The sequence below is a fragment of the Bubalus kerabau genome, chromosome 4, assembly GCF_029407905.1.
Source record: "Bubalus kerabau isolate K-KA32 ecotype Philippines breed swamp buffalo chromosome 4, PCC_UOA_SB_1v2, whole genome shotgun sequence".
Taxonomy (NCBI): domain Eukaryota; kingdom Metazoa; phylum Chordata; class Mammalia; order Artiodactyla; family Bovidae; genus Bubalus; species Bubalus kerabau.
This window is the reverse complement of record NC_073627.1, coordinates 157,143,177-157,287,355: the sequence shown is the minus strand read 5'-3', so window position 1 is coordinate 157,287,355 and position 144,179 is coordinate 157,143,177. Positions and strand designations below refer to the sequence as shown.

Below are 144,179 nucleotides of genomic sequence, written 5' to 3'. Positions count from 1 at the left end.
CCCACTCCAGTACTCTTGCCTGGAAAATCCCATTGGGTGGAGGAGCCTGGTGGGCTGCAGTCCATGGGGTCGCTAGGAGTCGGACACGACTGAGCGACTTCACTTTGACTTTTCACTTTCATGCATTGGAGGAGGAAATGGCAACCCACTCCAGTGTTCTTGCCTGGAGAATCCAATGGACAGAGGAGCCTGGTGGGCTGCTGTCTATGGGGTCGCACAGAGTAGGACACGACTGAAGCGACTTAGCAGTTGCAGAAGCATGAAGACCTACAAGACCTTTTAGAACTAACACCCAAAAAATGTCCTCATTATAGGGGACTGGAATGCAAAAGTAGGAAGTCAAGAAACACCTGGAGGAACAGGCAAATTTGGCCGTGGAGTACAGAATGAAGCAGGACAAAGACAAATAGAGTTTTGCCAAGAGAACGCACTGGTCATAGCAAACACCCTCTTCCAACAACACAAGAGAAAACTCTACACATGGACATCACCAGATGGCCAACACCAAAATCAGATGGATTATATTCTTTGCAGCCAAAGATGGAGAAACTCTATACTGTCAGCAAAAAACAAGACCTGGAGATGACTGTGGCTCAGATTATAAACTCCTTATTGCCAAATTCAGACTTAAATTGAAGAAAGTAGGGAAAATCACTAGATCATTCAGGTATGGCCTAAATCAAATCCCTTACAATTATACAGTGGAAATGAGAAATAGATTTAAGGGACTAGGTCTGATAGAGTGCCTGATGAACTATGGATGGAGGTTTATGACATTGTACAGGAGACAGGGATCAAGACCATCCCCAAGAAAAAAAAAAATGCAAAAAAGCAAACGGCTGCCTGAGGAGGCCCTACAAATAGCTGTGAAAAGAAAAAAAGTGAAAAGCAAGGGAGAAAAGGAAAGATATACCCATTTGAATGCAGAGTTCCAAAGAATAGCAAGGAAAGATAAGAAAGCCTTCCTCAGTCATCAGTGCAAAGAAATAGAGGAAAGTCTATAACAAAAGGCAAAAAGGCCTAGAGTGGCCAAAATAATATTGAAGACCTAAAACAAAGTCACGACTGAGCAACTTCACTTTATTTTTTCACTTTCATGCATTGGAGGAGGAAATGGCAACTCACTCCAGTGTTCTTGCCTGGAGAATCCCAGGGACGGGGGAGCCTGGTGGGCTGCCGTCTATGGGGTCGCACAGAGTCAGACACGACTGAAGCGACTTAGCAGCAGCAGCAGCAAAACAAAGTCAGAGAACTGTATTTACTCCAAGTCTTACTATGAAAGTTACAGTAATCAAGACAGCATGGTATTGGCAAAAGAATAGACAAACCAATCAGCAGAACAGAACAGAGAGCTTAGAAATAGACCTACACAGATATAGTCAATTGATCTTTGTCAAAGGTTAAAGATTTTTAAGGTCTCCCTGGTGGCTCAGATGGTAAAGAATCTGCCTGCAATGCAGGAGACCCAGAGACAGTGAAAAGATTAGGGGCTGCAAAAGTTTGGGGATAGGGAAAGGAGGGATGAATAGATGGAGCACAGGATTTTTAGGGCATTAAAATTATTCTGTGATACTATAATGGTGAGTACATGACTTTATGCAGTTGGCAAAACTCAAAAAACCATACAATACAAAGAGTCAATCCTGAAGTAAACTATGGACTTTAGCTAATAATAATGAATGAATATTGATTCATCAATTGTAGCAAACATACCACAACAAAGCAAGACGTTAATAGGAAAAACCGAGGGCAGAGGGTGAACGGAGAATGTAAGATGTCTCTGTAGTTTCTGCTCATTTTTTTTTTTCTGTAAACCTACTGCTGCTACTGCTGCTAAGTTGCTTCAGTCGTGTCCGACTCTGTGCGACCCCATAGACAGCGGCCGACCAGGCTCTGCCGTCCCTGGGATTCTCCAGGCAAGAACACTGGAGTGGGTTGCCATTTCCTTCTCCAATGCATGAAAGTGAAAAGTGAAAATGAAGTCACTCAGTCGTGTCCGACTCATAGAGACCCCATGGACTGCAGCCCTCCAGGCTCCTCTGTCCACGGGATTCTCCAGGAAAGAGTACTGGAGTGGGGTGCCATTGCCTTCTCCGCTGTAAACCTAAAACTTTCCTAAAAAATAATGTCCATTAGTTAAACAAATACACCACAGAAATATCACAGGCCCCACTTAATGAAATTATTTCTCATCAGCATCTAAAATTTTTTAAAAATTATTAATAAAATCTGGTTTATTAGAGATAGTCCAAATGATGGTGAAGTGGGGGAGCACTAATGGCCATTTGTGTCCGTGGAATAGGGAGCTGCTATGAGCTACAGTGGGGAGAATATCCACAGACACAGTCTTACCAGGTTGGGTTGTATCTTGTCTTTCCCACTAATAAACAGGTGTCCAGTCCAAATGCATTAGTGGAAATGTTGCCCTGCCTTTCAATTTTGGAGTCACTGGTAAGACTAATTCTTGCAGAACTTGAAGCTGGGTAGAAAGTAGGAAAGATAAAATTTGTGGCAGATGGATGGGTCTCAAGAAAGTCTTCTCACATAGACTTCATTTTCCCCCAGCTGTAAACAAGGGCAAGTCAATGGATGATTTGGAAGTTTCCTCCCAATTCAAATGATAGGAATCTTTGATGTTTTGGGTACAGTAGGAAAAATGTTTAAAAGTATGTTTAGGAGATAATAAGTCTTGGGCTTGCAATCATCACTCAAGAGTGGAATTTAAATTTTCTCAACTGAGCCCTTAAAAGCAGGAGCAGGCAAACTTGTTCCGTAAAAGTTTAGACAGTAGGTGCTTTTGGTTTCCTGGGCCATGCAGTCTGTCACAACTATTCAACTCAGGTGTTACAGTAGAAAGCTGTTACAGACCCCTATTGTTTTGTCAAGAAAACAGAAGCTTATCTGTTGGTAAGTGGAAGATGGATGAATTACTTTTAAATGGCACCCCACTCCAGTACTCTTGCTTGGAAAAGCCCATGGATGGAGGAGCCTGGTGGGCTGCAGTCCATGGGGTCGCGAAGAGTTGGACACGACTGAGCGACTTCACCTTCACTTTTCACTTTCATGCATTGGAGAAAGAAATGGCAACCCACTCCAGTGTTCTTGCCTGGAGAATCCCAGGGACGGCGGAGCCTGGTGGGCTTCTGTCTATGGGGTCGCACAGAGTCAGATATGACTGAAGTGACTTAGCAGCTTAGCAGGGAGATCTAAGACTTTCTCGAGAGCTGTGGGGGCACATGTAAATTAGCTCAAGCCCTTTCTTTAGATATAAATACAAGCTTATTCATTGTGATTTATTATGTTAATAACAGGAAGGTGGTGCCTTAGAAAATATTTTTTAAATTCCTGTGGCTAAAATAAAGCAGGAATCCATCGTTATTTAGGTGAGGTTACAATGAGCACCTCCCCTCACCTGAATGACCCATATGGTCCATTTCCTATGTGGTACCAGATGCATTACATTGATTGCTTAACTCCCATCCGGCACTTCTTTTTGTTTTGACTTTGCATTTTTAGCTTACATGTCTCTCTCTGAGGAGAACAATATGGTACTGGGGCGATTAAAGCTGAGATGATAAATGCTTGGGATTTGAGAATTGTTCTCCGAAGAGAAATAGAATCGGTACAACTTGCCCAGGAAAGATACAAATTTCAACATCTCTTTTAACACCTGCTCTTGTGCAATATATTATGGAAAACTGTGCCTAACACAGCATGATTCTTCTTCCATTCCCTGCCTCTTCCCAGGGGACACTAAAAGATGCTAGAAAATCCAAAAGTCAGAGGGAACCCCCAAACTTGGCTTCAAACTGGGACAGAGAAGCTAACACAGAGAGGAAGAAAGCCTGCAAACAAGCTAAAGAACATCAACAGGCACCCAGCACACCATCTTTAAGCCAAGGACAGAGAAACAGCAATGTGGCAAAAACATTATGATAACATTAATAAGTAATCAGAAAGTTATGGAAAAGGTATTTCCTCTGCTTGGAATATGGGACCAAGAAAAACCAAGTTGAAACTTGGGATTGTATTAATGCCTGGGGGCACTCGTGAGTCACAGCAGATGGTTCTCGGTCCTGTAATTAATTGCTCTACATGAATATGAGCATTTTGTCCTTTAAAAATTTTAAATTCTGCCTTGTAACCACCATATGGTCCCCTGTCAACTGCAGAGTTTTCTGTCACTTAAGCAATGACTTATTATTTATTATACTTCAAAAAAATTTGCAGAGTGAATTGGTATGAGTAAAATTATTCAGTAGAAACCCGTTTCTGAAAGTGATTGCTGAGTGTCTCGGGGCATCATCTCATGTCCCTGAAACTGAAAAACTCACAAAGTAAATATTTACCACAAGCAAAGCACGGAGCAGAGTTACTCTTATTTTCAACATCAGCTTCATGGCGATACTCTGTGCTAACTAATTTTTCCTAATTTTGCACATGTTGAAGAAAAACTTCACATAATTATTAAAAATGAACACCATCTCTTCGACTCCAGCAGCCTTGCACCCTTGTTACCATGGACAAACATTTGATTGTTGTTCAATTTTTCACCTCAGCTCAAGGAGGAGTGTGGAGGCTCAGTTCCAGAAAAGAACCCATGTGCTTGTTGTTCCATAATCATGGATCTACACCCTGGGCCTGCTTTGTATTATGTGTCTGTCTTGTGGTGATGGGTTTGTGAAGATTGGAGTTCTTCCTTGCTAAGACTCACAGCAAGGCTGTGGTTGTCTCCATGGGTCTCCATATCGTGATTTTTCAAGTGAGCACTGGGTCATCTGAAGAAGCAAATATAATCTGACCTCATTTTGATACCAAGATATGACATAGTTGCTCACAAAAGGGACCCAGACAATTCCTTCACTTCTTCATTGAGTAGAGGAACAACCACAGCTCATTTTCCTTTGGGGGATTCTTCCCTAGGACTGTTTTCTTCCCCGAGGTAATATAAACTGAATTTGAGGCTCCAGTCTCATTCTGTGTTGTATTTACTGCATAATTGAGTTTCTCTATTTTCCTTTGAAGAAAAGGGTAAGGAAGATGGGAGAACGAAGAAAGGCGAAGAAAGCACAGGCAGTGCTGCATCTTTGTCAACCTGGACATGAGAAAGGGGTCCCTCCAAGGACACAGCTACTTTTAACTCATGTCACCATCATGTGACTGGTACACTGAACCTCTTCCATGGGCGAGGGAGACCATGGCACTTCTGGAGAAAAGAATAAATAACTCTTGAAGATATTATCCACCCAGGTGGCTGGGTCACCTCTACCAATAGCCATTGACCAGAACATGAGAAACACACACACACAATTTATCATCAGCCAGCCAGTGAGGAGAAAGGTTGACTGAGAACCATTGTCTCTGAAAAGTGATGGCCAGAGAAAGAAAGAGAGCAGCTGGCTCAGTTTGGAGAAGCTTCTGGGCTTGGTTTGGAGGAGTTTCTTTCTCTTTTTTTCTTTTAAAAGATCAATGAAACCAATAAGCCTCTTTGTTGTTGTTGTTTGTCTTTAATTTGTGTCCGACTCTTTTGCGACCCCATGGACTGCAGCCTGCCAGGCTCCTCTGTCCATGGGATTTCCCAGGCAAGAATATTGGAGTGGGTTGCCATTTCCTTCTCCATGGAGGGGTTTCCAACCTTAGAACATTCCCCCAAATAAGGGAGAAGTGGGTGAACATTTCCTGAGGATTCTCACAAATGGTCCTCTTCCTATCACCTGCTACTAAGAAAAGGAGTTAAACCAGGAAAGGGAGAAGTGGGTGAACATTTCCTGAGGATTCTCACAAATGGTCCTCTTCCTATCACCTGCTACTAAGAAAAGGAGTTAAACCAGGAAAAGGTACAAAGAAGCCCCTCAGACTGGCTGCAGGGGCAGGGTGGGCTGGGACAGCTGAGGCCGTCAAGCTCACCGTTCATGTTTCTTCAAGCTGGGAGGAAAGTAGAGAAAAGGCAAAATGATTACACTTGCAAAGAGCTAATATTCCTCATTCATAAACAAACACCTATGGGAAGGGAAGAGAAAAAAGGAGCAAAAACCATCCACTCCCTGAAGGAGAGATGGTGAAGGATGAAGACAGGCTAGGAGTGATGTTTCAGGCCCATCCTGGGAGGGAGAGACCCACAGGAGCCAACAGAGATAGAGGAGAAGACTCCCAAGGTGGCAGAAGGAGGCTGTTGCCCAAACCTGAGGATCAGTCCACAGTGATAAGTGGCACTGGCACATGATTTAACCAAATTTCAGGGCAGTGGGAGTGGGAGAGTCTCAGCCAGCTGAACTTCCCCGTCCTGAAGTGGCCGCTCCCCAGGAAGGCAGAGGACACAGGGGTGGCCGTGTCCAAGCCTAGTGCCCATTGGGAGTGGTGCCAGCATCATTCAGGGGGTGCTGCTGGGACATTAAGATGGCTGCCTCAGGGAAGCGAGACTTCACAGACTGATGGCAAAGACTTCACAGACCTCTCTTTTCTCTTAAGCCTTCAGAAACGACAAGGAACTTAACAGATATGGAAATTCCAGCTTAAATAACATGAGAACACCTCTAATGCTACCTCAATCTTCTTGAATTGGGATACCTGAAAGTGAAAAAGTGAAAGTGTTAGTTGCTCAGTTGTGTCTGACTCTTTGTGAACCCACAGACTAGCCCACCAGGCTCCTCTGTCCATGGAATTCTCTAGGCACGAATACTGGAGTGGGTAGCCATTTCCTTCTCCAGGGGATCTTCCTGACCCAGGGATTGAACCCAGGTCTCCTTAATTGCAGGCAGATTCTTTACCACCAGGGAAGCCACCAGGGAAGCCCAGGACACTTGAAGGCAGTAGGAATTCACAAACTTTGAGAATATGGTGTGAGCAGACTTCATATGAAGCTGGGAGAGCAGGAGAAAAATGGACCAAATAAGCTGGTGCTCCCAGCCATGTGTCAATTGGCAATGTGAGTCAGGTTTCACAGAAGAATTTGATGAGAAAACCATAGAGGAAAAGCTCTTTGAGAATTCAGTACTGTGATGAACAGCAGAAATGAAGACAATAGTGGGTAGAACCTTTCTTTCTGGTTGCCATGGGAGTTTGAGGAACAGAGGGCAAACCAAGCAGAGTGCATGTATTGTTTAATTAAAGTCTTATCTTTCTTGTTTGCAAGATCTATGTGAGTGGCTTTCAACCTATTTTGTTCTGGACTGTGAGTAAGAAAGGCATTTTCTATCACACATGCACAAGTTTGTAATACTAGCAAAGTTTTCATTTAAAAATACATACTCATACTACATATGATGCATTCTGAGTGTTACTGTATATTTCTATTCAATTTTTTAAGTGCAGCTATGGTTATAAGACCTCAAAATGATCCCTGATGGTCTCTATCTCCTAGTGTTCCCACCTTTGTATGGTTTGATTATTAGTATAAAACTTTGCTAGAAAGGGGGAAAAGTAGAAAAATGCACAAAGAAAATGACTTGAGTAAGCAAAGAAGTGAGATTGGTTTGGGGTTCTTATGGTTAGCTTTGGAGCCCAGATGCATGCTCATACATGTGGGCAGGGGCTCAGTGGTTTGAACAAATCTCCTTTGGCCCCACACAAGGGAAAGGAAAGGGGTGGGGCTTGATGCTATCAATAGTCATATATCAAAAATGGGGTCAGAGACTTCCCTGGTGGCCCAGTGGCTAAGACTCTGCTCTCCCAATGCAGGGGGCGAAGGATCAAGGAACTAGGTCCCACACGCTGCAACTAAAGATCCTGCATGCCTCAACAAACATTGAAGATCCTACCCTCCCACAACTAAGACCCAGCACAGCCAAATAAATAAATATATATATATTTAAAATGAGGTCAGACCCTATTATATCTCTAAGGCCAAGAATTTGATTTTTCGTCAAAAAAATCCCTGAACAGAAAAGTAAATGAGAAATTTGAAAAAACATATTCAAAACCTTCCATAGAGTGTGGATGCATTTCCAGAACAAGGAACAGCCAAAGTGTGTAATTACTAGGGGCTCAGTCATCATTATCTTATAACAAAACCATCAGCCTTTTTACTTTCAGTGAACTTGTCATCTGGGATCAGATGGAGCTCAATGTAATATTTAGTGAAAAATAAGAAATCTCTTTGAATTTATGGGTTTAAGTGCAATAAGAACATCCTGAATTGTCTGATAAAGCCAACAAGTTCCAGCTCAGTAGTTGTGGCTCAAAGGCTCTAGAGCACAGACTCAGTAGTTGTGGCATTGCCCTGGGGGATGTGGCATCTTCCTGGACCAGAGATCAGACCCATGTCCCCTGCATTGGCAGGCGGATTCTTAACCACTGGACCACCAGGGAAGCCCTGAGGACAGTATTCATTTTTAATGGAGCAAAAATTAACACATTCACTTTCATGGAAAACTGGAAGATTCTTCCCTGAGGAAACGGAAGCCAAAAACTTCTTGACTCAGAGTCATCAGTTGAACAGTAGGCAGGGGCGAGATTTGGACTTGAAAACGAGGAGATTGATGATGAAAGATGCATTGCTCTACCTAGTTCTCTGGCATTTGTCAGTGACGCAGACGGTAGAATCTGCCTGCAAAGCAGGAGACCTAGGTTCAATCCCCGGGTACGGAAGATCCCTTGGAGAAGGGAATAGCTCACCCACTCCAGGATTCTTGCCTGGAGAATTCCACAGACAGAGGAGCCTGGAGGACTCCCAAAGAGTCGGACATGACAAGTGACTAACACTTTCACATTTTTTCAAGAAGATGAGAGCAGCCTCCCTTAAGAAACTCAGGGAACCCAAAGGGTCCCCAATGAGGACCTTATCAGCCTGCTCCAGTGTGGTGCTACATTATCAGGCCCGAAGTGATCTTTCAGTTACAACAAGCAAAGTCATAGATTTTAGAAAATCCAGCTTTCTCCGCAGTCATGCCTCCTCTTCACCACTCCTAGTGCAGCAATGTCAAGCAATTTTTAGGTGCATGACTCACAAATATCAAAGAACAGTCAAATGTAGGACAGGAAAAGTTTTTTTCCCTCTCTCCTCTTAGGTTCAGGGGTTGCTCAAAAATCAAACTGATAAAAGAGGTCAGTAAGAGGGGAAAAACAGTTTATTTGCTCATGAAATGTGCATACACACAGGAGAATTCAGTGATGAGTAATTCAAAGAGGTGGTTTGAATTTGGAACTTTTACACCCTCTTAACAAAGGGCAATAAATTTCTGGGGAAGTGCCAAAGTGAAGGAAAAGGGGTGTGGGCTTTTAGGGGTGGTAAAATGTGGGATGGTAGATACAGAGAAAAGTTAGTGGAAATGATGGAATATTTCACTAAGTTTTGTTTGTGCAGGCCCAACTCAGGGTCACCTTTCTGTCTCTAGTGATAATTCTTGCTTGGTTGTGATAATGGGAGAAGAGATGGGAAATATCTTCAAAAGGAAAGTTTATATCCTGCCTTCTGGCAGAAAGGAGAGGATAGAGGACTTTTCCTCAATCTGTTGGTTCTCAATTGCCTTTTGCTCAAAATAATTCTTATGTCAAAGGGCATATTTTGGGGTGGTGTATTCTAATCTCCTTCACAAGAATAACCAGATATTTGAAAACAGCCTATAACACAAAAGCAAAAAAGAAAACAGAAAAGAGAATGGAACACAGAATAAATATCAACAATGTGGACAGTAAAAGACAACTTCAGAAAAATCTGCAATTAATATGTTCAGGGACATAAGACACAATAGCTCAGTTCAGTTCAGTTCAGTTCAGTCGCTCAGTCATGTCTGACTCTTTGCGACCCCATGAACTGCAGCACGCCGGGCCTCCCTGTCCATCACCAACTCCCGGAGTCCACCCAAACCTATGAACATCAAGTTGGTAATGCCATCCAACCATCTCATCCTCTGTTGTCCCCTTCTCCTCCTGCCTTCATTCTTTCCCAGCATCATGGTCTTTTCAAATGAGTCAGCTCTTCTCATCAGGCGGCCAAAGTATTGGAGTTTCAGCTTCAACATCAGTCCTTCCAATGAACACCCAGGACTGATCTCCTTTAGGATGGACTGGTTGGATCTCCTTGCAATCCAAGGGACTCTCAAGAGTCTTTTCCAACACCACAGTTCAAAAGCATCAAATTTTCAGTGCTCAGCTTTCTTTATAGTCCAACTCTCACATCCATACATGACTACTGGAAAAACCATAGCCTTAACTAGACGGACCTTCGTGGGCACAATATTGAATCTATAAAACAGGAACCTGATGTTGTGAAAGGAAAAAGTAAAGAGTAAGAAAATGCTAAGTAATTAAATATATAGTGAAAATTAAGACTTCAGAAGCAGCATTGGACAATAATGTCAAATCAGTCTTTGAGAAGGTAAAATAAAAACTAATGAATTCATGGAAACAAAATGAGTGGTTAAGTCTGGGTTTGATATTGATGGATATTTGACTAATGGGTATTTGAGAAAATGAGGCAGTAGGAGAAACTTACCAAAGAATCATACATATGAATTTCTCCAGAAGGGAAGGACTTGACTTTTCAAACTGAGAAGGCTACCGAGTTCTTCCATCAAGGGAAGGGATAGTTAGGGACTTTGGGAAGGTTATATATTTTAAACGGTGGTTAAGAGGATCCCAAGATAGTCCTAAAGGCAAGTCCCAGGACCACTAATTGGCAGCAGTTGAGAGAACAACAAATGCAGATTCAAGGAGCAAGAGCATTGCAGGGGGGCGGTGCAGAAATAGAGAATAGAGCCCACATATAATTCAATCAAATGATCAGATTACATGCAGAGTAGACAACTGCATTGAAGAAGCAGGAGGGTGAGATAAGATAAGGATAAAGAGAAGCACAGAAATGAAAAAGATGTGGAAATTATTAGCTAAGAACAAAAAAATTTGTAATAACAGATGATATATAACTTGACTCATGGAGAATAGAATGTAATGGCTACAAGTATGAAAGCACCACAGACCAATTTAACTAAAAAGATGTTTAATGTATTGGGGTAGTGAGAGAGGGGACAAGGTGGGGAGAAGAAATTGAATATCCAAGTCCACATCTCTCATAACAAGACAATAGAAGGAACTTTGATGAGTCAAGACACAGTAGACCTGATAAGTAACAAGAATTTACTGTTTAGCATAGGGAATTATATTCAGTATCTTGTAATAACCTATAATGAAATATGATCTTAAAAAAGTATAACTGAATCACTTTGCTGTACATCAGAAACTAACATAATATTGTAATGAACTATACTTCAAAAAAAAAAAAAAGACACAGTGGATCCATTTAAAGAGTCCACCAATGCTAAGTGTTTAAAAAACTGCTCCCATCAAAATTTCTAAAGACAAGCAGACATTGATTGCTGATGTATCAGTACCACAATATTCCACCCAGAAAAGGGAAGAAGATCCTCCATGAAGGTCTGATGCATTGTGACTGTGGAAATTAAGTGAACAGCAAACTGTCTAAAGCATCACTTGCTCAAAGAAAACACTTGGGCAGCAAAGAATCTCTACACACAGAACATCTGGTGTACTTCCCCTTATTTATCTATGGAAAGACCAAAGCAAACAAATAGAACGCCACAAACACATACAAATAACAAAGAAGGCCCATAATTTTGGAGTTATTCTCTCAAAACCAACTTAAGGTGCTTCTTTCTTCCTATCAGAGATGGCTCCCATGGCAAATTCACTTATTTGTGGGAGCTCACTTATCTCACTCTCTGCCTCTATGACACATTGAGGCAGTAGATCAAGTATTTGTTCCCAAGTTTTTAATCCCTCCTTCTGCATGAGACCCTGTGGTACAGAAAGTGTGCTTCCCTGCCCCATGGCTTTGCCATGTGACTTGCTTGACTAATGGAATAATACCAGAGGTAATACAAGCAGAGGTCTTCAGTGTTCTTGTGCAATTTGGGTTTGTGCTCCAGTGATCTACCATGAGAAAAACATGTGTCATATTGTTACTGAGCCAAGGAGACTGAAAACACATGGGCAGAATTGAAGCCAGCCTAACAATTGAGGTCAGACCAGCTGACCTGAAGCTGAAAGAAGAGCCAACCTACAGAATCATAATGAAGGAAAAATGCTTGCATTTGTAAACCATTGAGATTGAGGATATTTATTACATAATATTGTAGTAGCAATAGCTAACTAACACAAATGGGAAATGTGTGGACTTTGGAGTTAGAGACATCTGGGATCTATTCTTGACTATGCATGCACCCACGCATGGATACAAAAGTCTGCCTGTATAGTGTTTCTATTCTGGGTCTCTTCCTTCTAATATAATTTACTTGTGTATGTTGAACCAACTGTGCATTCCTGGGATAAATTCCATTTGATCACAACACATAATCCTTTTTACATATTGCTAGGTTCAGGTTGCTAGTATTTCACTGAAGATTGTTGCATCTATATTCACATCCGTGCATGCATGCTGTCATTTCAGTCGTGTCTGACTCTTGACGACCCCACAAACTGTAGCCTGCCAGGCCCCTCTGTCCATGGGGATTCTCAGGCAAGAATACTGCAGTGGGTTGCCATGCCCTCCTCCAGGCGATCTTCCTGACCCAGGGATCGAACCAGTGTCTCTTGTGTCTCCTGCATTGGCAGGCAGGTTCTTTACCAATAGCGCCACCTGAGAAGCCCAACTGTATTCACAAGGGATATTAAAATACAGCTGTCTTTTCTTTGTGATGTCTTTACCTAGTTTTGGGATGACAGTGGTACTGGGTTATAAGTTGAGTTAGGAAGTATTCTGTACTCTTCCATTTTTTAGAAAAAGTTTGTGAAGGAGTGGTATTAATTCTTTAGACCTCTGATACAATTTACCAGTAAAGCTCTCTGCTGCTGCTGCTGCTGCTGCTGCTGCGTCGCGTCAGTTGTGTCCGACTCTGTGCCACCCCAGAGATGGCAGCCGACCAGGCTCCGCCACCCCTGGGATTCTCCAGGCAAGAACACTGGAGTGGGTTGCCATTTCCTTCTCCAATGCAGGAAAGTGAAAAGTGAAAGGGAAGTCACTCAGTCGTGTCCGACTCTTAGTGACCCCATGGACTGCAGCCCACCAGGCTCCTCCATCCATGGGATTTTCCAGGCAAGAGTACTAGAGTGGGGTGCCATTGCCTTCTCCGAAAGCTCTCTAGGATTGGGCTTTTCTTTGTGGGAAAGGTTTTTATTACTAGATTAATCTCTACATTTTATGAATCTATTCAGATTTTCTAATTCTTATTAAATCAATTTTGACAGTTGGTGTCTTTCTAGGCATTTGTCCATTTCATCTAGGCTATCGAATTTGTTACTGTATTAGATTCCCATTGTTGCCAAAATAAATCAACTCCAATTTATAAATGAAAACCACAGAAATTTATTAAACTCATTATTTAATAATTTTGTAGTTTAGAAGTCTGACATAGGTCTCACTGGGCTATAATTAAGGTGTCAGCAGGGCTATATTACTTTCTGGAGGTTGGAGGGGAGAATCTAGCTTCCTCTTCCAGCTTGCAGAGGCCTCCTGCACTTCTTGACTCAAATGCCTCTTCCTTCATCTTCAAAACCAGCAATATTTGGTCATTTCCTTTTCATTTTGCCATATCTCTGTTTCTCCACTTCCAATCTGGAGAGGTCCACCCCATTTAAAGACTTAATGTGATTAAATTGGCCTACATGCATCATCTAGGATTGTCTCCCCATCTTAAACCTTAACCTTCAGTCAGTCAGTCAGTTCAGTCCCCGAGTCGTGTCTGACTCTTTGTGACCCCATGAATCACAGCACGCCAGGCCTCCCTGTCCATCACCAACTCCCGGAGTTCACTCAGACTCATGTCCAGCGAGTCAGTGATGCCATCCAGCCATCTCATCCTCTGTTGTCCCCTTCTCCTCCTGCTCCCAATCCCTCCCAGCATCAGAGTCTTTTCCAGTGAGTCAACTCTTCGAATGAGGTGGCCAAAGTATTGAAGTTTCAGCTTTAGCATCAGTCCTTCCAATGAACACCCAGGACTGATCTCCTTTAGGATGAACTAGTTGGACCTCCTTGCAGTCCAAGGGACTCTCTAGAGTCTTCTCCAACACCACAGTTCAAAAGCATCAATTCTTCGGCACTCAGCTTTCTTCACAGTCCAACTCTCACATCCATACATGACCACAGGAAAAACCATAGCCTTGACTAGACAGACCCTTGTTGGCAAAGTAATGTCTCTGCTTTTGAATATGCTGTCTAGGTTGGTCATAACTTTCCTTCTAAGGAGTAAGCGTCTTTTAATTTCATGGCTGCAGTCACCATCTGCAGTGATTCTGGAGTCCCCAAAAATAAAGTCTGACACTGTTTCCACTGTTTCCCCATCTATTTCCCATGAAGTGATGGGACCAGATGCCATGATCTTAGTTTTGTGAATGTTGAGTTTTAAGCCAGCTTTTTCACTCTCCTTTTTCACTTTCATCGAGAGGCTTTTTAGTTCCTCTTCACTTTCTGCCATAAGGGTGGTGTCATCTGCAAATCTGAGGTTATTGAAGTCACATTTAAAAAAATCCCTTGCCATGAAGTATTATGTATTCATGGATTCCAATGATTAAGAAAAGACATATTTGGGGAGAAAGGGACCATTATTCTGCCTACCATAACTGGCATACGATTATTCACAGACTTCCCTGATCGGCCTTTTTATTTCTGTGCTGTCTGTAGTACTGTCCTCTCATTCTTTCCTGAGTTTAGTTATTTTAATTCTACTCTTTTTTCCTTTGTAAATCTAGCCAAAGTTTTGTCAATTTTACTAAATTTTAGGAACAATTTTCTATTCTTTCATGTATTTCTGCTCTAGTTTTTTATCATTTCTTTTCTTATGCTTGCTTTGGGTTTCGTTTGTTGTTCTTTTGGTAGTTTCTTAAGGTGGTAGTGTATGTTACTGATTTGAAATCTTTCTTCTTAATTCGGTATATGCTTTTATGGCTATAAACTTAGTGCTCAGAATGGTTTTCGTGGCCTCTCAAAAGTTTTATTTTTATTTATTTATTCATTTATTGGCTGTACTGGGTCATTGCTGCATGCAGGCTTTCTCTAGTTGTGGCAAGAGGGGCCCAGTCTCTAATTGCCATGCTCAGACTTCTTATTGAGGTGACTTCTCTCATTACAGAGCACAGGCTCTAGAGCGTAGGCTCTGTAGTTATGGCTCAAGGGCTTAGTTGCCCTGATGTGGAATATTCCAGGGCCAGGGACTGAATCAGTGTCCCCTGCATTGGTAGGTAGATTCTTAACCACTAGACCACCAGTAAAGTCCTCTCATAAGTTTTTGTGTGTTGGGGTTTTTTAAGATTCTCTCTTTGCACAGATGTAAAGAACAGACTTTTGGACTCTGTAGAAGGCAAGGGTGGGATGATTTGAGAGAATAGCATTGAAACATGTATATTATCATATGTGAAATAGATCACCAGTCCAGGTTCGATGCATGATACAGGGTGCTCAGGGCTGGTGCACTGGGATGACCCTGAGGGATGGGATGGGGAGAGAGGTGGGAGGGGGGTTCAGGATGGGGAACACATGTATACCCATGGCTGACTCATGTGAATGTATGGCAAAACCCACTACAATATTGTAAAGTAATTAGCCTCCAATAAAAAAATAAGTAAATTTAAAGAAAAGGAAAAAAAAAAAGATTCTCTCTTTGTCTTTTGACAGTTTGATTTTGATGTTTCTAGATGTGGATCTCTTATCTTACTTGAAGTTTTTTAGTTTCCTGGATATGTTCATTAATACATTTTCTACACAATTTGAGAAGCTTTGGTCATTTTTCTCCAAATATTCTTTCTTCTCCTTTCCTCTCCCTTCTTTTCTTTTGGAACTCCCATTATGTGCATGTTGGTATATCTGACATATCTCACAAGTTCTAGGTTCTGTTCATTTCTCTTTTTTTCTTATTTCTCAGACTGGATAATCTCAATTAACCTGTCTTCATGCTTGCTGATCATTTCTTCTGGCTGTTCAAATTATTTGTTGGAAACCTATCATCAAATTTTCATTTCAATTGTTATAATTTCAGCTCCAGAAATTTTATTTGTTCTTTTTCTTAGCATCAAAAAATTTTGTTGATGTTCTGTATTTGGTGACACATTGTTCTCAATCGCCTTTAGTTCTTCAGACATGGTTTCCTTTAGTCTTTGAACATAGTTTTAAAAGTTGACTTAAAGTTTTGTCCAGTAAGCCCAGCATCTGGAGTTTCTCATGAACAGTTCCTACTGGATACTTTATTTACAATGTATGGGCTATGTTCACCTAGTTCTTTGTGTGTCCTCTAACATTTGTTGAAAACTGGACAGTTTAATGATACAACATCGTAATTTTGGTAATCAGACTCCCTTTCCTTTGTGGTTAGTTGTTTTTGTCAGACTTTATTATTGTCACTATTTGTTTAGTGATTTAATTGAAATAATTCTTTAAAGTGTGTATTCTTTGGCATGGGTGGCCATCGAATCCTCTGCTTAGTTAGCCTAATGGTCAGCTAATATTTGGGCAAAGAGTTTCTTAAATGTCTTGAACCAATTAATCTCTCAGGATTTTCTGGGAGATTAACGTGTACATTGGGGAATCCCTTAAATGCCCCAGTTGGAAGTTTAAAACTCTGCTTTGGCCTTCACTTCTGGTTTACACAGTGTCTTGAGGTCAATCAAAGGTGAGACATTGGGGCTTTTCCAAGTCTTTCTTGGGCTTGTGCATGACTCTGGACATGTGTGTGAGCTTCCAGAATTCCAGGATTGTATTGGAGTTTCTCAAAGCTCCCTTTGGACATCTCATTAATCAGTCTCTCATTTTAAGTTTTTAACTCAAATTTTACAAGGACGTATAACCTAACGCTGGATCATGGAAAAAAGCAAGAGAGTCCCAGAAAAACATCTATTTCTGCTTTATTGACTATGCCAAAGCCTTTGACTATGTGGATCACAATAAACTGTGGAAAATTCTGAAAGACATGGGAATACCAGACCACCTGACCTGCCTCTTGAGAAATCTGTATGCAGGTCAGGAAGCAACAGTTAGAACTGGACATGGAACAACAGACTGGTTCCAAATAGGAAAAGGAGTATGTCAAGGCTGTACATTGTCACCCTGCTTATTTAACTTCTATGCAGAGTACATCATGAGAAACGCTGGACTGGAAGAAACACAAGCTGGAATCAAGATTGCCGGGAGAAATATCAATAACCTCAGATATGCAGATTACACCACCCTTATGGCAGAAAGTGAAGAGGAACTCAAAAGCCTCTTGATGAAAGTGAAAGTGGAGAGTGAAAAAGTTGGCTTCAAGCTCAACATTCAGAAAACAAAGATCATGGCATCTGGTCCCATCACTTCATGGGAAATAGATGGGAAACAGTGAAAACAGTGTCAGACTTGATTTTTCTGGGCTCCAAAATCACTGCAGATGGTGACTGCAGCCATGAAATTAAAAGACACTTACTCCTTGGAAGGAAAGTTATGACCAACCTAGATAGCATATTCAAAAGCAGAGACATTACTTTGCCAACAAAGGTCTGTCTTGTCAAGGCTATGGTTTTTCCTGTGGTCATGTATGGATGTGAGAGTTGGACTGTGAAGAAGGCTGAGCGCCGAAGAATTGATGCTTTTGAACTGTGGTGTTGGAGAAGACTCTTGAGAGTCCCTTGGACTGCAAGGAGATCCAACCAGTCCGTTCTGAAGGAGATCAGCCCTGGGATTTCTTTGGAAGGAATGATGCTAAAGCTGAAACTCCAGTACTTTGGCCACCTCATGTGAAGAGTTGACTCATTGGAAAAGACTCTGATGCTGGGAGGGATTGGGGGCAGGAGGAGAAGGGGACGACAGAGGATGAGATGGCTGGATGGCATCACTGACTCGCTGGACATGAGTCTGAGTGAACTCCGGGAGTTGGTGATGGACAGGGAGGCCTGGAGTGCTGCGATTCATGGGGTCACAAAGAATCGGACATGACTGAGCGACTGAACTGAACTGATAACCCAATGAGCACATTGCTAGGGCACTATGTAGAGGCAAGTGCATAGCGTGGTAAAATACAGTAGACTGGCTAGATATCCACTTTGGTTTGTTCATCAGTGGTAGGAAGAATCGAAGGAGTCATCTTTTATGAGTAGAGATCATAGGCTATGATGAAAGAACAGGAAAAACAAAGGTGGAAAGGATGAGAAGATGAGAAGGACCTGGTCCCAAGAAACTCACTGTGAGGCAACTTCTAGCAATTAGTCTTCTATGCCTCAGATGTTTGTCCTTGAGTTAAATGAACTTTGCCTTTGATTGTAGTCAGCTAATTCCAAAATGTTTCCTTTACTCAGTCTTCCCTTTCTTTACCTTACATTTCAGTCTCTAAGGAGGACAACAAGGTCAGAATATGGAAGATTGTCCATATCTCTGAACGGTGTGTTTCCCTGTTTGTGTAGGCAACACAAAATATTTTCTCCTTCTTTATCATTTTTGCTGATTGTTGAGAGAGTAGTGGTTGGAAGCTAACAGGAAGAAGGGGTGAGAGTGTGGAGTCATGGATATATTTCATTATTTGCATAGATTCCATAAAATCTTCTACATAGATGGAAATGTCATCTGGAAATAAAGCTGTGTCTTCTTGCACTGACTGGAAATATCAGAGCAATGGTAAGTGGAAGGATGAGAACAGGCATAATGCTGGCTTCATAGGATGAGAAGACATCACCACCTCGAATTTTCTGAGACTGTGTAGGAGTGATGTTACTTTCTCTATACAAGTTTTGTAGAATTCACAAGTGAAACCATCTGTGCCTCAAGTTTTCTTTGTGGGAAAATTATTAACTAGAAATTAAAATTCTTTTATAGACATAGGCCTACTCAAATTATCTGTTTCTTCTTAAGTGATCTTTGATAGTTTGTGTTTTTCCAAGAAAAACACATCTAAATTGTCAAAATTATTGGCAAAAAAGTGGTAAAAATATTCCCCATTTATCCTTTTAGTATCTGCAGAATCTGGTCTGATGCCACCTCTCTCATTACTGATATTAGTTATTTTTGTTTTCTCTCTTTTTTTTCTATTCAATCTCCCAGAAGTTTTCAGTTTTACTGATTTTTTTCAGAGAACTAGCTTTTGAATACATTATTTTTACTCTTTTTTTCCTATTTTTTATTTCAAAAATAAGGTTTATTTTTTCTTCTGCTTGCTTGCATTTTAATTCTTTTTTTTTTTTTTAATTTCCTAAGGTAATGGCAACAGTAGGAAACTTGATATAAATTTTGGAATCTGGGAGTAAGGTTCTGCTATTATCAGTCATCACAAACTTAGTAGATTAAAGCAATACAAATTTATCATCTTACACAAATGTATTATCTTATCTTACCTTTTATGGAGGTAGAAGTTCAAAATGGGTTCACAGGGTTATGTTTCTTCTGAAAACTCAGGGGAAAAATATCTTTCTTTGCTTAGAAAAGCTTCTAGAGACTACTTACTGTAATAACCATATTTTCTAGTTTCCATATTTGATCCTCTGATATCTTGAGGCTGTGCTGACCCTGGAAGGATGTCCTTCCCAGGGCTAGTTAACTCCTGGAGATATTATGGGACTCTTCTGCAAGCACTCCTCTCATATGTAAGCCAAACAATCCAGAGTCCACACTTCAACTACCTACTTGATCAGGTCTCACAACCAGATCCATTACCTGCCTGCCCTAATCAGCCCAGGGCCAGGTGCCAGACAACCAGGACAGCCCTGACACCTCAGAGAACCTGTTGAAATGATGCAAACTTAGAGATGTTACTTTGTCAACAAAGGTCCATCTAGTCAAAGCTATGGTTTTTCCTGTAGTCATGTATGGATGTGAGAGTTGGACTGTGAAGAAAGCTGAGCGCCGAAGAATTGATGCTTTTGAACTGTGGTGTTGGAGAAGACTCTTGAGAGTCCCTTGGACAGCAAGGAGATCAAACCAGTCCAACCTAAAGGATATCAGTCCTGGGTGTTCATTGGAAAGACTGAAGCTGAAGCTAAAACTCCAATTCTTTGGCCACCTAATGCGAAGAACTGACTCACTGGAAATGACCCTGATGCTGGGAATGATTGAAGGCAGGAGGAGAAGGGGACATCAGAGGATGAGATGTTTGGATGGCATCACTGACTCGATGGACATGAGTTTGAGCAAGCTCCAGGAGATGTGAAGGACAGGGAAGCCTGGCATGCTGCAGTCCATGGGATGAAAGAAGAGAGTGGAAAAGTTGACTTAAAACTCAACATTCAAAAAACTAAGATCATGGCATCTGGTCCCATCACTTCATGGCAAATAGAAAGGGAAACAGTGGAAGCAGTGACAGATTTTATTTTCTTGGGCTCCAAAATCACTGCAGATGGTGACTGAAGCCATGAAATTAAAAGACGCTTGCTCCTTGGAAGGAAAGCTATGACAAACCTAGATAGCACATTAAAAAGTAGAGACATCGTTTTCTCTCAGCTTACTAATATTTTCTTCTGAAATGTCTCATCTACTGCAATGGTCATCTGGTATGTTTTTCCACTCAGTTATTGTAATTTTTGTCTCTAGAAGTTTGATTTGGGTCTTCTATGTCTCTACTTAGCATTTTCAATCTGTTTTCTCACTTCTTGAACATATGGAATACAGTCAAAATTATTGTTTAAAGTCCTTGCTATTCATTCCATCATCTGTGTTATTTTGGAGTCAGTTTTGGTTCATTGATTTTTCTCATCAAGATCGGTTGTATTTTCCTGCTTCTATGCATATCTGGTTATTTTTTTACTGAATGCTAGACATTGTGATGGAGAAGGCAATGGCACCCCACTCCAGTACTCTTGCCTGGAAAATCCCATTGGGTGGAGGAGCCTGGTGGGCTGCAGTCCATGGAGTCGCTATGAGTCGGACACGACTGAACGACTTCACTTTCACTTTTCACTTTCATGCATTGGAGAAGGAAATGGCAACCTACTCCAGTGTTCTTGCCCAGAGAATCCCAGGGATGGGGGAGCCTGGTCGGCTGCCGTCTCTGGGGTTGCGCAGAGTCGGACATGACTGAAGCGACTTAGCAGCAGCAGCAGTCACTGTGAATTTACCTCATAGGTTGATGAATATTTTTGTAGCCCTATAAATATTTTTGAGCTTTGTTCTGGGATGTGATTAAGCTAACTGGAAAGAGTCTGAGCACTTCTGGGCTTCATTTTAAGATTTGTTCAGCAGAAGCAGAACTGAGTTTAGTTTAGAATTAATTCCTCCATAAAGGGGTAAGACCTGTCTTAGTACATTACCCAATGTCCTTTGAATTATAAGATTTCCCTTCTGACTTTGGGGAACAAGCACTGTTTTGGGGCTGTGTGCCCTATAAGGCACTGTTCTCTATAATATTTTGGATCACTCTTTCCCCATCCTTGGAGAGTTTCCTCACGCTTAAGTCTTAGGCAGTACTCTGCTAAATATTCAAAGCATCCTCTGCAGGGTCTCTTCCTGTGTAGCGTTCTCTTCTCCAAAACTCTTGTTATTAGTTTTCCCAGGCTCCTAGCTCTGCTTAATTCAGAGAGACCATCAGCCTCCCCACTGCCCCTCCAGGCAACATAGCTTTAAACCTCTCTAAGGGCCCTAAGTTGGACAATCATGGGGCTCTTCTTATTTTTTCCTGCTTCTTTGGGGATCATTAACTTTTTTTGTCTGATGTTCAATGTCTTAAATTTTTTTGTTTCATGTATTTTGTCCTTTTTCTTAAATTTGGTCTGTAGGATAAATCTGGCCACTGTTAATCCATTTTAAGCAGATTAAAGTCTATTTTAAATTCCTTTTAGTTTTACATTGTCTTCTCCATTTTCAGAGGCATCTGCCAAAATTCTTTTGAATTCCCATGATCTCTCTTTGAATAGTAAACCTAAATGGCTACTTATCTTTAACACTGGGAATATTAGAACTATTATAGTCGAAACTCATTTTCATATGTCAATATCGAGCTTCTTTCAAATAACAGTATTATTTTCTTCTTTAAACTTACTCATATTTCAATTTTTCTCAAAAAGTGCTGTGAAGCTACTCTTAAAGGTGAATCATGGAACTACGTAGCAAATGCCAAGAACTAGGACTATGGCTTTTTTTTTTTTTTTTAATTTTATTTTATTTTTAAACTTAACATAACTGTATTAGATTTGCCAAATATCAAAATGAATCCGCCACAGGTATACATGCGTTCCCCATCCTGAACCCTCCTCCCTCCTCCCTCCCCATTCCATCCCTCTGGGCCGTCCCAGTGCACCAGCCCCAAGCATCCAGTATCGTGCATCGAACCTGGACTGGCAACTCAGAGGGTGGGAAGATTTGGGAGAATGGCATTGAAACATGTAAAATATCATGTATGAAATGAGTTGCCAGTCCAGGACTATGGCTTTGTTGTAGTAAAAGAGTATCACTCTCATACTTCTTTATAAAGCAGAAGTGTTGTTATCAATATCGTGACTGAATTTGCCATGGTAGTGTTTTCAAAAGTGAAGTAATAAGTACTTTAGTATTTTTTAACTTGTACAATCATGTACCAAAAAAGGTATGCATCATTGTCCTCCAGGACCCTTTTTTTCTTGGCTGTGCTGGGTCTTCATTATGGTGTGTGGGCTCTCCAGTTGTGGCTTGAGGCTTGTGGGATCTTAGTTCCCTGACCAGGGATCAAAGCTGTGTCCCCTGCATTGAGAGACAGATTCTTTCTTTGTAGTAGTAGTGCTGGGTCTTCGCTGCTTCGAGTGGGCTTTTCTCTACTCTCTAGTTGCCGTGCGAGCGCTTCTCATTGTAGCGGTTTCTCTTGTTGCGGAGCACAGGCTCTAAGGCACTCAAGCATCAGCAGTTGCAGCACATGGGCTCAGTAGTTGTGTTTCCTGGGCTCTAGAGCACAGCCTCAGTAGTTGAGGCACACGGGCTTGGTTGCTCTGTGGCATATGGGATCTACCTAGATCAGGGATCGAACCCATGTCTCCTACATGGCAGGCAGATTCATAACCACTGGGCCATCAGGGAAGTCCCATCTCCAAGATTTTTGAAGACCAAACAAATATAATAGCATGTCCCATTATTTAAATCATATAGACTTATATTCCATTATTCTCCTCTGCTAGACAAATGGCATATCCTTCATCTTTTTGGTAAAGTTTGGGGTTTTGTATTAATAAGGTTCATTCAAGAATTTCTATGACTGAGTTACTGACTCCCCCACACTTTCTGATCTACCAAAGTGGAGGATTCCAAGACCCTCTCACATCTGCTCTTGACGGCCCCCACCTCTGTGCTCTCTGCTTCTCTTAGATAAGCTTCCCCTGCATCTCACCACGGTGCTCCATTCATCTCACCCTTCCTTAGAAAGCCTGTCCCAACACCAAGTCCAGGAAACTTCCAAAATTTCTCTTGGCCTCAACTCAGCTTTCCCTCTGGAAATTCCACTATATATTCTTTCTTTTTTTGGCCACACCACGTAGCATGTGGAACTTCCCTGACCAGGGATCAAACCTGTGCCCGTTGCAGTGGAAGCCCAGAGTCTTAACCACCAGACCACCAGGGAAGCCCTGTATATTCTTTTTGACAGTTTTCTGTTGCACCTTTATTCACCTTAGTTCGTTAAAATTGTATCTATTTTACAGATCCTCTAGATAGAATGACCACCCACTTCAGTTCAGTTCAGTTCAGTTGCTCAGTAGTGTCCGACTCTTTGCGACCCATGAATTGCAGCACGCCAGGCCTCCCTATCCATCACCAACTTCCGGAGTTCACTCAAACTCACGTCCATCGAGTCAGTGATGCCTTCCAGCCATCTCATCCTCTGTCGTCCCCTTCTCCTCCTGCCCCCAATCCCTCCCAGCATCAGAGTCTTTTCCAATGAGTCAGCTCTTCACATGAGGTGGCCAAAGCATTGGAGTTTCAGCTTTAGCATCATTCCTTCCAAAGAACACCCAGGACTGATCTCCTTCAGAATGGACTGGTTGGATCTCCTTGCAGTCCAAGGGACTCTCAAGAGTCTTCTCACCACAGTTCAAAAGCATCAATTCTTCGGCGCTCAGCTTTCTTCACAGTCCAACTCTCACATCCATACATGACCACTGGAAAAACCATAGCCTTGACTAGACGGACCTTTGTTGGCAAAGTAATGTCTCTGCTTTTGAATACGCTATCTAGGTTGGTCCCACTTGCTGCTGCTGCTGCTAAGTCGCTTCAGTCGTGTCCAACTCTGTGCGACCCCATAGATGGCAGCCCACCAGGCTCCCCCGTCCCTGAGATTCTCCAGGCAAGAACACTGGAGTGGGTTGCCATTAGTGGGGTACAATAAGTCATCCCTCTCAGAGTGATATTTTTGTCTTTGAAAAGCAGAGTTTCTTATAGGAACCTTATCAATCACACAGTAGTTACAAGAATGTCAGATATAATGATGCATACAATCTAAACAAGAGAAGCTATTTAAGAATTTACATACTGTAAAAATATGCACATTAGAAGTTAGCTGTGTGGAGAGATATAAGCAGCAGGAAGAGTAGTTGATTGGGGTTGAAGGATATTTATATTTAAGGATATTTAAGGATATCCTTAATTAAATTAAGCAGTAATATTGCTTTTTCTTCCTATTTATATGAATAAATTTATTTATTACAATAAATAACAGCCACTAACAGACACAGGTTCTCCACACACATCTAAATACACAAGAGTAAACAATGACCTGCTGCGTGTACAGTTCCAAGTGGGTTTGTGATCCTGTGATAGCTCTCATGAAAATGGTACATAGTAAACCCCATGCAGGTAAGCACTGTTTATTTATTCTAGTTTTAATTTGAAACTGTTTAACTTTTGACATTATTATCTGTGAAGAACATGTTTCCTTTCACTGTTTTAAAAATTGATATGCCTGCAGAGTGGGGGAATTTTGATGGTTGCTCAAACTAACAGTGATAGCTGAAATATCATTAAAAATACTTCTTAATAACAGAATTTATTCACATATTTAACATAGACCATGGGTCATCTATAGCTTCAAATCTAAAGATAGAGGAAGTGTATCGGAATTTTAATGCTTTAGTTTTAGTATCCTGTAGTTTCCTACCTTTGTCCCAAAGAATGAAATCCATGTAACTGCTTCTGTGTTCACCAAAGCAGGCACTACTTTGAGCTCTTAAGAGAATATTCAAAACAAAAAGTGTACTTTATCTTCCTCTGCACTTTTTGAGAAACTTGACCAAAATTATAAATTATTCAAGGTTCCTGTTGAGCAGAAATCTTTTCTGTGTTACTGTCTAGAGAACAAACCAAAAGAGAACTTTGTGAGAAAAGTGCTGACTTGGAACACATGTTATCAGCAAGCAGGGACCCTGGACAGCAGCTTAATTTTCTCATTTACAAAACACCCCCATTCACTCTGCTTTTCACCAACTATTAAGGCAAAATCCTGGGGGGTGGGGATTGGCTATGCCTAACAACTTATGCTTAAAAAGATCCTCCTAAGGAGATTTCTCTAATCAAGGAAAATCCCTTCTGTAAGAAGTTGGCAGGTTCTGTGAACCTAGTGGGAAGACTTAATATCTCTGCTGCTGCTGCTGCTAAGTCACTTCAGTCATGTCCAACTCCATGCGACCCCATAGACAGCAGCCCACCAGGCTCCTCCATCCCTAGGATTCTCCAGAATATCTCTATGGATGCTTAAATTACAAGTTCTTTTGGGGGAAAAGACATTAAAATAACTTGAAGGTCTATTTCATTGGCAACTTAGAATAAAAAATATTAAAATAACTTGAAAGTCTATTTCATTGGCAACTTAGAATTTTATTTTTAAACTTTGAAATTTGAAAACAAGACAGCCTAGCTTGAATAATAAAGTTTCCCAATGCTAAATGTGTCCATCTGGAGCTAGTTTTTTTGCCTGAAGTACAAAAGCCAACTTTCTAAAGCTCCTAGGTAAGGACAGTACTGTTCTGATGATCTGTGATTAGATGAACTGATCAATCTCAGTCAGTAACACCCCTTTTTTATTCCTTGATAAGGGTTTAAAATATTCTAGAAAAGACTCATTTTTCTAGTCTTACATAGACAATTTCATTCTCAAGTTTCCTGAGAGGCATATGCCATATACAAGAATCCATATTTATCCTTCTCACTTACATACACTTCACAAATTGGATGGACACACTCATTATATTTATTCACTATCAGGAAGGAGATGATTAGCATTGAGCTGTAAGTACATTCTAATTATCTTGAAGAGCTCACTCATGTTGACATGATCAGGCACTAGGAATTTTATTTTATCCAGGACCAGAAGCTGTTTCTCAGCTTTGTATTTTTCTATTATTACCAAGATTTTGGTAGGATGCTGCTCTGGGATAAGTTGGACATCTTCTACTCTTTGTTTGAAGGTTCTGAGCTGTTAGAAGGTTTTCTCCTGCAATAGCAACTTCTCTTTTGTCTCCTCAGCCCGCAGTCATCCCACTGTACTTTATTTGTACCTTTTTAAATCTTGTTTTAGAGTCTTTATTTGTATTTTGTTTGTTTGTTTTTGCTGTTTTGCATCTGGAGCAGCAATTCTCAAACGTTATGTGCATCAAAATCACCCCCAAAACTTGTTAGAACAGAGCGCCTGACCTCACGCCCAGAATGTCTAGGGTCCAAGAACTTTGATCATGCTCTCAACTGATGATGCATGGTACAAGGAAACACTTTGAGCACCAGAAGCTTTGACTAGACCCACAGTCTAGGTCCTTTGAAGGCAGGGTCCATGTCCCTGCATGGACCTTTCATTCATCTTTCATTCCACACAGTATCCAACACAGTAACTTGTAAATAGCTGTTCGGTAGGATGGCTTCATTAGTATTGAATTTCTAGACTTCAAAGGTGTGTCATAGAAATTTCATTCACATTAATATTCTAAGGAAGAATCAGAGTTACAGTGAAGAACCCACAAAGAGTGAAGGAGAGCTCATGATCCATTCCTAAGTCAGCCTGCATCATCAGTGAATAAAGCAAAAGGGGAAAGTGTAAAGCTGGGTAATTTTCAATGTCAAACAGGCAGCAAGTGTTAGATTAATTATTTTAGCTATTATGCAAAAAAGTTTTTTTTAAGCTATAGCCTATTTCCAAGTGATTAATAAATTCAGCAAGAGTGTTTTATTAATTACTACTAGGAAAGCCAATACAATTTATATACATTCAAAAATTGTCAGACATGGAAGTTAAAAAAACAGAGACCACCATGAGATGTGCTGTGGATGCCTGGCTTTGAGGCCCAGCTGGGCCCTTGATGCCGTGTGCATTCAGGTACTCAGTTTCTTCTTATGTAGAATGGGTAGCAAAACGATCATGTCTGCTTTTGAGAGATAAGTCCTCAAAACAGTACCCGGCACACAGTAAGTGTTTGCTAAACAAAACAAAACACTAGTAGAGAAATGTAAAGTGGTGCAGCTGCTATGAAAAAGAGTACAGAGATTCTTCAAAGAATTAAAAGTAGAACTGCCATATGATCCATCAATCCCACTTCTGGGTACTTATTCAATAAAAATGAAAACAGGATCTCAAAGAGATATTTTACCCCCCTGTTCATTGCAGTATTATTCATATTAGCCAAGGTATGGGAACAACCTAAGTAATCCCAATGGGTAAATGAATAAACATTGTGTGGTCACCATATACAATATAGTATTATTCAGCCATAAAAAGCAAGGAAATCCTGCCATTTACAACAACATGGATTGACCTTGATGGTGTAATGCTAAGTGAAATAAATCAGACAGAGAAAGTCAAACACTGTAAGACCTCACCTACATATGGGATCTAAAACAACAACAGCAAGTCAAAACAAAAACCAAATCCATAGAAACAGAGAAATGGTGGTGGGCGAGGGACTCAAAAGGTTCAAACTTTCAGTGTTAAATAAATCCTGGGGCCATGTATATATAGCACAGTGACCATAGCTAATAATAACACTGTATATTGGAAAGTTGCTACGAGAGTAGATCTTCAAACCTCTCATTAAAAAACAACAGTAAAAAACTAAACTAATATGGAATCTTCTCAGGTTAGTCTATGCCTTTGGTGATCACATTTTGTGCACCTGAAATTTAGAACAAGGATGAAGGATACTCAGGCCACTCCTGGGAATAAAAGGCTTTCCAAAAATTCTGTGATTCTCCAAACAGGGGTTACAGAAGCCACCGACAGTGTTTTGTGTACAGAGAATGTTCTGGACACCCCAGGTTGTCTGGTGTTCATATCTGTGTATTCCCAGCTCCTCTTTTTCATTTCCCCCCAAATATCCTGCCACCTCAAGAATGGAGAGAGAATGAGAACAGGAAAGGTAAAACTCGTGTCTTCATCAGCTTTTTCAGTCATGATGTGAGTGGATTTTTGTGGAATGGGAGTAATTTCATGGTAATGATCCCCACTGGAGCCCAAGACAGTCTACATCTTGGACCTGAAGTTGCAGGGTGTTGGTTAGTGTGTATAAACAGAATAACCAACGGAAACCCAACCAACACACAGGCAATCTCTCAGCAATGTTCTTCCTTTTAAAACACGTTAATGTTTCCACTGAGAGCCCTGGAATTCACTGTACATTTTTGCTTTTGCTTCTTATGGCAGCAAAGGGAGGCACTTACAAGTAAGAGACTCATAAAGTGCAAAAATCACTCAGAGATGATGTTTATCCAGCTGGACATCTGCAGTGAGAAACACAATTCAAGAATACAACTGAAGGCAAGGAGCCAGTCCCAAATTATGGATGCAAAGATTGGACAAAGGCAGCAGAAAGGGAAAAGATCATGTGTCAGACTGCTAGTCTTCCTGCTACTTCTCATCTGGCAGTGTTGATCCCACTCATGGAGAAGGCAGCCAGCCCCCACAAGAAGCTCCAGAAACTGCCTACACCATCCTTTCTTCATGCTCAGACACAAGCTCTGTCCTTCCTTCCTTCCTCCTTCTTTCCTCCTTTCTTTCTTTCATTCCTTCCTTCATTCCCTTCTTTCTTCCATCCTTTCTTCCCTGCCTTCCGCTCTCCCCTTTCTTTCTTTCTGGATTTCTTTCTCTCTCGTGTACCCTTCTTCCTTTGACTGAGCTATCTCTCTTGTTATAGAGATTCCCAAACATACACAAAAGTAATGAGAAACACATAACAACCCCCCAGCTATCTATCACCTGCCTCAGGTATATCAACTCTGTGCCAGCCTCGATCTTCTAGCTCTCTACCCCAACTCTCCCTGCAGCCCAATGTTTTCCTGAAGCATTTAAAAATAAACCCCCAAATGTTACTCTTACATGTGTCATTATGTGTCTCTAAGAGAAATTTACTTTTTAAAAACCTAACCAGGCTTCCCTGGTGGCTCAGTGGTGAAGAATCTGCTTGCCAATGCAGGAGACATGGATTCGATCCCTGATCCAGGAAGATCCCACATGCCGTGGAATCCTGATCCAGGAAGAACCCACATGCCATTGAGCAACTAAGCCTGTGCACCACAACTATTGAGCCTGTGCTGGACAGCCTGGGAGCCATAAATACTGAAGCCCAAGTGCCTAGAGTCCACGCTCCGCAACAAGAGGAGTCACTGCACATAACAACTAAAGAAAAGCCTGCACAGCAATGAAGACTTAGCACAGTCAAAAATAAATAAATGAAGTTTATTAAAAAAAATAAACAAACTGAAATGTATTAGCATATTTTTCAAAATTTGCTATATTTCCTTGAGATCAGTGTATTTAAAAATTCCTCAAAAAATATTTTTATAGTTATTTTGTTCAAACAAACTCCAATCAACCTCTACATGGTCAATTTAGTTGAGAAGTTTCTCAGGCTTTTTCATCGTGTAATACTTCCCTTCTTCCTGTTTTCACGCCTCATGTCTGACCTGCCCAATTTCCCAGTCTAGGTTTCACTAAATTGTATCCTCACGGTTGTCAAAAGTTCAGGAAAAAACAACAACAACAACAGAAGTAAAGCCAGTGAATCACTGAAGTAGTAATTAGTAAAAGGTACAGGGAATTCTGCTCAATGTTACGTGGCAGCCTGGATGGGAGGGGAATTTGAGGGGGCTATGGGTACATGTTGGAGAAGGCAATGGCACCCCACTCCAGTACTCTTGCCTGGAAAATCCCATGGACGGAGGAGCCTGGTAGGCTGCAGTCCATGGGGTCGCTAAGACTCGGACATGACTGAGCGACTTCATTTTGACTTTTCACTTTCATGCATTGAAGGAGGAAATGGCAACCCACTCCACTGTTCTTGCCTGGAGAATCCCATGGACAGAGGAGCCTGGTGGGCTGCAGTCCATGGGGTCGCACAGAGTCGGACACGACTGGAGCGACTTAGCAGCAGCAGCAGCAGCATGGGTACATGTATATGTACAACTGAGTCGCTCTGCTGTCCACCTGAAACTATCACAGCATTGTTAGTTGGTTATGCTCTAATATAAAGTAAAAGGTAAAAAAAAAAAAAAGTTTATTGTGCACAGACCAAAAAGACAGACTACAAACGGGGAGCACTCAAACCCAAACATGGTATATTGTTGTAAAGCAGTGTGAAGTCAGTGACTGTTTATTTTTCAGAGTAATCGATTAAAACATTAGACTTTTCTTGAATGAAAGGGAATTGGTTAGTGGTTACCTCATATCAACTGGGAGGAACAGTTCATATTTTTTGCTTATGATTTTCAGAGGCATAAGCAACAAGTGACCCAGGTCAAGTTACCCTCACTTGTCCTACAAAATCAGCTAAATAAAGCTTTGTTTGTATGACTAAACTGGTTTTGTCTGCTCAGGGAATTTTCAAGTCTGGTCTCTGTTTGAGTTTGATTTGAGCATGATTTAACTAACACATTCCTTTGCTCCCATAGTTTGGAGGTTTGTTTAGACTGGGTTATGAACTTTTCAGTGTGAGTTGTCCATAGGTGGTGGTGGTGGTTCCTTTTGCACCCCTAATGTTTTGTTACCCAGGTTTAGTGGATTTGAAATTAATCAGTAGTAAGCTGAGGTATTGTCATCCTGATCCACTCATCAAATGTTTCCCATCAGCCTCATGTTAATTACATTCATTTATTGCCCAGATCTGTTTTTCATTCAGTCAGTTCAGTTCAGTCACTCAGTCGTGTCCGACTCTTTGCGACCCCATGCACTAAAGCACGCCAAGGCTCCCTGTCCATCACCAACTCCCGGAGTTTACTCAAACTCATGCCCATTGAGTTGGTGATGCCATCCAACCATCTCATCCTCTGTCGTCCCCTTCTCCTCCTGCCTTCAATCTTTCCCAGCATCAGGGTCTTTTCAAATGAGTCAGTTCTTTGCAACAGGTGGCCAAAGTATTGGAGTTTCAGCTTCAGTATTAATCCTTCCAATGAATATTCAGGACTGATCTCCGTTAGGATGGATTGGTTGGATCTCCTTGCAGTCCAAGGGGACTCTCAAGAGTCTTCTCCAACACCACAGTTCAAAAGCATCAATTCTTCGGCACTCAGCTTTCTTCACAGTCCAACTCTCACATCCATACATGACTACTGGAAAAACCAAAGCCTTGACTAGATGGACCTTTGTTGGCAAAGTAATGTCTTTGCTTTTGAATATGCTGTCTAGGTTGGTCACAACTTTTCTTCCAAGGAGCATCTTTAAATTTCATGGCTGCAATCACCATCTGCAGTGATTTTGGAGCCCAAAAAAATAAAGTCTGTCAATGTTTTCCCATCTATTTGCCATGAAGTGATGGGACCAGATGCCATGATCTTCGTTTTCTGAATGGTGAGCTTTAAGCCAACTTTTCCTTTTCTCCTTTCACTTTCATCAAGAGGCTTTTTAGTTCTTCTTTGCTTTCTGGCATAAGGGTGGTGTTATCTGCATATCTGAGGTTATTGATATTTCTCCTGGTAATCTTGATTCCAGCTCGTGCTTCCTCCAGCCCAGCATTTTGCATGAGGTACTCTGTATGCAAGTTAAATAAGCAGAGTGACAATATACAGCCTTGACGTACTCCTTTCCCGATTTGGAACCAGTCTGTTGTTCCATGTCTGGTTCTGTTGCTTCTTGATCTGCATACAGATTTCTCAGGAGGCAGGTCAGGTGGTCTGGTCTGGTTTTTTCATTAGTGGTTGCAAAATGGTGATTTGTTGTTGTTCTGAATTTATTACAATATCGCTTCTGTTTTTTAGTTTTTTGGCTACAAGGCATGTGGAATCTTAGCTCCCCTACCAGGACTGAACTCGCACCCCTTGCACTGGAAGGTGAAATCTCCACCACCAGACCACCAGGGAAGTCCCTGTTCTGCATTTATTAGCATAAATTCTATAACTATTTGGTTAACCTGAAACAGAATTTGTATAAGAAAGGCAGAATCAATACATAATGCTTTCTCTTACTGAATTTTCAGAATAATTGTGAACCTATAATGAAGACTACTTCCTTTTTTTTTTTTTGTCATTATAAACATGTAGAACATGTGTCTGCTTTATTTCAATACATTCAGTCACTTATTTGACTGTGTGGATCATGATAGACTGTGGAAAATTCTGAAAGACATGGGAATACCAGACCACCTGACCTGCCTCTTGAGAAACCTGTATGCAGGTCAGGAAGCAACAGTTAGAACTGGACATGGAACAACAGACTGGTTCCAAACAGGAAAAGGAGTATGTCAAGGCTGTACATTGTCACCCTGATTATTTAACTTTTATGCAGAGTACATCATGAGAAACGCTGGACTGGAAGAAACACAAGCTGGAATCAAAATTGCCGGGAGAAATATCAATAACCTCAGATATGCAGATGACACCACCCTTATGGCAGAAAGTGAAGAGGAACTCAAAAGCCTCTTGATGAAAGTGAAAGTGGAGAGTGAAAAAGTTGGCTTCAAGCTCAACATTCAGAAAACGAAGATCATGGCATCCGGTCCCACCACTTCATGGGAAATAGATGGGGAAACAGTGGAAACAGTGTCAGACTTTATTTTTTGGGGCTCCAAAATCACTACAGATGGTGACTGCAGCCATGAAATTAAAAGATGCTTACTCCTTGGAAGGAAAGTTATGAGCAACCTAGATAGCATATTCAAAAGCAGAGACATTACTTTGCCAACAAAGTTTCATCTAGTCAAGGCTATGGTTTTTCCTGTGGTCATGTATGGATGTGAGAGTTGGACTGTGAAGAAGGCTGAGCACCTTTTGAACTGCTTTTGAACTGTGGTGTTGGAGAAAACTCTTGAGAGTCCCTTGGACTGCAAGGAGATCCAACCAGTCCATTCTGAAGGAGATCATCCCTGAGTGTTCTTTGGAAGGAATGATGCTGAAGCTGAAACTCCAGTACTTTGGCCGCCTCATTCGAAGAGTTGACTCATTGGAAAAGACTCTGATGCTGGGAGGGATTGGGGGCAGGAGGAGAAGGGGACAACAGAGGATGAGATGGCTGGATGGCATCACTGACTCAATGGGCGTGAGTCTGAGTGAACTCCGGGAGTTGGTGATGGACAGGGAGGCCTGGTGTGCTGCGATTCATGGGCTCACAAAGAGTCAGACACGACTGAGCGACTGAGCTGAACTGAACTGAACGGAGTCACTTATTGTTTGTGGCCCATCAGTTGTTCCATCTTTCGCCTGTAGGGGCTCCTCCAGTTTGGTTCTTGGACATAGTTCCTTAGTTTCTGGCAACAGCCCTATTTTGGGCCACAGTACGTCTCAGGATCATTTTGGACTGTACCTGCCCCAGAACAGCCATTTCTCTAGGAACTCTGGTTCCTGTTAGTGAAAAATAGCATTTGGAGACCACAGTCTGGGAACTGGGAGAGGAAAGTGTGTGTGTGTGCCCACTGAGACTGTCTAGTCCTTGAATCTAGGCTTCTTCTTTTCTGTTGTTTTTAACAGCACATTATATAAGCTCACATTATAAGCTAATACTCACCTTTCCAGAGCAAATGTAGGATGTAAGTTTGTAGGGTTTTAAGTGTGATGATAAGAATGTATTCCTTTTCTTACATTGAAATTTTTAGTTTCTAAGGATTCCTACATAATTATGTATTTGATCTCTTTGGTCTTTCTGTATCTCTGTGTATATGTGCGTGCGTGTGTGTGTATATGTGTGTGTACACATGTACATATATATGTTTTTCTATATATGTCTATGTGGATAGTTCAAATAGCAATGTCAGTTTTACTATTAAATGTAAGAATCTAAAATGAAAGAAAAGTTTGTGAACTGAATGGCAAGAAGCCATAGTGATAACAGTGTACTTGAAGTGCATGAAGAGTTTCTGCACTCAATGAAAATGCCAAAATCAAGAGGAATTAAAGAGGATTTCAGTGTATGTACTTACCTGACTGTGAGATTGCTCTGAAACTAAATCTCTGAAACCATGTTCTTAGAGGAGTCTTGCCACTAAGAATATTTAACAATAGACAGTTATTGGTGTCCAGGGTCTTAGGTAAGAAGAGACAGAAAGATCTTTTCATCTGCTTCTAGGAAGATTTACAGAGAATATGTTGACTGTCTTGATTTTAACTGTTTCTTGTAGGTCTGTAACTCCTTCCTTTTAACTTGGACCTAGGGGTGGCGTCAAAGAAGTGAAAGTGAAAAGATGATTGTAACTTTTCCAATTTCATCACTTTTCTCTAAGCTTCCTCACTTCTCTCAAACTCACCGTGGGTTGTTTTTAGAGAGTATCAGACTAATAAGCATGATAAAAAGTCAAGCCAATTTATACTCTTGCATTTGCATCTTAAAACCTTCTCTGATTTTATTAAAGAGGCATGTTAAAACCTTCCTCTGTTTACTTCCTTTCCTTTCAGCCGTGTTTCATCTTTTCCTGCTGTTGTTCACAACATGCCCCAGGTTTCATGTCCAGGAAAAGGACCGCATGCTGACATACACAGTTATATTTAAAGTGAATAGCCCTTGATTTGTTTAGTAATTAAGTTAATAATCATATATTTTACTAAGTTTGTTACTTAATAAATAGGATGATTGGCACTTTATTATAAGCATTGCCAACTATTCTTAGAAAATATTAACTCATTATTTTAAAAAGCTGTTTTGGAGTATTGACTATGGGATTAATCCTGAGTTTTCCTGAGGATGGTGATGCGGGTACCTGTTTGCAGCTCACTTGAAGTGGCCCCAGTTGTCAGTTTGGAAAACATGGAGAAAACCAGACAGGATAAGCTCATTTTTGAGACTGACTTGTATGCCTGCCTGCACTCTTCTTTCATTTAATTTCCCAGAGCACCATGGTCCAAGGGGTAAACTCTACCCTAAAGTAGGGATTGAAAACCATGAAAGGATTTGCTCACAGTCACAGCTAATAGGTGACAAGAGAGTTTTAATCCTGTCTTCATCTTGCATATACATATCCCTGCACCCCTGCACCCACTCGCCTTTCCCTGAACCTGGCCGGAGAAACCCATCTGAGTTGAACCTTAAAGTGAAAGAATCCAGTTAAAGAGTGAGTGCGTGGGGTCAGGGGGTGTCCTATCTCCTGCTGACAACACAGCATCTTACTCAGAGTCAGGTTCAAAACTGTGCTTATTGAATGGAAGAAGTTGATGAAAGCCAGATTCTCAGGACTTCAGATAAAAATCTGTTATTCTCAACTGAGAGGTCCTAGAGTTTATTAATACAATCTATATGTTGTAAAAGTTTTATCTTATGGCCTTTGTAATTTTGATCTGCTCACTGTAGCTCTAGTCTTTTCTGTTTCACCTTTTCTCATAAACAGAAATTAAAGTAAGAACATTTAAAAAGATATTTTAACATTTCTTAAGTTGTGAGAATCTTAAACTAAATATATGAAGAAGTTAGCAGTTTACTCAAACAACTTAGACACTTGTTTGGAAACTGATATTGTCAGTGTCTGTGCTTGTCATCTTCTCTGATGAACGCTCTTTGTTCACTTTCAAAACTTGCCAATCTGCCAAATATTTATTTGCTGGGAAGTTAGCATGTCTGGGAAGTAGCACATTCTTTTTGATTTAGGTATAGATAAATATTTTTTTAAGTCAGATATATATTTTTAAGAAGATATCTTAGTAAACCTGAGATTGAAATCTATGTATTCATTTCTCCCTTTATTTTTCCTATACCTTTAAAAGATTCCCCTTGGGCACTTGAAGCAGGGGAGGTAGGGTCCAATGCCCAAAGGAACAGCAGTTGAGACAAGACTTATGTATTCAGGGCCCCAAACAGACTCATGGCTGCCTGTAAGAAGGAGCTGAATCCCTCTGCATCAGAGGCCTGGATGGAAATCATCAGCATGCATGTGAGCTTCACCAGTGGGTGAAGAGCCAGGTCATTACCCCATGGTCTGATTGGGTTAATGTGCGTGTGTGCGTGCGAAGTTGCTTCAGTTGTGTCTGATGCTTCTCCACCCTAGCCTGCCAGGTTCCTCTGTCCACAGGATTCTCCAGGCAAGAATACTGGAGTGGGTTGCAATGCCTTCCTCCAGGGGATCTTCCAGATCCAGAGAGCAAACCCGAGTCTCTTACATCTCCTGCATTGGCAGGCAGGTTCTTTACCACTAGTGCCACCTGGGAAGCCCTGGGAGCCATGTGCCTGTGGGTTAACGCGAAAGTGCTTCACAGGAAGACAAGAATGCCTTGGGACACCCAGGAAGTTAAATTCCCACAGAAGATAAGCTCACACACAAGAATTACAAAACATATGAGAAAGTCCAGTGTTATGAAAAATAGCCAAAAGACCCAGGTCCACTGCATATAGCTTACATAATTATAAATTGTGCATCAAACAATTATAGGTATGTCATTCAGATTGACCATAATCACATTTATACTCACACATGCACACACACACACAATGCAAAACTTGAGAATAAGAATTTTAGGGCAATCTAAAAAAGATGTTATATTCTCAGGCTGATAAAAAGAGGGGATTACATTCATGGAATAAGAATATTCAAAATAAAAACATACCATTATGGCAAAAGAACAGGTGATTGTGAGAAAAAACAAAATCAGATATCTTGATAATTAAGTCTTAGAGTATGTATTTAATAGAGGACATATGTATTTAATAGAGGACAGCAAGCAAGAGATTTAATAAATTAAAAAGGAAAACTAATTTAGAGGGAATATGACCCTGCCAACACCTTGATTTTGATCTAGTGAAACTGATTTTGGGCTTCTGGCCTCCAGGACTGTGAAATAATAAATTTCAATTGTTTAACTCACCAAGTTTGTGATAATTTGATACAGCAACCATAGGAAAATAAAAAACTAGGCAAAGATGGAGCATTTTGAGCATCATCAAATTAATAGTTGTAGTGAATCACAGCATATAAATTGGTTTTAAATAATTTCACGAGTTCAAAATGATACTAACACTGTCCTATACACTCATCTCACATGCCAGTAAAGTAATGCTCAAAATTCTCCAAGCCAGGCTTCAGCAGTATGTGAACCATGAACTTCCTGATGTTCAAGCTGGTTTTAGAAAAGGCAGAGGAAGCGGAGATCAAATTGCCAATATCCGCTGGATCATGGAAAAAGCAAGAGAGTTCCAGAAAAACATCTATTTCTCCTTTATTGACTATGCCAAAGCCTTTGACTGTGTGGATCACAATAAACTGTGGAAAATTCTGAAAGAGATGGGAATACCAGACCACCTGACCTGCCTCTTGAGAAATCTGTATGCAGGTCAGGAAGCAACGGTTAGAACTGGACATGGAACAACAGACTGGTTCCAAATAGGAAAAGGAGTATGTCAAGGCTGTATATTGTCACCCTGCTTATTTAACTTATATGCAGAGTACATCATGAGAAACGCTGGACTAGAAGAAACACAAGCTGGAATCAAGATTGCTGGGAGAAATATCAGTAACCTCAGATATGCAGATGACACCACCCTTATGGCAGAAAGTGAAGAGGAACTCAAAAGCCTCTTGATGAAAGTGAAAGTGGAGAGTGAAAAAGTTGGCTTCAAGCTCAACATTCAGAAAACGAAGATCATGGCATCCGGTCCCATCACTTCATGGGAAATAGATGGGGAAACAGTGGAAACAGTGTCAGACTTTATTTTTTGGGCTCCAAAATCACTGCAGATGGTGACTATAGCCATGAAATTAAAAGACACTTACTCCTTGGAAGGAAAGTTATGAGCAACCTAGATAGCATATTCAAAAGCAGAGACATTACTTTGTCAACAAAGCTCTGTCTAGTCAAGGCTATGGTTTTTCCAGTGGTCATGTATGGATGTGAGAGTTGGACTGTGAAGAAGGCTGAGCACCAAAGAATTGATGCCTTTGAACTGTGGTGTTGGAGAAGACTCTTGAGAGCCCCTTGGACTGCAAGGAGATCCAACCAGTCCATTCTGAAGGAGATCATCCCTGAGTGTTCTTTGGAAGGAATGATGCTAAAACTGAAACTCCAATACTTTGGCCACCTCATGTGAAGAGTTGACTCATTGGAAAAGACTCTGATGCTGGGAGGGATTGGGGGCAGGAGGAGAAGGGGACGACAGAGGATGAGATGGCTGGATGGCATCACTGACTCGATGCACATGAGTCTGGGTGAACTCCGGGAGTTGGTGATGGACAGGGAGGACTGGCATGCTGCGATTCATGGGGTTGCAAAGAGTCAGACACGACTGAGCGACTGAACTGAACTGAACTGATACACACAAACTCATTTGTCACTAAGTAACCAATTCATCTATGGGGTTGCACAGACTTGGACACGACTGAAGCGACTTAACAGCAGCAGCAGCAGCAACCAATTCATTGTCCTGAAAACTGAAATAAAGGGAAATAAATGTACTTCAGAGTAATAATACAGTTGATGAGGAAAAACTTTGCTTGATGGAAAATTTAGAAAAAGAAGGATTTGTAGAATTAAGATATTATCATTTTGTCATTTGTTGTAAAATAACAGACTTAAGCAATGATTATTAATGGCTTCTAAAACCATTAGGTGAAAAAGTTATGAGAAACTTATAATCAGGCTGACAACTTCCAAACCCCACAGTTTAATTTCAGCATTAAAAAGAAAAGAGCAAACTGGCATATGTCCCCCCTGATGTCATGCAGTAGGAAAGAAAACACCAACTTGAAATTTTCCTGAAAAAAAATCAAACTTGAATCTGATCAAACTTCTATTAATAGATATAATTACCAGCTTACAAGAAATACTGGGGACAGGGAAATATGTTAAGTAATACTTCTGGGCTGCTACCAGCAAAATTCAAGGTATGGGAAACTATTGAGGAAAAGACCTAGTCTGTTCAACAAATTAGTTATAAAAACAAAAAATGTAGAAGAAAGAATCTGTAACTGAAAATATTTAAGAGATTAATCTTAAATCTTGGAGAAGGAAATGGCAACCCACTCCAGTGTTCTTGCCTGGAGAATCCCAGGGATGGGGGATCCTGGTGGGCTGCCGTCCCTGGGGTCGCACAGAGTTGGACACGACTGAAGCGACTTAGCAGTAGCAGCAGCAAGAGATTTATCAACCCAATGAGTCCTGATTCAAATAACCCAACTGTAAAACAACCATCACACAGTGGCAGACATTTAAAATGGATTTGCAATTTAATTAAATTAAAGAATTATTCTTGTTATTTTAGGGATGATATAATTGGATGTGTTTTAGAAGTGATGTCTAGACATCACTTCCCTGGTGGCTCAGATGGTAAAGCGTCTGCCTACAATGTGGGAGACCTGGGTTCTATCCCTGGGTTGGGAAGATCCCCTGGAGAAGGAAATGGCAACCCACTCCAATATTCTTGCCTGGAAAATCTCATGGATGGAGGAGCCTGGTTGGCTACTCTCCATGGGGTCACAAAGAGTCAGACACGACTGAGCGACTTCACTATCTATCTATCTATTATCTATCATAACTAAGAAATACATACTGAAGAATAGATAAACAAAATAATATGGTATTTGGAATTTATTTCAAAATAGCCTAGCTGGAGGTGGAGTTAATGAGAGTAAAAGTAAAATGAAATTTGTCAAGAGTTGATAATTGTTCTAGTTGAATGATGGGTATATGGGAGTTTCATTATTCAATTCTCTCTACTTTTGTATATGGTTGAAGATTTCCATATTAAAGGTTTCCTTTAAGAATAAAATAAGGAAATAAAACTAAGAAAATCTCTCAGAGCTGAGATGAAGAGATGGAAATTAGAAAAAAATAAAGTTAAGATATATACATATATTTGAAGAAGTATGTGAATGAAAGAATAAAGCTGAATTAGTCAGAGTTCTCCAGAGAAATAGAAGCCATAGGAGACATATAGATGATAGACAAGTAGATAGATATAGATGATGTAGACATAGATATAGATTGAGAAGGCCATGCAACCCACTCCAGTATACTTACGTGGAGAATCCCATAGACAGGGGAACCTGGCAGGCTGCAGTCCATAGGGTCATAAAGAGTTGGACATGACTGAAGCGACTTAGCACACAGGCATAGATACAGATACAGATACAGATACAGATATAGATATAGATATAAACAGGGACAGAGTAAAAGGACAAGTTCAGTTCAGTCTCTCAGTTGTGTCCAACTCTTTGTGACCCCATGAAAGCTGAGCGCCGAAGAATTGATGCTTTTGAACTGTGGTGTTGGAGAAGAGTCTTGAGAGTCCTTGGACTGCAAGGAGATCCAACCAGTCCATCCTAAAGGAGATCAGTCCTGGGTGTTCATTGGAAGGACTGATGCTGAAGTTGAAACTCCAATACTTCAGCCACCTGATGAGAAGAGTTGACTCATTGGAAAAGACTCTGATGCTGGGAAGGATTGAGGGCAGGAGGAAAAGGGGATGACAGAGGATGAGATGGCTGGATGGCATCACTAACTCAATGGATGTGAGTTTGAGTGAACTTTGGGAGTTGGTGATGGACAGGGAGGCCTGGCATGCTGCAATTCATGGGGTCTCAAAGAGTCGGACATGACTGAGCGACTGAACTGAACCACAGCACGCCAGGCCTCCCTGTCCATCACCAACTCCTGGAGTCTACCCAAACCCATGTCCATTGAGTCAGTGATACCATCCAACCATCTCATCCTCTGTTGTCCCCTTCTCCTCCTGCCGTCAATCTTTCCAAACATCAAGGTCTTTTCAAATGAGTCAGCTCTTCGCATCAGGTGGCCAAAATACCAGAGTTTCAGCTTCAACATCAGTCCTTCCAATGAACACCCAGGACTGATCACCTTTAGGATGGACTCGCTGGATCTTCTTGCAGTCCAAGGGACTCTCAAGAGTCTTCTTCAACACCACTGTTCAAAAGCATCAATTCTTCTGCACTCAGCTTTCTTTATAGTCCAACTCTCACATCCATACATGACTACTGGAAAAACCATAGCCTTGACTAGACAGACCTTTGTTGACAAAGTAATGTCTCTGCTTTTTAGTATGCTGTCTAGGTTGGTCATAACTTTCCTCCCAAGGAGTAAGTGTCTTTTAATTTCATGGCTGCAGTCACCATCTGCAGTGATTTTGGAGCCCAAAAAAATAAAGTCTGACACTGTTTCCACTGTTTCCCCATGTATTTGCCGTGAAGTGATGGGATCAGATGCCATGATCTTAGTTTTCTGAATGTTGAGCTTTAAGCCAACTTTTTCACTCTCCTCTTTCACTTTCATCAAGAGGCTCTTTAGTTCCTCTTCACTTTCTGCCATAAGGGTGGTGTCATCTGCATATCTGAGGTTATTGATATTTCTCCCAGCAATCTTGATTCCAGCTTGTGCTTCCTCCAGCCCAGAATTTCTCATGATGTACTCTGCATAAAAGTTAAATAAGCACGGTGACAATATACAGCCTTGACGTACTCTTTTTCCTATTTGGAACCAGTCTGTTGTTCCATGTCCAATTCTAACCGTTGCTTCCTGACCTGCATACAGGTTTCTCAAGAGGCAGGTCAGGTGGTCTGGTATTCCCATCTCCTTCAGAATTTTCCACAGTTTATTGTGATCCACACAGTCAAAGGCTTTGGCATAGTCAATAAAGCAAAAATAGTAAAAACTGATTAAATAGTTAATCCCACTAGGGGATTATAAATAGAGAAAATATGGGAGACCCCTATAAGTTAATGGTCACTTAAGAAGGCAAGTTTGCTTAACCACAAAACCAAGCCGGCTTGCTTAATAGCAAACCATGCAGTCCCATGAGACATGCCTCCGAACAATAAAACAATGGTGGCATGAGACTCACATCCTGCCCAGGGAGCTCAGTAAATTAATGACCCCTAGGACATGCTCTCTGCATACATAAAAAACAATAATTTATGAAAAGGTGACACTTCAAAGTGAAAGACCCTCATTGTCCTGGGAGCTAAAATAATTTTTCCATAGTGCCATGACAGTCCCAGTATGGCCATAGGGGGACGAGAAAGTTCCCTTTCCCAGACTGGAGGAGGAGCTGATTATGGAAACGTGATGCCCACTCAAGAATGAGGAAGAAGGTGATCTTCCCCCATCTCCTCACTTTTCCTTTGATTTTAAAGCTGTAGCTCACTAAGTTCTTGGGGCACAGATCCTGTCACCCACCTGCTTGGAAGCCTCACAAGTGTCCAAATAAATCACTTCTTATCTATCACTTTGCCTCTCTATGTATCTTTTCTGCACTGAGACACAAAGGACTGAGCTCTTCGGAGCCTCTCAAAACGCCACCTGACAGTTTCAGAGTTAGACATAGATGATATGAAGGAGATTTATTATCAGGAATTGCCCTTTTGATTATGTAGGCTAGGAAGCCCCAAGATCTGCCATCTGCAAACTAGAGCCCCAAGAAAGACAGTGGTGTAATTCAGTCAAAGTCTGAGGGCTTGAGAACCAGGGGAGCTGATGGTTTAAAACCCAGTCTGAGGGCAGGAAAAGATGAGATGCCCCAGCTCCAGGCAATTGCCTCCTTCCTTCACCTGTTGTTCTAGTCAGGCATTCAATGAATTGGATGGTGCCCACCTACAGTGGGGAAGGCCATCAGCTTTTACAGAGTCCATCAATTTAAATGCTAATCTCCCCCAGAGACACCCTCATAGACACACACCAAAATACTATTTAATCTGGGCGCTCAATCACCAGCCTAATTTACCCTTAATTAACCATTGCAAAAGTGAATGTTGAATATAATGAAAGAGATAAAAGCTGAGATTTTCCAAAATTGAAGGACACGAGTCCTTACACTGAAAATTCTACCTAATGTTGAATAAATAGTAATAGTAAATTCCCAACCAGATCCATCATAGTGAAACCTCAGAACTTTAAAGATAAAGAAAAATCCTGAAAGATACCCAGAGAGGGGGAAGACTCACATATAAATAAAAAGAAAGTAATAAAGAAGAACAAACTATCAATATAGGTAACAACAAAGATGAATCTCTAGGGTGTTTTACCAAGTGAAAGAAGCCAGTCTCTATCAGTTACATTCTGTATGATTCATTGTATGTGACATTCTGGAAAGGCACAACCATGAGGAATAGAGAAGTGAGCAGAGTTCCTAGAGGCTGGGGAGGAAAAGGGTGTGATGTCAAACTATCATACACCTGAGAGTTTATATCTTAGAGATGAAGCTATTCTATATCCTATTTGTGGTGGTAGTTATACAAATCTATATATGAGTTAAAAGTCACAGAAATATATGGACTTCCCTGGTGGTCCAGTGGTTAAGAATCTGCCTTCCTATGCAGGGGACATGGGTTTGCTCCCTGATCTGGGAAGATTACACATGCCATGGGGAAACTAAGACCGTGCACCGCAACTGAGCCCATGCCCTAGAGCCCATGCCCTGCAACGAGAGAAGCCACTGCAATGAGAAGCCCATGCCCTGCAGCTAGAGAGTAGCCCCCGTTTGCCACAACTAGAGAAAGCCCTCAAGTAGCAATGAAGACCAAGTGCAGCCAAAAATAAATAAATAAATAAATTTTTAAAAGTCACAGAACTTTAGACCCTCCCCAAAAGATCACTAGAAAATTAAATTTAATTAATTAAAAAAATTGATGCATCTTGAATATATGGCAATGAAAGGACAGTATTGGATAAGACTTAAAATCAGGATTGACCATCTTTCCTTAATGACCTAGTAGTCACATACCAACTAATTGGATGGCCAGCTAATTCCAAGGCATTGGCCTGGTCAGGAGGGGGCGGAGTTTTCTGAAAATTGTGTTTTTCTTGAATATTCTCCAGGCTAAGTACATGCTGTAGATAGAAATATATTTTGTGTCCTCTAAAGCTCTCAAGCAGATGTGGCAATTTGAGATGACTTTCTTTTATTAAAAGTTATTATTACATGATAATAAGGAACTGATAACATTCCCAGCAATGTTCTTAAAATATTAATATTCTCAAGGAAGTTTAAATTAAATGAAATAGAAATACATGGAAGCATATTAAAAGCTATGGAAAAGCCTTTAAACATGAAAACCAAAGGTTTGAAAGGTAGACTTGTCTCTGAAATTGCATATGAGAGAAGACAAAATTTGCATAATATTTCAGGACAAACTGAGTTTGCCACAGTTTGTGGCATTATTGTTACAGCTTCAATTTGGAAAGAGCTAACAAAATTTTGTTAAACTGATGTGAAGAGCCAACTCATTGGAAAAGACCCTGATGCTGAGAAAGATTGAAGGCAGGAGGAGAAGGGACGACAGAGGATGAAATCTTTGGATGGCATCATTGACTCATCGGACATGAGTTTGAGCAGACTCTGGGAGATGGTGAAGTACAGGGAAGCCTGGTGTGCTGCAGTTCATGGGGTCACAGAGTCGGACACGATTTAGTGGCTGGACAACAACAACAAGTGTTTATAAGATGGTATCCTTTATTTGTCCGTTTCTCACAAAGGCTTAGCTGAAGGCATTTATCACCCAGCCCCCTCCACGAGCAGACTGGGGCCTAGTAAAATCAAGGTCAGTGCTCCCTTTTCCTCCCTGGCTTCATGTTCTGGGATAGGTGGGACTGGTTTGGAGCCAAAGCTCCTGGGTCTGTAACTGAATAATCACAGGTTTCTCCATGTTTGAGATCAATATATTTATTACACAAAATCACTGAACTTCTGTACCTACTCAGTTTAGAAAAATGAGTGTGTTTCTTTAAAAGAGATGCTTTGTTCCTGTCTATCATGTGCTGTCTCACAGCATTCAACTCAGTTCCAGGGAGAGCTGCCTTGCCCTGAGAAATGGCTCCTGATGGAGAAGAGACATTCAGAACCAAGGGATAAGCCATGCCCCTCTCCCCCGTCACTTTACCTGCTGAGGAGACACTCACGGAGTCCGGGAAGATAAAGTTACTTGGGAAGAAATTGTCTGCAGTGGACCAACTGACTTACTCAACCAAAAGAATTGCCAGAGAAGGCTGAGGGTGAGGGTGGGTGGCTCATACCAAGAAAACAACAAGCAGTAAATAACTATGGCACAGCCATTGGCCATTGGCCATTTCACCTTAGCAAACCTTCTCCTCAGAAGAAAGAGAAGTCAGTTTCCAAGTTAAAGAGCTGTGGGGAACAGAGCTGAGATCTGCACTCAGGCTCCAGACCCAGGGCTGACCGTGCTGATCCGAAGGTGGGCACAGGTGGGCATCCCAGGGAAGCCTCTAGGGCTAGCTTTGCAGTGGCCCTCTGGGCCCCTGTTGGCTCACACTGGGTCCTTCCCAGGGTTGAAATCACAGTAAATGTGTTCCCATTTACACATGAGCTGTAAGTACTGATGAAAGTGTGTCAGATACACAAGTTGGAACAGGGATTTCTCTGACCCAGACATAGCTGTGCAACCCAATGCCATGTTATGTTAGATGCTCAGTCATGTCCGACTCTTCGTGACCCCATGGACTGTAACCCGCCAGGCTCCTCTCTCGAGCTGGAAAATCAGATTAAGAAACATTGTGGGAACCAAGGCACCAAGAGTTACTCGCTTTTGAACCCTCTTATACTGTTCCCTCATAGCTCAGTTGGTAAAGAATCTGCCTGCAATGCAGGAGACCCGGCTTTGATTCCTGGGTTGGGAAGATCATCTGGAGGAGGGCATGGCAACCCGCTCCATTATTCTTGCCTGGAGAATCTCCATGGACAGCAGAGCCTGGTGGGCTACAGTCCATCGGGTCACAAAGAGTCATTTCAACCTCATCAACCTCACACGACTGAGTGACTGAGCACAGCACAGCACACATATAATGGAATATTCCGTTCAGTTCAGTTGCTCAGTTGTGTCTGACTCTTTGTGATCCTATGGACTGCAGCACACCAGGCCTCCTTGTCCATCACCAACTCCCAGAGTTTACTCAAACTCATGCCCATTGAGTCAGTGATGCCATCCAACCATCTCATCCTCTGTCATCCCTTTCTCTTCCTGCCCCCAATCCCTCCCAGCATCAGGGTCTTTTCAAATGAGTCAGCTCTGTGCATTGGGTGGCCAAAGTATTGGAGTTTCAGCTTTAGCATCATCAGTCCTTCCAATGAATATTCAGGACTGATCTCCTTTAGGATGGACTGTTTGGATCTCCTTGCAGTCCAAGGGACTCTCAAGAGTCTTCTCCAACACCACAGTTCAAAAGCATCAATTCTTAGGCACTCAGCTTTCTTCATAGTCCAACTCTCACATCCATACATGACCACTGGAAAAACCATAGTCTTGACTAGATGGACCTCTGTTGGCAAAGTAATGTCTCTGCTTTTTAATATGCTGTCTAGGTTGGTCATAACTTTTCTTCCAAGGAGCAAGCGTCTTTTAATTTCATGGCTGCAGGTACCATCTGGAGTGATTTTGGAGCCCAAAAAAATAAAGTCAGCCACTGTTTCCACTGTTTCTCCATCTATTTGCCATGAAGTGATGGGACCAGATGCCATGATCTTAGTTTTCTGAATGTTGAGCTTTAAGTACTGTATAATTCCATTATCTTGATATGCCATTGTTTATTTATCCATTCACCTACTAAAGGACATCTAGTTGACATCCAACTTTTGGTATTTATGAGCAAAGCTGCTACAAGCATCCGTGTGCAAGTATTTGTGTGAACATAATTTTTTAACTCCTTTGGGTAAATGCTAAGGATCATGATTGCTGAATCCTATGGTAAGAGTATGTTTAGTTCAATAAGAAACTGTCAAAAAACTGTTTTCCAAAATGGTGGCAGACTTTTGCATTCCCACCAGCAATGAATGAGCGTCCTTGTTGCTAGACATCCTTATAAGCATAAGTGTTCTGGATTTTGGCCATTCTAATGGTTAATGAAAAGTTAGATTCTTTTTAGCAATAGGATTGACACATCCCAAATATGGGTGTGATAGTGGTTGCTTTAACTTCTAATATACTCTTTGTGATTAAATATCCAGAAACATCTTTTAGTTTAGTGGAATCACTTGTCATCATGAAACCTCAATGGACTCATGCAAGTTTGAATGATAATATCATCTTTTAATTATGATACAATCAGTGGTCTTTTATTACATGGAAATGAAACATTATAACAAAGTTTTTTTCAAAAAAAACTCAAAGTAAGTCCAATTTTAAGTTTCTCCTTAGCACCATCTACATGCATTGATATACCCAATAAAGCATCAGAAAAAAAATCAGATTTAAACTGATGAGGACAGCACATAGTACATTTGATCAAGTGACTGAGAAGCAAGAGCACATACAATTTAGAATAATAATTATCAATGATGTCTTAGGAAGTTAAAAATGTAGGAGAAGAAGGATGTGATAAAAATCATCAAGAGGTGATGGGGCACTAAGAAAAGATTCCTTTAATGTAAGGAGAAAGAGAAAGTATCAATTATCCTATGATCAATGGAAGAAATCTTCACTCCAGGAGACAAGACAGGGGGCATCTTGGGAAAGACTCTCAGGCAGAAAACCTCTGTAGACCTCCGGGCCTTAGTTTCCTCCTTTGGGAAGAAAAGAGAAGAAACTAAAGTTGATGATGGTACACATTAATTTTGCTGCTCTGTTATATACATATTTAATGGTGTCTCATCTAAAATTGTCAGACATTCTTAACGTACTTAAGAAGATGAGAGGTGGCTAGTCCAGCTTCAGGCATGTGTGGTGAGCATGCTGGCACTGGCCATGGGAAAGGACTGTCAGCAGCCCTGAGGTCACCCACACATGCATGGCCAGAGGATCGAATCTAGAGGTGCCTCCAGATGGCCCCTTGGTCTCCTGATGTACTGACTCCAGTCTACGGGCTTGCTTCTCAGCCAGTGTTTCTGCCATTCAGGCAGCTCCTATAAAGTATTCCAGTATTTGACATGGCTATTTCAGAGATAGTCTGTATGCTAATGATTTCTTTGAGAAATGTTTACTTCCACATAACCAGAACTCTACCCTGATATTATCAATCAACTTTGGAGAAATTGTGGTAAATTTATTTATTTTTCTTAGAAATTCAGGCAAGCTATGTGGAAACCTTCATTCCATCATATTCTACTCAGGTGGTGCTTGTAAGCTCATTTCAATGCAAGGAAGGTACAAAAAAATTAATGAATCATGTTATAGTCTTTCATATATCCCAGTCCCTATTAAAAATAGTTGGTTTATTTTCAAATGTTTCCACTCCTATATAATGAACTTTTGACAAAGTAATTTTATGGTGCTTGAACTAGATCAATAAATTCTGATCAATACCAATGAAAGTGAGTTTGTCCAATATGGCAGCAACACAAGAGGATGCCAACTGCTGCTGGAATCAGTGAAGGCTGGACACAGTTCACCTTTATGACTGCAATCAATTTCCCAGAGAACTAATCAAGATAAAATCATTGCTTTTTTCTTGCCTCTAATAGTTTTCTGATACTGAAGCTTCAACTTCTCAAAATGTTAATTTTGCCTGTTAAAAACACATATAAATTTTAAAGTTAAGGTAAAAAGAAAACTCTAACACAACAGCATGTAACTGGATCTAATCTATTTTATTACTCTTTGGGTTTTTTTTTTTTTTGCTCATGGGAAAAGCCAGGAGATTTAAGAAATCTACCAAAGAGATTAACCAGACATCCCCTCTTTGGTCTCTGATATATCAGAGAGATCTATAACTCCCATCTGGTTATAATAAGGATACAAGTTTGAAACCTAAGGTTTTATAGTTACTTTAAAGAATCAAATTTTTTATTTGAAAAGAGAAAACTGAAAGCCAGTTGAGGAAGGAAGTCTAATATTCCCCTGGAGCAAATGTGAGTTTCTTTCAGCTTAGAAATAATAATAAGTCACATTATCTGAAATACAGAAACACTTTTTTCCTTTAGAGAAACCAAGACCCATCACCAAATACCTCTCAGCTTAGGCCTCCCATCCTGCCATATGCGTAACCTGAAATTTACCTCTTATGTGGTCACTCTGGTTTCCTTTAAAATTCAACATCTGAAATTGACTTGGAAACTACATATGAGGGACATCTGTATTTTGCTTTTTTAAGAGAAATTTCCCAGGGAACAATTATCTAGTCTTTAAGTTTTACAGAATATATCTGAGGTTGATGCTTTTGCAAGAACTTGTGTGCTTGGCCAAATTTCCATTTTGTAGATTGCTTATGCTGAAATGCCTAGGCTATTATCACTAACTTATTCATATTAGAGTGTAAGTGACCAAAATCAATTTAAATTATTACCTCTCTAGTTAGGTTTACAAATTGATGAGGGAACAACCATTCATTCTTTAAAATTCTTTAAAATTGTACATATCAGTGTACAATATTGCTGGTCTCCCTACATCCATGAAGGAGAAATTCTAGAGTAAGAATCATGAGAATGGAGGGCACAAAATAATCAATGAATTTAGAAGAGGAAAATAATGCAGGTTTTCAGACTCAAAACAGCTTTGCCCTTAGTGACTTTATGATGAGATTTCTAAAGTTCCAAGACTGAAGGAGGAAAAATTTCTCAAAGCTTTCTGAGAGAAAGCAACAGCTTACTTATAGAAATATAAGAATTAGGTAGGAAACTCATGCAATAGCTTACCTACAGAAACATAAGAATTAGGTAGGAAAAATCATACAACAATAACCTTAAAGTTCCAAAAGTAAAGGATTTTGAAACTAGAATTTTATTTCTGGCCAATGTTGATTCAAATACGAAGGACATTTTCAGATCTGCCACGACTCAGAATAATTTTACCCTTACAGCTTCTATTAAAAAAATTAAAGAGACTGTACTTCAACAAAAAATTAATCCAAGAGAAATTTTACAATGCAAGAAAGAGCAGTAAGCAGGAAAAACAGTAAATATATATATATATATATATATATATAGTTTTATATGTGCGTGTGTGTGTGTGTGTGTGTGTGTGTATATATATATATATATATATATATATATATGGTTAAGATATAGTGACGGGTAAATAATTGCCAGTTGTGTAAACGAATATATGAATGAAAATGTGGAACTAAAATTGCACTGGATTTCAGTATGGCAGGAAGTTGAGAAGAGGTCAGAGAATCAAATGTGTATTAAGAGCCGAAGTAGATGTATTAAAAAATACTTTTCCCAAATGCTGACATTGTGCGCTCAGTTACTAAGTCATATCCGACTCTGCAATCACATGGACTGTAGCCCTCTAGGCTCCTCTGTCCATGGGATTTCCCAGGCAAGAATACTGGAGTGGGTTGCCATTTCCTTCTCCAGGGGATCTACCCAAACCAGGGATTGAACCCACATCTCCTGCATTGGCAGACGGATTCTTTACCACTGAGCCATCAGGGAAGCCCAAATGCTGTCGTTAGCTGATTCAGAATTTCAGAGTAGTAATATTTGCAGTTAATGGCAGAAAATCTATGTAGTATCTAAAAACAAACCTAAGAAATATGAAAGACATATATCACCTCTACTGGAAATTATAAGAGAAAACTTAGAGAGGTGGAAAATTATACTGTGTCTTACCGAATGGAAAGTCACTAATATGATAATTAACTGCCCCTAAACTAAATGATAGGCTTCCCTAGTGACTCAGTTGGTAAATAATCTGTCTGTAATGCAGGAGACCTGGGTTTGATCCCCAGGTCGGGAAGATCCCCTGGAGAAGGAAATGGCAACCCACTCCAGTACTCTTGCTGGAGAATTCCATGGACAGAGGAGCTGGGCAGGCTACAGTCCATGGGATTGGAAAGAGTCAGACACAACTGTTAGACTTTCACTTCACAAAATAAATGATAAATTTAATGAAATCTCAGTCAAAATTCTAACAAGTTTGACTACATGTTGTGATATGCGTGTCAATGAAGTTTCTAAGTAAATGGATGCAGTATTAATTTTGACAGATATTGTCAAATGCTTTCCAAAGTCATAGCAGTCTGGGAGAATACCTGTTTTTCCAGGTCTTCTCCATCTATGTTTGCTATCAACTTAAAAAAAAACCAACCAACTCTTTGCTAATTCTAATAAAGTATAAGTGACCTCATTGTGATTTTAATTTTATTTATTATATGTATTAGGATGATCATGGCATAATTGGACAAAATAATATAATATATAAAGTAAAGTAACAAAAAATGACAAAATATTATAAATATCCAAGACTTACATTCATATGTCAATGAGGTAAATAAACTGCATTATATCCATAAAGTGGAACACATGTGGAAGAAAGGTAACATAGATGGGCAGGCAAATGTGGAATATTCTTCAAAATATGTTAAATTGGAAAAAGCAAGGCATAAAATACCATTTATAGAACTTTTCCAATTATGTGACTAGATGGGCCATTAGTCATTCAGTCGTGTCCAACTCCTTGCAACCCCATAGACTGCAGCCTGCCAGGCTCCTCTGTCCATGGGGTTTCCCAGGCAAGAATACTGGAGTGAGTTTCCATTTCTCTCTTCATTGTGACTATATATCTATATTTTATATGCATGTCAGAAGTATAAATCGTAGATTAGAAATATATTTATACATACACATACACACACATATATATTATATAGATACAACAAGCACATACCTGGATTATTTCTAAGAAACAAAGATTTTTACAAAGTGGTTGCCACTGGGAAGGGGGGACTAGAGTAAGGGGAACAATTACCTTCATTTTTTACTCTTTTGTACTTTTTAACTTGGGTTAATAAACACTTAACTAATATGAATCATAATATAAAAATTCTACCTAAATATTAGCTGATTAAAAAATGTTCGATAATAGGTAATAATAACAATACAGGCACAGGTATCTTGAAAAACAGGCACAATGAATGGCAATTTGCTCTGTTAGTATTAAACTACAAAATTATGGAAAATAATATGGAGTAGAACTATATTGGAATAAATAAATTAACAAGTGGAACAAAATAGAGGGTATGGAAACAAAGCCATACTTGTTTGAAAACATTGTATATTTGCTAATTCATTCTGCATATGTTTGTTGAATGATAGGTATCATGCATAAGATAACAACCAAAACATGTTAAATCCTTGAGTTCACAGAAACTACTGTCTAATGAGAGAAAATCAGCCCCAAATAGAAAAGTAAATGTTTGACAATTTAGTGAGGCACAGTAAGGCAACAGGTCAGGAGATGACTGCAGTTGGAAAGATGATTTGTTTCTCACAGATCTTAAAAGGAAGGGGGCATGCCACACCATGCAGGGCCATATGGGGAAGCACCAGGTTGGTCAGAAGGCAGGAATGAGGTTCCAGAAGTGTAGGTAAGAGCTTTTACATTGGTTTTCATAGAAGAAACAGGAAAGACAGGGCAAACAGGTTTAGGAGGGCAAGTCTGAATAATTTCAGCAGGTTCTGGGACAGAGGGGCTGTCCCTAGTGGTCTTGCACCTCCACTAGTGTGATTAGGGCAGGTGGACAGCAGTCTGGAGTGTGACAGCTGGATCGAGAAGGTGGGTGGTGGGAGGGCTCTGGACTGCTTGTATTTGAAAAGCATATTCTTGGGTGAATTATCTCTAGTATTTGGTTAACCATAGGTGTGTCAGCAAGGCTGCAGATGTCAAAACATCAGAATACAAAAAATAAAAGACATGGTTAAACAGTATATAACAGGGTGCTGCTGCTGCTAAGTTGATTCAGTCGTGTCTTACTCTTTGTGACCCCATGGACTGCAGCCTACCGGCCTCCTCCATCCATGGGATTCTCCAGGCAAGAGTACTGGAGTGGGGTGCCATTGCCTGCTCTGATATAACAGGGTGTGAAGTATCATATAAAATTGGAGAGGAGAAAGAAAACAACAGAGGTGGGTGTGCATTTTTAATTAGTTCATTGGGATGCGTTGGGTTTTAGTCGTGTCATGCAGGATCTTTCCTTGCAGTGTACAGACTGTCTAGCTGTAGCACATGGGCTCAGTGGTTGCAGTGTATGGGCTTAGTTGCTCCATGGAACGTGGGATCCTAGTTCCCAGTCCATGAATCAAAGCTCTGTCCCCTGCATTGCAAGGCTGGATTCTTAATCAGTGGATCACCAGGGAAGTTTCAGGTGTGCGTTTTTAATTGGGTAGTGTACATGGTCTTCTCTGGCCTGAAAACATTGTACAAAGACTTGAACAAGAAGAAAGAGTACACTGAGCAGGTGTTTAGAAGCAGAACATTCCAGGACATGGGAGAGAGAATGAATTATTCAATAAGTGATTTTGGAACAAATGAGTATCTGTTTGGAATACACACATAACTTTAAATTTCTGGTATGTACCCTACACATACAAAAATAAATTCTGAAAGGATTAAGGAACTAATGTAGTGACTTCTAGTTAAAAGTAGTAAATTGAGTGCCTCCATTTACATTTTCTTCTTCCCCCAATCTCAATAAAATCATGGGGAAGGATTTTCAAAGACATAAACCTACTAAGGGATTAGGAAAAGAGGCAACAACAACTGTATGGAAGCTAGAAAGCAGAGTGGTGACTGGAAATGGACTTAGCAGAGCTTGGAAAGCTGAATTACAAGCCAGCAGTAGGGAAGTCTTGGTTTCCAGTAAAAAATCCCCAAAGGCTCAGAAACTGGAAGCATCCTGGGTCCCAGGAGGAAAGGAGAGGAGTGAGCTATAAATTTGATGATTGCTTTCAAACCTCTTTAATCAGCTGTTGGGCACTCAGATCCTATCCACTGTTCCTGACACAGGGATACATCTCCACTTTTCTAACAGAATGCTGGAGATTTATTTTCTGGAGAGGGTAAAGCAAGTTATGTCTACTTCAGTGGACACCAGCAGCTTGTGGGCTCTTGTTCTTCTTCCCACAATGTAGCCTCAGGACTCTGGAGCCAGGATTTAATCCTTCAGGAAGAAGACTGAAAGTGTATTTTTTGGTGAATTTGAACCAATCCAAGAGGAGTGACCTAACTTCATGAGCAATGGGGACTCACCCCACAAGACAGGTCACCCCAGGGTGAAGCCCACTGAACACCAAGGACTCACACATCAGCAAAGAGCCAAGAGTCACAGACGCTTGAAGAAACCCACCAGGTAAATGACAGGGATGGGAGCAGACAGACCCAAAAGGATACAGAGGCTGCGCAGGAAATGGAAAGCTTTTAAAAAGCATCAATATTCTCACGCAGCTGAAAGAAAATATTCTATTTATCTTGGGAGCAAGCAACAACAAAGAAACAGCTAAAGAATCCACAAATTTAAAATAAAGTATCAGAAAGCTCACACTGGATTGATGTATTTGAAAACATTAAAATTAAGAACTTCTGCTTACAAAAGCATACTGTCACCGGTGTGAAAAGGCAAGCCACCGCATAACAGAAAATATTTGCACTTTTATCTCCAACAAAATATTTGTATCCAGAATGTAGAGAGAACATCTATAAATAAATAACAAAAGAAGTTAGAAAACTGATAGAAAATTGGACTAAAGTTCCGAAAAGTCACTTTACAAATAGAATACTCAAATGGGTAAGCAAAGATGCTCAACTTCAGGAAAAAAATAAAACCACAATGATGTGCCATCCACCAGAATGGCTAAAATGAGTAACAAAACACACACACACACACACACACACACACACATACACATTCCAAGTATTAGTGACAATGTACAGCAACTGGAGTTCTTATATGCTGCTGAAGGGAATGTCAATTGATAAAACACATATGGAAAACTGGTTTACAACATCCACTAATGCCGAAAATATGAATGTCCTATGACCCAATAATTCTGTTCCTAGGTATGTATCCAACAGAAATGCATACATGTGTTCACCAAAAGACATGTGCAAGAATGATCACAGCAGCACTATCCATAAACACTGGAAACAATCATCTATCAACAGTATAAAATGGGCAGATAAATTGTAATACATTCTTACAGTGGAATACCATGCAGAAATGAGAATGTACACAAGATAAATGAATTGCCTAAACAGTGGTGAGTGAAAGAAGCCAGACACAAAATAATACAATTCTGTGTGCTTCCATTTATGTGAAGTACAAAACAGGCAAAACTAATTTAAAATATTTGAAATAAAGGATAGTTTTTTCCCTTAGGAAGGATAGTGAGTGAGCAGGGCACAAGGATGGCATCTGCAGTGGGGGAGATGTTCTTTCCAGAGCCAAGTGCTGGCTATGCAGTGTTTCCACTTTGTGAAAATTTATAGAGTTGAATACTTTTGATATTTACATTTTTTTATATATTTTATAAAACTTCCTAGAAAATTTGGAAGATGAAGATATAGACCCTACATAGATAAAGATATATGAGGACTGTCTCAGAAAGCAGAACACAATGACCATAAATTAAAAACAGGGAGAAAAAATATTACCAAAAAGATAAGAAATAACAAGTATTGATGAGGATGTAGAGGAAGAGAAACTCTTGTGCGCTGCTGATGGGACTGTAAATTGATGCACCCACTATGAAAAGCAGTATGAAGATTTCTCAAAAACATTAAACTAAACTATCATATGATCCAGCAATTCAGTTTATAGGTATTTATCTGAAGGAAACAAAAACACTAACTCAGAAAGATATTTGCTCATCCAGGTTTATTGCAGCATTATTTTCAGTAGTCAACATAGGGAACAACCTAACTGTCTACCAATGAATGAATGAACACACACACACACACACACAATGGAATATTATTCAGCCATAAAAAATGAATGAAATCTGGCTATTTGTGATAACATAGATGGACCTCAAGGGCAGTATTCTAAATGAAACAAGTGAGACAAAGACAAATACTGTATGATCTCACTTATATAGGGAATCAAAAAAACAAATAAATAAACATACAAAACCCCCAAACTAAACTCACAGATACAGAGAACATATTGGTGGTTGCCAGAATCAGGGACTAGAGGTTAGGTGAAATGGGTGAAGAAGGTCAAAAGGTACAAATTTGCATTTATAAAATAAAAAATCCCTGGGGAGGTAATGTACAGCATGGTCTTTATAGTTGGTAATACCAAACTCTAACAAATAATCTAACTTTTCACCCAAAGGAGGTAGAAAAAGAATAAACAAAACCCAAAGTTAATAATAGGAAGGAAGTAATAAAGTTCAGAAGGGAAATAAAACAGAGACTAAGAACTGGTTCTTTGGAAAGATAATTGACAAGTCTTCAATTAGACTAACTAGGAAAAAGAAAGAATCAAGTAAAATCAGAAATGAGAGGAGAAGTTTCGATACCACAGGAATACAAAGAATCATAAGACAATACTAAAAACAAGTATATGTCCAAAAGTTGGACCACCTAGAGTAAATGGACAAATTCCTAGAAACACAATTTTTCAAGACTTAATCATGAAGAAATAGAAAACTTGAAAAGACCAATTCCTAGTAAGGAGGTTGAATCAGTAACCAAAAGCCTCTCAATGAACAAAAGTCGTAATTAGACTTTACTGGTGATTTTACTCGGAGAAGGCAACGGCACCCCACTCCAGTACTCTTGCCTGGAAAATCCCATGGATGGAGGAGCCTGGTGGGCTGCAGCCCATGGGGTCATGAAGAGTCAGACACAACTGAATGACTTCACTTTCACTTTAATGCATTGGAGAAGGAAATGGCAACCCACTCCAGTGTTCTTGCATGGAGAATCCCAGGGATGAGGGAGCCTGGTGGGCTGCAGTCTGTGGGGTCATGCAGAGTCAGACACGACTGAACTAAACATTTTTTAAAAAGATTTAATACTTCTCCTTCTCAAAGTCTTCCCAGAAAATGAAGATGAGAGAATGCTTCCAAACTCACTTTATGAACTCAGCATTACCCTGATACCAAACCAGACAAAGACATCAAAAAAGAAAATTATAGAAAAACAAATACCATATATTATATCACTTATATGTGGGATCTAAAATACAACACAAATGAACCTATCCAGAAAAGAGAAACATACTCACAGACCTAGAGAACAGGCTCATGGTTGCCAAGGAGGAGGGGGGGTGTGGGGGAGGGATGGATGGGGAATTTGGGATTAACAGATGCAAACGATTATATTATACACAGAATGACAAGCAGCAAGGTCCTACTATATACACAGGGAACTATTAATACATTCAATATCCTATGATAAGGATATCAGAAGCAAAGAATCCTCCTGCCAGTGCAAGAGACACAGTTTCAATATCTGATCCAGGAAGATTTCACATGCTACAGAGCATCTAGCCAGAGCGTGTGTGCTCAGTCATGTCTGACTCTTTGCAACCCCAAGGGTGGGGGTCCGCCAGGCTCCTCTGTCCATGGAATTTTCCAGGCAAGAATACTGGAGTGGGTTGCCATTTCCTACTCCAGGGGATCTTCCCAACTCAGGGATTGAACCCGTGTCTCCAGCATCCCCTACACTGGCAGGTGGATTCCTTACCACTGTGCCACCTGGGAAGCAGGCAGGAGCAACTAAACCCGTTGCTGTTTAGTTGCTAAGTCGTGTCTGACTCTTTTGTGACCCAATGACTGTCATTGTGCCAGGCTTCTCTGTCCATGGAATTCTCCAGGCAAGAATTCTGGAGTGGGTTGCCATTTCCTTCTCCAGGGGATCTTCCCAACCCAGGGATCAAACCTGGGTCTCCCACTGAGCCACCATGGAAGGGATGGATTGTAAGTTTGGGATTAGCAGATGTAAACTATTATATATAGAATGGATAAACAACACACACAGGAAATATGTTCAATATCCTATAATAAGCCATAATGTGAATCACTTGTCCATACATCAGAAACTAACACAACATTGTAAATCAACTATACTTCAATGCAAAATAAATTTAAAACACTTTTTTTTTTTTACCCCTTCTGAATTCCAGATTTCTGTAAGGGATAAAATAACTTTACTTAGGCACCTAGGGAAGCAAAAGTTTAAATTTCATCTTTCTTCCAGGGTTTGACTGCAGCCCACAGGCATAATTAAGATTCACTCCAAGATGGTCTATGCCAAGAAGGGGAAATACATAATAATTTCTGGCAAGGTAGGAAAATGGCTTATTATGTGACACTACAGTTGATAAGGGAAGGAAGGCAACATGGACTGAGCACCTGGAGTCTGCTCAATCCTCAGGGATGCCCTTGTTTCCATCAGCTTCTTTAGTCCTCTCAACAGCAGCTTCTGCTTTGTTTTTCTTCCTAGCGCTTATCAATATCTGGCAGTTTATACAGGCTTCCTTGGTGGCTCAGAATCTGTCTGCAATGCAGGAGACCTGGGTTTGATCCCTGGGTTGGGAAGATCCCCTGGAGAATGGCATGCGAACTCACTCCATTATTCTTGCCTGGAGAATCCCATGGACAGAAGAGTTTGTATAGCAACTAAATAAAAGTGCCTCCCTCAGCACCTCCAAGTGTGAGCTCAAAGATGATACTCTGTTTTGCTCATTGTAGTATCTCAAGCACTTAGAACTTCCTGAAACACACACAGAAAAATTGGAAAAAATGTTTGCTTAAAAAAACACTATAACTTAGGTATTAACAGCATTATTGGATGCTTGGGAAACTGAGGCTTGGAGAAGTTACAAAACTGTCTGTGATGGTTAATTTTATGTGTCAACTTGGCTAGGCTACAGTGCCGAGTTGTTTGGTCAAACCCCAGTAAAGATGTCACTGTGAATGTATTTTAAAAGTGTGATTAACATTAAAATCATTAGGCTTTGAGTAAAGCGGATGACCCTCCACGCTGTGAGTGGGCCTTATCCAATCAGTAGAAAATCTAAGAGCAGCCTGAGGTTTTCTCCCGAATGAAGGAATTAAGCCTCAGACTGTAACATAGAAACCGTGCTTGAATGTCCAGCCTGCTGCCCTGATGAGTTTGGACTGCAAATGGCAATATCTACTCTTCCTTTAGTTTCCAGACTGCCAGTCTTTCCTATAGAGGTCAGACTTACCAGCCCCCATGATTACTTGAAGCAATTGCTTAAAAGAAATCTTTCTCTCTTTTTCTCTTTTGATAGATAAATAGGCAGTCAGACAGATAGACAGATAGATAAGATATGATATAGGTAGGTTTAGATGTATAGATAGAGGTATCCTATTGGTTCTATTTCACTGCAGAATCCTCACTAACATACTGTTTTAGTTCATACACCTGTTCCCTATATGGATAGACTAATGGCTCATGGTTCGTGACATTGTGCAGGAGACATGGAGCAAGACAATTCCCAAGAAAAAGAAATGCAAAAAAGCAAAATGGTTGTCTACAAATAGCTGTGAAAAGCAGAGTAGCCAAAAGCAAAGGAGAAAAGGAAAGATATACCCATTCGAATGCAGAGTTTCAAAGAATAGCAAGGAGAGACAAGAAGCCTTCTGCAGTGATCAATGCAAAGAAATAGAGGGAAAAAATAGAATAAGAAAGACTAGAGATCTCTTCAAGAAAATTAGAGATACCAAGGGAACATTTCATGCAAAGATGGGCACAATAAAGGACAGAAATGGTATGGACCTAACAGAAGCAGAAGATATTAAGAAGAGGTGGCAAGAATACACAGAAGAACTATACAAAAAAGATCTTCATGACCCAGATAATCACAATGGTGTGATCACTCACCTAGAGCTAGACATCCTGGCATGTGAAGTCAAGTGGGCCTTAGAAAGCATCACTACGAACAAAGCTAGTGGAGGTGATGGAATTCCAGTTGAGCTATTTCAAATCCTAAAAGTTGATGCTGTGAAAGTGCTGCACTCAATATGCCAGCAAATTTGGAAAACTCAGCAGTGGCCACAGGACTGGAAAAGGTCCGTTTTCATTCCAATCCCAAAGAAAGACAATGCCAAAGAATGCTCCAACTACCGCACAGTTGTACTCATCTCACACACTAGCAAAGTAATGCCAAAATTCTCCAAATCAGGCTTCAGCAATACATGAACTGTGAACTTCCAGATGTTCAAGCTGGATTTAGAAAAGGCAGAGGAACCAGAGATCAAATTGCCATCATCCACTGGATCATCGAAAAAGCCAGAGAATTCCAGGAAAACATCTATTTCTGCTTTATTGACTATGCCAAAGCCTTTGACTGTGTGGATCACAATAAACTGTGGAAAATTCTGAAAGAGATGGGAGTACCAGACCACCTGACCTGCCTCTTGAGAAGTCTGTATGCAGGTCAGGAAGCAACAGTTAGAACTGGACATGGAATGACAGACTGGTCCCAAATAGGAAAAGGAGTATGTCAAGGTTGTATATTGTCACCCTGCTTATTTAACTTATATACAGAGTACATCATGAGAAATGCTGGGCTGGAAGAAGCACAAGTTAGAATCGAGATTGCTGGGAGAAATATCAATAACCTCAGATATGCAGATGACACCACCCTTATGGCAGAAAGTGAAGAGGAACTAAAAAGCATCTTGATGAAAGTGAAAGCGAAGAGTGAAAAGGTTGGCTTAAAGCTTAACATTCAGAAAACAAATATCATGGCATCTGGTCCCATCACTTCATTGGAAATAGATGGGGAAACAGTGGAAACAGTGTCAGACTTTATTTTTCTGGGCTCCAAAATCACTGCAGATGGTGACTGCAGCCATGAAATTAAAAGACACTTACTCCTTGGAAGGAAAGTTATGACCAACCTAGATAGCATATTCAAAAGCAGAGCTATTACTTTGTCAACAAAGGTCTGTCTAGTCAAGGCTATGGTCCTTCCAGTAGTCATGTATGGATGTGAGAGTTGGACTGTGAAGAAAGCTGAGAGCCGAAGAATTGATGCTTTTGAACTGTGGTGTTGGAGAAGACTCTTGAGAGTCCCTTGGACTGCAAGGAGATCCAACCAGTCCATCCTAAAGGAGATCAGCCCTGGGTGTTCTTTGGAAGGAATGATGCTAAAGCTGAAACTCCAGTACTTTGGCCACCACATGCGAAGAGGTGACTCATTGGAAAAGACTCTGATGCTGGGAGGGATTGGGGGCAGGAGGAAAAGGGGACGGCAGAGGATGAGATGGCTTGATGGCATCACCGACTCGATGGATGTGAGTCTGAGTGAACTCTGGGAGTTGGTGATGGACAGGGAGGCCTGGCGTGCTGCGATTTGTGGGGTTGCAAGGAGTCAGACATGACTGAGCGATTGAACTGAACTGAACTGAACTGAAGGAAACTAAGACTCAAAGAATAAGGACTTGTCCCTGTTTGCAGAGCCAGAAATGGTGAGGCTTTGCACATATAAACTGTGTATGACCTTGAGCCAACATTCCTCACTGTTTGATTGTTCAGTCTCCTGAGAACAGATGTAAGCCCATCAGCACATCATTTGACCCTCGCAACATAATGAGTTCCTTGAGAAGGGAACTCCACAGTCACAATAATGACTGTGACAGCTAGAGCCGGCATTCACCATGCTCTGTTAACTTCTAGAACTTTCCTCCCTACCAGGGAACCATGAAGCAGGCACTGCTTGTCTCAGAAGAGGAAACACTGCATACACAGAGGCTGTACCACTTGCCTGGGTTCACAGAAGTCAAAGTTATATCCAGTGGTATCCTGGTTCATCACTAAGTGCTTGGTATAAGCACAATATGCTGTTCTGTGGTGATACTTTCACCATCCACTCAGACTTGGTGGGACAGATGCAGTAAGCAGGGCTTTTAGCTGCCATCAGTTTTTTAGAATCTCTAGGTCATTAGTCTGTCCCTGAAGGCTTTGAAGTACTCCCTCTGTGACATCTGCTGAGTTGCCTGGAGCTGGTGGTGCTGAGGGAGGCATGCAGAGGCCCCTGTTCATGAGTGGCACTATCAGTGGCCATGGTCCCTGAAGCACGGCTAACACCACACTCCTCTGTCAAGGCAGTTTGGCTGGGCCAGCTTTGGCTCCAGAGCTCACCTCACTGCTTGGGCATACAACACGAGCCCTGGAGCACTCAGGGCTTTCTTGGAGGAGGGGAGGGGTACTTCACAGAGATTTACAAGGACTTGGACTTCATGCCTGTCTCCACAAACATCCACGGGGTGTCTACTACTTGTCCCACACAATGCCAGGAACATCATGGCAGGGCAAGTATGCTTTCTGCTGCTGAGGGCCACTGTCTGTCTGGGGAGACCCAGTTTCGATGATCAGCACACTCTGGTCTGTGTGCAAGACAGGGTTCGCTGAGGGTGCCTCCTGATAGCCATGGAGGCAAAAAAGCATGTGTGGTGATAAGATCAGGTTCAAGAAGGGGATGGTTTTGTTTTCTTGCTTAGAGTTTTCAATATTTTTCTCAAGTATTTCATAATGAGTGAATATCACTTTTATAATCAGAAAAGCCATTTAAGGATCTTTTCCTACCTGTCCTCCACAACTGCTAACTTATCTCATAAATTTTTGGTTGCTTTCCTCACTAATATTTCATAATGTGCTCCAGGTGAGTTCCAAACAGGAACACAGAGAAGAATAAATGCGTTGATGTTCAGAAAATACAGAAGTGTGCATTCCATATAGTAGACACTCAATTACACTGTCTTTTTAAACATCAAATGGCAGAATCATCCCAACTTCAATATCGTGGGAACAAAATCAAAATACAGGAGAAACACTCATTTGGGACAATAGTTCGTATTTTCTGTGCACTAAAATTCTTCCTTTTGTACTTTCACATAATTCAAGCCAGAGATCAAGTCTCTCTGAGAATATATAATCCTGGTGGGTGAGGGAGGGAAACAAGGCCTTTAGCTATTGTGCTTTGTTTTAAATTTCATTCCTAAGCTAAGAGTGTGTTTTATGAGTTTCAGCTGCAACGGGGTCCCAGCTCACTATGAATCCGTGAGTATGAACATTGTAACAGAAATGCTCAGACCTTCATGTACAGTCGTAGCTACAGATCTCATCATTGAAGGAAAAATGCAGCATTAACCTGAATTCCTGTGCTTCACTGAGATCAATAAATTACAGCCCTTGATGAGTTCGTGCTTTGAGTTAATGCAAGATGCCACGATAGCATTAGATCACATGCACGCTCTGTCAGCCTTTCATCATCTCAGGAGGAAGTGTATTTCCTGGTCTCTACAACACAGAGAGTTTCTGCTCTATAGCTCTTCTCCTCTCATCCTCATTCATGGGTTTTAAGAATACACTGGAATATAGTTTAATGAGAAATATCAGCCAGACACACGCACCTGGACTGCCATGAGATTAAAGATATTTTCTTTTCATTCACTTCAAGCAAAAATGAACAAAAATGCACAGTAGAGTTTCCATTGGTGCTAAAACTGGAAGCTTTAATTTCTTTTTTAAAAATATTTATTTAATTACTTACCTGAATGTTCATGGGAAGGGCTGAGACTAAAGCTGAAGCTCCAATACTCTGGCCACCTTATGCGAAGAGACAACTCATTGGAAAAGACCCTGATGCTGGGAAAGATTGCAGGAGGAGAAGGGGGTGACAGAGGGTGAGATGGTTGGATGGCATCACTGATTCAGTGGACATGAGTTTGAGCAAACTCTGGGATATAGTGATGGACAGGGAAGCCCGGTGCACTGCGCTCCATGGGGTCGCAAAGAGTCGGACACAACTAAGGGACTGAATGATACTTACTTACCTACTTATTTATTTTGGCTGTTTCAGGTCTTAGTTGTGGCACACGGGATCCTCCATTTTCATTGCAGCATGTGGGATCTTTAGTTGTGGCACGTGGGATCTAGTTCCCTGACCAGAGATTGAATCCAGGCCCCCTGCATTGGGAGCATGGAGTCTTAGTCACTGGACTACCAAGGAAGTCCCTTGAAGTTTTAATTTCTAAGGGCAGCTAACTCACAAATCAATGGGATTTTAGTTAAGGCAATCTACTTGAACCTAATTTTCACTCTCTGAGAAGAGTCATAATAATAATCTCACAGTAGTGTGATAAATGTAAAAAAATCACTTTAAAGTTCTAAAAATTTTCATAAGAACTGCTTTAGATAATTATGGCTGTATAACAGATTGCTCTAAGACTCGCATGGTCTCTGAGGTTAGGAAATCAGGAGTGGATTGTTCGGTGTTTGTGGCTCAGGCCCTCTCACAGGCTGCAGCCCAGCTGTCAGCCAGGCCTCAGTCTTATCTGAGGTTATGACTGGGGCTGGAGGATTTGAGTCTAAACTGCTGTCCCCATGCCTCAGCTCCTCACTGACTGTTGGCATGAGGCTTAAACGTTCCTCCCCATGTAGGCCAAACTGCAGAGCTGTTCACAAAATGATTGCTGGCTTCCCCAGTGAAAGTGATGAGGGAGAAGAATGGCTAGCCCCAAGACAGATGTTGTAGTTTCTCCTCTGACCTAACCACATCAGTGTCATGATATCACCATAGCGTAGGTCTACAATGGTTACACAGACCTACCTACCTGGTGCCATGTTAGAGGGGCCTCACAAGGCTATGAAAACTAGGATACGGAGTTCGTTGGGGGCCATCATGGTAGCTGGCTACCCCAAGTGCCATAGAAATGCTCAACTGGGAGGGACAGGCAGAGCATATAGCATACTGGCTAGTGGTAAAGGAAGATCAGAATTTTTTCCCTTTTGCAAATCAGACATCAGTCACAATTTACCCTGGTGATTCCTTTAGCAGCAGCCCAAATTCTCTCCTGGTGGCTTGCTAGCTGCCCAGCCCGGAGAATTTGCCAGTTATTACCAGAACCATGCTCCCCCAAAAGTAGAAATGACCTACATTCCCTGACCCAGAGAACCCCTCAGGGTCCCCAGAACCTTCTGGTCAGCCTGCTCGCAACTTTGGTTGCCCCCACCCCCACCCCAGTGAGTGCTGATGAGTGGTCACCTCCAGGGAAGGGCATCTGGTCCCGTAAGCCTGGAAACCAGGGTTCTGAGCACCGGAGAGAGCCTTCAGACTAGCCTGGAGATGACTGCTGAGAGCAGAGCCGGATGGCCTGATCTCACCTTTTCTATCTTGCTCTGCAGGCATGCTAAGAGAGGTGGAAGGAAAGTTCCTGGGCTAATTAACACAGGAGACCTAAAAGCAATTTTAAGCTCTGATGCCTCAAGGGATTCCGGTCCTGTTTTAAAGCAGGAATGTCCAATGGCCACGTCTGTCGAGGGGACAATTAGTAAAGCGACAGTTGTGCAACGCAGAAGGTTGTCTCTGAATCTGAATTATGTCTTTTCCCTGTCCTTGGTTTTTTTCTGTCAACCTTTTTTACAATGAAGATTTAAAACAAAGATTTCCTATGACAGCATGGGCACTGATAGTCAACTGTTTGAGGTTTCAGAAAATCTTTGAATCTGAAATGGCTGAAGGCTGAGAGACGATGTTATAACAAATACTTCAATGGAAGACAGATGATATACTAGTCTCATGTGTTCTTTGAAAATTCTGATGTGAGAAAGTTTAGGCAGTTGAAAGTCAAGCCAGATAGGCTGCACGTCTCCAGCACCATGATGAACTGTTGAGCACGGATGCATAAGAAATCCCATTCAGAACCCAGCCTGATCCCATGCTGAGCAGACCTGCTCAATCAGATCCCAGGTGGGGCCCTTTGTGGGCTACAAAACTGGACCACAGGTACTGCTTGAACTCAAATAACCTCTACTCTGCAGATGCAGGTAAAAATTGCATGCAAATAATTGTCACACAGGCCTGGTGAAGTCAAGATAGCATAATCTGGAAATTCCAGAGAAAAAGCATTAATACTCTGGGAAGTATTAATATACTTTCTCTGGGAAGATTCATTTCTCTGACATGTGTTTATTGAGACCTGCTGTGTGGCCAGCAGTGTGCTGGAATGCAAAGGGAAGACTACAGTCCTGGCAGAAAGGAGTGGGATTGCAGTGCTGTGACCTACACAATAATAGATCTGTGCGGATGATGCTGAAGCCCTATCAGGGAGAAGCTGATTCTCTCCAGGTGGTTGATCAAAGCTCTACAGAGGGAGTCATACCTGGAGGGAGCATTGAAGGATGAAGGAGAGGGTGTCAGCTGGCAAGGGCAAGCAGGCTGTATGGGGGGAACATTCTAGAAGGTGCCCCAGGTATAGTTATATGAAACCATTACATACCTTGGCACATTCAAAGAATTACAAGTGCTTCTCAGTTGTTGGATTTATAGACTACAAGGGAGAGAGTCAGGAAGCAGAAGGTCCAAATTGTGAATGGGTTCATATACATGTGAAGGAACATGGACTCCTTTCTGTAGGCAATGTGCCTCATTTGAAGGTCTGGGAACAAACCTCTTTGAGAATCTGAGCAAAGTTATGAGCACATTCCTTGAAAGGATGCTCACAAATACAATTGTGTCTACAATTTCAGAGTGTCTGCAACGCACCGGGCTGTGCATTTAGCCAGAATTCAGACAAGAATTTCTGACTTGGAACTCCACAGACTCATTGCTGGAATTCACACCAGAGTGAGATGATCAGATGCTCACTTCAGAATCACATTCCAAGCATTGAAGTAGAGAGTGGGTCTCCAGGAGAAAAAGTGGAGTAGGAACCATAGGGAAGCTGTAGACGCATCTCAAATCACACAGTCCAGAACTGCGAGTTTCCTTACTTTTAATACACCCAGTGCATCATCAACTTAATAACAGCTTTTCTGGGGAAAAGAAAACTCCACATTAAATGCATAATACATTATTTTGGGGGACTTCCCAGATGGCACTAGTGGTAAAGAACCACCTGAAAATGCAGGAGACATAAGAGACTCAGGTTCTATCCCTGGGTCAGGAGGATCCCCTGGAGGAGGGCATGGCAACCCATTCCAGTATTCTTGCCTGGAGAATCCCATGAGCAGAGGAGCCTGGCGGGCTACAGTCCATGCGGTTGCAAAGAGTCAGATGCAATTTGAAGTGACTGAGCACGCACACATTATTTTTTAATCTAACATTTTTCATTGGGGATTTTCTGGTTGTGACAGAGAAAACCAAGTCTGATAAGTGGAGTCCAAAGTCATGTTATCTTTTGATCTGAGTTACCTATTACTGGAAATCATCTGGAGGTTTCTGAGAAGGGATGTTCCAACCTTAGGTCAAGCACAAGAGTCAGTCGTAAGAGATGGGCTGACAGAGGTCCTCTATCTTCAATTACATTATTCGGTGGTGTACACCTCAGGCTACCTTATATGGTGAAAACAACTTTTCCTTTCAATTTTCATGGTGATGTGAGTTTTCAGTGAAAACCAGAGACACTCAAATTTAATCTAATCTTTATCTGTTAATGTCATCATCAACACCAACGACAGAACAGTTGCTCCTGCAATGATGCCACAATTCACCTCCTGGCCGGTGGCAGTGCTTGGGTTTTAGAAATGTCACAGTGTGAAAAATTGTGTGTCTTAGAGCAGGGGTACCCAACCCCCAGGCCACACACCACTATGAGGCTGCACAGCAGCAGGTGAGGGGTGGGCAAGCCAGTGAAGCGTCATCTGTATTTACAGCTGCTCCTCATTGCTCACATTACTGCCTGAGCTCTGCCTCCTGTCAGAGCAGTGGCAGCATTAGATTCTCACAGGAGTGTGAACCCTAACCCTAATGTTAATCAGAATATCTTCAGATTACCACAAAGTAGAAATAAAGTGCACATATAAGTGTAATGTGCTTGAATCATCCTGTAACCATCCCTTCTGCCTTGGTCTGTGGAAAACTGTCTTCCATGAAACCTGTCTTTGGTGCCACAATGGTTGGGAACTGCTGTCTTAGAGTGGACAGTGTGATACCATTGGTAGATAAGCCAGGAGACTGTAGCAGGGATGGGCAGCCTTTCCTGGGTCTTTATCAAGCAGCTATTTGAACGAAGTCATAGACGGATACGTCACATTGGGCTTCTGCCCTTTTGGCCAAAGTCAGGTCCGTGGAATTCCCACGTTCCCAGGTTTACGCAGCTGCAGTCATGGCAGGGCAGGGAAGTGAGTCGTCTGCTCAGCTGTGACAACTTTCGGGCTCACTCGCACCCTGTGACAGCCAGATGCACTGCGGACAAGTGTGTGCTCATCCCTCATCCTCCTCCTAAGTTCACCGAGCCCTCAGCTAAGTGTCCAGACCCCACGTCTCCTCCCCCCAAGCCTGGTGATTCCCAGCTCTGAGCACAGACTGAGGCTCAGAAGTGGTGGGAGGTGTGAGCAGCCTAACCCGGAGAAGCAGACAGTCTGGGTTCCACTGCAGCTTCCTTTGGGAAATTTGGGGTTCCTGAGAGTTAGGGTGAACCGCAGGGCAATCTGGGGCCCGCAGGGAGACTGGTATGCAGAAACATTCTTCTTTGGGCTCCCATGACGGGCTCTGCAGGGCTGGAGGAGATCCACAAATATTTGTCTGGTTGCATAGCTCAGGCATGTAAAAATTAGAACTGAGAAACATGCTCTTTCTTCTCTTTCCAGAAACGCTGCCTGAACTCTGACCCCTGGCACTCCCCCTCATCGTGGGCTGGCTTTCAATCTGTTCTCCATTATTTCACTTCATATGCTTTTGCAGACTTTGCTAAAAATGCAAGTCCTGCCTCGAGCCCCAGTCAAGCAGCAGTCAATGAGTTCTTCTAAGCTTCACTGAGTAATTTCCCATCATTTCTCAGGACTGATCCAAGGTCCCGCTCCTCCCCACACTCCTCCTCCACCCTGTCTACACAACTGTGTGGGGCAGGGGAGGGCCCCCTCAGCCGGCCCCCGGCCCTCAGGCCACGTGGGCTGCTGCCCTTCCCTGAAGAGGCAGTATTTTCCACTGTTCTGGAATTCTTGATTATGCGTGCATCTGTGCTTGCGAGGCCAGCCACGGGGCCCTGGTACTTGTCACACTCCTCCAACCAGCTGTTTCCAATCCATCCAGGTTTCAGCGGGTGAGCGGTTCCTTCTCTCCTGCAGCAGACTGGACTCTGCAGACCCAGGCGTCTGTGTGTCTGATCAAAAGCTGGAGATGTACATGCAGGACATGCAGTGATGATGCCGGTCCAGGGGTTACATGGTGAGGTTCCCCATAGGACCTCAGGAGAAAACTATGTCTTCAGGAGAAACAAGTGTGCACTTGCTCTGGAGATTACTCTCTCTAGCCAGGGAAGTGTGTTGGGAAGGAGCCACTGGGAAGCTGTGTCTTGCATTGTATGGGCCAGAGGTTCTACTGTGGAGTCCATGGGCAAAATTCAATGGGCCAAGAATGCGGATGGAAAAAAAATTACTAAGCTAACTAAGCAGCTCACTAACTAACTTACTCATTTTCACTAGCTTCTAACTTCAATTTAGCATTTCCTTCTGCTATGATTGTGGGTAGCAAACCACAGCAGCATCAGCAGAGCCTGGTGGCTATGTCGATAACAGAAATCTCAGTCCTCTCATCTCATCTGGAACCACTGCTTGTGCTCGTCACTACTTAAAATTAAAGTGGCCATTAGACTCAATTCTAAAGCTTATTTATAGTGTTGGTAAAGAAGCATCCATATTAGTACATCACAAATTTATTTCTTATGGTCTAAGCTGGCTTAAAACTCAGTATTAAAAACAATATATAACAAAACTAAGATCATGGCACCCGGTCCCATCACTTCATGGCAAATAGAAGGGAAAAGTGGAAGCAGTGACAGATTTCCTCTTCTTGGGCTCTAAAATCACCGCAGATGGTGACTGCAGCCATGAAATTAGAAGATGGTTGCTTCTTGGCAGGAAAGCTATGACAAACCTAGACGATGTGTTAGAGAGCAAAGACTATATGGACTTTTGCCAACAAAGGTCTATATAGTCAAGGCTATGGTCTTTCCAGTAGTTATGTATGGATGTGAAAGCTGGACCATAATGAAGGCAGAGCACTGAAGAATTGATGCTTTAGAACTGTATTGCTGGAGAAAACTCTCGAGAGTCTCTTGGACAGCAAGGAGATCAAACCAGTCAATCTTAAAGGAAATCAACCCTGAATACTCATTGGAAGGACTGGAGCTGAAGCTGAAGCTCCAATACTTTGGCCACCTGATGCCAACAGCTGACTCATTGGAAAAGACCCTGATGCTGGGAAAGATTGAAGGCAGTTGGAAAAGTGGGAGACAGAGGATGACATGGTTGGATAGCATCACTGGAGAACTAAGATCCCACGTGCCACAGGGCAACTAAGCCTCTGTGCCACAACTAGAGAAGCCCCTGTGCTGCAGCGAAGATTCAGCGGAGCAAAAAAAAAAAATTTTTTTTTAATAAAATGAAACACTGCCAGTATTGGTGATTGCATGCACATAGACACCAAGTCTAGGGCTGGACTCTCAGCTTTTGCAGAATCAGAAATTCAATTTTGTAAATATCCACTCTTCTGGTGAAGTCTTGTACAACTAAACTGGGGAAGCAGTGCACTTGTAGCCAGGCAGAAGCCCAGTCTTATCATCTGTGATGGGAAATAAATCCCATACAGCTGAAATACACTGATGGTTGGTTCATTGTCTCACTAGCTATGTAAGAAAATCTTGTGAGACACAATATTTCACTCAGGAGCTTGGACAGTAAACAAAGAAGAGACGATCAAAACAGTATTTTACAATTTTACAGGGCACAACCATTCATAAACCCTGAAATTAACTTAGTAGGTTAACAACCACCTTTTCTAATAGAATCTAATCTTGCTCATGCTCATGCTCAGTTGCTCAGTCATGTCTGACTCATTGCAACCCTATGAACTCTAGCCAGCCAGGCCACTCTGTGCATGGGATTTTTCCAGCAAGAATACTGGGTTGCCATTTTCTCCTCCAGGGGATGTTACCAACCCAGGGATCATCCTATGTCTCCTGCATCTCCTGCATTGGCAGGTGGATTTTTTTTACCACTGAGCCACGTGGGAATCTCAGTAGAATTTAATAGGAGAGAATAAATTGAAGAGAAGAGAAAGGAAATAAGATGTATCACATACAGTAGAGGTTAAATACTGTCTTATCAAACTTTCATTGCAGTATTTTATAAGTCCATGTGGTGTAAATGTGTACAAATGGGCCCCAGTAAATGTATTTTTTTTTTCTTTTCTGTGGCTTGTGTTAAAAGAGAAAAATGAAACACCTTACATTAGGTGAACTTGAAAGCCAATCCTTCCATCCTGATATGCAATCTCTACTGCAGGGTTAGATGTGCCCAAAAGACAGGATAATTTGCCTTATTAAAATATGGCAAAACTTCCCCAGTGGTCCAGTGGCTAAGACATCCAACTCCCAATGCAAGGGGCCCAGGTTCAATCCCAGGTTAGGGAACTAGATCCCAGATGCTGCAACCAAGATCCTGTACACTGCAATGAAGACTGAAGATCTAGCATGCCACAACTAAGGCCCAGCACAGCCAAATAAAGAAATAAAATAGATATTCAAATATGTATATGGCATGCTTAGAATTCTTGGTTGCATGGAGAAAAGTGGAAATAGCCCAGGGAAAGGGCCTGTAAGGATACAAAGGAGGTGGACCACCTATGCGGTGGCAGGGCAGGAACCTCAGATAGGAACCCCGAAGGAGCCGGAAGCCTCTTATTCCTTCCATAGGGCTGCTTCGTTTGTCTTTGGAATCTGCGTGTATTGCTTTACTAAATCTCAAGACAGAACACGGCAGGTGTCAATTTGCTAGCTCCCTTTTAATAGAAAAGTCCTGACCCCTGCATACAGGGTGAGGGCCGCAGTAGGCTCAGCATGGCCAGCTGTTCTGATGCCTGCAAGCAGTTGATCCACCCTGGGATGTCCCTGTCACACACGCTTAAGCATCTCCTTCTGTCTTGACTGCTTCAATTCCAGCTCTTTCTTTCCTTGACCCATGCCTAAAACTTTTCTAGAGCAGATCCACCTCCAGGCTGTGTCAGAACTCAGTAAATTCTCTGTGAGTGAACGAGGCAATATGTATTCCTAGGAATGGGGTATCAGAGTATGAATTATTTGGGCCTATTAGATTTAAGATAGCATATTAAAGAGCTGTGAAATCATCAGAAAAGTTGATGTTTGTATTTATCAAAAACAATAAAATAAATTATAAAGGTGAATGAAGAAATGATTTTTAATACATGATTGCTGCTGCTGCTAAGTCTCTTCAGTCGTGTCCGACTCTGTGCGACCCCATGGACTGCAGCCCACCAGGCTTCTCCGTCCATGGGATTCTCCAGGCAAGAACACTGGAGTGGGTTGCCATTTCCTTCTCCAATGCAGGAAAGTGGAAAGTGAAAGTGAAGTCGCTCAGTCATGTCTGACTCTTAGCAACCCCGTGGACTGCAGCCTACCAGGCTCGTCCATCCATGGGATTTTCCAGGCAAGAGTACTGGAGTGGGGTGCCATTGCCTTCTCCAAATACATGATTAGCAGCATCCTAATTTTTATCAAGTTACAAATTTAGGTTTATGAATAAAACATGAAAGGCAAGGAAGAAAAAAGAGTAAGGAAGGAGGGAAAAAGAGAAAAAGGAGTAAGGGAGAGAGGAAGGGAAGGAGAGAGGATAGGAGCACACTTATTTTGTTGCTGTTGTTATAGATGATTCCTTTTTATTGCTAAGTAATATTCCATTAAATGAAAATATCGCCATTCACTTATCCATCCTACTATTATTAATAGTAGGGCTTTAGACTAGTTTTCCATTTGAGGCTGTTTATTCTAAAGCCTTCTGATTATTTTTGTTCTCTAAACAGTAGATTTATCTATTTTAACAACCTTTGATTTGGTAGGTAAAATCTTTGAAACAAGTGTGTTAACGATGCAACAAAAAATATGTGATTGTCGTAGGAGCCGTGTCCTTCCTTAGTGGCTCATCAAAGCCCAATATTTTCTCCTAGTATAGGAAAAGCAGCACCATGCCAACTGACCCACAGTTTTCAGAGATCATCTCTGGATCGCTGTGTGGGCGTCTACAGAGAGGGCCAACAAGATCCACCCACTTTATTCACACACATCCACTGATCACCCTGCAAGGCCAGTTACTTCGTTAGCTGCACACCCTTGAAAGCCAGATTGTACTACATTACAGGGCCTTCTGCTATACAGCTCATCTTATCTCTGCATTCTAGGAAGCAGCACTTCACTTGGTAAGGGACACTGCTCAAACTGGTATCCATGAAATTGTTGCCTTTTCCAATCCCAGGGCCCACGTGTCTTTCAGCTGTTTCTCAGTGTACAATCCTGGAGCCTTTGTAGTAAAGGCTTCTCATTAAGGGATACACACACACCTCAAGTTTCCATTGTGGTAAAACTATATCCTTACAGAGTTCAAAATGCAGGGTCAAGTGTGAGTGCCCTACTGAACTGCTTCCTACAAGGTATACATGGCCCGTGTGGGGTTCCACTTCTTTCTGTTGGAGGGCCAACTCCAAAGAGCACAGCCTTCATGCTAGTGTCTCCTTGGTGGGTTGGGGCTGGGGGAGTCTGTAGATGGAAGGAAGAGGCCCTCCACTGCCCCAGAGAAAGAGAGGCACCTGGTGGAAGGAACTCCAGCAGCCCTGTTAGCATGGGGTGACTCTTGCCCTGTTGAAAGTCATGGGCCAAGTCCTGGGTATCACCCCTTCCCATGGCACCTGAGGACAGGACATCAGGATATGAGTGGATTTCTGTGCTTTGCACAAACCAGAGCATTGCAGGCCTCTGAGTTTGCTTTTCTCTGTGTCAGAAATGTCACCTCCTCCTTTCCTATCTCTATCTGGTCAACTCCTCTCCCCAACTCTGTCTTCAGTGGTCCTCTGCACTCTCCATCATGGTGCTTATCACTGCTGCCTCCTGCCTGCCCCCTCTAGACTGAGGGCTCCTTGAGACAAGCACCAGATGTCCCCAGGGAGTCAAGAGACATTTGATGAATGCGTGAATCAAAGTGGGGGTGCAACGAAAAGCCTGGACAACAGGACCACAGGCATTGATGAAGTGAGGACGCTTGCAGGTTTCCGAGCCCCTTCCAGGGATCCAGGAAGTCAAACTCTTTTCATTACAATATAAAACAGGGCCAGCAAATTTTTTCTGGAAAAGGTCAGATAAATATTTTAGGCTTTGTAGGTCTCTGGTCTCTGTCATAAGCACTCAACTTTGCTTTTATAGGGTGACAGCAGCCATAAACAATAGGTAATAATGAGCACCTCTGTGTTCCAATAAAACTTTATTTACAAAGCAGGCACTGGGCCAGATTTGGCCCCTGGGCTATAGTTTGCTGACCCCTGCTCTAAGACATTATTGCCTTTTTCACACCCATTTTTCTCATAAGTGGACAGGGAAGGGGTTTGTTTGTTTGGGGGGAGTTTTTTGGCTGCATGGCATGTGGAACCCCAGTTCCTTGATCAGGGATTAAACCTGTGCTCCCTGCATTGGAAGTGCGGAGTCCCTTCCACTGACTGCCAGGGAAGTCTGAGGGGAGTTTTCCAGACATGTGATACCACAACAGGCTGAATGTGAAAACATATGCAACAATCCAGGTGTCTTCTATTAAGCCAAATTTTAAAAAGAACTGCAAAAATCCAAAATAGGACTTCTCAACTAAATTCTTCTCTCTTTTACAAAATATATTATTTTAAATAAATATATGTTTTATATTCAGTTCAGTTCAGTCGCTCAGTCATGTCCAACTCTTTGCAACCCCATGAATTGCAGCACGCCAGGCCCCCCTGTCCATCACCAACTCCCGGAGTTCACTCAAACTCAGGTCCATCAAGTCAGTGATGCCATCCAGCCATCTCATCCTCTGTCGTCCCCTTCTCCTCCTGTCCCCAATCCTTCCCAGCATCAGAGTCTTTTCCAATGAGTCAACTCTTCACATGAGGTGGCCAAAGTACTGGTGTTTCAGCTTTAGCATCATTCCTTCCAAAGAACACCCAGGACTGATCTCCTTTAGAATGGAGTGGTTGGATCTCCTTATAGTCCAAGGGACTCTCAAGAGTCTTCTCCAACACCACAGTTAAAAAGCATCAATTCTTCGGCGCTCAGCTTTCTTCACAGTCCAACTCTCACATCCATACATGACTACTGGAAAAACCATAGCCTTGACTAGACGGACCTTTGTTGGCAAAGTAATGTCTCTGCTTTTGAATATGCTATCTAGGTTGGTCATAACTTTCCTTCCAAGGAGTAAACTTTGGATAAAATAAGACATTGAATTAAACTTTTATTGCTATTTGACAATGAATTTATAAATAGTTTAACATTTCTTGGTCTTAATTCTAGCAAGGTAACCATCTATAAGGTCCCCCACATAAACAAAAGCTTCAATGGATTTGGAATCTTTAATGATTTTAAGAATTAAACTCTAGGTAAATAGTAACAGAAGGCTGTAGAAATACACAGAACCTGCCTATTCTTGGCTTTCTCTTCATTCTGTTGCTTTTTTTTTTTCATTCTGTTTTAATCTTCTTCTTCTTGGTTATTTTTTCCTGTTGGACCTAGAATGCCTGCTGCACACCAGAGTAAACTAGCTACAGGTAATTAGTGACCGGTGAGCACAGTGCCACTCAGGGTGACTTGTTAGCAGGGATTTTGAAAACTGCCTTTGCTGGTGCACTTCCTGTAAGTCTGACCCTGAACTGGGTGCCGTTTCAGCCTTAGGTGTGTGAACCAGCCCAGCAGCCTTCTGAGGCCAAATGGCTCCTGATTCACAAGAGAGCTAACTGCTGATGTTAAAAAAAAGATGCACCATGTGAGAGTTGCAAGTTAAGTTTTATTTGGGGCAAAATGAGGACTGAAGCCTGGGAGACAGCATCTTGGCTAGCTCTGAGAAACCGCTCCAAAGAGGTACTAGGTGAAGGGGGAGTACATGCAATCAAGCACATATTTTTTTGCAGAAGATTGCTGCTAGTCTCATGAAGATTGCTGCTAGTCATGAGGAGCACTCATCACCATGAAGAATTTTAGTGCTTTTCTAGATATGAGGAGAAGGAAAGGGCAACCCAGTATTCTTGCCTGGAAAATCTCATGGACAGAGGAGGCTGGCTGGCTCCAGTTCATGGGGTCACAAAGAGTGGGATCCAACTGAGCAACTGAGGACAGATACGAGGAGATACAAAAATTGGGCTCATAAAATTGACTCCTGAAAATATCTATCTGAAGACCCATTCTTCCAGTCTCCCCTACCACCCCCAAGAACAGAGTGCCTAAATTCTGCTGTCCACCCTGAACTACTTTCAGGGAATGTTGAAAACCAGCAGCTGCAGCAGCATGTGATTCAATCCTTGTAGAGGTAGATGGCAAGCACCCATGGCAAGTGCCAATGTGTAGTTGACCTTATATACTTGCTGCCGGGAGGGAAAGTCTTGGGCCTTAATGACTCCCCACTGTTTCTCTGCACTGCCTGTCATGCATCCTGGGGTCTCAGTATCTTAACCCTAAGCATCGTTACTGTAGCATCTTGACACAGTCATTTTTGCCACAGACATTTTCAGTGCCTAATTGGCTATAGGCACTTTTGTTATAAAAGATAAAAGAGCAAAAAAAGAAAAGAAGAGACTTTAAAAAGGAAATAATGAAGCATGAGAAATGAATAACAAAATTCAAGACTTTATTGCAAAATACAAAATATGTGAAAACGTTTAAAATGTGTATAGATTCACGGCAATACTGCACAAAGAACTAATTTTATATTGTGAGTAGTATACTTAAGCATTTGTCTTCCAAGTCTTTCATTCATAACGTTATACATGTTCTTGCTTATTGATTCATCTTCTCATTTGCCATTACACATTTTTTCTTGCTTACTAAAATTCCTTTCTTATTAAAAGAGGTGCATGCGTGCTAAGTAGCTTCAGTCATATCCGACTCTTTGCAAACCTATGGACCGTAGCTGGCCAGGCTCCTCCATCCATGGGATTCTGCAGGCAAGAATACTGGGGTGGGTTTCCATGCCCTCCTTTAGGGGATCTTCCCCACCCATGGATTGAACCATGTCTCTTACATCTCCTGCATTGGCAGGCAGGTTTTTTACCAACCAGGAAGCCCCATTAAAAAAGATATCAGTTTCCAAACACTAGGATGCATATTGGAGAAGGCAATGGCACCCCACTCCCGTGTTCTTGCCTGGAAAATCCCATGGATGGAGGAGCCTGGTAGGCTGCAGTCCATGGGGTCGCTAAGAGTCAGAAACAACTGAGCGACTTCACTTTCACTTTTCACTTTCCTGCATTGGAGAAGGAAATGGCAACCCATTCCAGTGTTCTTGCCTGGAGAATCCCAGGGATGGGGGAGCCTGGTGGGCTGCCGTCTATGGGGTCACACAAAGTCAGACACAACTGAAATGACTTAGCAGCAGCAGCAGCAGGATGCATATTTTGCATCTGAACTTAACGCTGTGTAGTGAAAGCCTCTATACTGTTCTTTGCTCTTGGCATTTTGTCCCATGTTTTTTGATGGACACTTCAAACTTCTATGGGAAATGTGGGTTCAACTCTGTGCCTTCAAGGCCCTCAGCGTCTTTCTCCACCAATATAGAGTTTCAAAACAAGAAAGCAACTCTTGGAAAAAAAAATCACTGCCATCTGTCAGTTTAATAAAGCCATCGGTAACAGCCCTAGCTGGAAGAAATGCTAATTCATTTCAACTAGTTGAAACCAAACTATCTAACTCAAAGCTGTCAGCCAGTTATTTTACCTTTTGCAGCGAAATTGCCTTTCAGCCAATTGGTTTTGCAATGAATATGTTTGCAACAAAAATGCTTGTGGCAGAGATGTTTAAGGTGAAAATATTGGACACACTTTCCAGTCATGGACCTCACACTTTCCCCTCAGCCTCCTAAGAATCCCTGCATGTGAACTTAGCTGGGGGCAGCCAGGGGTCCCTGATGGTTTCATGGGCAATGAAGAGAGTGCCTGATCACAGACTGCAGGAAATCAAATACTTTTCACATTATTCAGACAAGGATGCTTTTCCATGAAAAACAAGCAAACAAAGAAACAATAAAACACAACTCTTAGTGAATACCTGGATAGGGTTTCAGCAAGTCAGATTGAGTTATTATTCTTTATCTTTCCTGCCCCCAGGACAACAACATTGAAGGAATCAGTTCATTGAAGTAAAAGCAATGAAAAGGGGATCTTAGTGAGCATAAATGTCAAGGCAATTCTGGGAGATAGAAGCCAGTTGGCAGCAAATAAGGCACTTCCCAGAATATGTAGGAGGGGTCTGGAAAGAAGTGGCAGTGGCTGGAGGAGGAGACTGGCCGTGAGCCCAAGGCAGGAGAAAGCAGGGAGCAAGGGACCTTTGGAGGTGTGTCTTGGCTACCCACTCCAGTATTCTTGCCTGGAGAATCCCATGGACAGAAGAGCCTGGCAGGGTATGATCACAAAGAGTCAGACATGACTGAGTGACTAACATTATACTATTCACGTATGAATAAATCTGCCAATGGCTGCCTGCTTCCACCACTGCCCGCCCATAGCCCAACATCACATCTGTAGGAAGCAATGGGAATTCTCCCTTTAGAAAGTGGGTAGGGGACTTCCCTGGCAGTCCAATGGTTCAGACTCTGTGCTCCCAAAGTAGGGTCAAGGAAATAAATCCCTGCATGTCACATGGTGCAGCCAAATATAAATATATTATTTAAAAAATAGAAGAAGAAAGTGCATAAAATAGCTTGTGGAAAAACTGAGGAAAATGTCAGAATGGGAAAGCCAAGACCAGTGCACCTTGATTCTGAATCTGACCTTAATTACCACCCTTCATCACAAAGTGGACAGGTCAGTAGGCAAGCAGTTCTCCAAACAGAGAACTCCTATTGCCTCCCTGTGGAGGAAAACCAATGCGAGAGGAAACCTACCTCCAAAACTCATTCCAGAAAGTAAATAAAATAATAGTGGCTCCCTGGGAAGAGGGGAAATTGACTGGGTGAGGCACATTGTCTGGGGTGAAAGGGTGCTAGAACATGCCACCCAAAATATGTCATTTGGGCTTAAGGATTGTTTTGAGCCAAAGGCAGTTAAGAAACAGCAGATGCAGGAATAGTTCTCTACCCTCCCCATCCACCTAAAAGCAGGGCATAAATTCCCCTTTAAGAAGCTGCATTCCCTCACCACCCCCTATCCTGCTCTTGTACCAGGAGAAAAAAACAGTCAGCTCTGGAGTCTGAAAGTCCAGCTTGACATGGTTCTGCACAACAAACCTCACTAAATAACCCTCATCTACCATTCAGTTCAGTTCAGTTCAGTCGCTCAGTCATGTCCGACTCTTCGCGACCCCATGAATTGCAACACGCCAGGCCTCCCTGTCCATCACCAACTCCCAGAGTTCACTCAGACTCACGTCCATCGAGTCAGTGATGCCATCCAGCCATCTCATCCTCTGTCGTCCCCTTCTCCTCCTGCCCCCAATCCCTCCCAGCATCAGAGTCTTTTCCAATGAGTCAACTCTTTGCATGAGGTGGCCAAAGGACTGGAGTTTCAGCTTTAGCATCATTCCTTCCAAAGAAATCCCAGGGCTGATCTCCTTCAGAATGGACTGGTTGCATCTCCTTGCAGTCCAAGGGACTCTCAAGAGTCTTCTCCAACACCACAGTTTGAAAGCATCAATTCTTCGGTGCTCAGCCTTCTTTATGGTCCAACTCTCATATTCATACATGACTACTGGAAAAATCATAGCTTTTGACTATCTGGACCTTTGATGACAAAGTAATGTCTCTGCTTTCTAATATGATGTCTATGTTTTTCATAGCTTTTCTTCCAAGCAGCACGTGTCTTTTAATTTCATGGCTGCAGCCACCATCTGCAGTGATTTTGGGGGCCAAGAAAATAAAATTCATCATTGTTTTCATTGTTTCTCAATCTATTTTCCATGAAGTGATGGGAATGGATGCCATGATCTTCACTTTTTGATTGTTGAGTTTTAAGCCAGCTTTTTCACTCTCCTCTTTCACCTTCATCAAGAGGCTCTTTAGTTCCTCTTCACTTTCTGCCATAAGGGTAGTGTCATCTGCATATCTGAGGCTACTGATATTTCTCCTGGAAATCTTGATTATTCCAGCTTTGGCTTCATCCAGCTCGGCATTTCACATGATGTACTCTGCACATAAGTTAAATAAGCAGAGTGATAATATACAGCCTTGACACACTCCTTTCCCAATTTTGAAACAGTCCATTGTTCCATGTCCAGTTCTAGCCCTTGCTTTTTGACCTGTATACAGGTTAAGCAGGAGGCAGGTCAGGTGGTCTGGTATTCCCATCTCTTTTAGAATTTTCCACAGTTTGTTGTGAGCCACACAGTTAGAGGCTTTAGCATAGTCAATGAAGCAGAAGTAGATGTTTTTCTGGAATTCTCTTGCTTTTTCTATGACCCAACAGTTGTTGGCAATTTGACCTCTGGTCCCTCTGCTTTTTCTAAATCCAGCTTGAACATCTGGAAGCTCTCTGGTGAAGCCTAACTTGAAGAATTTTGAGTATTAGTTTGCTAGCATGTGAGCTGAGTGCAATTGTGTGGTAGTTTGAACATTCTTTGGCATTGCCTTTCTTTGGGATTGGAATGAAAACTGACTTGCTCCAGTCCTATGGCCACTGCTGAGTTTTCCAAATTTGCTGGCATATTGAATACAGCACTTAAACAGCATCATCTTTTAGGATTTGAAATAATTCAGCTGGAATTCCATCACCTCCACTAACTTTGTTCGTAGTGATGCTTCCTAAGGCCCATTTGACTTCATACTCCAGAATGTCTGGCTCTAGGTAAGTGATCACACCATCGTGATTATCTAGGTCATGAAGATCTTTTAAAAATAATTTTTCTGTGCATTCTTGCCACCTCTTCTTGGTATCTTCTGCTTCTGTTAGGTCCATACTGTTTCTGTTGTTTATTGTGCCCATCTTTGCATGAAATGTTCCCTTGTTATCTCTAATTTTCTTGAAGAGATCTCTACTCTTTCCCATTCTATTGTTTTCCTCTATTTCTTTGCATTGATCTCTTAGCATGGCTTTCTTATCTCTCCTTGCTATTCTTTGGAACTCTGCATTAAGATGGGTATATCTTTCTTTTTTGCCTTTTACTTCTCTTCTTTTCTCAGCTATTTGTAAGGCCTTTTCAGACAATCATTTTGCATTTCTGTGTTTCTTTTTCTTGGGGATGGTTTTGATCACTTCCTCCTGCACAGTGTTACAACCTTCTGTGCATAGTTCTTCAGGCACTCTGTCTATCAGATGTAATCCCCTTGTATCATATATGTATATACTATAGGATTTTAAAAATGAATAAGTACAGGTTGACAGATCATCCCTTTCATTCTGACCATGCCATGATCTCCTGTAGGCTTGGACCTAGTTGGGGGACCTTCTACCCACTGCTGTGGGTGTGTCAGAGGTCCAGGCTGTCACACCTCAGAAAAGGCTCATGTGGGGTTCAATAAGAAAAATGAGGCACAAAGAAACAATACCTACTGCATGGTTATGAAGCTAAATTTCCTTTGATTCCACATCTGAATTCTCTCCATCACCCCTCTGTTAATGAGAATCTGTGTGTTTGCCAGTCTCAAACCACTTGAGTACAATGATCCATCTGGAAATGCCATTCATGATTTAAAGTACTGGACAAATGTCCAATTACATTTGTGCAGAGCAGTGTGGGCTGCTAAGGTGAGAAAAAACAGAGACGAGAAAGTTCGGCTGTCCATGGTGGGGATGGGGGCCTCTGGAGATGCTCTGGACATTCAGTCCCAACCAGAATGTCTCATTCAGTGCCTCCAGTATGGTGGAGCACTTGGGATGTCTATGGGCCCTTCAGGAACCACTGTGGTTCTAATCTTCAGGCTTCCAGTGCGTCTTAGAGTTAGGAGGACATCCCTTCTCACTGGGCAGGCAGGAAAGTGAGTCTAGAAGGTGGGTGCTTTCTCCTGGTCAGAACCCTTTAGCACTTCCAACCACATTACTGCCTGAGACCCTACACCCACGAGGGCAGGAAGAGGTGCTGGAGGGTGACAGAGACACAAAGAGAGAATATGGAGTCGGGGGGTGGTGGTGGAAGGGGCAGCCTATCTGTTGTTTGCAGCCAGGTCTCCCCAGGAGGACTCTAGCTGAGCATTCTGAGCACTACGCACTGTGGATGACTGTTATACCTGCTGGGTGCCCCAAGCACTCAGATGTTTCTGTGAACCTGTGTGCTCCCTTCAGTAAAGGATTACGGGTCAAAGTCGGGAGAAGTCAAGGTTGGATGTTTTCACCCTAGGTGTCCGTATAACACAACCAAGGAGTGATTGGTTGTGAAGATCTCACTGCAAAAGAGCTCTGTACTAAATAGAGTCACAGGGTCTTCCCTAGTGGTCCAGTGACTGGGATTCTATGCTTCTAATTCGAGGGGGCCCAGGTCAGATTCCTGTCAAGGAACTAGATCCCATATACTGCAACTAAAGATCCCAAATGCTGCAATGAGAATCAAAGATCCTTTGTGCTGCAACAAAGATCCGGCATAGTCAAACAAATAAATATTTTAAAAATAAAGAAACAGAGTTACAAATGCAGAAAACAAACTTATGATTACCAGGGGGTAAGGGTGGGGAAAGGATAAATTTGGAGGCTGATGTTGACATATACACATTACTGTAAACAAAATAGATAACCAATAAAAAGCTACAGTATAGCACAGGGAACTCTACTCAATACTCTGTAATGTCCATTATAGGCAAAGAATCGAAAAAAAAAGTGAATATATGTATATGGATAACTGATTCACTTTGCCATACATCAGAAAGTAACACAGCATTGTAAATCAACTGTACTCCGATAAATTTTTTTTTAATTTTAAAAAAGAGCTCTGTACATGTTACCCCTGACTGGACATCCCGGATCACTTATTTGTTTCCTAAATCACAAGAATCACCTGGTAACTGCTCTGCTTTTGGCAACACAAAGACTGGCTGGAGAATGAGTATTTCTGCTGCCTCACTGCCTGCTCGTTTTCTATCCAAAGCTTACTGCATTACTATAGGCTTTTGAAACTCACTCATAGGTTGGGATTCAGGAAACATTTGCTTTTGTATTGCTGATTCTTCGTTTCCTGCCAAAATTGAGCTCTCAGCTTTGAGCAGTCCCACAGAAACCGAAGTAGGCCAGTGGATTTCTGCAACGCAGGAAACAGGAGTTAGACGAGGCTGTGTTAAGCTGGAGACGCTGGAGTCGGCTTCCTTTCCCCGGCAGATGAAAGGTGAGTCATCACATACAAATCAGTGGTGCAGATCTCAGCCTTCCAGAAATGAAGACCAAGAATATGTCTCACTAGGAAGCATTTTGGAAGCCAGGGTATAATCAACAACATTAAATAAACCATAGATTTCTAAAGACTGATGAATTCCAACAGAGCCTGTCTCGATTTTGTTTTAAACTTAAAACATGTTTTACTTGTGAAATAAGAATACCCTAAAATGCCAGCATGAAAGAAAAAGCAAATCCAATCTTAGAAATAGTTATCACGAAAAGCTTTCTAAAAAATTAAGTACATAAAACATTTTATGTTCATCTTTGGAAAAATGGATTAAAAAACAAAAACCCTCTACAACTGTTCAGCATTCTATACAATAAAGGCAAGTCTTCAGCTTCCAGACTCTCACTAGTTCATTGGGTTTTGCTTGTTTTTTTTTGTTTTTAACATAATTGTTGTTGTTTAGTCGCTCAGTCACGTCCGATTTTTTATGACCTCATGTACTGCAACCAACCAGTCTCCTCTGTCCATGGGATTTCCCAGGCAAGAATACTGGAGTGGGTTGCCATTCTCTTCTCCAGGAGATCTTCCCAGCTCAGGGATCAAACACGTGTCTCCTGCACTGCAGACAAATTTTTTACAACTGAGCCACCAGGGAAGTGAAGTGAAAATCGCTCAGTCATGTCCGACTCTTTGTGATCCCATGGACTATACTATACAGTCCATGGAATTCTCCAGGCCAGAATACTGGAATGGGTAGCCTTTCCCTTCTCTAGGTGATCTTGCCAACCCAGGGATCGAACCCAGGACTCCCACATTGCACGCAGATTCTTTGCTAGCTGAGCCACAAGGGAAGCCCAAGCCACCAGGGAAACTCCTTTTAATATGATAGGGACAGAGTAAATGGACAAAAAGCTAAGCTAGCTAAGTCACTTCAGTCGTGTGCGACTCTGTGCGACCCCCATAGACGGCAGCCCACTAGGCTCCCCCGTCCCTGGCATTCTCCAGGCAAGAACACTGGAGTGGGTTGCCATTTCCTTCTCCAAAATGGACAAAATAGGTGATTAAATAGTTAATCACACTAGGGGATTGTAAGTAGAAAAAAATGTCTAAGAGACCCCAGTAAGTTAATAATCACTTAAGAAAGCAAGATTGCTTAACAACAGAACCAAGCAGGCTTGCTTAGCAACAAACCATGCAACAAAAGCATGAGACATGCCCCCAAACAATACAATGGTGACATGAGCCCCACATCCTGCCCAGGGAGCTCAGTAAGTTAATGATCCCTAGGACATGCTCTCTGCACATATAAAAAGCAATAATTTATGGAAAGGTAACATTTCAAAGTAAAAGACCCTTAATGTATTGAGACCTGAGACTATATACCCATAGTGCCATGAAAGTCCTGGCTTGACCCTATAGGGACAAGAAAACTTCCCTCCCCAGTCTGGAGGAGGAACTGATGATGTCTACTCAAGAATGAGGAAGAAAGTGATCTCTTCCCCCTCCCCACTTTTTCTTTGATTATAGAACTGTAGCCCACTAAGTTGTCAGGGTGGCACCCTCTCCCTTGCCCACTTGTAAGCCTCACAATATCCTGTTCTAATAAGTCACTTAAATCGCTCCTTATCTCTCACTTTGCCTCTCACTGAATCCTTTCTGTTTTGAGACATAAAGAATCAGAGTTCTTTGGAGACCCCTGAAATCACCTCATGGTTTCAAGTAGATCTTATTTTTTAGAGCAGTTTTAGGTTCAATGCAAAACTGGGAAAAGGATAGAGATTTCCCAAAGACCCTGGCCCCCTGCTTGCATAGCCTCCTCCCGTATCAGCACCCCCACCAGAGTGGTGCATCTGTTACAATCAATGAATCTACATTGACACACCACCATCAGTGAGAGTCCATAGTTCACATGAGGATCGCTCTTGGTGTGTACATTCTACACATGTTTGGACATGTATCCACCTTTACAATGTCATACACAGCAGTTTCACAGCCCTAAAAATCCTGCATGCTCCACCTGTTCACCCATCTCTCCCCATTAACCTATGGCAACCACTGATCTTTTTACTGTCTCCATAATTTTGCCTTTTCCATACAGTTGGAATCATACAATATGCAGTCTTTTCAGACCAGCTATTTTCACCTAGTTGTTCAGTCTCCAAATCATGTCTGACTCTCTGTTTCCCCATGAACTACAGCACGCCGGGCTTCCCTGTACTTCACTATCTCCCAAAGCTTGCTCAAACTCATGTCCATTGAGTTGGTGATGCCATCCAAGCATCTTGTCCTCTGTCATCCCCTTCTCCTCCTGCCCTCCATCTTCCCCAGCATCTGTGTCTTTTCCAATAAGTCAGCACTTCACATCAAGTGGCCAAAGTACTGGGAGCTTCAGCTTCAGCATCAGTCCTTACAATGAGTATTCAGGATTGATTTCCTTTAGGATTGACTGGTCTGATCTCCTTGCTGTATTTTGTATTGGGGTACAGCCAATTAACAAACCATGTTGTGATATTTTCAGGTGAACAGCAAAGGGTCACAGCCATACATATACACGTATCCCTTCTCTCCCAAGATCCCTCCCATCCAGGCGGCCACATAACATTGAGCAGAGTTCCCTGTGCTATACAGGGAACTATACAGGGTCCTTGCTGGTTATCCATGCCATTGCTTTTTTGAGACCATTTTTCTAGTTCCTGGTGAAAGAGAAGGACCAGCTATACAATTTATGTGGCCCAGTGCAAGGTGAAAATGCAAGACTGCTTGTTCAAAATTATTAAGACTTCCAAGACAGCCATGCAGAGCTGTGAGAAGAAAGGGGCCTTGTGAATGCATGCTCATGAAGCTGGTTCTGGTTAAGAAAGTATTTAAAGCATGTGCCCAGGGCCTGAGCGTGTCCTCAGTCTTATTCAGGTTCCAAGGCAGAGACATATAAATAAAAGAATTTACTATTTTTGGTTTTCACAATGTTCCATAGTTACCAGCATACTAATACTCAAGTCCTTTCTCCATCTACACAGCTTGAAGGATGAGAGGGACAAAGGCAGGGTTGTTTATTTCACTTCTCAGCTTCTTCAAATGACTCCTCCATCAACAGCAAAATTGACTTCAGGTGCTTCCCCTGGGTTCTGAAGCATTAAGCCCCCAATGTCCATTAACTGTCAGTGGACTGTTCTTACTGGGAAGAAGAAAACAGGAACCTCATTTGATGACAATATCTTAAATTATCTGATTGATGACTAGGGAGGCTTATGTACTTCCACGCAGCTTGATATTAATTTAGAGATGCTGTAGCTGAGTGGGTAAGAGGCATGGTCAACCAGTTTCCTACTTGTACAAATGAAGCATGCCAGAAAACAGGAAAACAGGGGCCAAGGAGAGGCATACCACCGCTTGGGTGTAAATCAGTCCATTTAGGAGGGTATGTGTGTTCTGATTACTAAACTGAACAGTGAGCATCGGAGCTGTCATGCTGGAACATAGAATTCGTGCATCAGTGCAGAAAACTGAGGCAGAAGGTTCCATCTCAACAGTGCTGGCCAAAATTTGAGAGTGGGACCAATCCAGGCTAAGGCTGTAAGGAGGACGACATGACTAAACAAACTGTCCTCAAGCGGCTTGGCATGTCACCAAGGTACGTGGATGCAAAGTGTGTCAGTCAGCTCAAACTGCATAACAAACACCACTGACAGGGTGGCTTATACAATAGAGATTTATTTCTCATAATCTGGAGGCTGGAAATCCAAGATCAAAATACAGGCAGGGCTGGTTCCTCCTGAGGCCTTTCTCCTCGGTGTATAGACTGCAGTCTTCTCCCTGTATGCTCACATGTCTTCCCTTTGTACCTGTCTCTGTCCTAATAGCCTCTTTTTACGAGGACACAAGTCAGATTGGATTAGGGCTTACTTTAACAACCTCATTTTACAATAATCACCTTTTGAAGAGCTTTAATCTCCAAATACAGTCATATTCTGAATTACTGGGGGCTAGCAATGGCACCCCACTTCCAGTACTCTTGCCTGGAAAATCCCATGGACGGAGGAGCCTGGTGGGCTGCAGTCCATGGGGTCTCTAAGAGTCGGACACGACTGAGCGACTTCACTTTCATTTTTCACTTTCATGCATTGGAGAAGGAAATGGCAACCCACTCCAGTGTTCTTGTCTGGAGAATCCCAGGGACAGGGGAGCCTGGTGGGCTGCCGTCTATGGGGTCGCACAGAGTCAGATACGACTGAAGCGACTTAGCAGCAGCAGCAGCACTTCAACATATCAATTTTGGGGGGATACAATTCAGCCAATTATGCAAAGTAATTTAAAATTTTCTCAGAAAGCAAGAATGACAGTGCCCAGTAGAGAAACTGACTACATTTGGTATTTCTGGAGTTGTGAAAATCATAAAATATGCCCTTTATGTGCCCTGTATTGTTATCTTCCTGCCCAGCTTATACTTTCAAGTGGAACTAAACTGTTCTAAACTACCCCCAGGAAATCCTTTCTCTCTTTTCCCTTCACTTTATGTTTTACTTCTTTCCTATACAAATTAACATTTACTGGTTCTCTAAACTGGTTGCTGGTTCAAACCACTTCAATTTTTTTTTCTTTCGTCTGTTCTACTATTTTGTGGTTCAGAATATAGATTAAATACAGTTAGCTGATGGATTTCCCTGGTGGCTCAGTGGATAGGAATCTACTTGCCAATGCAGGGGACACAGGTTTGATCCCTGGCCCAGAAAGATTCCACGTGCTGCGGAGCAACTAAGTCCATGCACCACAACCCTTGAGCCAGTGCTCTAGAGCCCACAAGCCACAGCTACACAACTACTGAGCCCACGTGTTACAGCTACTGAAGCCTGTGTACCGAGAGCTTGTGCTTTCCAGCAAGAGAAGCCCCTGCAATAGAAGCCTATGCACAGCAACTAGAGAGTAGCCTCCACTCAATGCGGACACTGAACATCGGAGCACGCACTGGAAGGGGAACGCCTTTCCTTATTACTTCTAGCTTTATTGCTTCAAGGACTACAGCCTTGGTGATTCGAGCCTCTACCAGGGATTTTTGGTAGTAGTTTTATTCTACATATGTTCCAATGGCAGTGCATATTCACTTTAGACACCGCTCTTAGATGATGCAACCCTGCTGGATTCTCACTTATTCTTCAAGAAGAAATTGGAATTATTTGTCAATCTCTAAAAAAACAGAAGTTTCCCAATGACATGCTACAGACATTGCAGTAACCAGGCCTGCGGCTGCAATGCTGGGCTCTGTAACCTTGGTAAGAACTGAAGGCCCTATTTTTCCTCTGCAGCGTGGGGACAGCAAGGGTGAGGTCAAGATCTGCTATTATTTAGACACAAAGCTCCAGCAGGGGTCATCCAGCCCTTCCTCCTCAGGAACTCTGTCTCTGTATCAAGAAGTGACACAGTGTGGAACTTCACTTGGGCCAGAACTGTGGGACAAGCTGGAGTCCCCTCCATCAACACCAACTGGGGTGCTCCTGCTTCTTGCCTCAGCCCCAGCTCTGTGTACACCCAGACCTGCAGCTGCACCTCAGCCTTGCAAAAACCACAGACCACAAAGTCAGGGTGGCAAGATCAAGATGGTGGCAGCAGCATCTCCAGATCCAGTCAAGATATATTGTAGCTAAGAATTGCTCTTTTGATTCTTTACCAGCTGAGCCACAAGGGAAGCCCCTTACTGGGCATATACCCAGGAATTCCAAAAGGCACATGCAATCCAATGTTCATTGCAGCACTATTTACAATAGCCAGGACATGGAATAACCTAAGTATCCATCAATAGAGGAATAGATAAAGAAGATGTAGTACATATATATAATGGAATATTAGCCATAAAAAGGGACGAAATTGGGTCATTTGTAGAGACGTGGATGGACCCAGAGTCTGCCATATGAGTGAAGTAAATCAGAAAGAGAAAAGCAAATATTGTCTATTAATGCTTACATGTGGAATCTAGAAAAATGGTATAGATGATCTTATTTCCAAATCAGAAATAGAAACATAGACATAGAGAACAAACGTATGGACACAAAGAGGGGGAAGGGAGATGGAATGGATTGGGATTGATGTATATACACTATTGATACTATGTATAAAATAGCTAATTGAGTTATCTACTCAATAGATAATAGAGAACCTACTATATAGCTTAAGGAACTCTAGTCAGTGCTCTGTACTGACCTAAATGGGAAGGAAATACAAAAAAGAGGGGATATGTGTATATGTATACCTGATACAGCTGATTCACTTTGCTGTACAGTAGAAATTAACACAACATTGTAGAGCATTGTAGAGCATCTTGGAGAAGGCAATGGCACCCCACTCCAGTACTCCAGTACTCTTGCCTGGAGAATCCCAGGGATGGGGGAGCCTGGTGGGCTGCCATCTATGGGATCGCACAGAGTCGGACACGACTGAAGTGACTTAGCAGTAGCAGCAGTAGAGCATCTATACTCCAATAAAAATTAAAAAAAAAACACCAAAAAACTGCTCTTGTTTTGGACCACTTTGATGAAGCCCATGGGTCCTGTTTCAGGTGTTCACACTGCATCACAGAAATGGTAGCTGACCCAACCATCATTTAATTATGCTCACAGGATCTGGGGGTCTGCAGTTGGACAGGACACTCAGCTAGGAGGACTCAGAAAGCTGCAGGTGGTACTCGAGGTAGGCTTGTTTGGGACTGTCAGCCAAGGAGCCAGTGTGTGGCCTCTGTGGCTTGGGCATGTCAGAGCTCACCACTGGGTCCCAAGAAAGAGTGAGCATTCCAAGAGAAGCAGGAGAACACTGCGTGGGGTTTTTGGCCTCCAAGTTGGACATAACTTTGCAATTAAACCACCACCTACAGCAAGGACTACTGCTGCTCCCGCATTCCGCTGGGGATGAGGGGTCACTACAACTGGCCCAGATTCACACAGCAGGAGTTAAATGCCACCCTAAGGGGTGATAAAAGAAATGTTCACACACTGAGATCCAGGGAAGTCATTCTGGCTTATATGTGAGTTAACTCAAAGTTTATGCTAGCAGAAATAGCCTATTTGTGGCCTATCAAACACACACTGTACATCTGCTTTAATTATTCAAGGAAAGGGCACACTGACCAGAAGAAGAGAATGTCTGTGTTAAAGATTAAATGCTTCTCTTTTCAGGGCACCGCAGCTGGTGATTCTTTGATGATAAAACTCCATCCCAGATGCCAAGGTCATGCTAACTTGCTGCATACATGATGCATGCTGATATGTGTGGTTTGGGGTTTTGTTTTGTTTTGTTTTTTGAAACCCTGAAGGAATGGATCCCTGACTTGTTTAATGCTCTTTGTTATAACAAGATACAAAACTCTGCTGGAAATCATGCTTCTCTCCAGAGCAGCTTCTCAGAATAAGCTGGGAGCTGGCTTCTGGGCTAGTTCTCAGTTTGGCCCAAATAAAACTCTCTGCTGATCATAGATTGTCTATTGATTATTTTTGTTGACAGTGGTCTTGACACCGTGGCCTCCTGAAGAGCTGGTGGGCAGAAATTATTGCTGTGACTGATTTTGGAAAATACAATCTGCCATGGTTTCATTTCAGAACAATATTTTCAGTGAGTAAATAAAATATATATGATTATAAAGGAAACCAATTATATTGGAACACAATTTAAAATCATCATTTGTGGAATAGTAATACATGAGCTTTTTTAACAGGCTGGAAACAAGATCTAGTGGTGGGTCTAATTACTACTAAATTGCCAGTTTCAAGGTTGTTATGAGCTTGAATGATAATTTAAGAAATCCTCCACAACTAATCTGCCCAGATCTACAACTTTCTGTCACTGATAAAAATCACAGGGCCAGCAAAGTCCAGCAGTTTGCGGCTCTATTCACATTTGAATTTTCTTTTGTTTGTAAAATTTTGATTGGTATTATATTATGAGTATAGATCAATATAAGGAAAATCAACATTTAAAATTTTTCCATATTTTGACCCCAGAATAGAATATATTATCCATGTATTCAAATTCAAATCTTATTTTATTCCTCATGTATTTTTTCATATATATATATATTTAACTCTTCTTGTTAATATTACTTCTAATCATTGTCTTTTGTTTTTGGCTGTGCTGAGTCTTCATTGCAGCCCATGGGCTTTTTCCAGTTGCAGCACAGACTCAGAGGTTGTAGCATGCCAGCTTAGTTGCTCAGCCAGCATGTGAGATCTTAGTTCCCCGACCAGGGATCAAACCTGCATCCCCTGCATTGGAAGGAAGATTCTCAACCACTGGACCAGCAGGGAAGTCCCTAAATATTGTTTGTATGGCTATCATACATGAGATTTTTTTCTTCTAACTAGATAGTAATTTTATGTAGAATAATTGCCTACTGATTTTCTTATATAAACTTGTTTGCAGTTTGTTTTCTTGCATTTACCATGCATTCTAATGTTATCCACAAACAGTGGTAACCTAGCCTGACCAAATTCCACATCTTCTGTTGCATCCTGGTTAATTGGAAGAGCCTCCAATGACAATAGGAAATAAAGAGGTCACACTAAGAATGCTTTCTTGTTCAGTGTGGGAAGCCAGCATGCTGTCAAACAACAACCAAACCACCTAATGATGAGCTCCAAATGGCCAGAATTTGATCGGTAATGGGCAGCTTCCCTGATTTTTGTTCCCATTTCCAACTCAGGACCAACCACAAAAAGCCAAATATGCTCCCATATCCCATCACAAAATGCTCCCTTCGAGTGAGGCCCCCACAGCCTCCACCAGGGCTCATGTGAAACTCCTCTTTTCCCACTGGCATTTCACCCTTTTCCTTCCCATTCTTTTGAGGATCTTCCAAATGCAAGTGATTGTAGCTGGCTCCCTCCCTATAGCAACCCAGCCTTTGCTTATTTGGATGGCCTTGGCTTATTTCCACAAGAGATGAACATTTTCTCATGTTAAGGAAGTATCCTCTATTTGGGTTTTACTGGTCTACAAGTAGATCTTACCAAGGACTACCCTCACATGTGGGTTGAATTGTGTCCCTCAGTGAAACACCCAAATTCATATGTTTGAGTCCTAATCCTAGTGGTGGTAGTTTAGTCTCTAAATCGTGTCTAACTCTTGCAACCCCATCAACTATAGCCCACCAGGCTCCTCTGTCCATGGGATTTTCCAGACAAGAATTCTGGAGTGGGTAGCCAGGTCTTAGGGGTGGCATACAGGATCTTCAGTTGTGACATATAAGCTGTTAGGTGCAGCATATGGGATCTAGTTCCCTGAAGTGAAGTGAAAGTCGCTCAGTTGTGTCTGACTCTTTGCAATCCCATGGGATACAGGGATGAAGGGATACAGTCTGTGGAATTTTCCAGGCCAGAATACTGGAGTGGGTAGCCTTTCCCTTCTCCAGGGGATCTTCTCAACCCAGGGATCGAAGCCATGTCTCCCACATTGCAGGCGGATTCTTTACCAGCTGAGCCACCCGGGAAGCCCTGACCAGGGATCAAACCCAAGCCTCCTGCCTTGGAAGCACAAGAGTCTTACACACTGGACCACCAGAGAAGTCCCAAGAGGTTCTTCATTTTATGGCATTCCTGGCAGGAATTCTGTTTGGTTCTGTTGGACTATTTTTGTTAGCCAATTTGTGGGAGGCAGCCTTCAGGATGCCCCAAGGATCTCCATGCTCTGTATTCACGTCTCTTGGGTAGTTCTCCCCACACCATGCAGACAGAACCTGGGGACTCATGCTCCTAAGGAACAAACAGACAGAAGTGATGGGGTCCTCTCTGTTGGTTGCCTGTAAAAGACTGGCTTCCCTTTTGGGTGCCCTCCTGGCTTTCTCCCACCCTCTCTGCAGGAAGCCCATAGACATGTTTGAGCTGCCCTTGGGAGAGGTCAATGGCTGCTGTCTCTTTTGTCTACCAGAGAGGACCTGAGACTGACAGCCAAGTGAGTCAGCACCAAGCAGACCGAACCCACCCTAGTCCAGCTTTGAGATGACCCCAACCCCTGCCAGCAAGGTGAGTGCAGCTCTGCAGAGAACCCAGCTGAGCTGAGACAGACCCCTAACCCACAGAGACACAGTGGGATAAGAAATGTGTATTGATTCAAGCCACCAAGCTTGGGGATGATCTTTTTTCAGGTAGTAATAAATAATTAATAGGGCTTCCCTGGTAGCTCAGCTGGTAAAGAATCCACCTGCAATGCAAGAGACCCTGATTTGATTCCTGGTTCCAGAAGATCCTATGGAGAAGGGAGAGGCTACTCATTCTGGTACTCTTGGGCTTCCCTGGTGGCTTAACTGGTGAAGAATCTGGCTGCAATGCAGAAGACCTGGGTTTGATCCCTGGGTTGAGAAGATCCCCTGGAGAAAGGAATGGCTACCCACTCCAGTATTCTGGCCTGGAAAATTCCGTGGACTGTATAGTCCATGGGGTTGCGAAGAGCCATGGCTTCCCCAATGGCTCAGTGGTAAAGAATCCACCTGCAATGCAGGAGACATGGGTTCCATCCCTAGGTCGGAAAGATCCCCTGGAGAAAGAAATGGCAACCCTCTCCAGTATTCTTGTCTGGAAAATTCCACGAACAGAGGATCCTGGCGGGCTACAGTCCACAGAGTCGCAAAGAGTTGGACGTAACTGAGCAACTGAGTATACACACAATTAATATGATATGCGTGCATTCAGTTCAGTTTAGTCACTCAGTCGTGTCTGACTCTTTGCGACCCCATGAAACACAGCATGCCAGGCCTCCCTGTCCATCACCGACTCCCGGAGTCCACCCAAACCCATGTCCATTGAATCAGTGATGCCATCCAACCATCTCATCCTCTGTCGTTCCCTTCTCCTCCTGCCCTCAATCTTTCCCAGCATCAGCGCCTTTTCAAATGAGTCAGCTTATAGCATGAGGTGGCCAAAGTATTGGAGTTTCAGCTTCAACATCAATCCTTCCAATGAACACCCAGGACTGATTTCCTTTAGGATGGACTGGTTGGATCTCCTTGCAATCCAAGGGACTCTCAAGAGTCTTCTCCAACACCACAGTTCAAAAGCATCAATTCTTTGGTGCTCAGCCTTCTTTATAGTCCAACTCTCACATCCATACATGACTACTAGAAAAAACATAGCCTTGACTAGACGGACCTTTGTTGGCAAAGTAATTCAGTCACTAATTTGTGTCTGACTCTTGTGACCCCATGGACTATAGCCTGCCAGGCTCCTCTGTCCATGGGATTTCCTAGGCAAGAATACTGGAGTGGGTTGCCATTTCTTTCTCCAGTGGATCTTCCTGATCCAGGGGTTGAACCTGCATCTTATCACTGAGCCAGCAGAGGAAGTCCACAGTTAATCTTACCTAAAATTCTCTTTCGTTTTTTGGAGTTGGGAAACTAGTTTTAGTTAATGTATTATATATCACTAATGAACTGGGATATATTTTTAAAATCTTTTTCTATGATGAAATTATTTATTCCTTTAAAGTTTCAAACGAGCACTTGTAAAAATCAAGGAATCAAAACTTTTGCTTTTAAAAGAACTCTTTATTAATTCCTTCATTCTTTTCCACTATTCTTAGCTATTTTCCACTATTCTTAGATATTTCTTTTCTTGAGTCAATTTGGGTCATTTTTTTTTTCCAGAAAATCATTTGTTTTATAGAGATTTTTCAAACTTATTAGCATGGACATGTATATGATATTCTCTTATTAATCTGGTTATAGCTCCTTTTGCATTTCTAATTTTGATGATTTTATGTCCTTTTTCATTACATTTTTTCTAGGCTTGTTGTTTAGTTGCTAAGTCGTGTCTAACTCTTTGCGACCCCATGGACTGCGGCATGCCAGACCTCCCTGTCCTTCACTATCTTCTAGCATTTGCTCAAATTCGGGTCCATTGAGTCAGTGATGCTATCTAACCGTTTCATCCTCTGCCGCCTTCTTCTCCTTTTGCCTTCAGTCTTTCCCAGCATCAAGGTCTTTTCCAAACCGTTGGCTCTTCACATCAGGTGGCCAAAGTATTGGGGCTTCAGTTTCAGCATCAGTCCTTACAATGAATATTCAGGGTTGATTTCCTTTAGGATTGACTGGTTTGATCTCCATGCTGTTCAAGGGACTCTCAAGAGTCTTTATCAGTGCCACAAATGCTCAGCCTTCTTTATGATCCAACACTAACATGACTACTAGAAAAACCATAGCTTTTCTAGGCTATTGGTGTATTATCTGTATATGGTTAGGGAATGCTGAAAGTAGCAGCTTTTGAATTTATGTATCAATTTAGTACTAATATCTTCTAGTAGCTAATATTCTGTTTTCTTCTATTCATAAGGGTGCTTTGCTTATTGTTGATGGTTTTTTTTAATATTTATTTTTATTCATATATCTATCTGTCTGCACCAGGTTTTCATTTTGGCATGCGGGATCTTTAGTTGCAGCATGCAGGGTCTAAGGTTATAGCATGCAGATTCTTGGTTGCAGCATGGGGATCCATCAAGTTCCCTGACCAAGGATCAAACCCCAGCCCCCCTGCATTGGGAGTGAAGAGTCTTAGCCACTGGACCACCGGGGGAGTCCCATGATGGCATTTTTTAAAGGAAACTTTGCTTAGGTTGTTCTCATTTAGTATTACAGTTTATAATATGAAATTGAAGGTTAATAGTATTGTTTTGCAGGTCCTCATTGCGGGGTTTTCTAAAGTGATTTGCTTTCCTCTTTGACACATTTTTTCCACTAGAGTGTCTTAAAAACCCCAGAATCTTCAATGTGCATGCATGTGTGTGTGTGTGTGTGTGTTTGTGTATGGGCATGTGCACATATGTGTGCAGTTAATTTTCAGCTTTACTACTGTGTACTCTGTAACACGTAGAATGGCCATGTAGCCCAGGTTTTCCAGGACACTCTCAGCTTACACTCTGTGGGGAAATAAAACTCAGATTTCTCAGTGCTCCTGTAAAAGACCTGCCTTCTGATATTCCACACATACCATGAGAATTACATCTGGAGCCTTCTGTCTAGTTAATTTTTTTGATCCAGAAGGATAATGAAACTTCTCTTGTCTCCGCAAAAAGGCCAAAGGGTGCAGCTGTCTCCCTAGGTATGGACATTTGAAGGAAGAGTGCGCCTCAGAACTTGAACTCTAAGTATAAAAAGCAGTCAGTCCAGTGTTAAGACTGTGCTTCCAGTGCCAGGTGTGGTGGTTCGATCCTCGATCAAGGAACTAAGATCCCACATGCCTTGCAGCCAAAAAAAGCCAAGGCACACACGTGTACACCGCCACCACACATGCACACAAACACAAGGCAGTCTGGCCCCTGGAGATTTTATTTATGTACCAAAAGCCTCAATTAAGGACTCAGGCCCATTATATTTCCAAGAAGATACTTTCAGAAGTGGCAGGAATAGCCACTTCCCTCTGTGTGCACGGAAGAATCATTTGCTCTCATCCCTCACCTCCTCCCACTAGCCATTGGGGAAATGCTCCCTGCATCTTGCCTCCTGTCTCCCCAGGGGTAAAGATCTGGGCCAAAGGGCTGCCAAACAGAACACTTGTGTGTTCTGTGAATTTCATTAAGAGCTTGGTCTCTGATACTGTTTGTTTCCCGCAACCACCATGACGAAGTTCCACAAACTGGGTGAGTTATTAAAATAACAGAAATGTATTCTTTCACAGTTCTGAAAGAATCTGAAAGATTTCAGAAAAGTCTGAAATCAAGGTGTCATCAGAGCCAAGCTGCCTCCAAGGACTCTAGGTTAAAATTCTTCCTCTTCCAGGTTTTGGTGTTGGCGAGAAATTTATGGTGATGGTTGGCTTCTGGCAGAATAATTCCATTCTCTACTTCCATCTTCCTGGGCAGGCTTTCCACTCTGTTTATCTGTGTTCAAATTTCCCTTTTTTTACAAGGACACTTGCCACTGGATTAGGGCCCATCCTACTCCAGTATGACCTTGTTTTAACTTGCTCGCATCTGCAAACACCCTATTTCCAATTAAGGCAATACTCACAGGTCCTGGGTGGACATGAATTCAAGGGAAACTTATCATGCCAGTACATACCATTCAGTGTAAAATTAACAAAATTGAATATTAAAAACCCAACATACTGGTCATCTCAGCATAGTTATTAATTGTCCCTCCTTGCATTCTCAAAAGTGTTCTAGTATGGATGATAAATGGTAAGGTCCCATATGGCAGTCTTTCATATTGTTCAACAGTATCTAGTTCTGTTAGGGGAAGCACACTGATTGAAACCGCACACCCTGGCTAGGCACCATAGTGACCATTTGCATGATTTGTTTTATGACAGGAGATCCTGATAAGGAACACGGAACTAGTAAGCCACCACCAACCAGAAGAGATCAGGAAAGGTCTAAAGGAGACACCACGTGTTCTTCCACTTCCCAGAATCCCTCTCGCTAGCATCCATCTTGGCTGAGCGAGCGTGCACCACCAGGAAAGACTGAATTAGAATGATTGGCCAAAGACCACCTGGAAACTAATCCCATCACCATAAAATCCGAGACTGCAAGCCACGTGGCAGAGCAGTTCTCCTGGGTTCCCTTACCCTACTGCTCTCCACCCGGGTGCCCTTTCCCAATAAAATCTCTTGCTTTGTCAGCACATGTGTCTCCTTGGACAATTCATTTCTGAGTGTTAGACAAGAGCCCAGTTTCAGGCCCTGGAATGGGTCCGCCTTCCTGCAACAGTTCTGCTGTTTCTGCTCTCTTGATGTTCGGTGTGGCCATGAGAATAGTTCTGGCCAGTGAAATGTGAGAAGTGACATGTGTGAAGAAGTCAGGTGTCAGTGCTCAACTCTACAGCCCTCGCAATATTATCAAACCAAATCCAGCATGTACTCAACACTTCCCTGGGAATCCAGTAGCTAAGACTATGTGCTTCCAATGCAGGGGGTGTAGGTTCGATGCCTGGTCAGGGAACTGAGATCCTACATGCCACACGGCCAAAATGAAAAAAAAAAAGAAGTTATCAAGTCCAGCAAGTACTAAAATAATATGTCACCAACAAGTAGAGAGTATTCTATGAATTCAGGATATCCTAACATTAGTAAATCTATGAAGGTGATAAACCAAGGGTCTAAGGAAAGGAGAAATGACTATCTTATTGATAATAAAACTGAATTCAACATATATCTGAGACTTGGGAGAAAAAAAGACTCAATAAACTTGGATTAGATAAAATCTTGTTTAACTTGATAAAAACGTATCTGGCAGAAACCTCCAGCAAATTATACCCTTAAGTAGAAAGATCAAAATTCCTATTAAATTTTGGAAGACAGGAATGCTTACTGTCATTGCTTCTGTTCCACAAGGTATTTCAGGAGCTAGCCATGGGGAGAAAGAAGAGAAATCAGAGGATCTGAGTTAGGAGGGAAAAAAAAAAGGGAAAGAAATACCTATTTACTGGTGTGTAATCATCTAATTAGAAAGTCAAAGGACTTCCTGGTGGTTCAGTGAGTAAGGCTCTATGAATGTAAAGGGCCTGGGCTCAATCCCTGGTCTAGGAACTAGATCCTGTGCTTATGCCGCAACTAAGAAATCTGAATGCCACAACGTGCATCTAGCTAAAGGACAATATTTATCAAGTAATTGAGACAAGGGAGATTCAGTTCAGTTCAGTTCAGTCACTCAGTCGTGCCAGACTCTTTGTGACCCCGTGAATCACAGCACGCCAGGCCTCCCTGTCCATCACCAACTCCTGGAGTTCACTCAGACTGACGTCCATCGAGTCAGTGATGCCATCCAGCCATCTCATCCTCTGTCATCCCCTTCTCCTCCTGCCCCCAATCCCTCCCAGCATCAGAGTCTTTTCCAACGAGTCAACTCTTCACATGAGGTGGCCAAAGTACTGGAGTTTCAGCTTCAGCATCATTCCTTCCAAAGAAATCCCAGGGCTGATCTCCTTCAGAATGGACTGGTTGGATCTCCTTGCAGTCCAAGGGACTCAAGAGTCTTCTCCAACACCACAGTTCAAAAGCATCAATTCTTTGGCACTCTGCCTTCTTCACAGTCCAACTCTCACATCCATACATGACCACAGGAAAAACCATAGCCTTGACTAGATGGAGCTTTGTCGGCAAAGTAATTGAGGAATGCTTTTATTTGATGGCTCAAAAATTTGAAAAATAAGGACTTCCTTGGAAGCCCAGTGGTTAAGACTTCAGGCCCCCCTTTAGGGGGCCAGGGTTCAATTCCTGGTTGAAGAACTAAGATTCCAGATGGCACAGCGAAAAAAAAAAAAAAAAAAAAAATTCACAAATAATTATAGCCCAATGAGACAAGATTCTTCATTTTAAATTTAACATAACTTCACTTCTTTTTAAATGTTTAATAAATAAGAGTAGAATACCTCTGTGATATTCAATTTTATATTAGCTTCAAAGTTTGCTAATCAATAAACTCAACAATGATCTATAAACCACATTTGTTGGAAAGTTAGAATGTTTGTTACAGAAGAGTGTATTTATTCTCTGACATTTAGAATGTCATAAAATTTTCATTTTGTTCAGCTACATTATCGTACCCACAAACTCAGACCTCTCTGATCTTATAAACATTAACTCTGCCAACATACAAGCACTATATATTATCCTATATGCTTTTCTTAATAATTATGAAAAGTACATCTAGATATTTCTCCCTCCTGAATTTTAAAACATACAAAAAAAAAAATCCTATTCTAAAACAACTTCGATCTCTGTAACTTAATCTATAAATTTAAAGCTACCTCCCAGGCTATCTTATGAAACTCAACAAGGTAATTCTAAATTTCATTAGGAAAAGAAAATGTATGGATGAAGCCAAGAAAGTTTTCAAAAGAAGAAATGAAGGAGAAAATGTTCTGCCAGATATAAAAGCATGAATAATCATACATATATTACATGATACATTACACACATTCTAGCAATTCAAATATTGGCACAGAGTTGGATACATGAAACAATGGAATGAAATAGAGATTCCTGGAACAGTTACAATGGAAAGTTAGATCTTTATCTCACTTGCACGAGAACAAACTTATAAAGGTATAAACACACAGAAAATACTCTAAAAGTATAGAAACACAATTTACAAAAATATGGTGGAAAACATCTTTTTAAGAAAGACACATAGCATGGAAATGATACACATGTGATAACTTGCCACGACAGCCTACTCATGGCAGAGGGGTTTGCATAACTCAATGAAGCTATGAGCCATGCCATGCAGAGCCACCCAAGATAGGCAGACCATAGTGGAGAGTTCAGACAAAATGTGGTCCAATGGAGAAGGGAATGGCCAGTAACTCCAGTATTCTTGCCTCAAGAATCCCATAAACAGTATGAAAAGGCAAAAAGATTTGACACCAAAAGATGAGCCTACCGGATTGGAAAGTGTCCAGTATGCTACTGGGGAAGAGTGGAAGGCAATTACTAATAGCTTCAGAAGGAATGAAGCAGCTGGGCCAAAATTGGAAATGATACTCAGTTGTAGATGTGTCTGGTGGTAAAAGTAAAGTCCAATGCTGTGAAGAAGAATATTGCATCCATTCAGTTCAGTCGCTCAGTCGTCTCTGACTCTTTGTGACCCCATGGACGGCAGCATGCCAGGCCTTTGTGTCCATCACCAACTCCCAGAGTTTACCCAAACTGATTTCCATTGAGTCAGTGATGCCATCCAACCATCTCATCCTCTGTCATCCCCTTCTTTTCCTACCTTCAATCTTTCCCAGCATCAGGGTCTTTTCAAATGAGTCAACTCTTCACATCAGGTGGCCAAAGTAAGCAGATGGTGGCTGCAGCCATGAAATTAAAAGACGCTTACTCCTTGGAAGGAAAGTTTTGACCAACCTAGACAGCATATTCAAAAGCAGAGACATTGCTTTGCCAACAAAGGTCTGTCTAGTCAAGGCTATGGTTTTTCCAGAGGTCATGTATGGATGTGAGAGTTGGACTGTGAAGAAAGCTGAGTGCCGAAGAATTGATACTTTGGAACTGTGGTGTTGGAGAAGACTCTTGAGAGTCCCTTGGACTGCAAGGAGATCCAACCAGTCCATCCTAAAGGAGATCAGTCCTGGGTGTTCATTGGAAGGACTGATGTTGAAGCTGAAACTCCAATACTTTGGCCACCTGAATATTGCATAGGAACCTGGAATATTAGGTCCATGAATCAAGGTAAACTGAACATGGGCAAGGAGGAGATGGCAAGATAGAATATCAACATCTTAGAAATCAGTGAACTAAAATGGATGGAAATGGGCAAATTTAATTCAGATGACCACCATATCTACTACTTTGGGCAAGAATCCCTTGGAGGAAATTGAATAACCTTCATAGTCAATAACTGCAGTACTTGGGTACAACCTCAAAAGTGACATAATAATCTCAGTTTGTTTCCAAGGCAAACCATTCAACATCACAGTAATCCAAGTCTATGGCCCAAACACTGATGCCAAAGAAGCAGAAGTTGAACAGTTAAATGAAGACTTACAAGACCTTCTAGAATCAACACCAAATGGATGTCCTTTTCATCATAGGGGACTGGAATGTAAAAGTAAGAAGTAAAGAGATACCTGAAGTAAGAGGCAAGTTTAACCTTGGAGTACAAAATGAAGCAGGGCAAAGGCTAACAGAGTTTTATCAAGATGACACATTAGTCATAGCAAATGCCCTTTTCCAACAATCCAACAGACAACTCTACACATGGACATCACCAGATAATCAATACTGAAAGACTGATTATGTTCTTTGCAGCCAAAGATGAAGAAACTCTATATAGCCAGCAAAAACAAGACTGGGAACTGACTATGACTCAGATCATGTGCTTGTTATCGCAAAATGCAAGTTTAAATTGAAGAAAGTAGGGAAAGTCAAAAGGTCATAAATATATGACCTAAACCAAATGCCTTATGATTATACTGTGGACGTGACAAATAGATTCAAGGGACTAGACCTAGTAGACAGAGTGCTTGAAGAACTATGGACAGAGATTTATAACATTGAACAGGTTCAGTTCAGTTCAGTCAGTAAGTCGTGTCTGTCTCTTTGCAACCCCATGGACTGCAGCACGTCAGGCCTCCCTGTCCATCACTAACTCCCAGAGTTTAGTCAAACCCATGTCCATTGAGTCAGTGATGCCATCCAACCATCTCATCCTCTGTTGTCCCCTTCTCCTCCTACCTTCAATCTTTCCCAGCATCAGGGTCTCTTCAAATGAGTCAGTTCTTCGCATCAGGTGGCCAAAGATTTGGAGTTTCAGCTTCAACATCAGTCCTTCTCATGAAGACTCAGGACTGGTTTCCTTTAGGATGGACTGGTTGGATCTCCTTGCAGTCCAAGGGACTCTCAAAAATCTTCTCCAACACCACAGTTCAAAAGCATTAACTCTTCAGTGCTCAGCCTTCTTTATGGTCCAACTCTCACTATACATGACTACTGGAAAAACCATAGCTTTGACTATACAGACCTTTGTTGGCAAAGTAATGTCTCTGCTTTTTAATATGCTATCTAGTTTTATCATAGCTTTTCTTCCAAGCAGCAAGCATCTTTTAATTTTGTGTCTGCAGTCACCATCTGCAGTGATTTTGGAGCCCAAGAAAATAAAGTCTATCACTATTTCCTTTCTCTCCCCATCTGTTTGCCATGAAGTGGTGGGAGTGGATGCCATGAACTTAGTTTTTTGAATGCTAAGTTTTAAGCCAGTTTTTCCCCTCTCCTCTTTCACATTCATCAAGAAGCTCTTTAGTTCCTTTACACTTTCTGCCATAAGGGTGGTGTCATCTGCATATCTGAGGTTATTGATATTTCTCCCGGCAATCTTGATTCCAGCTTGTGTTTAATCCAGCCTGGAATTTCACATAATGTACTATGCATATAAGTTAAATAAGCAGGGTGACAATATACAGCTTTGACATACCTCTTTCCCTATTTTGAACTAGTCCATTGTTCCATGTCCAGTTCTAACTCTTGCTTCTTGACCTGCATACAGATTTCTCAGGAGACAGGTAGTAGTCTGGTATTCCCATCTCTTGAAGAATCACAATTTGTTGTGATTCACACAGTCAAAGGCTTTAGCGTAGTCAATGAAACAGAAGTAGATGTTTTTCTGGAACTCTCTTGATTTCTCGATGATCCAGCGGATGGTGGCAATTTGATCTCTGGTTCCTCTGCCTTTTCTAAATCCAGCTTGAACATCTGGAAGTTCATGATTCACATACTGTTGAAGCCTAACTTGGATAATTTTGAGCATTACTTTGCTAGTATGTGAAATGAGTGCAATTGTGTGGTAGTGTGAACATTCTTTGGTTTTGCCCTTCTTTGAGATTGGAATGAAAACTGACTTGCTCCAGTTCTGTGGCCACTGCTGAGTTTTCCAAATTTGCTGGCATATTGAGTGCACTACTTTAACAGCATGATCTTTTAGGATTTGAAATAGCTCAGCTGGAATTCTATCTCCTCCACTAGCTTTGTTCGTAGTAATGTTTCCTAAAGGCCCACTTGACTTCACACCCCAGGATGTCTGGCTCTAGGTGACTGGTCACACCATCATGGTTATCTGGATCATTAAGATCTTTTTTGTATATTTCTTCTGTGTATTCTTGCCACCTCTTCTTGATATCTTCTGCTTTTGTTAGGTCCATACCATTTCTGTCCTTTATTGTGCTATCTTTGCATGAAATAGCATACATTATTTGATATCATACATTATTTTTCTTTCTCTGACTTCAGTTAGTATGATAATCTCTGCTGCTGCTGCTGCTAAGTCGTTTCAGTCATGTCCGATTCTGTGTGATCCCATAGACAGCAGCCCACCAGGCTCCCCTGTCCCTGGGATCCTCCAGGCAAGAACACTGGAGTGGGTTGCCGTTTCCTTCTCCAATGCATGAAAATGAAAAGCGAAAGTGAAGTCACTCAGTCGTGTCCGACTCTTAGCGACCCCATGGACTGCAGCCCACAAGGCTCCTCCATCCATTGGAACTTCCAGGCAAGAGTACTGGAGTGGGGTGCCATTGCCTTCTCCATGATAATCTCTAGATCCATCCATGTTGCTGCAAATGGCATTATTTCATTCATTTTGTGGATGAGTACCATTCCATTGTATCTATGTATCACATCTTCTTTATCCATTCATCTGTTGATGGACATTCAGGTTACTTTCATGTCTTGACTATTGTAAATAATTCTGCTATGAACATTGGGGTGCATATATCTTTTTAATGTCCCCAAACATAGTTTTTAAATGTATAAAATCACAGGATTGCAAAGGAAACCAATTATACTGAAATATAATTATATAAATATTTTTCTTTGTGATGGAACAATGTGATTCTTGTCCTTAGGGGATTTGTAGTTACTAGCTTGTGTTTTAACATTATCTGAGCTTGATGCAGCAGTAATGCAAGTTTCACCAGGAGTCATGTTTTGGGCTCTGCTGCAGTGTTGGTCAGCTGCAGAGCTCTAAATATAGGTTACTGCAAACGTAACTGCAGATTTTTCATTGTTGAAATTTGCCTTTGATATTGGAATACATTCTTAAATAAAGGTGGTTATGTTATATATCATTTTAATGCTCATTTCTCACTTTATGTTTTTTGCTAGTGACATTGCTGTTTATTTTACATTTATTTTAGACTATGGAAATTATGTTAGACAAAAAGCAAATTTGATCAACTTTCTTATTGGAGTTCAAAATGGGTTGTAAAGCAGTGGAGAAAACTTGCAACATCAGCAATGCATTTGGCCCAGGAACTGCTAACAAACATACAGTGCAGTGGTGATTCAAGAAGCTTTGCAAAGGAAATGAAAGCCTTGAAGTTGAGGAGGGCAGCTGCTGGCTATCAGAAGTTGACAATGACCAATTGAGGGGCATCATCAAAGCTGATCCTCTTATAACTACACAAGAAGTTGCCGAAGAACTCAACGTCAACCATTCTATGGTTGTTTGGCATTTGAAGCAAATTGAAAAAGTGAAAAAAACCTTTTCATAAGTTCAATAACCTCAGATATGCAGATGACACCACCCTTATGGCAGAAAGTGAAGAGGAACTAAAAAGCCTCTTGATGAAAGTAAAAGTGAGAGTGAGAAAGTTGGCTTAAAGCTCAACATTCAGAAAACGAAGATCATAGCATCTGGTCCCATCACTTCATGGCAAATAGATGGGGAAACAGTGTCAGACTTTATTTTGGGGGGGCTCCAAAATTACAGCAGATGGTGATTGCAGCCATGAAATTAAAAGATGCTTACTCCTTGGAAGAAAATTTATGACCAACCTAGATAGCATATTGAAAAGCAGAGACATTTCTTTGCCAACAAAGGTCCGTCTAGTCAAGGCTATGGTTTTTCCTGTGGTCATGTATGGATGTGAGAGTTGGACTGTGAAGAAGGCAGAGTGCCAAAGAATTGATGCTTTTGAACTGTGGTGTTGGAGAAGACTCTTGAGTCCCTTGGACTGCAAGGAGATCCAACCAGTCCATTCTGAAGGAGATCAGTCCTGGGATTTCTTTGGAAGGACTGATGCTGAAGCTGAAACTCCAGTACTTTGGCCACCTCATGTGACGAGTTGACTCATTGGAAAAGACTCTGATGCTGGGAGGGATTGGGGGCAGGAGGAGAAGGGGATGACAGAGGATGAGATGGCTGGATGGCATCACTGACTCGATGGACTTGAGTCTGAGTGAACTCTGGGAGTTGGTGATGGACAGGGAGGCCTGGCGAGCTGTGATTCATGGGGTCGCAAAGAGTCCGGCACAACTGAGTGACTGAACTGAACTGAACTGAGCTGACTGAAAACTAAAAAAAAAAAAATCATCATTTTGAAGTGTTGCCGTCTCTTATTCTGTGCAACAAAAAGGAACTATTTCTCAATCAGATCGTGATGTGCAATGAAAAGTGGATTTGATAGGACAAGCTCAGTGGTTGGACCAAGAAGAAGCTCCAAAGCACTTCCCAAAGTTAAACCTTGCACCAAAAAAGGGAATGGTCACTGTTTAGTGGTCTGCTGCCAGTCTGATCCACTACGTCTTTGTGAATTCCAGTGAAACCATTACATCTAAGAAGTATGCTCAGCAAATCAATGAGATGCACCAAAAATTGCAGTGCTTGCAGCTGGTATTGGTCAAACAGAATAGGCCAAATTCTTCTCCACAGCACCTGATGCATGTCACATAACCAATACTTCAAAAGTTGAATGAATTGGGCTACGAAGTTTTGCCTCATCTGCCATATTCACCAGACTTCTCTCTACCAAATACCACTTTTTTAAGCATCTCAACAACTTTTTGCAGGGAAAATGCTTCCACAACCAGTAGGATGCAGACTACTACACTTTCCAAGGTTTTGTCAAATCCTGAAGCATAGATTTTTATGCTACAGAAATAAACTTATTTCTCACTGGCAAAAAATGTGTTGATTGTAATGCTTTCTATTTTGATTAATAAAGATGTCTTTGAGCCTAGTTATAATGATTTGAAATTCACTGTCTGAAACTGCAATTACATTTGCACCAACCTGTAAGTTACTTAAACTGTTGGCTTTCTCATTTGACAGAAAGAATCATAGCTCTGACCCTTTAGAGCAATTGTGAGGAAGTAGTGCACAGAGAAATTTTTATAAACTGTAAAGCAAGATATAAATGCTATTAAAACCATTGTCAAAGAAAAAAAGTGACCCACGATGAGAACGGACAAACCACGTTCTGGATGTTTCTCACTGGCCTGGGATATTCACCAGAGGCATCTTTTTTCTTTTTCCATTGTGCTATGTCTTCCTTGTGGGTTTTCTTTAGTTGTAGTGTGTGGGCTTCTCTTGTTGCCAGGCACGGGCTCTAGATCTAGTGGGCTCCGTGCTTAGTTGTCTCACAGCATCTGGAGTAGCAGTAGCAGTAGCAGGAGATCACCATAAGCTAGACACCAACCAGAAAATACCCAGAGTATCTGGCAGCTAAGCAATAATCGAAATATCTTGAAACTAAACAGACTTACTTAGACCACTACCGTAGAAAAATGGATGCAAGATCTGCATTTGGTCTTGAGAGGTCTATAAAATAACAGGCCCTGAAAAAAACTGTATTCCTACATGTAGCCAAGACAGGAACATAGACAAAGGGGACATTTTAGCAAAACCTGAGATGATCACTATATTTTAGTATATGTTACTACCCTTCTGCTAATATACATATGATTTAAATAGTGCCATGACAGTCTCAGTTAGACCATATACAGTCAAAGGAGGAACTAATGAGGTAAGCCTTGACATCTACCCAAGAATGAGAAAGGTGATTTTCTTCCCACTCCACTTTTTCCTTGATAATAAAAATATAGCCCTCTTTGATCTCGGGGCTGTGCTCCCTTGCCTGCCTGCTTGTATCTCTCACAGGCATCCTATGCTAATAAACTCACTCTTTGCCTGTCGCTTTGCCTCTCACTGAATTCTTTCTGCGCAGAGACTTCAGTAAGTCCTGAGGCTGGGTGTGTGGTTTCAATCAAAAGACTGTGGGTTTGAGTTCCCCTCTTAAGTCAGAAACTGTGGGTTCAAGTCCCATCTGAGGAATGCAATTTTACAGTATGGGGTTTCCTCTGAAAACAGAGACAGGAACACCAGTTTATGACTTCGTGAAACAAAGCTGGAATCATTATCTATTTAGATGCTCGCAGATTAAAGTCTGAAAACTTGGTTTCCCTAGTACAAATCCCCAAGATTTGCAAAAACACTCTGCCAAAGGTCACTTCTTCATCACCTTGCTGGTTGCCTGAAGATAATCTGGTTGATAAACTCTGTGTGTGTGTGTGTGTGTGTGTGTGTGTTCATTCAGTCATATCTGACTCTTTGTGACCCCATGGACTATAGCCCACCAGGCTCCTCTGCTCATGGAATTTTCCAGGCAATACTGACACATTATCAATATGTCTAAGATGTTTTGTCTTTATCATCACTGTTATTACTATTAAAATTAATGAGGATCAATATGCCCCCAAACGGCCTTTCATGGTTTCTAGCAGACATACTCGGAGAAGGCAATGGCACCCACTCCAGTACTCTTGCCTGGAAAATCCCATGGACAGAGGAGCCTGGTAGGCTGCAGTCCATGAGGTCACTAAGAGTCGGGCATGACTGAGCGACTTCACTTTGACTTTTCACTTTCATGAATTGGAGAAGAAAATGGCAGCCCACTCCAGTATTCTTGCCTGGAAAATCCCAGGGACGGGGGAACCTGGTGGGCTGCCGTCTATGGGGTTGCACAGAGTTGGACACGACTGATGCGACTTAGCAGCAGACATAATATGTGGGGGCTTCCCAGGTGGCCCCATATTAAAGAATCCACCTGCCAATGCAAGAGGTGCAGTTTCAATCCCTGGGTCAGGAAGATTCCCTTGGAGCAGGAAATGGCAACCTGCTCCAGTATTCTTGCTTGAAAAATTCCATAGACAAAGGAGCCTGGTGGCTAAAGTCTATGGGATCACAAAAGAGTTTGACCCGACTAAGTGACTGAGCACAGCAGACATAATTCCTTTCTCATCCTCTAGGTTTTTGAATGTTTGAATTCAGTGTGAATTCACTCCATTATGGAGCTGCAACTAAACTCTCAAACATGATGAACAGGCTAAGTGCGGTTTACAGTGGGGGTTCCGAGTGCCATCCCTAGATAAGCACCTGCAGCCCTGGGAACCAGTTAGAGATGCACAATTCTCAGACCCCTCCCCTAGACCTGCGAAATCAGAAACTATCTCCCCTGTCCCACTTGTAGCTCTGATGCTCACTCAAGTTTGGGAAGCCGCAGGTTAGAATATCAGGAAGGGTTTCTTTTCTTGTCCATCTGTAGCTGTGAAAAACAAGTGTTTGGGGTTCTCTCTCTACACTCTATCTGTTTGAAAAGCAGATTTCCAACCAGCATTCATCCCACTGTTAGGTAAGAAACTGCAGTTTGTAAATATAGAAAAAAGATGGAACTATGTCAACTGGGGACGCATAGAGCTGAGGAATCCACCCCCACCGGCTGGGAATGTGGTTGAGAAAATGTGCTTGGAGTTAAACCAAAAATAAAAAACCAGGAGAACAGTGTTGTTCTCATCTTCACAGCAAGGGAAGACCCTGCTGCTGCTACTGTTGCTAAGTCGCTTCAGTCATGTCTGACTCTGTGCGACCCCACAGATGGCAGCCCACCAGGCTCCCCCGTCCCTGGGATTCTCCAGGCAAGAACACTGGAGTGGGTTGCCATTTCCTTCTCCAAAGGGAAGACCCAACAGGCGCTAATTGTCTTGCTTCATGTTGTGGAGAAGAGGAAAATCTTCTCAATACTTTTATACATTTTTTCATTTTTTAAAAATTGAGGTCCAGGTGATTTACAATATTATGTAAGTTTCAGGTGTACCACAGAGGGATTCTCAATTTTCAAAGGTTATACTCCAGGACTTCCTTGGTGGTCCACTGGTTGTGAATCTGCCTGCCAGTGCAGGGGACATAGGTTCAATCCCTGGTCTGGGAAGATCCCACATGCTGCAGGGCAACTAAGCCCGTATGTCACAAGTACTGAGCTCGTGCTCTAGAGCCCACATGTCACAACTATTTAAGCCCAAGCACCCTCAAGCCAGTGCTCCACAACAAGAGAAGCCATCTCAATGAGAAGCTCACACACCACAATGAATATTAGCCCCTGATCACTGCAACTAGAGAAAACTCACTCGCAGCAATGAAGATCCAGTGCAGCCAAAGGTTAAAAACAATAATATAAATAATAAAAAGGTTATACTCCACTTACAGTTTATAAAATATGACTATATTCCTTGTGCTGTCCTCTGTCCATGGGGATTCTCCAGGTAAGAATACTGGAGTGGATTGCCATTTCTTTCTCCAGGGGATATTCCCAACCCAGGGATTGAACCCGGCTCTCCCACATTGCAGGCAGACTCTTTACCCTCTGAGCCACAAGGGAAGCCCAATATATCCTTGTAGCTTATTTATTTATTTAAATAATTTTTACTTTTCTATTTGGTCTTAGTTGTGGTACTTCAGATCTTTAGTTGCAGCATGTGAGGTATTCAGTGCAGCACGTCGGATCCAGTTCCCTGCCTAGGGATCAAATTGAGCCCTCTACGTTGAGAGTGGAGCCTTAGCCACTGGACCACCAGGGAAGTCCTGGCTATTTATTTTTTACACAGTAGTTGGTACTTCTTTAAACCCCTACCCCTATCTTGTCCCTACCTGCCATGGTTGCATATTTATCAAAAATCACTAGTTTTTTGACCTTAGGTTCATTTTATTGATAGCGACTTTGTCTATTTCAAGTTATCATTTTAAAATGTATTTACTGATCTCTTTTTGTCCTCTCACCAACAAAGCAGGCACCTTTTTAGCTGGAGCTTATCGGTCTCTTCAATTCCTGGGACAGAGCCTGAGGCATCCCAGCCCTATAAACATATTTCCTGAGTAAGTCAAGTGAGAGTCGTATACCCTTTGGAAATGAATTAAATTCTTGCTCCCGTAAAATGACCACTAAGGAGAAAATGTGGTATCTTAGTCAGCTCCGGCTAAGCTACCACAGACCAGGCGGCTTGAACAACAGATATTTATTTTCCCACAGTTTCAGAGCCTGCAAGTCTGAAATCAGGGTGCCAGCGTGGTAGAGTTCTGGTAAGGGCTCTCTTCTTGCCTTCCAGATAGCCCGCTGCCTTCTCACTGTCCTCAAATGGCAGAGAGAAAGGGTTCTGGTGTCTCTTCCTCTTCCTTTAAAGGCACTAATTCCACCCTAGGGAGGGTGGGGTCCCACCCTGGTGACCTCATCTAAGCCTGTAAGTGTGTGTGTGCTCAGTTGTGTCCAACTCTTTGTGACCCCGTGGACTTCTCTGTCCACGGGATTTCCCAGACGATAATACTGCAATGGGTTGCTATTTCCTACTCCAGAGATCTCCCAACCCAGGAATCAAATCCACGTCTCCTGGATCTCCTGGATTGGCGGGCACGGTCTCTACCACTACTGCCACCTGGGAAGCCCATCTAAGCCTCATCACCTCCCTAAGGCTCCTCCTGCAACCACCATCCAACTAGGGGTGAGGGTTTCAACATGCGAATCTTGAGGGAACACAGTTCAGTTAGTAGCAAGTGGGCTGTTCTGAGAATTTGAATTTTATCCAGGGTTTAGACAGTGATGAGTAAGAGAGCCACTGTTTGTATTAGCAGATAGTAAATCGTAACTGTTGTGGGGAGGGGAGGAGTGGAGGATAGGAATCCAGGATCTCACAAAGCCACAGACAAGTCTCCCACATGAACCAGATGCTGAAAGATGGGGCAGGGTTGAATTCTATGGACGTGACAACATCTTCCACTCTTCCCAGAAGAGGTCAGGGTTGTGTTGACAGCACACTCCTCCTCAGTGTATCTTCCAACATCAAGTTCTAGCTCAGGAGATCGAGAGCTTCAGGCGGTCTTGTGAATTTCCCCAAAATGACGTGCAAATTTTTCTGGGGATTGAATCTGTAGCTTTCATCAGAATCTCAAAGGAACTTAAGACCAGCAGAAGGCTAAGACGCATGAGTCTTACTGCTTCCTGCTAAGCTGGAACAATTTAGTTAGGTAGGTGCCCCGTCAACATGGTTGATTTTTCTTTCTGTAGTTTCCCTGGAGCAAGTCCATAGAATGCCCAACTCAGCATGAGGTTGGTGGTCTCCCTGTAACCAAAAAGGGTGGGGTGGAGAGGGGATTACATAGGCACACAAGAAATGCAAACTTCCTGCTCTTCTGCTCACAGCTAATGAGCTCACACTGGCGGAGAAAACAGAAACCACCTCAGGAAACACCTCCTCCCTCCTTCCGGTCCACACCGTCAGGGCAGAGGCACGACCCAACTGCTCCAAACACATGTGGGCTTTCCCTTTGTCATTGTGGCCTGTTCTGACCTCTCCTCTCACCTAACAGCTTTCCCTGACCCCTGCCCTACTTCCTGCACACCTTGCCTGTGTCTTCACTCCTTCCGTGAGCTCTAACCTCCTCAGTTAGGATTCCAGCTCAACCACTCCACTAAGACTACTCTTCCCCCTGCCACCATTGGTCTGCCTTTTGGCAAATCCAGTGATGCCCTCAGCATGTTCATCTCACTCACCAGTTTCCAAACTGGTTCCCGGTTTGGAAACCTCCTCCTAGTTGACCTTTCTTCTCACTCCTTCCATCAGTCTTGCTCAGTCCTGGAGGTCCCAGCTTCACCACTCTGCTGGCTCAGACTTCTCTCTTCTGGCACCCTGAGTTTGGTATGTGGAACGAAGATCTGACTCTACTTTTTGGACGTTTAATGGCAGTCTTTAAACGCCCCACACTACCTACTTTCCCTGTGGGTCCACATCTGCACACACTGGTAAGGGGTCTGGTGCTCCCTCTTTTAGCCCCATCAGGAGATTCAAATGGCACTAACCCCTTCCCACATAGGAACCTACAGCTTGACCTACACCCTAACCACTATAAGGAGCTTCTCAGGTGGCTCAGTGGTAAAAAACCCACTTGCCAATGCAGTAGACTTGTGTTTGATCCGTGGGTCAGGAAAATCCCCTGCAGGAGGGAATGGCAATCCAATCCTGTAATCGTGCTTGGAGAATCCCATGGACAGAGAAGCCTGGTGGGCTATAGTCCAGGTGGTCATGAAAAGTTGGACACAACTGAGCGACTGAGTATGCACACATGCAACCACGATAAAACCCCAAGACAGTCTCTCTTCATTACAACCTCAAGCCCTTTGCACATACTTGGGAAGTCTGCCCTGCTCTCCCAGAGACCTCAATTACGCATGTGAAGGTGATCAAGGTGTGCCACCCCAAGTATGCTCCTTTAGCAAAGGTATTGCTCTGAATTAAAGGCAATTGAGACATTACAGATGCTCTTCCCTTATCTACCTAAAAGCAGGGCATCAATTTCACTTGAGAAAAGTGGTCCCTCATATTAGGGAAAGAAGAGCACTGTTCTCACCTGAGACAAGGAGTCAACACAGAAATGCACTTGCATAAACAGATCTCACTAAAATAACTCTTATCTCCCATTAGTTCTACTACATATTTCTTAGTCACTTACCCACAATATATTGTCCCTTGAAGCCCAATTCCTCTTTCCTTTGTTAAAATGTTATAGAAACCTCTGAGTCTAACCACTTCTTTGAGTTTTCTTTTCTGTGAAGTCTCATGCACATAAGTGTTAATAAAAAGTATGTGCCTTTTCTCCTGTTAATCTATCTTTTGTTAGCTTAATTCACAGTCCCTCTTCAAGAATCTAAGAGGGTAGGGGAAAATGTTTCCTCCCTGACATTAAGTAATAAACCTTTCACATTCTCTTGCTGTGTGTGTGGCATCATCAGTCTTGACATCAGAACCTAACTTTAGGTGGAAGTGTCTCTCGTTTTGCAGGAGCCATAACATCCACTTCCTCTTTACTAGTTATACCCTCTCTTTTGGCAACATCATTCAGTCCCAGGCTTTAAATAACATCTAGATGCTCCCAAATTCATTGTCAGCCTAGAAGCCTCCCCTGAAATTCAGACTCATATTTCTACTAAAGAGTTACTACTTCAATTTCTCAAAGTTTAAATTTACACAGAATTCTTGACATCCTTTCCCACCATCCCAGTAAACAGCACATTCAGCCAGCATTAAGTCAGAGCCCTAAAACCCATCCTTGACTCCTCCTTCTATTCATGTGCCACATCCAATTGGTGACATGCCCTTCAAGATATGAGAGTTAACTTGGGCAGATTGATAAGGAGTCCAAGTCTAAGGCCCCTTTAAGGAGGAAGTAAACATTCTTTCTTTTTCACATTCTTTTGCCTTAGACATGTAGGCCTTGTAGGCAGCAATATCTCTTGTTCAAGGACATGCTTTTTCGAACTCAGAAAGTACGCTATGAGAGAGGTTCTGGGTAAGACTTCCACAGCCTTGAGCTCCGGGTTAACCTGTTCCTTCTGGCTAATTTCACGCTGATGTCATCCCAGGATGTATGTTATGGGAAAGGGTCTGGGCGAAATTTTCACAGCCTTGAGGTACCTTTTCTATTCTTAGCAGCTAGCACAAAAATATATAATTCCCTGCTGAAAACTAGCAAGGCGGTTAATCTTTCTACCCACTTCTGATGTCTATGTCAGAAGCTTTCTCTGTCACTATACTTTAATAAAATTTCTACTATACAAAGCTCTGAGTGACTGAGATTGTCTTTGGTCCTGGAGTTAAATTTTCTCCTTTGGAGATCACGAGTCCTAGAGGACACCATAAGCTTTCATCTATCATCTTGAGGGCTTGTCCAGGATCCCAAGACAAGGTGTAAGCTATCATGGAGACTAAGCATCTGCTATCAGTATCTCCAAGTGGGATTTCCCTGCTGGTCCAGTAGCTAAGACTCTGTGTTCCCAATGCAAGGGACCCAGGTTTGATCCCTAGTAGTGGGAATACATCCTGCTTTAAAAAAAAAAAAAAAATGTATCTCCAAGTAGCTGCTGAATCCCCTTTGCCATATAGTGCCCACTGCCCATTCAATCACCATCACTTCTCATGTGATGGCCATGTGGCTTCTTGTCTTTACTTTTGCCCCTTGGCAGTGTTCAACCCAGAAGGCGAATGAAGGGTTTGTAATATGAAGACTCATCACACTCCCCTGCTTACAGTTTTGCTCACTGGAATAAAATCCATCCTTGCTTTCAGAACTCTGCTTGCCTCTTCCATGATTCTCTCTCTGAGTTCCAGCCAAACTGTGCCCATCTGTCTCTTCATCACATTCAGCCATCCTACCTAGAGGTCAGTGTGGACACAGAGAGCCGCATGTCTTCTGGGGCTGATGTGAGAAAGGGATGGGTCATGGATAAGGCCAGTGCACCCCCTCTGAGATGATCCAGTCCCTGGACTATCCTGAATATTTATTGTAGGAAGAAGGCGCTGTAGAGATGGACAAGAAAAGGTGCAGTTTTAAGGAAATCAGTGGGCAACCAGAAGACTCAAACCGCACTTCTCTCTCTCCAGATCCTGAGCTAATTAATTCCAACCTCACAGGGATCAGAGAGTCTTAATAAATGTCAGCTTCCTTCCTGCCTTGAGTTCTGAAAAATTCTCATCCACCTGCACACCTTCCAGGCTTCACAGTTACAACATATTTTCATAATTAGTTTGAAGACATTCATTACTTCATTTGAGAGTCTTTTGTCACTTAAAATATTAATTGCTATCAGATTTTTCAGTAAGTATATCCAGAGGTTATCGCCATAGCAGTAATTTATAAGCTGCTGCTGCTAAGTCACTTCAGTCGTGTCTGACTCTGTGTGACCCCATAGACGGCAGCCCACCAGGCTCCCCTGTCCCTGGGATTCTCCAGGCAAGAACACTGGAGTGGGGTGCCATTTTCTTCTCCAAATTTATAAGCTAAGACACTACAAAAGTGGCTCAGAAACTCCAATTTGCCTACCCACTGACATTTCTCAGTTTGTTTTCTCATGTACTTATATGATTAATAGAATATTGTTTTGAAAACTAAATCCCTGAAACATGAATAGTTACAATAATATAGCAGCTGTGACAAGTTAGTCCTGTCTTGCCAGACCAATAATGTTTTTCAGACTTTATGCTCATACAAACTGTGTAGGACTTCCCTGGTGGTCCAGTGGTTAAGTATCCACTTGTGAATGCAGGAGACACGGGTTCGATCCCTGGTCCAGGAAGATTTCACATGATGTGAAGCAGCCGAGCCCATGTGCCACAGCTACTGAAGACCACACGCCAAAGCCCATTCTCCACAACAAGAGAAGCTGCCGCAATGGGAAGCCCACACACTACAACAAAGAAAAGCACCCTTCGCTCCAATTAGAGAAAACCCATGCATAGCAATGAAGACACAGCCAGCAAATCAATCAATAAAAATAAGATTATCAAAAAATAAAGCTGCATAAATATTCTAGCCAAGAGTACAGAATTTTAGCTTTTCCTAACCAAAGTGGAATCACATCACTCTAACACAGCATATTCTGATTATACAAATCTACACTTTCTGACTAGCGCTCTACATGGTGAATATCTGCAATGGTAAAGAAAATGCCTTAAAAACAGTGACAGTCATGAATCAAGAAAAAAGCATCATTAATTAATGCTCTGAAATATTACATGACAGAGAAACTTTTCCCTGAAGATCTGTAGGTAAAGCATGACTGCTCTATGGGTTCAAAGCATGTCTATTTATTTATAAGAATAAAACAAAACAAAAAAATTTTCAATGATGTGAAGTAGAATTGTCTGATGACCATGTCTATGCAATTCACAAAAACATACAGGTTGTTAATGTATTTAACCATTCAACCTCTGCTGGACATGCCCTTCTTCATCAAGCACTCCACTTTGCTCCCCAGGCTACCTCTCCCTCCAGCCTCAGCCAGTCAGTCTTATCCTGAGTGAGGAACAAGCGTCCACCTTCCTAGCATGGGCTTTCTCAGCTGACAAAGGCGCACAGTCCTCACCAGCAATTCCAAAATCCAGACATTTGAAAAGCCACATCTTTGCCTAAGTTCAAGTCACCAAAGCCCAACCCGAAATTTCTCATATTCTTTTTTTATCTCACTTAGTATGAATAATCATATGATTCATTGTACAAAGTATTATTATGTTTGATTTGGGGTGCTGCCCAGGCCCTGCCAGAGGTGTTTTATAACACAAAATGTGCTTTCCATCAGTTTTCTAAAATTTGAAAACTGCATCAGTGAGGACTTCCCTGGTGGCTCAGATGGTAAAGCATCAACCTGCAGTGCAGGAGACCTGAGTTTGATCCCTGGGTCAAGAAGATCCCCTGGAGAAGGGAATGGCTACCCACTCCAGTATTCTTGTCTGAGAAATCCCATGGACAGGCAGGCTATAGTCCATGGGGTCACAAAGAGTCAGACACGACTGAGTGACTAACATCACCACCATGCATCAGTGAAATGTTTCTAACCCCCGCAGGTCTCAGTGAAGAGATCTTGCACCTGTATATGTTGAGCAAGAAGATCCTGCACCTTCATTTACTCTTTTTAAATAAAAATGTACTTATGTGGCTGTGCCAAGTCTTCTTTGTGGCACTCAGGATCTTTAGTTGTGGCATGTGGGATCTAGTTCCCTGACCAGGGATTGAACCCAGTCCCCCTGCACTGGGAGCTTGGAGTCTTAGCCACTGGACCACTAAAGAAGTCTGCACCTATGTTTATTCTTAAGTTATCCTCTGGCAGATGCCTGCATGGTGTTGAACTCGCCCATGCCTTGCTTCTGGGCCCTTCACTTCTGCTCCCCATCCCTGAGTATGGCCCTCTGCTTCTCCAACACCAGCAATTCACTTAATTCAATTAAATTCCACCATCTACCTACAGCTGGAGTCAGAGGTCACTAGTTAAAGGGCTCAGTCCCAGGAAACCACCCCCAGGGCAGTGCTAGCCATAAGTCCCAAAGACCATTCATACCAGCACTATACTGAGGCTACCAAGGAGCCCCACCCTTAGTCACTTCATTAGCAAGAACTCAGGTCTTGTGAGAGGGGACTCCTTGTGAATTACAAGACCCTCCTGTTACTGATGCAAACAGCTGACTCACTAGAAAAGATCCTGATGCTGGGAAAGATTGAAGGCAGAAGGAGAAGAGTGGGGCAGAGGATGAAATTGTTGGATGGCATCACCAACTCAATGGACATGAACTTGGGTAAACTCCAGGAGATGGTGAAGGACAGGGAAGCCTGGCATGCTGCAGTCCACGTGGTCACAAAGATTCGGACACGACTTGGCAACTGAACAACCTATTACTCAAGGAAACTCCAAGGATTTTAGGAGTTCTATGCCAGAAACTGGGGACAAAGACCAGATATATCTTTTGTTGCACCAGAGCCTGAGCTCAGCACTGTTGGCTGTCCACACAGAGGAGACCCATGTTAGGGTGGGTGACCATTCCCTCCTCTGCTCCTGACCCTGTGTCTCCAGGGCCAGGGCTAGCTCATATAGGACCTTTGCGCGAACTAGGAAGGCAAACTGGAAGAAGTTGCTGCTTGCCCTGGCTCTCGTCCCAGGCCCACAGCCTGGCAAGCTGAGCAGTTGCATTTCACCCCCTGCACCCACGTCAGGGCCTTCCATTCATCCTGCACACCCTGTGGACCCCACGGCCACACGGCCTGACGACACAGGTTGTGTGGGTTTGAGACAATGGTTCTCTGTTCAGCTCACAGTTAGCCTGAAATGGTCCCAGCACAAGGAACACCACGTTTGCAGTGGGATGCAGATAATACCAACAGAATGTAGATAATTTTTCTAATAGATTACAAACAAGGTAGCTTTTGAAATGGCCAGTATCCACCCACACAGTGACAACTCTGTGCTTATCAACGACTTCCCAAGGCTGTTCACCTCACTCCTCCACAATGCATCTGAGAGCCCCACTGGAGGATGCTGCTTCCCTTGGGCAACGTGCAGCCCAGAGCTGGTGGTAACCTCCCTTGTCACCCAGTGCAACCTCTCTCAGGCTCCTCTGGCGCATGTCCTCCCCTTGCAGTAGCTGCTGCTGCTACTGCTGCTAAGTCACTTCAGTTGTGTCCGACTCTGTGCGACCCCATAGACAGCAGTCCTGGGTGGCTCCGCCACCCCTGGGATTCTCCAGGCAAGAACACTGGAGTGGGTTGCCATTTCCTTCTCCAATGCATGAAAGTGAAAAGTGACAGTGAAGTCGCTCAGTCATGTCCAACTCTTTGCGACCCCATGGACTGCAGCCCACCAGGCTCCTCCGTCCATGGGATTTACAATCTAATAAACCTAGAGGGGGTCCTTGGCAAATCTCTAAAAGAAAGTTTAACATGGAAAAGAGAAATGTTGAATCAATGGGCCAAATGTGATCTTTCCCATAGTTTAGTGAAAAATACCCAAGGAATTACACACTTGCCCTCAGCCTGTGCATGTCTACAAAAGAACTTCCTGCTTCCACCCTGCCATCCAATTTTCAAAAAAAAAAGCCACCTCCCCCATAAGAGTTTCTACTCCTTGGACACCATCCTTACCCCTGGTGGAGGTGCAAGAAGGAACTGGCCTGGGACGCTCCACCCACAGAACCTTCCTAGGAGGCACCAGCCCTTTGACATCTCCAAAGTAGGGTCAGTTGCAGCACACTCACTTTATCCACTTGATTGTCCAGTGAGCCACGTTTAAACAGTGCACATATGGGCTTTATACAGGCTTCCCTGATGGCTCAGCAGATAAAGAATCTGGGTGCAATGCAGGAGACACAGGAGGCATGGGCTCGATCCCTGGGTTGGGAAGATTCCCTGGAGAAGGAAATGGTAACCCACTCCAGTATTCTTGCCTGGAAAATTCCATGGGCAGAGAAGCTGGGCAGGCTACAGTCCAAAGGGTCGGACATGACTGTGACTGAGCACGCATGGTTACACACCTACGCACATACCAAAGACAAATATTGGGATTGACATATACACACTACTATATATAAAATAGATAACTAATAAGAACCTACTCTATAGCCCAGGGAACCCTACTCAATACTCTGTAATGGCCTATATGGGAAAAGAAGCTAAAAAAGAGTGAATATATGTATATCTATAACTAACATGAGCTTCCCTGGTGCCTCAGATGGTTAAGTGTCTACTTGCAATACAAAAGACCTGGGTTTGATCCCTGGGTCAGGAGATCCCCTGGAGAAAGGAACAGCCATCCACTCCAGTATTCTTTCTTGGAGAATTCCATGGACAGAGGAACCTGGCCGGCTATAGCCCATAGGGTCACAGAGAGTCGGACACTGAGCAACTAATACACACATAACTAACTCACTGTGCTGTATAGCAGAAATTAACACAACATTGTAAATCAACTACACTCCAATAAAAATTTTTTAAGAAATGGATTAAACTTCTTACTACTTTGCCAGAGCCACCTCTGATGGTGATGTAAACTCCCGTGAAAGCTTTAAAATGATCGTGTTAGAAGTTGATTAATTCTCAGCCAAGGACTGCCTCACTCCCCAGCTTGTGTTGGCAGTGTGCACGGAGAGATGAAGATGATGATTCATTTTCCAAACATGTGAGTAGTTGGGTGAGCAGAGTGCCTGCATTGTCTGCAGACCTGTCGTCGTTCTAATTGGAGCTACTCACAGGACTGCAGATCATGGGAGCCTCTGGGCATGCGCATGGGCAGCATTCTGAGCCCCAGTGCCTGTGACAAGTAAGACAAATTAACCAATTCACAAGATGTTATTGTTCGTTGTGGCACCTGCCCCATATTCCAACTCCTATAGAACAGCACGCAGGAGGTGCTTAACGCTGAGTGTGTGTTTCATCTTGTTCTTCTCATGCATGCAGTGCTAAGGCACAGGGGTTTGTGCTGAGCACCAGAAGAGCCGTTTGCTGGATGTGGGGGTGAGAATCAGGAAATATTGTAAACAAAAGAAAAATAAAATGTATAACGTGAAGGGCTACTGTACATTTGAATCTTTAAAACAAATAGATATTATTTTTGAAATCTGAAAAATAGTTATGGCAGCAACAATACTACACAGATGTAAAAAGGGAATAAGATATAAGTGTGTGTGTGTGTGTGTCTGTGTGTGTCTGTGTGTCTGTGTGTGCGCGCGCGCACATGCTCAGTTGCTCAGTCATGTCCAACTGTTTGTGACCCCATGGACCGTAGCCCGTCAGGCTCCTCTGTCCATGGAATTCTCCAAGCAAGAATACTGGAGTGGGTTTCCATGCCCTCCTCCAGGGGATCTTCCAGACCCAGAAATAGAACCCACATATCCTGCGTCTGCTGCATTGCAGGCAGATTCTTTAGCCACTGAGCCACCTGGGAAACCCCCTAATAACCTCAGTTTAACTTATTACCTCCTTAAACACCCTGTCCCCAAATACAGCCTCGTTGTAAGTTACTGAGGTTTAGGACTCCAAGGTATAAATTTTGGAAGGATACAATTCAGTCCATGTGGTTTAGTCACTAAGTCATGTCCGACTGTTGTGATCCCATGGACTATAGCCCACAGGCTCCTCTGTCTTTGGAATTTTCCAGGCAAGAATACTAGAGTGGGTTGCCATTTCCTTCTCCAGGGGATCTTCCTGACCCAGGGATCAGTCTGTAACAGTACCATAACTGTCAACTTTTATAATAAAATATTAAAGGGAAAAAAAAAGCAGTAAAATAACTAAATAGACAAAAAAGAAAATATATATTACAATTAAAGTTTTACAGTGGTAAGAATTTCCTAAGAACAAAAGCTTTTTCTTACATAACCATAACACCACCATCAAAGCCAGGAAATTGAACTCTGGCACCATGCTATTATCTGATCCATAGAACACTGTCCACTGTTGTCAATTGTCCCAATAATGTCCTTTTTATGGCTCTTTTCTTTTTCCTGGTCTTTGATCAAATCCAGAATTATACAGTACATTTTGTTTCATGTTCCTTTAATCTCTATTAATCTGGAACAGTTCCTCAGCCTTTTTCTTTTATGACTTTGTAATATTTAAATTACAATTTTTTTCATTACACTGATTTTGTAAAATGTCCCTCATTGATGGTTTGTCTGATGTCTTATGGTTAGGCTTTAGACGGAATACTATTAAAGTAATATTTTGTCTCTAATATAAATCACAGCAATATCTTTTTCAATATCTGTCTCTCAGAATAACGGAAATAAAAGCAAAAACGAAGACTTACTTACATTTAAAAGCTTTTTGCACAGCAAAGGAAACAATAAACAAAACAAAAAGACAACCCACAGATTGGGAGAAAATATTTGCAAATGATGTGACTGATAAGGGATTGGTCTCCAAAATTTACAAACAGCTCACGACACTTAACGGCATCAAAACAAACAACTCAAATGAAAAATGAGCAGAAGACCTAAATAGACATTTCTCCAAAGAAGACATGCAGATGACCAAGAGGAACAAAAAAGATGCTCAATAACCACTAATTATTAGAGAAATGAAAATCAAAACAATGTGATATCACCTCACAGCAGTCAAAATGGCTATCATCAAACAATCCACAAACAATAAATGTTGGAGAGGGTGTGGAGAGAAGGGAACCCTCCTACACTGTTGGTGAGATTATAAATTGGTACAGCCACTACAGAGAACTGGATGGAGGTTCCTTAAAAAAAGGCAATGACACCCCACTCCAGTACTCTTGCCTGGAAAATCCCATGGATGGAGGAGCCTGGTGGGCTGCAGTCCATGGGGTCGCTAAGAGTCAGACACAACTGAACGACTTCACTTTCACTTTTTCACTTTCATGCATTGGAGAAGGAAATGGCAACCCACTCCAGTGTTCTTGGCTAGAGCATCCCAGGGGCAGGAGAGCCTGGTGGGCTGACATCTATGGGGTCGCACAGAGTCGGTCACGACTGAAGTGACTTAGCAGCAGCATGACCCTGCAATCCCCTTCCTGGGTGTATATCCGGAGAAAAACATTGTCCAAAAGTTCATTGCACCCCAATGTTCATTGCAGCACTGTTTATAGTAGCCAAGACATGGAAGCAACCTAAATGTTCATCAACAGAGGAATGGATAAAGATGTGGTATATATATACATACACAACGGAATATTACTCAGCCATTAGAAAGAGTGAAATAATGCCATTTACAGAAACATGGATAGACCTAGAAGTTGTCAAACTGAGTGAAGTAAGTCAGATAGAGAAGGAGAAATATCATATGACATCTGTTATATGTGGAATCTAAACAGAAATGGTACAGGGTAAGTGGTCCAGTGGAGAATTCCAGCCAAAGCAGGGAATAGAGGTCAATCCCCAGACCAGGAGGATTTCACATGCTGCAGAGCAACTAAACCTGTGCTCCACGCTGAGCCCACACACCGCAACTACTGAAGCCCACATGCCCTAGAGCCCACGTTCCCCAACAAGAGAAGCCATTGCAGTAAGAAGCCGGCTCCCCAGAACTAGAGAAAGTTCACATGCAGCAACGAAGACCCAGCACAGCCAAAAACAAAATAAAGAAATCTTTTAAAAAAATAAATAAAAAGAAATGAACTTCAGAAACAGACTCAAAGACTCAGAGAACTTATGGTTGCCAGGGGAAAGATGGGGGGAAGGATAGTTGGGGAGTTTGGGATGGAAATGTACACATTGGTATATTTAAAATGAATAACCAACAAGGACTTATTGTATAGCACATGGAACTCTGCTCAGTGTTATGTGGCAGCCTGAATGGGAAAGGAGACTGGGGAGGAGTGGATACATGTATATGTATGGCTGAGTCCCTTTGCTGTTCGCCTAAAACTGTCACAGCATTGTTAATCAGCTATACCTCAACACAAATAAAAAGTTTTTCCTAAAAAAAAAGTAGTATTTTGTCTTTCATGATGCCTTATATCAGAAGGAACATGGTATCAGTTTGTCGCCAATTCTGGCGATGTTAACTTTGGTTGTTTGGTTAAGGTGAATTCTGCCGGATTTCTTTTCTCTAAAATACGCTTTTATTTCTTAGCAGGCATTCCACTGCATCAATAAGTTGTAATCTGCTTTTATTGTTAGTTATTCTGATGCTCAATCATTCCAGATTTGGTGTTGGTGCCATTTTATACATCTCCATCATTCTTTTAAAAACATAGAAATAAGGATTTCCCAGTAGTCCAGTGGCTAAGACTCCACCTTCCAATGCAGGGGGCACAGGTTCGATTTCCAGTTGGGGAAATAAGGTCCCACATGCTGAGGGATGCAGCCAAAAATTTAAAAAGCAAACAATTGTCACAAGGGCTATCATCAGTAATATTAGGTGCCAGAAGACAATAAATTTCAAAAAAAATTCTGAAAAACGCAGAAGTATTTAGGGGTGAAGTAGCATACTATCTTCTACTTACACTGAAATGGCTCTAATGGAATAAAATTTATGTTTTAAGGCAGGACAGGAAAACTGAAGCATAACATAGTCCCTGCCCATACTGGGCTCTCCCTAATATGCAATGTATATTAATATATACATTGTATAATATATGCATATATATACAATATATATATTGTATACATATATACAATGTATATATTAATATATACATGTATATTAATATATACATTAATGTATACAATGTGTATTAATATATATATAATATATATATTAATACATAATGTGCATTATATATTAACCAGACCTTCTCAAAGGTGGGAATGCCTACTCATCCATAAAGATCAACATTGTTGTTGTTGTTGTTTTTTAATTTATTCTTCTGACACCAGCAACATAATCCCTTAGAAGATTAATTTTGTTTTTCCTAGTTCTGTCTAAGTGGTCGTGGTGACCTGCTGCTCACTTCGTATGTGCAGATCTGGACTAAGTACCTTTGGTGAACTTTATGTGAAATGTCAGGATGTCACTGTGTCATTTTGATCTACGATCCCTTGTCTCAAAAATGAAGATGACTGTGCTTTGGACTTCTAACAAGCAGAACAGCCCTCAAATAGTTTTCTGAAAGTATAACTTGAGTTACAATTCTCAGATTGGCTTCAATGAAATTCTCTACTCCCCTTTTAGATTGACTATTATTTTTTTTTTTTAATTTTATTTTATTTTTAAACTATTAATTAAATTTTTCATTGACAGCTCCAAATATGTATTTTGAAAGTATACACAGAGAAACACAAATGAGCATGCATACATAAAGAAAGAGATACCTAAACTTGTTAATAAAACTAATGATTTCTTGTTTTATTCTCTGCCTCTGGTTATGATCGGTTGCTAGTGGAGGAAGAAGGGAGTGTGCAGACTGAAGCACGAAAGAAGAACAATGAGACAGAGCTTCAGGTAAATTGTACACCCATTGAAGTCACAGAGCAAAAACAAGGGAAGCCAGAGGCCAGAGAAGCTGGTACAAATTGTTGTACAAGCCTACAATCTAGAACTTGTCTCAGTGGATCTGGGACATCGATGGCCATTCTGATCACCTTGATCATCTTTGAGAGACCCACCTTGCTCATATCCAAGTGGTCCCTTTTGGTCCTTTCCCCAGACCTGTGACTTTGTGGACTAGTTTTCTTCTCATTTGTGGCTGAATGTAACACGTGTATAGTAAATCATCTCCTTTGCGGTCTTAACTGAAGAAAAATAAAAGAAAGACAGAGAGAAAGAGATTACAAACCCAGTGGTTAGAATGACAGAGATTAATTCTCTCATGGTTCTGGAGGCTAGAAATCTGAAACATGGTATCCCAAGGGCCATGCTTCCTCAATAGCTCCACAGAAGGGTCCTTTCTTGCCTTTTCTAGGTTCTCATGGCTCCAGGAGTTCCCTGGATTTGACTGAATCGATTCTAGCCTCTGCCTCATCCTGACATGGCCATCTCTCTGTGCCTCTCTGTGTCCTCTTCTTATAAGCACACCACTCATTGGACTTAGGACTCATCTCCTAAATCCAGGACAATTTCATCCTAAGTGTGAAAGTTGCTCAGTTGTGTCTGACTCTTTGCAACCCCATGGACTGTACAGTACATGGAATTCTCCAGGCCAAAACACCAGAATGGGTAGCCTTTCCCTTCTCCAGGGGATCTTCCAAACACAGGGATCAAACCCAGGTCTCCCACATTACAGGTGGATTCTTTACCAGCTGAGCCACAAGGGAAGCCCGTAACTAATTGTATCTACAAAGACTCTATTTCCAAATAATATCATACTTTTAGATTCTGAGTGGAGATAATTTTGATGTCACTACAGAGGCCTTCACCTTGGTTCATGTGGTTTCAGATTCATGTGGTCCACACCTGTTGTCTTAGTCAGCGATTGCTTTCCCTAGATGTTCACTTGCATAGAGACCTCAATTGAAAGTCTCTGTCTGGCTCAAGTAGCTTAATCTATAGCCAATTCTAAACACAGAGTCTAAAGTTGTAAGATCAATAAAAGTAATAAGCAATTTTACATTTTTTTATAGACAATTTTCTTCCAAGAGTAACAATAGTCAGAAATTCCACATGTGAAATTCCGTTCACTTCTTCCTTGGGAAAATTTTTGACTGACCAGGAGACTGTCAGGGAGTGGGGTGACCTGACTGGGGTGACCATCAAATACATCATCCCAGCTTGGTACCCTGGGAGGGAAAGGGCATCAGTTATATAGGATGCTGGGACATGATGCAAACTGCTCATCTTTGGTCTAGTGTACCTGTATGTGGGAGTACAGAGAGGAAACATTGGTAAGAGGGGATAATGTTTTGGGGGTTCACATTCATGGAGTTTGCAATAATTATCTATTGCTGCATAACAAATTATTATAAATTTTTTACTCAGAACAACACCCATTTACTAGCTCACAGTTCTATACATCATGGTCCCGCACTGCATGACGGGATTCGCTGCTCATTGTCACACATGACCAATGTCAATGTGTCCACCAGCTGCAGTCTCATCAGGAGCTCAAGATCCCCTTCCTGGTTCATGTAGCTGTGGCAGAATTCAACTCACTGTGGTTGTTGAACTGAGGTTACCATTTCCTCACTGATTGTCAGCCAGGGTCATTTAGCCAGCAAGAAAGAATCTTTCTTCTTTTTTTTTCCTAAATGTACAAAGACCTTTTATTATTCAATTGGTTGTTCCAAATGCTTGCAATACATTGTTTAGATAAATTACACAATCTGCTGAAATTCAATGATGGTTCAAAATTTGTATCACTTCAGATAAATGGGGCACGTGTGAGCTTACTAAGCTTTTCCCAAAGGTACATTATACTGAGTATCTTCCTCACATTGAATCCCTCTCACAATTCAAATTGCATTCTTCAAAAAAAGTCTTGTTCTTTCAGGGGCTTACCTGATTTGGTCAGGTCCACCAAGAATAATCTTTTTTTTTTTTTTTAATCTGAGTATAATTGATTTACAATGTTGTGTTAGTTTCAGGTGTACAGTATAATGAATCAGTTATACCAACACATATATCTGCTCTCTTTTGGGTTACTTTGCCGTATAGCAGGGGTCCCCAAGCTCCAGGATCTAATGCCTGATCTAATGTGAGGTGGAGCTGATATATTAATAAAAATAAAGTACACAATAAATGAAATGCACTTGCATCATTCTGAAACCATCTCCCCTCCCCTATGTCTACGGAATAATTGTCTTCCACAAAAACCAGTCCTTTGTGGCAAAAAGCTTGGGGACTGCTGCCATATAGGTCTTACAGAGTATTGAGTAGAGTTCTCTGTGCTACACAGTAGGTCCTTATTACTTATTAATATTTATTTTACATACAGTAGTGTGTATCTGTCAATTCTAATCTCCCAACTTATTCCTCCCCACTTCTTGTCCTGGTAACCATAAGATTGTTTTCTACTTCTGTAACACTATTTCTGTTTTGTAAATAAGTTCATTTTTTTTAGATTCCACATATAAACAATCAGATCAGATCAGATCAGTTGCTCAGTCGTGTCCGACTCTTTGCGACCCCATGAATCGCAGCACGCCAGGCCTCCCTGTCCATCACCAACTCCCGGAGTTCACTGAGACTCACATCCATTGAGTCAGTGATGCCATCCAGCCATCTCATCCTCAACAATATCATACAATATTTTTCCTTTTACTGACTCCATTCAGTATGACAATCTCTAGATCCATCCATGTTGGTGCAAATGACATTATTTCATCTTTTTATGGCTTAGTAATACTCCGTTGTATATATGTACTACATTTTCTTTATCCACTCTTCTGTCGATGTACATTTAGGTTGCTTCCATATCGTATCAATAAATAGTGCTGCAATGAACATCGGGATGCATGTATCTTTTCAAATTATTATTTTCTCCAGATATTTGCCCTGGAGTTGGATTGCTGGATCATATGGTAGTTCTATATTTAGTTTTTTAAGGAACCTCCACACTGTTCTCCATAATGGTTATACCAATTTACATTCCCACCAACAACGTAGGAGGATTCCTTTTTCTCCATACCTTCTCCAGCATTTACTGTTTGTAGACTTTTTGATGCTAGCCATTCTGACTAGTGTGAAGTAATATCTCATTGCAATTTTTATTTGCTTTTATCCAATAAATAGCAAAGTTGAGAAACTTTTCATGTGCTTTTTGGCCATCTGTTATGTCTTCTTTGGAGAAATGCCTATTTAGATCTTCCGCCCATTTTTTGACTGCATCATTTTTTTTTTTTAATTGAGCTGCATGAGCTGTTTGTCTATTTTGAGACTAATCCCTTGTTGGTCACTTTGTTTGCAAATATTTTCTCCCATTCTGTGGGTCCTCTTTTCATTTTTTTTTGTAGTTTCCTTTGTTTTACAAAAGCTTTTAAGTTTAACTAGATTCCAGTAGTTTATTTTTATTTTCATTACTCTAAGAGGTGGATCCAGAAAGATCTGGCTGTGATTTATGTCAGTGAGTGTTCTGCATTTGACTTTTATAGCATCCACACTTATATTTAGGCCTTTAATCCATTTGTGGTTTATATTTGTCTATGGTGTAAGAGGGTGTTCTAATGTCATTCTTTTACACATATTTGTCTAGTTTTCCCAGCACCATTTATTGAAGAGACTGCATTTTCTCCATTATATATTCTTGCCTCCTGTGTCATAAATTAGCTGACCATAGGTGCATGAGAATCTCCTTCTTAAGATCAACTGATTGGGACCTTAATTACAGCTGTAAAATTCAGGGACTTAGGTTAGTGTTTGACCAAATAACTAAGAGAATGTGTCTACCAGGACCAGGTAGAATGTGTCTACCAGACAATCTCAAAGTCCATCTCAATTCTACCTACCACAAACTTAGAGGATAAAGATTAATTTTTAAAAATTTGGTAAAAATCAGAGCTCATTAGAAGAGAAGGCTTTGAAGAGTTTCACTACAAGAAATTCTTTCAAAGTAAGCTTTGCATTTGAACTAGATGTTACTTATTATTTAGGGACTTCTCTATGGTCCTTGAGAGGTACATAGAAATGTTTCCAGGTCCCTGTAGCTTATATCAAACTTCATCAAAACTCAGAATCAACCTGCAGCGTGGGCAGGCTTACTGGGAACATCATACCTCTGCTCCACGCGGGTGACTGGGATAGCTGCTCTAGCAGAGCCAGATTCCCCCTAAAAGTGGCCCAAGGCAGAGGTCCTGAGAGAGGCCCGTGCAGAAGCTGAGTCATGTCTTCTAACACAGCCTCATCAACCATGCTGGCCATTTTTGTAGCAGTCACAAAGCTTCCCAGGTCCAAGGGGAGAGAATAGAGATGCTCCCCCTCATTGTGCAGAGACAAATATTCCTGAGAGCCCATGGGGCCAGAATGCAATTGTGGTCAGCGTGAGGAAGCAGAATCTGCCACTGAGACAAAAGGAAATCAGTAGAGACATGAGAACATCAACAATCCCTGCTCTGGATTGCTTTGTTATGGTACTGATAAAATGCTACTCCACCCCAACCTCGCACGCAGCTTGAACTTGACTTCACACCCAGACTGTCTTGGAGCCCTCATCGCCTTTGGACTGTTACATGAAAGCACTTCTGCTTTATCCTGCAGTAAGCCAGGTGTCACCTAAATCAGTGACAACCACCACTTGAAATTGCTTCTCAAAGAATGCTACTCAGAGCTCCATCGTTTTTCTTTGTTGGCTGCAAATAATTTTTCTTTGAATCGAGCTTTGAAATATGGCAGAATGTGAGCCTTTTCATTTTCAAAACCTTGCAGCAGTAATAAAACAATGTCTGAACAAAGCAGGGATTCCCAGCATCCACATACTGGAAGCTGAGATCCACACCCAATTTCATAGTTTTCAGAATTCAAATGCACTTATGAATACAAATAAGATTCCATCTACATGTCACTTTAAGGGCAAATCTTTCTCTCCTTGCTTCAGTGAGTCTTCACCAAGCAAATATTTCTGGAGTAACTCACTCTTCATTCGTTCAAGAGTAACCCTGGAGTGCACTCTGGTCCTGCAGATGCAGCAGGGAGCAAGGTAGAAAGGACATACCAAGCACCCCACCTTGATGTGAGAGCCACCACCTGGGCCAGATCCAACCTCAGCTGGACTTAAAGCCTGTCTATTCTACAAAGCCCTTTATTCACATCCAAACTCCCCTCCAGAGTTGCTACCCTCCCTTCAAGGCCTCCTCTTTGATTCCAGGCTCATCGACATGTGATGGCCACATGGCTGTAGGTAATCTCTCCTCTAAACGGTTCAGGCCCACCAAATGATGGATCCTACTCTTTTCCTCCACTGCCATCTCCCTGCCGATCTATTGTTGTTGGTGTTCAGTCACTAAGTTGTGTCAGAATCTTTTTGACACCATGAACTGCAGCATACCAGGCTTCTCTGTCCTTCACTATCTCCTGGAGTTTGCTGAAACTTACGTCCATTGAGTCAGTGATGCTATCTATTTCATCCTCTGCCACCCTCTACTCATCTTGCCCTCAATCTTTCCCAGCATCAAAGTCTTTTACAATGAGTCGGCTCTTCACATCAGGTGGCCATAATACTGTAGCTTCAGCGTCAGCATCAGTGCTTCCAGTGAATATTCAGGGTTGATGTCCTTTAGGATTGACTAGTTTGATCTCCTTGCTGTCCAAGGGACTCTTGAGAGTTTTCTCCAGCATCACAGTTTGAAAGCATCAGTTCTTTGGAGCTCAGTCTTCTTTGTGGTCCAACTCTCAAATCTGTACATGACTACTGGAAAGATCATAATAGTGAATAACTACACCCCCATTGCTCTTACCGGGAAAGGAAAACTCTTCTCAAGTCCTTCCACAGGGAAGGAAAACATTTTTTTTCCCTCTACTTATCTTAGGTTCCTTGGCTGGAGCCCTGCAAATTAGAATGACAGGGAAAAAAAAAAAAAACAACAAAAAAACAGATCAACCAGGGACTTCCCTGGTGGTAAAGTGGTTAAGGACTTTACACTTTCACTGCCAGAAACCTGGCTTGGGAACTAAGATCCCACATGCTGAGTAGTGTGGCCAAAAAAGAATATTAAAAACCACCAAAAAACAGATCAATAAGAAGAGAAGAGAGTAAAGAGAGTTTATAATTGTGTGCAGCTTTCATACATGCAGGAGGAACTTGGAGATGAGTTACTCAAAGGAGTGGTTACAACTTGTGGGCTTATATAGCATCTTCACAGAAGAACAATAGACTTGGAGAGAAGTGATGAGAGAAAGAGAAAGAAGTTGAACTCTGAGAAGGTAAATATATGGGGGGCACTGGTGGAGTAGTTTTGTCTGTGTAGGACCATCTTGGTGTCATATTTCCATCTTCTTCACAGCCATAAAACTTTCCCAAGAGAGGGGATTTTTGGAACTCCCATTTCCCAGAAGTTTCTGCTTGCAGTCAGATAAGGGAAGCTCTGGGAAGGCTTCTTCCTGCATCTGTTGATTCTCATTTGCCTCCAGCTCAAAAAAATCCTCGGAGAAGGCGATGGCACCCCACTCCAGTACTCTCGCCTGGAAAATCCCATGGATGGAGGAGCCTGGTAGGCTGCGGTCCATGGGGTCGCAAAGAGTCGGACACGACTGAACGACTTCACTTTCACTTTTCACTTTCATGCATTGGAGAAGGAAATGGCAACCCACTCCAGTGTTCTTGCCTGAAGAATCCCAGGGACGCCGGAGCCTGGTGGGCTGCCGTGTATGGGGTCGCATCGAGTCAGACACAACTGAAGCAACTTAGCAGCAGCAGCAGCAGCAAAAAAATCCTTATGTCAAATGGCACGTTTGGGCTGGCATGTTCCTGTCCCCTAAATTTCCATGACGTAGCTCAGTTTTCCTTGACAATCTCCCAAACCTGGGAGAGAGATGGCTCCCTCCTTGGTCCTTCATTCATTCACGGGCCAGGGAGGCTGATCACCTCCTTCTGTTTCCTATCACCTCTGCTCAGACACATTTGTCTCCTCTGGGACCACTTGTGTCCTTACTGATGCCACCTCCTCGCCGTGTCTGGATGTGCTGGAGAGACCATGTGCAAGGTGGTGACCGTGCTGCTGGATCCCACCTCTAGCCCTCTCCACTGAGGCACAGACACGTGAGGAAGGGATTTTGGGTCCTCCCGAACAGCCAACCGACCAGGCAAGGTAACACTGAATGATCCTGTTGACACCCACACAATGCACAGGAAGTGCCAAGTGAGCCCAGCGTGAATCCTGCCCCATAGGACTCGTGAGCATCTTCATGGCCCTGCCACGCTCTATTGGGCAGCTAACCACAAGCAATAGAGACAGAAGCAATGCACAGTATCTGGAGAAGCAAAGCTGTGGTTTCTTAAGGATTGGCTGTTCTTCCTGAGCTGGGGCCACAGGGATGGGAAGTGGGAGGGATCATGCCTGCCCTACCACCTCCAGCCAGAAAGGCTACGGCTTCCAACCTTATAGTGATTTGTCTTCCAGGAACAATTTTCCTACGAACAGATTTCCTGGGTTCTGAGAGTTCTTAGGCTTAACAAAGCCGGGATACCCCTCAATTAGCAGAGGAGTAAACTGAAACCCAGGGAGGGGAGGCTCCACGATAACAGAGTAGGACTGGAACTAACCCTGCTAACTAACCTCCACTAGCACTTCGGTCATTTCCTATCCAGGTGGCCCGTCTATCCCATGGATCCAGAGAAGGAGCAAGCTTGCTTTAACATGTGTGCTTTGTTCCAGTGTCTAAATTTAGCCCCTTAGGTTGGCAGCTAGATGTGTTAGGCAGTCTCCAAGCAATACACCTGTGTTTCTCATTGCATCTTTCATCTCCATGGTTTCGACACTTCCCAATGTCTAGAACCAATTTCATTATCACGTCTCAATGCCTTCAGCAGTGAGCTAAACATCAAGCAGGAGAGTCACACAAATGTGTAGCATTCAGAATCTTACTTACTTATTCCTACTGTATATTCTCTTCCCCAGTTGACAAGGGGCCTAATTAAAATAGATTGAGGTAGATGGATTCATCTGTAGTAATAGACCCTTACCAAAATAAGACATCATATTCAAAACAAGTTGTAGTATCTCTAATGTAGCTGTCAATGTGGGGGATACTTAAAAAATATTCAAAAATATTAACTTGCTCAGATACCTGAAGAACACCCATTCAGAAACCTTAACAGCTTTTATTGAAAGTGTGTATGTTCTGAACAGAGAATATATGAAAATGAAAGCATCAGTGAGTCTGGTTTAGAAATACTCACAAAATAAGTGAATGTGAAGTATAGCCTAAGCTTTTTCCTCCGTCTCTGGGTCACCCTTTTGAACAGTTTTGTTGTCATGCCAAAACATTCTCGGAGACCATGGAGGTGTATTTGCCACCTTATCTTGTGGTGGGAGATTCAAGGTGAGCTGGGAAGAATGTATTTGGCAATCAGAACATGGAGATTGTTCTTAGACTGAAACAAAAAGATGGTGCCTGAATACCATGGAACCATCTCATGCTCTGAAGAGGATAAACAAATCAAAGATGCCACTTCTAGGACTTCCAGTGGTTAAGACTTGACTTTCCAAAGCAGGAGCTGTGGGTTCAATCCCGATCGGGAAGCTAAGATCCTACATGTCTTGCAGCCAAAAAACCCAAAGATAAAACAATAAAAATTCAATAAAGACTAAAAAAAAAGGTCCACACCAAAAAAAAAAAAGTGCCACTTCCCTGCTTGTTACTCTGGAGCCTCATTCTTAAAGTACCTGACCTCCCACGGGTTTAGGAGTTTTACAATACATTTATTAACTAGAATTTGTATGTGGACGGAGCCCTGCACCCCTGGAGCAGCCCTGGTTGCTAGTCAGGCAGCCACCAGGAAGAGAAAGCGGGCTCGAGCCACTGGGTGGAGCAAGCATCTCTGGCCACCTGGGGTCCCTGCACCAGTTTTCTCACGTCCTCCATCTGAGCCACGGTCCACCAAGCACCCTTGAACATCTTGTCCCTATTTTAAGAATTATGCAGCTTCATAGCTCTGTAGAGCAGCCATTTGAACTGCAACCTGGAATTGATTTTAATTTTACATTTTAGTTTGTTCTTTTCGAGTCTTTAGATTTCATAGGGAAAGTCATCCTTTGGTCTAATTAACTCTCCCTCTAGAAGCTGAAATTTCTTATGACTCTGCAGGCTTACTTGGTAGACCTTCTTGTTTTTTTTTTCCTCCCCATTTCAGGGCATTTCTCAACACTAGAACTTCAAAGATTCAAGGAACATGTTTTGGGAAACATTGGCTTGAAGTAAAAGCCTCCAATCATATTTGAGTCCTCTCAGAAAACTCCCAGTTCTCTTCTTTCTCTCTGCTTTAACCCTGCTTTCCCTACCTCCCCAGACCTGATTCTTCCAAATGCCTGGACATTTATCTTTAATTAAATCCTTCCTGAGCGGGCCTCCAGCTCTAGTGGATCAGAACCCATCAGCTCAGCAATACCCTTACTTTGATTGAAGCAGGCATGCCTTTGTCCTGCATTTAAATCCTCAATAAATATCCGCTGATTGATTGATCTTGTGAAGTATGTGCATGTAGAAAATGTCAAGTGAACAAAACTTGAAATACATAGTCACATAATCTTCCTGCCTTACTTTTCTGGTTGTCTCTAAGTTTTTCACTGGGCTGAGACCAATTTCATCACCATCCGACTGAAGCAATGAGCCAGGCCTCTGATCCGGCTTCTGGAGGCAATTTGGGTATTGCAACCAGAGGTCAGCTGGCTCTTGGATGTCTGCTTTCAACCATCACAATGCCATTATTGCACAATGGAAAGTATGACGCCTCTGTTCACCACTCTTTCAGGGATTTCGCCTTACTTTACCCTGATGTGATTTAAAAAAGAAAATGATTATTTATTTATTTGGCTGTGTAGGGTCTTAGTTTCACCATGTGGGATCTGGTTCCCTGATCAGGGATCGAACCTAGACCTCCTGCACTGGGAGCAAGGCATCTTCACCACTAGACCACCAGGGAAGTCCCTGACATGTGATTTATCTTCTTTATGTCATCACCACATCTTCCATTGGCTGTCTTCTCTCCTTAATTGAATGGGATATCTAAAAGAAACCTCATATGCCTAGAACAATGCCTGGCACAAAGTATGTCTTCAATAAAGAGTGGTAGAGGGCTTCCCTCGCGGTTTAGTGGTTAAGAATCTGCCAGCCAATTCAGGGGACACGGGTTCAGTTCCTGATACAGGAAGATCCCACATACTGCAGAGCAATTAAACCTGTGTGCCCCAACTACTGAGCCACACACCACAAGTACTGAACCCCAAGTGCCTAGAGCCCATGCTCTCCAACAAGAGAAGCCACCACAATGAAGAATAGCCCCCACTCACCACAACTAGAGAAAGCCTGAGCACAGCAACGAAAACCCAGTGCAGCCAAAAATAAAATATAAATAAATAAATCTTTAAAAAGAGAGAGAGAGGTAGACAGAGAGACAGCTCACAAGTATTAGATTTTCAAACGTGGAGCTCAACCAAAATTTTTCGTCCAAGCAGCAGGCATGCAGAGTTAGTGAGGTTTATTTCTGTTGAAAGCCTCAGATTTTAAAAGGAACAACTAAACCGAAATTTCCCCACAACACACCAGGCATCCACAATAGTGAAGTTTATTTCTGTGTTAAAAGCCTCCAGCTCATGCCTGGCACCCCATGCATCCCAAGCTGTGACTAGACAGATGTAGGTCGCTGTTCATAGTGGAGGTAAAAAATGAGTTAATGGTTTGGCTTGATCAAGAAATACCTTAATCCAGCTACTAATAAGATGAGCTCTGAGAATCACTATCTGGAAAAACAATAAACAAAACATTTTATGCTGCAGTTACTCAGGAAAAAGAGTATCACCTCTAAGGGAACATTGGCCTTGATTTCTAAACAGGTCACTTTCCATAAATCTGCTCCTGTTGGGTTGCACCTCAGAGCCACATGCGTGTCAGTTGGCATGGGAAAGGCTGGTGGTGGAGTCCTGGAGGGTTAAATACAGGTGATGTATTAATATATCACAGTGGGCATTGATGGTTGGCCCATCAGAGAAGGTCAGCCTGACTTGGCCTATCTGTCAAATTGGTGAAAAGGGGGTTGATTTGCAAATGCAGGGTTTTGCAGGCATTCCATGAGATTTCCTGACAAGAGGAATGGGGATACCCATTTTGACTTGAACATTCATTGTAGGGTAAGGGAGTTAGAAAAGTCGAGGTTTGGAAAAAGAATGAGACAGGCACTTTACAGGAACAGATCACCTTTAATGAGGCGAGAAGGGGCAGCAGTCAGATCAGTGAGCTGCTGAGTAACCCAAGAAAAGAGCAAGTGTAATAGGCATATATGTGGAAATCGACTGTCTTAAGGGGGCCTGCTCTTCTCCAAGGCTATTCGATGTAGTTATCTCTCGAACGGGGCAAGGAATTCTGGAGATCGGCCAGAGGCTGGACCAGCTGGGAGCTGGACGTAATCAACCTTATTGTCCAGTTTTCTTTTTTTCTTCGGGTGAGAGAGTTCTTTGTTTTGCATAGAATGGTGGGGAGGACCTGAAGGGGAGTTTTAACTCCAGGCTATTTTGAGCCAAGTAACTTTCCTTCACTCGTCCCAGCCCAGACTCCTCAGTCTGAGTGAAAATAGTGACTCTAGTCTTAAACCCTTGTTTAAACCAAACAGACTAGGAAGTAAAAGTTTCAGATCAAAATCTCAGCCAAATATATAGTCGCATTTGGATATTACTCTTAAAATCGATTTCTCTGGGGACTTCCCTGGTGGTCCAGTGGCTAAGACTCTGAGCTCCCAATGCAGGGGGCCCAGGTTTGATCTCTGGTCAGGGAACTAGATCCCACAGGCTGCAACTCAAAATCCTAAGTGCCACAAATGAGACCCAGTGCAGCCAATAAATAAATGTAAATTATATATATATATATATATATATATAATTTATATATATAAATTTGTTTGCCAAAAATCTACTCTGTATTTAGTCTGACCAGTTTTTAGGGTATATTTCAGGTAGTGGGTTGAGTGATGGTTCCCACGAAGCAAATGCCCAGATCCTATCCCGCAGAATGTGTTGTTGCTCAATCACGTCCAACTCTTGCGACCCCACAGACTGTAGCCTCCCAGGCGCCTCTCTCCGTGGGATTCTCCAGAATACTGGAGTGGGTTGCTATTTCCTTCTCCAGGGAATCTTCCTGATCCAGGGATTGAACTCCTGTCTCTTGCAATGGCAGGCAGATTCTTTACCGTTGAGCCCCTAGGGAAGCCAGATGTGAATGTTAGTTATTTGGGAAAAAGGTCTTTTCAGGATGGGAAAAGGATCTTAGGATGAGATCATCTTGGGTTAGGGCAGGATGAAATCCAATGACTGGTATCTTTGTAAGAGACAGAAGAGAGACAGATACAGAGAAGGCTATGAGAAAAGAGGCAGAGAGAGGAATGTTGCAGCCACAAACTAAGGAACACCTGGAAACACCAGTAACTGGAAGAGGAGGGACGGGACCTTCCCCAGAGCCTGGAAAGACTGGCACTGCTCACAGCTTGATTTCAGATTTCTGGCCTCCAGAACTGAGAGCAAAACTTTCTCTCTTTAATGTCACTCACTTTGTGGGGTTTTCCTAAAACAGCGCTAAGAAACTAAAACAACCTGTGAGAAGTTTTATTTGTTGGGAAGGAAAGTAAGAGGTTGAGAATTGAAAGCTACCCCCATAGTTTTATGGCTTTGGGTGTTTTTTTTGTTTGTTTGTTTTCCAAGTCAGTTTTTTAAAGACCTTCAAAGGACATTAAAAGGATTTCCCTGGTGGCTAGGACGATAAAGCGTCTGTCTACAATGCGGGAGACCCAGGCTCGATCCCAGGGGGTTGGGAAGACCCCCTGGAGAAGGAAATGGCGACCCACTCCAGTACTATTGCCTGGAAAATCCCATGGACGGAGGAGCCTGGTAGACTACAGTTCATGGGGTCGCAGAGTCGGACACGACTGAGCGACTTCACTTTCAAGGACATTAAAAGAGGATTTGAAGTGTTTGTTTTTATCCAGGCATCCACACCCACTCCTGAGAGCAGGGGAGAAAGGGGTCATCTGTGCACTTCTTTCTTGACACCCCGGAGAAACTGTTTTGAGGTCTGGATGCATCTTGATATTCCCACTAGGAGCTGTGTCCTCTCTCTGTATTACAAAGTACTCATTTTCACTTTTCTTTTTTTTCTTGCTTGTTTTTTCCTCTGTTGGTGATTCTCCATTTATTATTGAAGAGGGTTGACTCTGAGTCACCATTCTGTGTCTAGCCATGGCAAATCAGATGTAAGAGTTCAGCAATTTTCCTCCTTTGGAGAAAAGCAGAGATTTCTACTCTGGAGAATGCTCTGCTCTGAAGTATACATGGAGTGGGAGGTGGGAGTGAGGACGATGAGGTTCTTCAGAGTTTATCCAAGATTCTTCTTTTCCCCAGTTGCCCTTATAGAGATAAGAATTATGTCTGTCTGCCTGTCTCTAGGCAGGACTTCTCTAATTTCAGATGACTAAATAACTGTGTTCTGCAGGGAGCTCACCTCGGCGCTCTGTGATCACCTAGAGGGATAGGATGGGGGTGTGTGTGGGAGGGATACTCATGAGGGAGAGGATATATGTATACAGATAGCTAATTCACTTTGTTGTACAGCAGAAACTAATACAACATTGTAAAGCAACTATACTCCAATAATAAAAATTTTAAAAATAAATGTAAAATTGAGAACACACACACAAAGGAAAGCCAACATTTATATGACATACTATGTGCAAAGCCCCCTCTGTAGGTAGTAAGTCAAATAAACTGCTTTTAAGTTGACTTCCCTGAACTAGCAAAAGAATGATCAAGCTCTGCAATGTGGAGGAGGGAGGGGAGACTGGGGAGCGGGAAAGAACTAGGTCCCTGGGCCCCAAGCGTAACTCCAGCACTACCGGAACCACAGGTGACCATGTTAGTGAACAAGCCTGAGTCTCATGTTCACCATGTGTATGCTGGACCCGGGGGCCTTGAATTTGGACTTGATCTGCTTGTCTGCCTCTCTGTCATCCATGGACATGGAGTGGAACCCTCAGAACTCAGCGTGAAGAGTGACTCCCAGAAAAGCTCTCCCCCTCTGCCTCTCCTTTCCCATTAACATGCTTCTGTGGTCCATTTTTACCAAACAGAAGCAAAGGAGAAAGAAGGATCGAGAGAGAAAGAGAGAGAGACCAAAACCCACCATGTTGGCACTGAAATGGCAAATTTTTATGCAGAAGAAAGTTATTTCTTCACTAGAAGGTAGAACTCTTACAGATATTCAAATTTTAACCTAATTAAAATGGCTTTTTCAATTTCTTTTTAAGGCTTTCTTTTTATGATTACTGCAGTTTGAAGAGAATGTGCTGGGATGTTTCTCATGCAGAGTCACAAGTGTTTGCTGGAAAAGAGGCCACTGACCCACAGAATCCCGCTTAAACCCTTTCACAGTGTAATCCACACCCCCTCCTAGTCCAGGGAAAACAGCCAGCGTTTCTGAGTATGTCTATATTAATCTAAGAGGCCTGACTTGTGGCTGGAGCCCAACTCTCCTTGAATTATGGTCAGTTTGGGTTTGTATTCTAGTCAATGTCCATGTAGCTGCATTTATAAACCTAAGATGTAAAGTCCTCTCTGCTGTCTCTAGGTCTGGCCACAGAGAATTCAATGTCTACAGCATTTTCAGTTTGTTTTTCCTTCAGCTTAATTCATTGGTACAAGAAGAAATATGTCCGGTTGTACATTATCTTTAGACTTGACGCCTTTTCTGTAAGGCTGAAATGTTCCCAGATGCCAAGAATTCTTTAGATGGTTTGCTCAGATTGACACAGGAAGAGAATTATTTTTCTTTGTAGAAAATCCATCTAAACCATTTACAGAAGGATTTGTTATCTGTGGATCAGTGGTAAAGAATCTGCCTGCCAAGCAGGAGACACAGGTTTGATCCCTGAGTGGGGAAGATCCCTTGGAGAAAGCAACCCACTCCAGTATTCTTGCCTGGAGAATTCCATGGACAGAGGAGCAGGGAGGACTATAGTCCATGGGGTCACAAAGAGTCAAACATGATTTAGTGACTGAACAACAGCAACAACAAAAATTGCTGTCTGATGTATTACATCTTCGGTAAGGAAAGCTGTTTCTGTCAATAACTAAAGCAGTAGGTGGACTTTCCTGGTGGTCCAGTGGTTAAGAATCCACCTGCCAATACTGAGGACATGGGTTCCATTACTGGTCCAGAAAGATTCCACATGCCTTGGAGCAGCTAAACCAGAGTGCCACAACTCCCGGAGCCCACAGGCCCTAGAGCCTGTGCTCTGCAGCAACAGAAGCCATGGCAGTGAGAATCCAGAGCACTGCAACTAGAGAAAGCTCATACACAGCAACAAAGACCCAGTGAAGCCAAATAAAGATAAGTAAATGAATAAACAAACAAACAAATAAAACTAAAGAGTGGAGCAGGGACGTGGATGTGATTGCCTTGCGTCCCATCCAAGGGGACAGATGCCTTCTCCAAGGCCTTCCCACCTCACCAGTGGCGAATCTTTCCCCCACCCTGCTGGCTCACAGAGCTATCACTCTTGCCTCTCGTCACTGTGTATAGAAAATAAAAGAACTTATTTCTGACATCTTTGAGCTTTCTTGGGGGGGAGGGGCAGGCAGTGGTTGTTAAAGTTACTAGATGTAATAAGTACTTTTATTTCTTCTGTGCCCATCTCTACCTTAAAGTCTCCTGAAACCTCCAATCGGGGAGAATCCGCTGCCTAATGGCATACTTTTTACTTCACGTAACATTTGAATGTGTTCCATGGAGATTCCACCGAACTCCTATTACAGAGGAGTCAACAATAGTAAAATTGTAACAGTAAATTTTGGAACACATTTCTAGGTGAAAATGCTTACAAGACAAAATCATTGCAATAGTCATTTTTCTTTATGAAGAATAAAAGTTAAACAAGCACAACACTAAATCTAAACATTCATTCAGTGATTCCAAAGGCATTTTGACTCTGCTCGGGACTTAGTGAGACGCTGCCATTTTCCTTATCGTGGACATTTAGTTAGTCAGAGGCCATTCACAGGGAAAGTCAATGTGGGGACCTGGGGGTAGATTTTGTTTCCAAAGAAGGCTTCAGCATCCCCTTTGCTCTTCCTCAGTGTGAGAATGTCACCCTTCCATTGGGGGTAGATTTGAGTCCTCCCCTTTGCATCTCAGACTTTGACCATGAGAATGCAGAAGTGTAACTTCCCAGATGGGGCTATGGAAATGCTGTGCTCCTCTTCCTCCCTCCATGAGCACATATAAAGAGCCATGCGGAGAGAGAGAGAGAGATCCAGCCAACCCCAGGCGTCAACCACCACAAGGCCAGGTTCTCCAGTGCCAGCCCCAGGGATCTCAGCCCACCAACCCATCGTGGAACAGGACTACCCACCTGAACCCTGCCCTGGATCCTGAGCTACAGGATTTTGCACAAATAAAATGATGGTTGTTATCGGAAGCCACCAAGTCTGGGTGGATTGTCACCCAGTGAAACAGCCAGTGACCTGATGTAGCTGGGGTCTCAGCAGCCAGGCAGTAACTGGTGTCAGGGCACAGCAGAGAGTGAAGCACAAACAACTGGGTCAAAGGGCACATTCTGCTATCACAGGCCCATACCCCAGAGGAGCCTGGAAGTAGTCACTGCATGGAAGGCACGTGGGAGCTTCTATTCTAAGACCTGAGCCATACAGACTGGTTTCTAAAATAGGCAGAGATGCAGTGAGCAGAACAAAGGTCTTAGGTCAGAGATGCCAGGAGACACAGATCCAGCCCCACAGAGCTAAAGGAAAGGGACTTGTAAGACCCTTCATAGGGTCAGAATGTGTCTTAGCAACTGAGTCAGGCAGATAGGAAAGGCCCAGCTTCCCTCGATCCATAAAACACACTAAGGAACTGGAAATAAACCCTCACATGATAGTCACATGATTCTGATAAATGTTCCAAGAACATTCCATGGGGAAAGAATTGCCCCTTCAACAAATGGTGCTGGGACAATTGAACATCCACACGCAATAAAATAAGTCAAACACTTATCAAACTCTGCAAAAATTAACTCAAAATGACTCATAGACCTAAATACAAGAGCCAAAACTATTAAACTCTTTGAAGAAAACATAGGAGGAAGTCTTTGTGAATTTGTTATAGGAGCTAGTTTCTTAGATAAAACACCAAAAAAGCAACAAAAGAAAAAAATAGATGAATTAGACCACATCAAAATGATAGGCACTATCAGTGCTATATATGATATCACTAAGCAAAGGAAAAAACAACTCAGAGAGCGGGAGAAAATTTTATAAAATCATAAATTGGATATTCGAGTTGTATCTAGAACAGATAAAGAACTCCTACAACTCAATAAGAAAAAGACAAATAACCCAATTAAAAACTAGACACAGGATTGAACAGACATTTCTCCAAAGACATAGTCAACAAGCTCATGAGAGGATGTTCAACATCATCAAGTCGTTGTTGTTCAGTTGCCAAGTCGTGCCTGACTCTTTGCAATACCATGGATGGCGACACACCAGGCTCCCCTGTCCCTCGTCATCTCCCAGAGTTTGCCGAAGCTGGCGTCTATCGAATCAGGATGCCATACAACCATCTCATCCTCTGTTGCCCTCTTCTTCCATCTTCAGTCTTTCCCATCATCAGGGTCTTATCCAGTGAATCAGCTGTTCGCATCAGGTGACAAAAGTAATGGATCTTCAGCTTCAGCATCAGTCCTTCCAGTGAATATTCAAGGTTGATTTCCTTTAAGATTCACTTGGTTTGATCTCCTTGTCATTAGGGATCTGCCAATCACACTCACAGTGAGAATACTTCACTCACACTCACTGGAGTGAACAGAAGGATGGAACGAATGCTGGCAAGAAATTGGTATCTTCATGTGGTGCTGGTAGAAATGTAAAATAGGGCCTAAGTTGGGGGGGTGAATAAGGATTGAAAGCTGATACGTATGAAGTTTCTTTTGCAGGAGTGTGAGAAAAAAATATGTTCTAAAATTAGATTGCAGTGGTGATTACACAGCTCTATGAATATACTGAAAACGTTGAATTATATACTTTAAATGAATGAACTGTACAGTAAAGCATAGCAGAACGTGCCACCCAAAATGTGCCAGTTTGACATAAGTATTATTTTAGGCTGAAGGCAGTTGAGAAGCAGTAGATGCAGGAAAAACCCTCCCCCCTCCCATTTGCCTAAAAAGACATAAATTTAGTAAAGGTGTCCCCATCCTCCTTTCTCTACAAGGAAGGATGAAAGTTAATCACCCCAACAACACTAGACCCAGATCAGTCCTGAGACACGACAGAGGAACCTGTGTTGCAAGTAGCTCATATTCCATCAATTTCCTCATGTATTTAACTTCCTGAAATTTGTGGCCCCTAAAAAATCCTTTGCTTTGTCTTGCCACTTCTCTGAAAATGTATTACTGATTTTTAGAGATGCAATATAAGCCCTGGTTACCTCTTGGAGTCACTCATCTCTGAGTGCTCTAGCCTGGATGAACTTCTCTTTCTCTTGTTAATCTATCTTCTGTTAGTCTAATTTATGGAGTCCCAGCCAATGAATCTAAAATAGGTAGAGGGAAAACTGTTTTTTTCTCTCCTAAAAGTATATAAAGTTGTGAAATGAAATATTTCTGTGAAATAAAATATTTTCTGCTATGCTAGTAAACAAGCCATGTCACAGACATCAGGGATTCCAGCCTTCCAAATGCAAATTTCTGAGCCCAGGTAAAACAATATCAGCTACTCAGCAGTGATGAGCCACTTCCTCCCCCATAAGTGCTGAGGAGCTGGAGTGGTGGGGCAGTGGGGAGGGGGGACTAGGAGAAAGTTTAAGAGGCAGAAATCCACCATATCTGCTACCCCTTATGGTAAATGAAGAATTAAGAATTGCTGCTGTTCAGTGACAAAGTTGTGTCTGACTCTTTGGGACCCCATGGACTGCACCACACCAGGCTTCCCTGTCCTTCACTATCTCCTGGTGATTGCTCAAATTCATGTCCAGTGAGTTGATGATGCCGTCCAATCAGCTCATCCTCTGTCACCCCCTTCTCCTGCTGTCTTCAATCTTTCCCAGCATCAGGGTCTTTTCCAATGAGTCGGTTCTTTGCATCAGTGGCCAAAGTATTGGAGCTTCAGCTTCAACATCAGTCCTTCCAATGAA

At 42.2% G+C, this 144,179-nt stretch overlaps 1 long non-coding RNA gene and 1 pseudogene across 1 annotated transcript in view; one reads left to right on the top strand and one right to left on the bottom strand.

Annotated features, from left to right (window-relative positions):
* The window catches only part of LOC129651708 (uncharacterized), an 8,325-nt gene extending 3,075 nt beyond the window's left edge, over positions 1-5,250 (top strand). The window contains exons 2-3 of the long non-coding RNA XR_008714283.1: positions 3,748-3,971; positions 5,026-5,250. This is a non-coding gene — a long non-coding RNA (uncharacterized LOC129651708). The remainder of the gene's footprint in view (positions 1-3,747; positions 3,972-5,025) is intronic.
* A 20,749-nt stretch (positions 5,251-25,999) lies between these two features.
* LOC129651012 (microtubule-associated proteins 1A/1B light chain 3B-like) lies at positions 26,000-129,209 on the bottom strand (annotated as a pseudogene).
* Between the last annotated feature and the right edge of the window lie 14,970 nt (positions 129,210-144,179).